Source organism: Mauremys reevesii, linkage group 7 (genome assembly GCF_016161935.1).
Source record: "Mauremys reevesii isolate NIE-2019 linkage group 7, ASM1616193v1, whole genome shotgun sequence".
NCBI classification, from domain to species: domain Eukaryota; kingdom Metazoa; phylum Chordata; order Testudines; family Geoemydidae; genus Mauremys; species Mauremys reevesii.
Window position 1 is genome coordinate 1,285,198 of NC_052629.1, and position 108,640 is coordinate 1,393,837.

Sequence of the window (108,640 nt, forward strand, 5' to 3'; positions counted from 1 at the left end):
TGTGCCTCCTGCCACCGGGGCCAGCCGCCAGGCGCCCTCCCCCACCCCCTGCTGCTGCCCACCCCCTCCCCTCCTGCCTGCCACCGGGGCCAGCCCCCCGTCGCCCTCCCCCCCACCCTGCTGCTGCCCACCCCTCCGCCCCCCGCCTGACTCAGGCCAGCCGCCGGGCGCCCTCCCCCACACCCTGCTGCGGCCCACCCCCTCCCCACCCGCCTGCCACCGGGACCAGCCCCCGGGCGCCCTCCCCCACACCCTGCTGCTGCCCACCCCTCCTCCACCCGCCGGCCACCGGGTCCACCCCCCGGGCGCCCGCCCCCCACCCCTGCTGCTGCCCACCCTCCTCCACATGCCTGCCACATGCCAGCCCCCGGGACGCCCTCCCCCACACCCTGCTGCTGCTCACCCCCTCCCCACCCGCCTGCCACGTGCCAGCCCTTTCACAGCCCCCTGGCCCCAGTAATGTTAACACAGGCCTGTTAGAGCAGCCAGTGCAGTCAGACCAAAGGGGTTGGGGCAGGGCCTTTATAGGAAGGGTGTGTGCTAAGGTGGGGTGGGGGTGGAGTGTGCAGGGTGGGAGAGGGGCTGGGTGCTGGGGTGCAGTGTGCAGGGTGGGGGAGGGGCTGGGTGGAGTGTGCAGGGTGGGGGAGGGGCTGGGTGCTGGGGTGCAGTGTGCAGGGTGGGGCTGGGTGCGGGGGTGCAGGGTGCTGGGTGGGGCGGGGGCCGGGGGTGGCGTGTGCCGGGGGGGGGAGGGCTGGGTCCTGGGGTGGAGTGTGCCGGGTGGGGAGGGGTTGGTTGGTGTGTGCAGGGTGGGGAGGTGCTGGGGTGCAGTGTGCAGGGTGGGGCTGGGTCCTGGGGTGGAGTGTGCAGGGTGGGGAGGGCTGGGGTGCAGTGTGCAGGGTGGGGCTGGGTGCTGGGGTGGAGTGTGCAGGGTGGGGAGGGGCTGGTTGGTGTGTGCAGGGTGGGGAGGGGCTGGGGTGCAGGGTGGGGAGGGGCTGGGGTGGAGTATGCAGGGTGGGGAGGGCCTGGGCGCTGGGGTGGAGTGTGCAGGGTAGGGATGGGGCTGGTTGGTGTGTGCAGGGTGGGGAGGGGTTGGGGTGGAGTGTGCAAGGTGGGGGAGGGGCTGGGTGCTGGGGTGGAGTTTGCCGGGTGGGGAGGGGCTGGTTGGTGTGTGCAGGGTGGGGGGAGTGTGCAGGGTAGGGATGGGGCTGGTTGGTGTGTGCAGGGTCGGGGAGGGGCTGGGTGCTGGGGTGGAGTGTGCAGGGTGGGGAGTGGCTGGGTGCTGGGGTGGAGTGTGCAGGGTAGGGATGGGGCTGGTTGGTGTGTGCAGGGTGGGGGAGGGGCTGGGGTGCAGTGTGCAGGGTGGGGGAGGGGCTGGGTGCTGGGGTGGAGTGTGCAGGGTAGGGATGGGGCTGGTTGGTGTGTGCAGGGTGGGGGAGGGGCTGGGTGCTGGGGTGCAGTGTGCAGGGTAGGGATGGGGCTGGTTGGTGTGTGCAGGGTGGGGGAGGGGCTGGGTGCTGGGGTGCAGTGTGCAGGGTAGGGATGGGGCTGGTTGGTGTGTGCAGGGTGGGGGAGGGGCTGGGGTGCAGTGTGCAGGGTGGGGGAGGGGCTGGGTGCTGGGGTGCTAGGATAGGTCCCTAGCAGGGAGGGGGGTTCCTGTTCCTTCTATCCCAAGGCCATTCTCATTCAGCGAAATGTCCCATCTTGGTTTGGCTCCTGCTCAGGTCCTGGCCTCAGTGGCTTCCTGTGGCTGCGAGTTCCCCAGGCTAATTGTAGCTTGGGTTAAGAGCTGGAATGTGCCTTTCTCACCTGACCCCAGGCTCCTCTTGTTCCTGTGCTTGGGGCAGGGTGGGGGAGAAGCTCTCAGTGCCCTCCCTGTGCCAGGCAGCCTGTGCCCTGCTGCCCTGTCCCCCCATGTCCACCTGCTTCCTACACCAGCCGCTCCCATTGTTCCACCCCCAGTGCGTGCCTCGGAGCCCCCCTTTCTGAAACAGGGTGGCCAGAAGGGAAGGTCAAAGGGCAGGGGCAGAGGAAGGGCTACCCTGTGCTTAGGGGGCTGGCCTGGGGCCCTGCCCGCCCTCCTTGGCCCCAGACTTCCTGGGCAAGTCCCGCAGTCTCTGTGAGTCTCCCCACCTGTGCCTGGCCGCTGGGGGGTGAGGGGCACACTGGGGGGTTGTGAGGCGCTCAGGTACCGGGGGAACAGACAGACCAGTGCCTCGGATGGATAAAGCCAAGCCCAGCGTCCTGGGGCTGGAATAACCCAGTCCCTGGGTGTCCCAGCTGGAGAGGGCTGCAGGGAGGGCAGAGGCTCTCAGATGGGCCCGTCCGGGGCAGTGGCTGCAAAGACGGGTGTGAGGAGCGGGCGCAGGCGTGAGTCGGTGATGGACAGCGCAGTGCGCACACGGGGGGGATGTGGATACGCTCGGATGCTCACACAGGAGGATGGTGCATGTTGCATCCCCAGTGGCGTAATGAGCCTGCTTGAAGGCCCCAGGGAGCCAGCGGGCCCGGCCCCATTGGCAGTCTCAGCATGCTCGGCCTGGCTTCCTGCCTGCTTGTTTGGGTACCTGGTTGTCGGGGGGGCGGGGGCTGTACAGGCTGTGCTGATAACACCAAGCTGGTTACTCAGGCTGGGTGAGACATCCAGCCGCGACTGCTCTCAGCTCAGCGGGACTGCGGGAGTTGGCAGGGCCTTGGCTGTGGGACTGACTGCAGGGCCAAGGCCTTCGACAGCTGGATGGGCTCCTGGGCCCCCGCGCTGCCCTGCTGGGCACAGAGCAGGGGCCGTGGCGCTCGGAGCGGGTGAGCGGCCGCGCAGCCCCTCTCCCCGGGCCCCGAAGGCCTGTCAGCGGGGGCACTGCGTGCCGGGTGGCGTGCACGAGGGCAGGGCGGCAGCAGGGGCCAGGCATGGGAACGATTGCCAGGGGCAGGCCGGGTGCTTCCGACTTTGGACTGGGACTCAGGTGATCCGGGATCAGCTCCTGGCTCTGGCACCAACTCCATCATCCTTGGGCAGCTCCTGGCTTCTCTCTGAGCCACCGCACCCCGTACAGCATGGGGGTGACAGTCCTGCCCTCCTCCATCTGGCTAGGCTGCATGCACGCCACCGCAGGGAAGATCGCGCCGTAGGGTCTGTGCCACACCGGGCAGCACCGGGCACCACTGCAGTGCTGCTATCGGCTTGTCACGCTCTGCGACCCGCGTGGGTGCACAGAGCCACGGGCGCAGGCGGCAAAGGGTGCAGCTCCCGCACATGTGTCTTGTTTCCATTTGCTGGGGATGGAGACGGCAGCCCAGCGAATGGCGGGGCAGGGGAGGGCAGGCCGGGGCTGTCACACGGTACCAGCTCCTCACCCATCACCAACATCTCCAAGCCAGTGAGCCCCACCCCAGGGCCCCACCCGTGTCAGCCCAGCAGGGTGGGCCGCGGCTCTACGCGGCTGGTCTCTGCACTGGGCCTGCTGGGGGGCTGGCTCGGGCCGTGGGGCCCAGCGCCTGGCGGGACCCCAGCATCCTCCGTCGCCTCCCCAGGACTGAGCCGCTGGCTGCAGGCTCAGAAATGCGGGGGGGCCCCCGTGCTCTGGCTTCCCATGCGGGGGGGACCCCCCGTGCTCTGGCTTCCCATGCGGGGGGGGGGCCGTGCTCTGGCTTCCCATGCGGGGGGGCCCCGTGCTCTGGCTTCCCATGCGGGGGGGCCCCCGTGCTCTGGCTTCCCATGCGGGGGGGGGCCCCGTGCCCTGGCTTCCCATGCGGGGGGGACCCCCCGTGCTCTGGCTTCCCATGGCAGGAGCCTCCAGCTCTCCGAGCAGCCCCCACCCCGGCCGCTGCCCAGCCAGGGAGTAACCGCCACCCCGGGGCTCCCCCCGCCGGGCTGGGCCTCTCCTGCCCCGAGCCCCTGCAGCCCCCACCCGGGCTGGGGGGAGCCGGGGGGCCTGGGGCCGAGCCCCGAGCGCAGCCCCGAGCCCCGGGGCATCGCGGCGGCGGCGGGGCGGGGCCGGACCGGACCGGCCGCGGCCCCGCTCCCCGCCGCCCCTAAGCGCCCGCACCCCGAGAGCTCCTGTAGTAAATCAGCGCCGCCGGCCCCGCCCCCGCTCCCCATTGGCCCCCGGCCCCGCCCCCCGCACCCCAGGGGCCGCCGCCGGCGCCGCACCGGAGCCCATTGGCCGCCGGGCCGCGGCCGGCTCCCCATACGGGGTCCGCGGGGCCGGCGCGGCTGGAGCTGCGGGAGCCGGGCCGGCCGCGGGGAGCAGCGAGCGGGAGCCGGGCCCCGTGAGTAGCCGCGGGCGGGCCGGGTTCCCGGGGCCGGGCAGGAGGCGACGCGCATGGGCACAGGGGCGGCGGGGCGCGGGGCTTGGCAGCACTTGGGGCAAAGTTTTCTTCTGCCCCCGAAGGGCTGCGGTGGGGTGGGGTGTGGGGAGGGTTATGGGGTCGAGGGGAGGGGTGGGGTGCCAGCGGGTCGGGGGTTATGGGGCCGAAGGGGTGGGGTGTATGGGGGGTTATGGGGCCGAAGGGGTGGGGTGTATGGGGAGGGTTATGGGGCCGAAGGGGTGGGGGGTGTGGGGGAGGGTTATGGGGCCGAGGGAAGGGGGGGTGATGGAGGGGTGCCAGGGGGTGGGCGTGGAGCACTGGGCGTGGGGCTGTGCTGGGGGGTCTCTGGTTGCAGACTCCCCACCCCCTGGCAAAGGGGGCAGGGGGGCGGGCTGGCTGGCAGCCTGCAGGGGGAAGTGGCTGCTCTCCTCAGAGGAGCCAAGGTCCCGTCGGCTGGCGCTCGGAGGCTCAGGTGACTGCTCAGCGCCACACTGCATTAGCAGCTGGCTGAGCCCCAGAGCCCAGGGCTCTGCCCCCCGGGAGGGCTGAGGGGACTGGGTGGCACCAGGCTGGATGGGGCGGTGGGGCTGAGGGAGCCGGCAGTCCCGATTCTGCCAGTATGGCCCATCAGAGTTGTCCGGTGCAGCGATGGGACCACACTGAGAGGGTGGCCTGGGCTGGGCTGGGCTTCCCCCGCCGTGACACCTGGAAGGCTGCAGAGACCCACCCTGCGGGCACAGCTTCTGGAGGGGGTGGGAGAGGTTGGGGCTACCTGGGGGGCTGTGGGACCTGGACTGCCCATGGGAGAGAGCCCTGAGTCAGTCACTTGCGAGGGAGTGAAGGGGCCAGGGCACGGTGGAGTGATCTGTCCCCATCTTCCGGCCCCAGCTTCTGGCAGAGGTGAACCCTGGCTCAGCGCCAGGTGTCCTGCTGCTCTGTGGCCTGGCCCCATGGCTGCCCCTGGGCTCTGGAGCCAGGCCAAGAACGGACTCACCTCTGCCTAGGGCCTGAGGGTGAAGCCCCATGCCCCTCCCAGCCCTGAAGGCTGCCCAGGAGCTCTGAGCCCCAGATCTGGCCCTGTGGGTCTGCCCCATGCTGGGGGGGGGAGGGCGCTTAAACCTGGTGCTTCATTCCCTGCCCTGGAAGTGTGATGGGAGAGCTGAGGTGGGAGCCTGGGGGTATTGTCCCTGGCAAGGGCACCCCCTTGCTCACTGACCCAGTCCAGCCGCAGGGGAGGGCTCAGGGGGACTCTCTTGGCCTGGGTCCCTTTCTGCCCCATCTCCTCCCCGTCCCTCCCTTCTTTTCTGGCTCCGGGTTTATCCCACACAGGAGTGAGGTCCCCCTGCCTGGGCCCGAGGGGTGGCTGCAGCTCTGGGCCCAGCTGGGGGATGCTGCTGCTCTGGGGGTCAGAGCGGGGGCAGCCCCAAGGGGTCTGCTGGCCCGGGGCCCAGGGGCTGTTTTCAGCTAGCTTGACCCCCAGCCCTGCCAGGTCCCACCTGGGCTTGGGGTGGATGGACAGACACCTCTGCCAAGCACCTGGTGCCAAGTCACTGGCCTAGGCGCTGCCGAGCGAGGTGGTGACGTAACGGTGCCACGGGGGGTGGCCGTCCCTGTCCTTCCGTGCTGTGACCTTGCTGCTGCGCCGCGCAGAGCCCTGCTGGGGGGCGTCCCCGGCCCCACCCTGTGGCTGTGTGAGACGTCTCTGATGGCACCTGGGCCCTGGCCTGCCCGTGTCTCCTGCAGCAGGTGCCCCGGGGTAGGACCCGTGGGGCTGAGCACACGGGCAGAGGGAGCTGCAGGCCTTTGGGCGTTGCGGCCGTTTGAGAGGCTGCCGGGAGACGGGCTTGTGAGGCGAGCCCGCCGTGGGTCTGTGCAGCGTGGGGCCCGGGCAGAGCCAGGCACAGCACCCTCCACCTCCCAGCTCCACACAGCCAGACCTGGCTGCCCCTGGGAGCCATGGGACGCGTGCTGGGCTTCTCCCTGCTCCCAGCCCAGGGCCCTGCACAGCCCCCAGCGGGGAGCTGGCTCCAGGCCACCCTGACACCCCCTGGGCGCTGCTAAGGAGCGGATCCCTGGGGAGGGCTGTTGTCCCCAATCAGGGACATTGTTCCCTCCTGGAAAGGCTCCATCAGCCCTGGAGGACTTTGCCTGCAGCTGAGTGAGGGGTGGCCAAGCTGGAGAGAGCAAGAGCTGCGGGGAGTGAGGGAGTGCCAGCACCCCCTGCCCAGGGGCACCTGCAAGGGCCATGCTCTGCCCTGCCACCTGCCCATGCAGACTCTGCCTCCTCCCCAGGGCAGAGCTGGGCGGGGGGTGGGAGGTGCTGCTGTAGAGGTGGAGGTGTGCCTCATCAGGCAGGTTTTGCTAATTAATGGGTTTTTCCCTCCCAATCTCGCCAAGGGGCCCTCTGATGTATTAGTTTAATTAGCCAAATCCGAGCGCTGCACACGCCGGGTGCACAATGAGCTGGTCCCGCGCGCGGTGCCGATCACATCCTCTTTCTCTGGTAACGACGGGCTGGTCTCAGGCCGAGTCCTGGGCCTGCCAGCGGCTGGCCGAGTCGCCCCGGGGGAGCCAGCTGACTGGCTGTCCGCTGTGATGCATACTGAGTCCTGTTGTTAATGGCCCCAACAGTGTGGGCGGCAGGAGCCGTGACCCTCCCCCAAGTGCCCTTCTCGCCTGGGATGATCCAGCTGCTCCCATCTCTCCCCAGGACCTTGCAAGGCAGGTCTTTTCCCAGCCCCCAGGGCCGTAGTGTGGGGCATCTCACACCAGTACCGTGTTTACCCTCGCCCTGTGTGCCAGGGCCGGGCGCCCCATGGCCAGAGGGACAGACTGGCCAAGCTCGCACAGGGTCTGCTGCAGAGCCGGGAATTGCCCCCCAGGGTCGCAGGCCACTGCCCGAATCGCTCTGCGTACCCCTCCCTGGTCTCCCAGAGCGGGGGTCAGGCCAGCCGGGGCTCTGCCTCCATTGCTGCCCCACAGCAGGTATCTGGCCTGAGCTCACACTGGGGCACCTCTGGGCAGGGATTTGGAGCAGTCAGATTTTTGAATTGCTCCGCTCCAGCTCCAGGCAAAAACCTACTGGTCTGCACTCCTGCTCCGGGCTCTGCTCCAGAGCCCTGCCTGTGGGGCTGCCCTGCTCTGGGCTAAGAGCCAGGCCCCAAGGGAATTGGAGCTGCTGGCAAAAGGCCAAGGGGCACAAAGCTCTGCTCAGCATCCCTCTGGCTGGGAGCCAAGCGTTATAGCCCCGGAGGAGCTGCTGCTGCACCATGGGAATGGCTCGGTGTGATGTTCCCTGGTGTTATCTGGACCGGTGAGCTGCTCGGTCACTCCAACCTTCGACTCCAGGAGCCAGCCTGACCCTGCTCTGCTGGGAGAACCCCCACCCCTGGGCTGGTCACCCACAGCCTCTAGCGTGTAAACTGCTCCTTGGATTGTGCAACCGAATGACACTAGTCAATATCTCCGGTCCCAGACACAACCCTGGGAACCTCCGACTTGCAGGGTCCAGTGGTGCCCGCTGGCCGCTACAAGCTTATATGAGTTCATCAATTTAACACAGAAATTGATATGCACCAGGCTTGTTATTCCCAGGGGAGTCTCTGACACACTTCAAACCAAACGCACTGCTCCAGGTAGAACAAACCAACAGATTTATTAACTACAACGAGAGATTGTAAGTGATTATAAGTCAAAGCACAACAAGTCTAATTTTGTCAAATGAAATAAAAGTAAAACTCGTTCTAAGCTGCTCTTAACACTTTCAGTGCCCTTACAAACAGATGTTTCTAACCACAGGCTGCCTGGTTGCCCTTCAGCCTGGCTCCCCCCTTTGATCAGCACTTCAATCGCTTGGTGGTGGTGTCTGTAGATGGAGGTGGAAGAGAGAGGAGGAACATGGCAAACGTGTCTCTCCCTTTTATCACATTCTTTCTTCCCTCTTGGCATTGTCTCCCCCACCCCCCTTCAGGGTCAGGTGATCATTCCCTCATCACAGTCCCCAACTGACCAAGGGGAGGGGGGTGACTCACTCGAGAGTCCAACGGATCCTTTGTTGCTGCCTGGGCCAGTGTCCTTTGTTCCTGTGAGGCTGGGCTGGGTTTGTCCCATACCTGCCCTGATGAGGTGTGAACTGCCCCTGTGTTCTGGGAGAGTTTTTGCCTGGGCTTGTTTTAAGCCATGAGGACACATTTTCAGTCTCATAACTATACACATGAAATTACAATCTATAACATCACTGTAATAACAATGCTCAGTGCACCCCGAGCCTTCTGAAGACTGATGGACATGGGGTGCTGGGTGTTCTCCCGAGGTACAGAACGTCGCCCTCGCCCTGGCCTGTTACCGGGAGCCCTGTGCTGCCTGGTGAGGATTGACCAGCTCCCGCCCGGGGGCTCTGGCTTCTCCCTGTAGGAATTGCCTGGTGAATTTTCTACTACAAACCCCACCCTGGCTGCAATGATGCAGTGGCTGTCCAGGAATCCCTGGGCCTGGCAACTCCTCGAGTGAGACCAGCTCTGCCCTGTCTGTGCAGCGCCTGGCACAGCCCAATCCCAGCTGGAGCCTCAACCCTACTGTCATACGTGGCCAGTTTGGCTCCAAGCCGTGCTGCCCACACCCCTCTCCCATGCTGGGACTGGGATTCTGGAGTCGGCCTGGCACGGGTGAGCAGGAGCTGCCAGCCAGCTCTGCTGAGCACGCCAGACGCTGAGAGCTGGAGCCTCTCCCACAAAGCCCTTTGACCTCAGTGAGGTGCCCTGGGCCTGAAGCTCAGGGGCTGGGAGGACGCTGGCCCTGGCTGAGTGGAGGGGGGAGCCAGCAGCTGGGCTGATGGGTGGTGCCTAGTGAGGGGCTGCTGGCATCCCAGTCAGTGAGCTGCCCTCGGGGCCAGGGCTGGCGGGGGCTGAGGGCAGCTCTCACCTGGCGCTCCAGGCTGGCAGTTTGCCCCCAGGGGCTCCAAGTGGCATCCCCACTCAGCACTCACTCCGTGCCCTGGGGAGTGTTGGCACCACGCTGGCTGCTACAGGCTGGGGCTCCCCTAGCAGCACAGGAGGGTCCCAGCTCTGCCCGCTCGCGGCAGCGAGGGCCTGGGTGTCTGTGGGTTCATCTCAGGGACTCCCGGGACCCTGAAGCACCTGGAGGTGGAGTGCCAGCCCTGTCTCAGCCCTGCTGCCTCTCCTGGGAGCCGGTTCCCCTGGGAAGAGCTGCGGTGAAGGGGAGGCGCTCAGGGGGACACAACCAGAGTGAAGCTGGATGGAGGGGCCAGGAACTCTGTGCCTTCAGGGGGACGGCTCCAGGCAGAGAAGGCCTGGGGGCCCCAGTGGGGAAGGCTGGCTGAGAGAGCTTTCTTGGGAATGATTTTGTTGTTGGAATAAATCCAGCCTGGGAAGGGTGCTGCTGACCCAGTAAAGAGCTGTTTGAGAGAGCCTGACACATGGGGAAACTGAGGCAGGGCACTGCAGCACCACCCTAGGCCACAAGGGGGTGTTCAGCAGGCAGCCAACTCTGCCACAAGCCCTGAATCCGAGCGCTGGGGGCTTGAATCCATGGAGTCAGGGGGATGGGCGTCTTGCTCTGCTGTTCACATGCCCTTCCCAGCCAGGCAGCTCCCATGGCTGGGGTGACCTTTCACTCTATGGCCTTCTGGGCCATCATGGGGACGGGCTGGCAGCTGCAGCCCCAAACATCCTCCCAGAGTTACCCTGGGCACTGCACTGCAGCCAGGCTATCCCCGGGAAATCCCCTGCTGCTGCCGCCAAGGGGCATCCATGCCACGCTGAGTGTGGCTGAGCCAATGTTGCCAAGGCCGTTCTCCACCCCAGCTTGGCCAGAACCCAGGTAGACCAGGCGGAGGCCTTGCGCTGTGCGGGAAGGGGCTGCTGCACTGGAGGACAGTGGCTGGCTCTGGCCCGTCAGGGGGTTCACGGCCATCAGCATTTCACTATGGGTGGCCTGGGGGATGTGCTCATTAGCTGTGGAAATGTCTGATAGTTTTACACTCTGCAGCTCTTGTGGCAGAGAGTTCCACCGGTTAACAGTGCTGTGTGCGGAATCGGTTCCTTTCAATGTCCTTGACCATCCCCTGGTTTGAGCCAGTCACCCTTTGCCAGCACTGGGCTGTGTCCCCGCAGAGCAGAGTGCTACTCCCCACTCCCCTGGGGCCAGCTCTCCAAGGCTGGACTCAGCCTGCGCCCAGCTGCACCCCTCTCTTCCCGCTCTCCCTCGTCCGACGGGCCTGAGCCGCGCAGGCCAGAGCACGTCTTCCTTACAGAGCAGCGTGGAGCTACTTTCTGCCTCTGCTCCAGCCCATGGCTGTGCACAGTGCCAGGGCTCTGCGGAGCTGCCCCGTGGCACCCGTGCCCTCCACTGGGCGAGAGCTAATGCAAACCCTGGGCAAGTGGGAGCTTTTCCCTGGCATGTGTTGCCGGTGCCCAGCCCCCCGGCGGTGCTGGGTCTGGGACGCTCTTCCCGCCTGACCTGGGTCACGTTGTCCCCACTCGGCCCAGCCGGCTAGACAGCATGGGCCCCTGGCCAGCCTCGCGGCCCTGCTATTTGCCTGCTGCCCTAAGAACAGCCCCGCTCCCCGGGCAGCATCTGCCAGGCACTGCCTGAGCCCTGGCCCCGGGAGGAGCTGCAGGGGAGGGACAGGGCCCAGGCCCAGGCAAGCTGCCTCCATGGCTCCTGCTGGCTGCTGGCCAGCTCTGAGGCTGGGAAGCTGCACAGCCCATGGGTTGGATGCTCTCAGGGTGTGGCAGTCTCGGTCCCGGTGCAGCGCCCGGCTCATGGGGCTGTGAGGCCGCAGTCACTGCGCTGGGCTGTTGTCACGGACTCTCAGGTCGTGCCCACTCTGGGGCGGTCCCTGGGGGAAACCTCTTCAGTCCGACAGCCCTTCTCGGGGGGCCCCTCTCTCTCGGGGCCAGGCCCCTCCACCTCCTGGAGCCGCACCTCTCTGAGCCTCAGCACGTCTCTCTCTGCCGTGGGCCCCCCCAGGGAGTCCCCTCACTCTGGGCCCCCAGGGCCTCCGCACTCCGGAGGGAATAATGCTACACCCCACCCCACCCCCGTCCTCTAGCCCGGAGTGACTCTCCCCCAGCGTAACACAGGAGGTTTATTGAGAGTTGAACCCAGCACAGGAAACTCTCAGGGCCTCAGGCCTGGCCTCCCTCAGCCCAGCACATCCCAGTCCCCCTGCAGCCAGGGGGGCTCTACCTGCTCCCCCTCCAGCCCCGAGCCCCCCTGCGTCCCAGCTGGGCAGCTGATATCCCCGGCCCCAAGCCCCCTCTGTCCATTGCCTGGGCCCCCTCTCCTCTCAGCTCCCCTCTGGCTGGAACCGGCTGGGCAGGTCACCGGGGTCCTCTCCCCACAGCCCATTGTCCTCCCACTCGCCAGAACCGGCTGCAACTCCTGAGCTGGGCCTCCAGGTCACCAGTCGCTGGGGTCTCCATCCTCCAGGCCATTGTCTGGGGTCCCAAGTTCCCTCTCCGGTCCTGTGTCCCAACAAACTCCCTCTCCCCTCCCCTCATTAAACCAGTAACACCCGGGGACACTGAGTCCCACCCCCTGTGCATACAACCCCCTGGAAACCCAAGAAACTCCCCCACTTTGTCACAGCTGGGTATGCCCCACTCCTGCCCAGACCTCACTGTCTGGCTGCCCTGTGCAGCGTGTGACCATCTCCCCCAGCGGTTTCACCTGGTCCCCAGGCCCTCGTCTGCACTAGAAAATGGGCACCCATGGCACAGTGCAGCCACCGGGGTGCCACACAGCACAGGCCTCCGCAGAGCCTGCTGCACCCTCTGCTCATGTGGCTAAGCTGTCAGCAGGTGCCTGCCCTGGGCCCGCTGCTCACAGGGCCAGTCCCTGCCTGGGGGCACAGGCCAAGTGTGGGCGGACAGCTGGGGCCATGGCCCAGCCACAGGTGCCATCTGCAGCAGCGACCTCACCTCAGCATGGCAGCATAGGCGCCTTTGAGGGGCTGAACCTGGCGTGGCTGGGCCTGGGGGCAGCGATGGGATAGCAGCTGGGGGGCAATGGGCGGGCGGGGAGGCTCGAGCAGCAGCGCTTTGTGGCTGGTGTCGGGGGGCAATGGGCGGGCGGGAGGCTCGAGCAGCAGCGCCTGTGGCTGGTGCCGGGGGCAATGGGCGGGCGGGAGGCTCGAGCAGCAGCGCTCTGTGGCTGGTGCCGGGGGCAATGGGCGGGCGGGAGGCTCGAGCAGCAGCGCTTGTGGCTGGTGTCGGGGGCAATGGGCGGGGGGGGAGGCTCGAGCAGCAGCGCTCTGGCTGGTGCCGGGGCAATGGGCGGGCGGGAGGCTCGAGCAGCAGCGCTCTCTGGCTGGTGCCGGGGGCAATGGGCGGGCGGGGAGGCTCGAGCAGCAGCGCTCTGTGGCTGGTGCCGGGGGGCAATGGGCGGGCGGGGAGGCTCGAGCAGCAGCGCTCTGTGGCTGGTGTCGGGGGGCAATGGGCGGGCGGGAGGCTCGAGCAGCAGCGCTTTGTGGCTGGTGTCGGGGGGCAATGGGCGGGCGGGGAGGCTCGAGCAGCAGCGCTCTGTGGCTGGTGTCGGGGGGCAATGGGCGGGCGGGCGGGGAGGCCGCGGGAGCTCCCCAGTCCCAGCTCCCCAGGCAGGGGGCAGACACGTGGCTGTTGCGCAGGCTGAGCCCATGTCGGTCTGGTTCCAGGTGCCGAGGATGCTGCTGCTGCTGCTGTGGTTGCTGCCGCTGGCGTGGCCTGGTGAGGGCTCCCAGCGTGGCGAACCGATGTTCACAGCCGTCACCAGCCATGTCCTCCCGCCCGACTACGACAGCAACCCCACGCAGCTCAACTACGGCGTGGCCGTCACCGACGTGGACGCCGACGGGGACTTGGAGATCGTGGTGGCAGGGTGGGTAGCGGGGCCCCTGGTGCTCCCAGTCCCACCCTTCCCCCTGCTCTGGGGGTGAGCAGGGCCCCGAGGCCCCTGTCCCTCGGCTGGTCTGGGTGCCGTGTGCCCAGCCCCGGAGAGGGCGGGGCCGGAGCTGAGCTCCCGCATTGGTGGGCTTGCAGGCCGTGCTCACTGCTGGCCCCTGGCACCTGCACACTGCCTGGCTCCCGGGTGCTGCCTCTGGCCTGGGGCGTGTGGCTGGAGGAGGTGCTCTGGGCCAGCAGCAGTGCCCCCGGCCAGGGAAAAGCCGCTGACAGCCAGTGCCCCCCCATTATATCTCATAGAGCTGGAAGGGACTTTGCAAGGTCCGGTCCAGTCCCCTGCCTTCACAGCAGGACCAAGTACCCTCCCTGACAGGGCTCTGCCCCAGTTCCCTAGGTGGCCCCCTCAAGGATTGAACTCTCAACCCTGGCTTTAGCAGGCCAATGCACAAACCCCGAGCTATCCCTCCCTCCAGCTGCGGGGGCTCGTTTGGGCCCTGCGGGTGCTTGGAGGCAGGTTCTGGGCCCTGTTGCAGCAGGAACATGCAGCACACCTGCAGGCTACCCCCAGCCCATGGATTTGGCTGGTGGCCCGGCTGGCGAAGGCCCCATCAGACAGTTGGGCTGGAGGCATCTGAGCAGGGAGTTTCCATCTCTGCCGTGGTCTCTGTGTGCCAGACTCTGGCTTCCAGCTGTGCCCTGCCCCCAAGCTGGGGCAGCTGGGGATGGGTCTGTCCCTGCTAGGGTGACCGGACAGCAAATGTGAAAAATCGGGGTGGGGGGTAATCGGAGCCTGTATAAGAAAAAGATGCACAAATTGGGACTGTCCCTATAAAATCAGGACATCTGGTCACGCTAGTCCCTGCCCTGGGGCACCCGGCTGGGTGGCTAAGGGCCTGGCCTGCTGGGGTGGGCTGTCTCAGGGGTTCTGGGTAGAACCTGCCCCTGTAAATGCCCATCCTCACCCAGCCTAGGGCTGCCCCCCATTTTCCTCTAGCCCTTGCTGTGCCCAAGTCAGATTATCTCACAAACGGGCAGGTCCTGGCAGCCTGCAGCACACCTGGGTGGGTGTCTCCAGGTGAGGGCAGCGTGGGGGGCCATGCACCCCCCCCCCCGGGCACAGCAGCAGCTGCTCCCCACGGTGCTATGAGGTGGTGGCTGAGCAGGCGGAGCAGAAGGAAAGCGGCAGCACGTGGGCCCGGCTGGGGGGCGGGAGGCTCGACTGCTCCCACACGGACAGTGCCCCATGCCATGGTCCGGTGTGGGGGAGCGTGGGCTGTGCTGCCCCTGCCACCCGGCCCCTCTCCTGGAGTAGAGGTGGGGCTGGAGCACCCTCCCTGAGGCCTGTATCCCCAGAACAAGGAGGCCCAAGCAGCACCCTGGGAAGTGCCCCCCCAGCGATGAATGGGCTGCTTGCAGGGACCCCCAGCAGGGGCGGGGGCACCAAGGCCTCGGCTCTCCCCGCGTGGGGCAGGCACGTGGCAGGTGGGGTAGTCTGCATTCCTGGGGGCGCCCTGGCGAGGGGGGCGGTGCGGCTGGGCTGGGAGTGCAGGCTGCTGCTCCCCCCCCCCCCGCCCCGGGAGCTGGGCCTGCTCCTTCCCCCTCCCGGGAGCTGGGCCTGCTTCCCGGAGCTGGGCCTGCTCCCTTCCCCCCTCCCCGGGAGCTGGGCCTGCTCCCCAGCTGGGCCTGCTCCTCCCATGCCATGCGGAGCAGAGCCGCAGCTGGAAGGAGGGTTGTGTAAGCAGCCCTGGCGCCAGTTGTGTAACGTGTTTACTGGCGCTCAGGGCAGGGCAGGGCCCCTCTGGGGGGGCAGAGCTCAGCGGGGGTCTGAGTTGTTCCAGGCCTCCCCAAGCCTCCTGTGCTGGGGCCTTGCCCTGCTGGCTGCCGTGGCTCCCAAGCCCTGCTAAGGGCTGCCCCATGGCATGGAGCCTGCAGAGGGGCAAACGCTCAGCTCCCGGCACTGGGCCTCGGGCCCCAGCAGGGCAGCGCCCCGACCTGTCCACAGCTGTGCCCTGGGCTGGCCGGTGCAGCATCCTGCCACCCCCTTTCCAAGTGCCCAGGCTTCCTCCGGGGCAGCAGGGCCCAGAGAGGCTCCTCTCCCTCCGGGGCAGCAGCCTGGGTCGCTGGCACCATGCTTTGCCCTGCCCTGAGGCCATGGTGCAGCAACGTTCGTTCAGTCTTGCTCCTCCCTCAGCTGGGGGGCCCAGCCCCTCTGAGCCTTGCCTGGGGCAGCCATGTCTGGGGTGGGGAGCAGCTGCGCCCCGCTGTTTCCATGCGTGCTGGCAGGGTGCTCTTGGGGGGCCAGGCCACTGCCCGCTGGAGCCTGTCGGCCTGACAGAACACGGAGCAATGGGCTCAGGTTGCAGTGGGGCAGGTCTAGGGTGGATATTAGGAAACACTATTTCACTAGGAGGTGGTGAAGCACTGGAATGGGTTCCCTAGGGAGGGGGTGGAATCTCCTTCCTTAGAGGTTTTTAAGGTCAGGCTTGACAAAGCCCTGGCTGGGATGGTTTAGTTGGGTTTGGTCCTGCTTTGAGCAGGGGGTTGGACTAGATCCCTCCTGAGGTCCCTTCCCGCCCTGAGAGTCTATGAGGGCAGGGGCCACATGAGGCCAGTCACCCCACTCACGCCAGTGGTGTCTCTGAGCAGCCACTTGGGTGGCGTGGGCAGCACCCACCACATTCCTGGCCTGGCAGAGGAGGAGGCAGTGACCCTCCACCATTAGGGGCCATATGATGGGACTGATCCTGCAGCGAGGATACATGGTAACTGGCCACGTGCCTCCCACGGCCTGGCAGGAGATGGGGGGCTATGGGGTGTGCAGCTCTCCCGCAGCCCGGCTGGTACCGCATGCCCTGGCACTGCTGTGTGGCTCTGCAGGCGGACGCGGTGCCAGTCCCAGTGCTGCCAGGCAGCGTGGGGCTCAATTAGGGGCAGCATCTCACCCGCCACATCCCCAGCGTGTTCAGGGATCCCCCCAACCAGCAGCACCCCCGCTGCCCCTCCCCCTCTGCCCTCCTGCCTCTGGGGGTGCAGGGAACAAGCTCCTGCCAGCCAGGGCGTCCATCTCCCCGTGGGTCCTGCCCAGCCCTCGGGCTCCAGGGCTTCCCTGCTGATTGCTAGATTCCTGGGCCAGCCAGAGCCCTGAGACTGCCCCAAGCCGTGGCCCCTCTGCTGCCCCCAGCCCCAGGGCAGGGGAGGGGACGTTCTTCCCTGCGGCCCCACTGACTGCCGGGCATCTGAGCTGCAGCCCGCCGGACTGGCACCAGGCGGGCGGTGCCACCCCCTCCCCACAGCAGGGCTCACGTGGGGGCTTCAAGGAAAGGGCCTTGGGGTTGCCCCAAACCCTCTGGGGGCCTCGGCCCAGCCGTGCCAGCCTGCCCAAGGCACACGTGCGGCCCGGGGTGGGTTCCTCGTGCCTCCCCCGGTGCTCACGCTCGCCCCCCCCCAGGTACAATGGACCCAACCTGGTGCTGAAGTATGACCGGGCGCGGCAGCGGCTGGTGAACCTGGCGCGGGACGAGCGCAGCTCCCCGTACTACGCGCTGCGGGATCGCCAGGGCAACGCCATCGGGGTGACGGCCTGCGACATCGACGGGGACGGGCGCGAGGAGATCTACTTCCTCAACACCAACAACGCCTTCTCGGGTGAGCTGCGCCGGCCCCCGGCACGGAGCCCGCGGGTCATCCCCCTGCAGCCCCCCGGCACGGAGCCCGCAGGTCATCCCCGTGCACCCCCACGGCGCCCCGCCTCCTGCACCCCCCTGGCACGGAGCCCGCGGGTCATCCCCCTGCAGCCTCATGGCGCCCCGCCCCCTGCACCCCCCAGCACGGAGCCCGCGGGTCATTCCCCTGCAGCCCCCCGGCACGGAGCCTGCGGGTCATCCCCCTGCACCCCCACGGCGCCCCGCCCTCTGCACCCTCTGGCACGGAGCCCACGGGTCATCCCCTGCACCCCGGCACGGAGCCCGCGGGTCATCCCCTGCACCCCACGGCGCCCGCCTCTGCAGCCCCCAGCACGGAGCCCACTGCACCCCGGCACGGAGCCCGCGGGTCATCCCCTGCAGCCCCCCGGCACGGAGCCCGCGGGTCATCCCCCTGCACCCCCACGGCGCCCTGCCCTCTGCACCCCCCCGGCACGGAGCCCGCGGGTCATCCCCCTGCACCCCCACAGCGCCCCACCCTCTGCACCCCCCCAACACAGAGCCCGCGGGTCATCCCCCTGCACCCCCATGGCGCCCCGCCCTCTGCACCCCTTGGTACGGAGCCCGTGAGTCAGCCCCACCCCACGGCCCCCCTGCACCCACTCCCAGAGAGCCCACAGCCCATTCCCGCACACACACACGGCGCCCAGCCCCCTGCCACAGAGCCCATGGCCCATTTCTCCTGCCCCCTGCACACCCCGCCTCCCAACCCATGGCCCATTGCCCCACCACAGAACCCATGGCCCCTGCACCCCCGCCCCCACAGAGCCCATCAGAGGCCTGGGGGTCCCTGGGAGGGTGCAACCACAGCTCTGGACTGGGAATTTGTGGGGAGGTGCTGGAGGCAAGTCCCTGGGGGCGTGGGGAGGGCCTGGCCCCGGGCCTGCCGGGGGGCGCCCCCTGGGGGCGTGGGGAGGGCCTGGCCCCGGGCCTGCCGGGGGGCGCCCCCTGGGGGCGTGGGGAGGGCCAGGCCCCGGGCCTGCCGGGCGCCCCTGGGGCGTGGGAGGCCTGGCCCGGGCCTGCCGGGGGGCGCCCCCTGGGGGCGTGGGGAGGGCCTGGCCCGGGCCTGCCGGGGGGCGCCCCCTGGGGGCGTGGGGAGGGCCTGGCCCGGGCCTGCCGTGTGGCACTGCCGTGACCTTCGGTGCATGAGAGATGGCTGCAGCCTGGAGTTAATTTCTCAGTCGAGTGACTCCATTGATTCATGGCCGGGACACGGAGCCAGCGCAGCCGCTGAGTCAGCAGCACCCGCGGCCCCCAGCCCTCCCGCTGCGCTGCAGGCCCACGGCCAGGCCCTGAGGCCCTGCTGGGACGGGGTCCCCTGCCCAGCGCAGGGCCCTCTCCCCAGAGCTCAGCACTAGGGTCAAGCTGCGGCCAAAGAGAAGGGGGGTAGGGGGGAACCTGCTGTATTCACAAGCAGGTGCATGTCCCAATACCCCCAGCCTGGCAATAGGGGCGCTGCTGGGTGCCGCCCCCCGTCCCCCGGCCGTGCCCAGCCCGGCGCCTGGGGCGTGGCACCTCCCCCGTCCCCTGGCCGTGCCCCAGCCTGGCGCCCTGAGGTGTGGTGCTGCCCCCTGGCCGTGCCCCAGCCTGGCGACCCGGGGCACAGCGCTGCCCCCGTCCCCTGGCCGTGCCCCAGCCTGGCGCCCCGGGGCACAGCGCTGCCTCCCGTCCCCTGGCCGTGCCCCAGCCTGGCGCCCTGAGGTGTGGTGCTGCCTCCCGTCCCCTGGCCGTGCCCCAGCCTGGCGCCCTGAGGTGTGGCGCTGCCCCCGTCCCCTGGCCGTGCCCCAGCCTGGCGCCCTGGGGCGTGGCGCCGCCCCCCGTCCCCTGGCCGTGTCCCAGCCTGGCGCCCCGGGGCGTGGTGCTGGCGTGGTGCCGCCCCCCGTACCCTGGCCGTGCCCCAGCTCTCCAGGCTGGGGATGGGCTGACTAGCTCCCATCCCCAGGGTAGTGATAGGGGCTGTCCCTTAACCCCTCGTGTGCCCCATCTCCTGCCATGGCATTTGAGGCTCACACCCCTAGCACAGGCCAGGGCAGCTGCCCTCCATCTCCAGCAGGCAGTTCTTCCCTGCAGGCCATGCCCCCGTCTGCCCAGTGCTCCTCGGGCCCCTGGCCTTGGCCTGCCCCCTGCAGTGACCAGGGACGGTGACGGGGCGGTTGCCAGGGAGAGGGGAGGGGTGTGACGGTGCTGAGTTGGGAGCAGTGCCAGAGTCACGGGGGCCTGGCAGTGCCCTCAGCTGTGTGCGGGCACGTCACCACGGAGACTGGCAGGTCCAACGGCTCCCCGAGGGCCTGGCAGCCCTTCCTGCCCCGCTAATGGCCGGGCTCCCAGAGGCAGGGGCCATTGTGCGCCGGAATCTCCTCCGAACCCCTGGCCCCGGTGTCTCCCCTTGGAGACAGGTCACCAGCATGCTGGGCAGCGCCAGCCTGTCCTGCCACTGCAGCTGGAGCTCCGGCTGCCCGTCCCTGCAGGGCACCCAGCTCTGGTCACGGGCAGGTCTCTGGGTTGGGCCCCCTCCTGCTCTGCCAGGCCCCTGGCCTTGCCGGGTGCCTCCACCTCTGCCCTTGGGGTGCTGGGCCCCGGTGCAGTGAGCTCTGAGCTGGGGCAGGGACCCTCCTGGTCTGGCTTTGGTGCTGCTCTCGGAGCCACTAACAACTGAAATTGGGTCCCCCAGGCTCCTTGGGAAGGGCCCAGGCCCCCGTCAGTGGGGCTCCCCCCTTGTTTTTCCTAGCAGCGGGGCCCTGCCAAGCGGAGGCCATGTGGCTATCACCATGGATCCGTCTTCCTGACACACCTAATTACCCAGCTTGCAGCTGCCAGCACGTTGCCTGTCCCTAAATCAAGCAGCCCCATTACTCCTGTCGCTGGCCGTGCGGCCGCGGGCTCTGCCATCGATTTCCCCCTCCGCTGTGTGATCTACAGGCTCCGCACCGCTCAGCGTAATGAGTTCATTCTGCCGGGCGCCCTTGGCTGGAGAGCAGCCCCTGCCCCGCGCCCCTGGACTGCGCGTGGGGGCTGCGGGCCGGGATTGAGGGGCCCCAGCAGGGCTGGCGGGCTCGAGAGCAGGGCCTGGCTGCTGTGATCTCCCCAGGGCAGTGCAGGGGGGTTCTGCAAGGCGTGGCAGCCCCCCGTCCCACGCCGAGCCAGCCCGGCCCCTGCTGCTGTCCCTGCACACTTGTGGGGCCTGGCCCCTCCCTGCCCCCCTGACCCCCTCTCTCCCCCAGGCCTGGCCACCTACACGGACAAGCTGTTCAAGTTCCGGGCCGGGCGCTGGGAGGACCTCCTGGGCGACGAGGTGAACCGGGCAGTGGCCAGCCGCTTTGCCGGGCGCTCGGTGGCCTGCGTGGACAGGGCGGTGAGTGGGCAGCGAGCCCGGCTGGTGGCCCTCGGGGCAGGGTCATGGGGGGAGGGGGGAGCTTCCTTACCACCCAGGTCAGTCTCTGATCCCCAAACTCCTCCCGTCCCCCAGGCTGCCGCTGGGTGTACGGGGACGAGGTGGCACTTTGGGGCCTCCCCCATCCCGTCCTGAGCCCTCTGCCCCCTAAGTGCCTCCCCACTGTCAGGGTGTCAGGGCGCTAGGTGCCCCCCACCCCCCCTCGAGGTGTCAGGGCCCCAGGTTCCCACCTCCCCCCCCCAGCTGTCAGGCACTGTGCTTCTCTGCCCCCCCCCCGCCCCCCAGGTGTCAGGGCCCCAGGTTCCCACCTCCCCCCCCCCCCCCAGCTGTCAGGCACGGTGCTTCTCCCAGGTGTCAGGGCCCCAGGTTCCCACCTCCCCAGGTGTCAGGCACTGTGCTTCTCTGCCCCCGCCCCAGGTGTCAGGGCCCCAGGTTCCCACCTCCCAGCTGTCAGGCACTGTGCTTCTCTGCCCCCGCCCCAGGTGTCAGGGCCCCAGGTTCCCACCTCCCCAGCTGTCAGGCACGGTGCTTCTCCCCCCCCCCCAGGTGTCAGGGCCCCAGGTTCCCACCGCCCCCCCCCCCAGGTGTCAGGCTCTGTGCGTCTCTGCCCCCCACCCCCCCAGCTGTCAGGGCCCCAGGTTCCCACCTCCCCCCCCCCCAGCTGTCAGGCACGGTGCTTCTCCCCAGGTGTCAGGGCCCCAGGTTCCCACCCCAGGGGTCAGGCACTGTGCGTCTCTGCCCCCGCCCCCAGGTGTCAGGGCCCCAGGTTCCCACCTCCCCAGCTGTCAGGCACTGTGCTTCTCTGCCCCGCCCCCAGGTGTCAGGGCCCCAGGTTCCACCTCCCAGCTGTCAGGCACGGTGCTTCTCCCCAGGTGTCAGGGCCCCAGGTTCCCACCTCCCAGGTGTCAGGCACTGTGCTTCTCTGCCCCCACCCCCAGGTGTCAGGGCCCCAGGTTCCCACCTCCCCCACCCCCAGCTGTCAGGCACGGTGCTTCTCCCCCCCCCCCCCAGGTGTCAGGGCCCGGGAGCCGCTTGCTGAGAAAGAGCCAGAGGGTGTTTTATGCTCCTGTCACCTGCTCTTTCTTCTTCCTCCTCCTCCCAATGATTATCACTAAATCAGGGCCCAGCTGCTGCAGGGGAACAATGGGTGGGGGCGGGGGAGGGTGGGGCAGCGGGGCCTACCCGGGGGGCGGAGCCGGGCTGTGCGGTGTGGGGCAGCGGGGCCTACCCGGGGGGCGGGGCGGGGGGGCAGAGCCGGGCTGTGAGGTGTGGGGCCGCGGGCCTACCCGGGGCGGGGTGGGGGGCAGAGCTGGCTGTGAGGTGTGGGGCCGCGGGGCCTACCCGGGGTGCGGAGCCGGGCTGTGAGGTGTGGGGCAGCGGGGCCTACCCGGGGTGCAGAGCCGGGCTGTGAGGTGTGGGGCAGAGGCGCCTACCCGGGGTGCGGAGCCGGGCGGTGAGGTGTGGGGCAGCGGGGCCTACCCGGGGTGCGGAGCCGGGCGGTGAGGTGTGGGGCAGAGGCGCTACCCGGGGCGGGCCGGGCTGTGAGTGTGGGGAGTGGGGCCAAGAGGCGGGGTGGGGGTAGTAGGACTGCGGAGTGGGAGGCTTGGGGGTCAGGTACGGGGAAGTGGGGCTGTACCATGCGGGGAGGACTGGGGAGGAAGGAGGTTGGGGAGTGGGGCTAAGCCATGGGGTGGAGCTGGGGGCAGGTGGAGGGGAGCAGGACTGAGATGCGGGGTTAAGTGGGGGCAGCAGAGTGGGAGCCCGGCGGTGGGGGGGTGCAGCATGAGCATTCCCAGCATGGGGGGGGGGGAAGCCGGACAGACACTGAATCTTGGCAGGTCCGGCAGGCTCAGCCCTCGAGTGACCGTCCCTGCAGGGCTGGGGGCAGCGAGAGCAGCGCGGACCCCCAGGGAACAGCAGCCGAACGTGGGGCCCGGGGCCCTGACCTGGCTGCAGCCACCCCCAGCCGTGCTGCGGGGCTCTCATCCGCTCCCCGCGGGGCTGGCCAGAGCCCGCAGGCTGCAGTGCCACCACCGGGGAGGGGCCCCCCCCAGGACCCTGCCCCCGCCCCAGGTGTCTCCATCCCGGAGCAGCGGGGGAAGCCCCTTCCTAGGCCTGCTGCTGCCCCAGCCAGGGTGTCACAGCTGGCTGCAGGCTGGCGAGCCGGGCAGGGGCCTGGCTCTGCCCTCACCCACCTGCCCCTTGCCCACAGGGCTCCGGCCGATACGCCATCTACATCGCCAACTATGCCAACGGCAACCTGGGCCCCCACGCACTGCTGGAGATGGACGTGGCCGCCAGCGACCCTGCCCGTGGCATCGTGGTGCTGACCGACGTCGCTGCCGAGGCCGGGGTCAACAAATACACAGGTCCTGGGCAGCCTGCGCGGGCGGGGCTGAGGCCGGCGGGAAGGGGAGGGGGTGCCGCGGGAGGGGCCCATGGGGAGGCGCGGCGCGGCACTGCCCATAAAGCAAGTGCCAAGCCTGGCACACATGGTGCTGGGGCTGTCTCTGGCCTGGCTGATAGCACCATCTGTGACTCCTGCCCAGGACGGGGGCTGCATGAGGACAATCCCCAGAGCCAGGGGCCTGGAGCCAGCCCCCCCGTCCTGCCCCGCCCCGCCCCGGTAGGGAGTCTGGGCTCCAAGATCTCCCCCGGGCTGACCCTTGCCCCGGGAGTGCCTGGTCTCAGCAGCAAATCACATGGGCAGCTGGTTCGCAAGGGTGGCACCATGCGGGCAGCTGCCATGGCTGCTCCTGGGTATTGGGCCCAGCGTTCGGGTGGATTTGCCCATGGCCGGCCCCTGCACTCACTGCCTCTCCCGGCCTGGCCCTGGGTACCTGGGAAGGCCTGGCTCCCCCCTCTCGACCTTTCCTATCCAGCTGGAGAGGGCCAGGGGCCAGGGGCTGGGCCCCCCTGAGCTGGGGTTACCTGTCCCTTGCACCAGACCTGCCAGAGCCTGGTTCACAGCCGCTCCGACCTCCCGTATCCCCTGGGGAGCCGGCGGGAAGGGCCGTGAGTGTGGGGGGGCTCCCAGGGGAGATGGCAGGTGCTGAGGGTTAGAACAGGGTGTCGCTGTTTGGAGGGGCAGACGCCGCAGACCAGTGGCGGGGTCTATAATGAGCTTTCACCAGGCCAGTAACAAATGTGGACTTTCAAAGTCCACAACAGTCTTGTGGTGGAGTCCCAGATGCAGGGCCGGCTCCAGACCCCAGCATGCCAAGCGCGTGCTTGGGGCGGCATGCCGCGGGGGGCGCTCTGCCTGTTGCCGGGAGGGCGGCAGGCGGCTCCGGTGGACCTCCTGCAGGCGTGCGGACCAGCGGACCCTCCGCAGGCACGTCTGCAGGAGGTCCACTGGAGCCGCGGGACCGGCGACTGCCAGAGCGCCCCCCGCGGCGTGCTGCCATGCTTGGGGCGGCGAAATTCCTAGAGCCGCCCCTGCCCAGATGGTTCCCCTGGGCTCTCCAGCCTAGCGCGCCCCCAGCCAGCCACACAGCCTCATAACATACCCCCAAAATCACAAAGTTCAAGCCACTTCCAGTCTCAAGAGAGCGGCTGCTTCCCCCAGCTCGGCTTGTCCCTCCGATCTCACCCAGGGACAGCGTGGGAGCCGGTCCTGGAGCCAGGGGCGGCTCTAGGCACCAGCAAACCAAGCTGTTGCCTAGGGCGGCCAAATCTAGGGGGCGGCAGGCTGGGCCGGTGGACCTGCCGCAGTCATGCCTGCGGGAGGTCCACCGGAGCCGCGGATGACCGGACCTGCCGCAGGCATGACTGCGGAGGGGGCGCTCGTCCCGCGGCTCGGCTGGACCTCCCGCAGGCATGACTGCGGCAGCTCAAGCGGAGCCGCCGGACCCGCGAACCGTCCGCAGCCGTGCCCGCGGGAGGTCCGCTGTTCCCGCGGCTCCGGGGGAGCTCCCGCAGTCATGCCTGCGGCAGGTCCGCTCGTCCCGGGGCTCCGGTGGACCTGCCGCGGGAGCTCAACCGGAGCCGCGGGAAGAGGGGACCCGCCGCGGGACCGAGGAAGGGCGGCGCAGCACACCGCGCTGCCTGGGGCAGCCTATTTTCTAGAGCCGCCCCTGCCTGGAGCTGTTCCCAGTGAGGAGCCAGAGACAGTTATCAACAGGCAAACAGCCACTCTGCCACTCCGAGGAGTTTGTCTGATCCCAGAAGTGGCGGAGCTGCAGTAATCTCCCTGCCGAGTGGCTTCCAGGGCTGACCCACGCCTAGCCGGGCTGGGATCTTTGCCCCTCAGGGTTCAGACAGCAGGAAAGAGCCTCAGTTCCCCCTTGTCAGGGATATGTAGCCCCTCCGGCCCAGAGCCCATGCGGACAGGGTGAGTTCACGCGTAGGTCTCTGCTCCCTGGAGATCAAGGAATGCAGTGAGCAGGGGGCCCTGCAGTGCCATGTTTGAGTTTGCCGTGTTTGCAATGCCCTTGTGCGCGGGTCGCGCCTTCAGCTGGGTGATGGGGGAGTGTGGCGAAGCGGGATTTTCCCTTGTTATGGTGTATGTGAGTCTGACTGGTGAGCCTATGTGAGTTTTACTGTTTTGTGTGAATACAGTGTGTGCCTCAGTTTCCCTGTGTGCTGCACCAATACCTCCGTGGTGGGAATAGGGGTGTGGGACTTTGGCTGAGACCTCTGGGGCAGGTGAGGCTGCTCCAGCTGCCTGCACATAGGCTATGGCCAGTGCCCGTGGTAACCTGAGACCCAGGAGGGGGATGCAGCCAGGTGAGGACCAGGTGACTCTGCCCAGGAAGCGAGACAAAGACAAGGAGGAGGAGAAACGGGGGCGGGGGTGGTGGAGGTGTTGGAGGTCGGGTCACTGGAAGCTGGCAGTCTGCTTGGGGGGACTGGAAGAGGGGGAGTCCAGGCCGTCTGGCCCAAGACTCCCCAAGACGGACTTGGCTGAAAGTAACTGATTTCTGTGCTAGCAAGTTCTGGGGCCTGACCCGTGCCCTGCTGTCCCCAGGTGGCCGGGGGGTGGCCGTGGGCCCCATCCTGAGTGCCAGCGCCTCGGACATATTCTGCGATAACGAGAATGGGCCCAACTTCCTCTTCCACAACCAGGGGGACGGCAGCTTCGTCGACGTGGCTGCCAGCGCCGGTGAGTGAGCGCAGGCGGGTGAGGGACCTGCAGCTGGCGGAGGGGAGGGCGGTGGCATGGCCAGGGGGTCAGGCCTGGAGCCAGCCCTGGTGTTACAGGGGCCAGAGCGCCCGAGCGATACCCACAGGGCCTGTGGGAGGCCGAGCTGGGGACCCCGAGCGTGGGTCTCTCAGGGAGCCCAGCGGCACTAACAGAATGGGATTGGGGTGGGGGGAACAGGGCAGCCGAGCTGGCCCCGGCCCCAGCCCAGGCAGAGATGGGGCTCCCTCTGCTGTGGGGTTGGGGGTGTCACTGTCCTTGGCCCCGCTCCCAAACAGTCTCCTCTGCTGCCCTGCAGGCCTGGATGACCCCTACCAGCACGGCCGCGGCGTGGCCCTGGCTGACTTCAACCGCGACGGCAAAGTGGACATCGTCTACGGCAACTGGAATGGGCCCCACCGCCTCTACCTGCAGACGAGCGCCAGTGGGCGGGTCCGCTTCCGGGTGAGAGTGGGGCGCACACGCTGCCAAGGGGCACCAGGACCAGGGCCCCCAGTTCTCCCAGCCTTCCACACCCTCCCCGGGGGGCTTGCTGTCCCCGCTCTCCCTGCGGGGGGTCACTCACGGCCCATTCTGGGGAGCCCCTGGATTCCAGCTCTGTCGGCCTGGGACCTCCTTGGTCCGACTCCTGGTGAGAGCCCCAACTCCTCCCAGCCCTTTGATCTCCAGCTGGTGGTGTGGGGGGTGGCTCAGCCTCCCTGCGCAGAGGTGGGGAGATCTGTCCCCTGGGGCGCTGGGTGTCAGCGTCCTGGGGACTGGATTTGCCATCGGCGTCTCAAATCTCCACTCATCTGGGACCAGGCCAGGCCAGGCCCCACCACCCTTGTCTCAGCCTGTCCTGAGAGCAAACAGTCCTGTCCCACCCACGGGGGAGCAGTGCAGGGGAAACTGAGGCACACCACACTCATAAAGATATCCCTTGGCGCTGCCCGCTGTGCTGCCCAGCCCCCGTCGCTCCATGGCCCTTCTTATGCTTCTTAAGAAGCACATGGGATCTTTTTCAAGGGAAAAGGCAGCCGTTTATTGGACACACACACACACACACACACACACACACACACACACACACACACACACACACACACACACACACACACACACACACACACACACACACACACACACACACACACACACACCAGTCCAGACTCCGGAGCAATCTAGTGGCCAGCGAGGTTGATCACGGGTAGGGAGGAGCCGGGATTTGTCGATCGCGACACGATGCTCCAGGGAACTCTGGCCAGGATGAACCCAACGTTCCATGGCACGGCCCCGTTCATATAGTGATTTTCCTGCACCGGGGCCAGTGAGTTCTGCACTGTGGTGCTGTAATCAATTGCTGTTTGACGAGGGCTTGTTTTCTTCCATTGTCCTTCTCAGCCTTTATCTTGTTCTTTCCTCAAGTCTCTCAGGGATTTACCCCGGGCTGGGGTTGATCACGGCTCTTGTCCCCATTGACAGGTGCCTGTCTCCTCTTTAGAGTTGTCAATCTGCCCTCCTCTGACATTCCAACAGGAGCGTGTTGCAGCCTCCTGGCGCCCTTGCGTCTGGCTCCGGTTTCTCCCTAGAACATCTGGTTCAGCGATGGCCTTCACACTTATCTCTTAACACCCATTCCTCATTCACACACAAACCACAACTCATTTCCACAGAGCGTTTTGAACAGGAGCATCACATTGCAATGCAGAAGAAAACCAGTCACAGCTACATTATTATCTTATTATTCTTTATCCTTGTGACGAACTGGGAATGTTCTTAATCTTTTCTCTGAATACTGGGTTGGGGCCTCAGTGTCCCCTCTGCAGTTCTTAAGTATCTAGCAGAGCAAAGGGCCAGTGCACCTAAATGCCTGACACTGTCTCCTAGCAACTGATGGCCTGGGCCCCTCCCCTGCAAGGTGCCAGCTGAAGGTGTTGGAGACAAAGGGATCAGGTGACCTCCTGGCCCGGGGAAAGGAACTGAGAGAGGAGGAGGGGCTGGAGGGGTTTTCAGTCTGCAGCTGGCTGGGGACGAGGAGTGAGGGCAGATGGGAAGTGAGGGCAGACGTGGGGGTCTGGCTCACTGCCCCCCAGAATGGACCCGGCCGAGGGGTCCGGTTCGCGGTACCTACAAGCTCTGTGTTAGACCCTGTTCCTGTCATCGAATAAACCTCTGTGTTACTGGCTGGCTGAGAGTCACGTCTGACTGCGCAGTGGGGGGGCAGGACCCTGTGGCTTCCCCAGGACCCCGCCTGGGCGGACTCGCTGTGGGAAGCGCACGGAGGGGCAGAGGATGCTGAATGCTCCAAGGAGAGACCCAGGAGGTGAAGCCGTGTGAGCTTCTTGCCCTGCAGACAGGCTGCTCCAAGGGAGAGGAGGCTCCCAGAGTCCTGCCTGGCTTTGTGGGGAGCAGTTCCAGAGCATCGCCCGGGGACTCCGTGACAATCCTTCACTCTAAATTATACAAAATACAAACAGTAAATGCTAGAACTACACCCTGACCCGTCTCTCCCGCAGGACATCGCCACGCCCAAGTTCTCCATGCCCTCCCCCGTCCGCACCGTCCTCGCGGCCGACTTCGACAACAACCAGGAGCTGGAGTTGTTCTTCAACAACATCGCGTACCGGGGCTCCTCCGCCAACCGCCTCTTCCGGTAGGGCCGCCTGCCGGGGCAGGGTCGGAGGGCGGGCCGCCTGCCGGGGCAGGGTCGGAGGGCGGGCCGCCTGCCGGGGCAGGGTCGGAGGGCGGGCCGCCTGCCGGGGCAGGGTCGGAGGGCGGGCTGCCTACCGGCCGGGGGCAGGGAGCGGCTCACCTGCCCACCCAGGAGATGGGCCACATGCCCAGGAGAGCCAGGGGCCACAGCTGCGTGCCCAGGAGGTGGGGCGGGCGGGTGGGTGGACTGGATTCCGGAGCCCCTGGCGTGCAGCTGTGCTCCGTGCCCAGGAGCAGGAGGTGTGCCCACGAGAGCCCGTGGGCACCAGCCGTTGTGACTATGTCATTCTTAGCCCCTCACTCCCAGCGCGACTAGTCGGGGTTCTGTGCAGCAGCCCCTCGTTAATTGTGGGCATCGATAGCTCATTAGCACCAAACTGCTCATGTGTCCCGGGCGAATCGTGCCAAGTCCCCGCACTGCCAGCCCCATGGCCACTCTCTGGCCCCGGCTGGTCGCCCGCACGAAGGCCCACCTGGCTCTGCGGGATCCTGGCAGTCTCTCCGGCAGGGGCTCCGAGCCCCCCGGCCCCAGCCTGTCCCTGCCTGGTGCCGAAGGGAGACGATGCTGTGTGTGCCAGGCAGGGCTCCCCGCTGGGGTGCAGCACTGGCCTAGGCTCTCGCCCGACAGCTGCACCCTCTGCCAACCCTGCCCCTTGCAGCCCACGGACCCTGCCTGGAGCCAGAGGCAGACATGGAGGGGCTCGGGCAGCCGGTGGGGTTGGGGGCCCCGGGCCCTGGCTCTCACCCTCATCCCCTGCCTGGCCTTGCAGGATCATCCGCAGGGAGCACTTGGACCCCGTGATCGAGGAGCTGAACCCAGGAGATGCCATGGAGCCCGAGGGCCGGGGCACTGGTGAGTCCCCCACGCCCGCAGCCCTGCTGCCAGGCTCCCCTGACCCTCAGGGGCTGGGCCACCCCCGGCAGGGCCAGGGGCTGAGATGCCCCCAGGCTGTGCTGCCTGGGGACCCCTGGGCGCTGTGGGGGTCAGTGGGGTGGCCAGCAGGGCTGGGTGGGGAGCTGCAGCCACTGCGCAGGACTGGGAACGAGCGGGCGAATCCTGGGTTGGCTCCGGTTTGCCGGCGGCTGGATCGATGGCTCCATTGTCATCTCCCGTCTCTGCCCCCGAACAGCAGGGCCCTGGCCTGGCCCCTCCACGCCCTCGTCTGCCCAGTGACTCCGTCAGTTCCTGGGGTCAGGGTCTGGGTGCTGCCCCCTCAGTGCACAGGCCAGTGGCTGCTGGCAGAACCCCACCCCGGGGACCTGAACCGTGCAGCTGGCTCTGTGCGTGCTGCAGGGCGACAGTCGGGGAAGCTGAAGAACCTACTGACAGGCAGCGTGATCTAATGGTCAGAGCAGGGGGCTGGGAGCCAGGACTCCTGGGTTCTATCCCCAGCTCTGGGAGGGGCGTGGGGTCTAGGGGGTCAGGGCAGGGGGAGCTGGGAACCAGGACTCCTGGGTTCTACCCCCAGCTCTGGGAGGGGCGTGGGGTCTAGGGGGTCAGGGCAGGGGGGGCTGGGAGCCAGGACTCCTGGGTTCCACCCCCCGCTCGGGGCGGGGCGGGGGGTCTCGGGGGTCCGGGCCGGGGGGGCTGGGAACCAGGACTCCTGGGTTCCATCCCCAGCTCTGGGAGGGGCGTGCGGTCTGGGGAGTCAGGGGAGCCAGGACTCCTGGGTTCCATCCCCAGCTCTGGGAGGGGCGTGGGGTCTAGGGGGTCAGGGCAGGGGGGGCTGGGAACCAGGACTCCTGGGTTCCATCCCCAGCTCTGGGAGGGGCGTGGGGTCTAGGGGGTCAGGGCAGGGGGGGCTGGGAGCCAGGACTCCTGGGTTCTACCCCTGACACTGACTCTTTTTCATCTTAGGCAAGAAACGGCCCTTTGTAGCCAGGGCTGCCTCCCCGGCTGCTGGCGCCGGCTGTCTGTCCCTCTGGGCTGCCTGCAGCCCAACGTGGCTCCGGGGCTCCCTGCAAGGCTGTGGTCACCTGAGCCGTTCCCCAGGCGCAGGCTGAGCCGGGGCTGGCGTGAGAGCCGGGCGGAGCTGGGCCGGGGAGGTGGGGGACTGACCCCTAGCCCCTGCTGTCATTGCAGGGGGTGCGGTGACTGACTTCGATGGCGATGGGCTACTGGACCTGATCCTGTCCCATGGCGAGTCCATGGCGCAGCCGCTCTCCGTCTTCAGGGGCACCCAGGTGCGTTGGGGCCCCGTGCTCACCCCCTGGGCTACAGTGGGGCTTTGCTGTAAAGACTCTGTGTGAATACTGTGTGTGCCTCAGTTTCCCTTGTCACGGAGTCCCCGTCTCGGTGCGCGGGCACCGCCCCGATGAAGTCAGGCAGGGCTCCGGTCAGTGGGGCTCCCTCAGGGCACACGCTCACCAGGGCAAGAAGCCTCCTGGGCATCGGTGCTTCCTGGGTCTGACCTCGGAGTGTTCAGCCCCCTGTTCGCCCCACGCCGGGAGCTCCCGGCAGCGAGTCCCCCTGGATCGGACCCCTGGGGAAGCCCTGCCCCCCACTCCCAGCCAGCGTGGGACACAGACGGGTTGTTAGTCGTCGCTCGGGAGCACAGCGTAGAACAGAGCTTGGGAGCACAGAAATCGGGGACGGTCACAAAAGTCCATCTGGGGGGATCCCCCCGGAGCCCCAAACCAGGAGCCTGACTCGCTTCCAGCAGCCCGGCCTCAGACTCTCCTGCTGCCCCTCCTCCGTCCTTTGTCCCTTTCCCAGGCAAAAGGGCCACCTGGTCTCCACCCTTCTCCTTGCTCCAACTGGCACAGCCCCGACCATCCGTTGCCGGGTCACGGAATCCTGCAGCCATTGTCTGTGTCAGGCAGCGAGGGGCAGCCGCACCTGCCCACTGGGGTCTCAGCAAAAATCACAGCCCCTTGTCCCACCCCCTAGATTCTTGAGTAACACACAGGGGAAACTGAGGCGCACACCTAGTATTCAGAGAAAACATTAAGCACATTCCCAGTGTCATCCCCCTTCCCCCCAGACAAAGTCTCTGGCTCTGCCCCATTCAGCCTGGTCCCTGGGAGTGCGTCTCCCCCAGCCAGAGGCTCCCGCCCCTGCGACAGTCTGCGACCCCCGGTCCAGGCTGGGGGGTGTATATAGGCCTTAGCTCCAGCCACACGTCCAGATCATCACCCATCAGCACCTCTGCAGGTCACTGAGCCTGCCTCTGGGCCCTCCTTGGCCCCCGTCTCAGGGAGCTCGTCACTGGGGGGCCAGACACCCCCTCAGGGGGCGAGATTCGTGGGGCACTAACAGTTCTGGGCCCACCCCGGGGCCATGCCAGCGTCACCTCAGCACCCGTGTCCAGTACCAGCACTTGCTCCCTGGGGCCACACGCCTGCTCCTGTGGGGTGCCCTGCGCACCTTGCACATTGATCGGCCCCCGCGTGGGGCTGGAGCTTCCTCCCAGAGCCCCAGACAGGCTGTCCCGGGGGGAGCTGGAGTCCCCCGAGTGGCTGCTGCTTCCATAACCCTGGCGCGTTTTGCCTACAGAAATGACATCACAGGTCTCTGAGGTCCCTCGGCCGCATCCCCCCTCACCCCTGATTTGGGCTTACCAGAGTCCTGCTTCTGGGGCACCCCTGGGTGGCCCCTCTTTGGGTCCTCGACCTGGGCCAGTCCCGCCAGGTCTCTCCATGCCGGGCCCTGCTGCCCACAAACTGCTCTGCCAGCGCCGTGCAGATCCTTTGGCTTCCTGTCCACAAGCCACGTTTTCTGCTCAGCTCCCCCACCTCCAATCTGTCAGGGGACCCAGGTCCCAAGACAGGGAGCCCAGGGGGCACGGACGCCCTGCTGCCTCTGCTGCTCTCAGACCCGCCTAGAACCTGCTTCGTCCTTCTCCAGCCGGGCCAACTGCTGCCCGCTCCCAGCAGGGGCTGGCGATGCCCCGAGGGGCAGGTCACACCCCGTTCTCCTGCTGGTCCCTGCGGCTGCCAGTCACTCACAGCAAAATCCTTCTGGTGCGTTCAGCGACCCCCCAGCCTCGTGGTGCCTTCCCCAGCCCGCCTCTGCTCCCCGCCACAGACCCACAGGGCCGGTGCTCTTCAGCAGCCCCAGGGCGGCCCCCTTGAGGAGCCAGACCCCCCAGGGCTTGCTCTGTCGCTGGGGAAGCCCCTCGGCTTCACCGCCTGCTTGGACCGAGCCGTCAGCACCCCTGGCTCAGGCCGTGAGCCCCCTTCAGCGAGTCCGCCTGAGAGAGACTTGGGGGCGCAATGCACCCCCCCAGCACCTGCAGGGGGTGAGGCGGGTCTGGAACACAGCTAGGCAGGCCGGGGGAGCACCCAGAGCAGGACCTTACAGCCTGGTCCATACAGCAAAGTATCCAGCCCTTCTCCGCCCCCAGGTGACAAAGCAGCATGGGGGAAACTGAGGCACACACACTATTCATACAAACGTCCCAGAAAATCCCCACCCCCTGCCCGGCTCGTCTCACCCGTCTGTCCCTGCAGGGCGCTGGCAATAACTGGCTCCGCGTCATCCCGCGCACCCGCTTCGGGGCCTTTGCGCGGGGGGCCAGGGTGGTGCTGTTCACCCGGCGCAGCGGGGCGCACCTGCGCATCATCGACGGCGGCTCGGGCTACCTGTGCGAGATGGAGCCCGTGGCGCACTTCGGCCTAGGTGAGTCGCCGGCAGCCTGGCCCCTGCTCTGAGAGGCGCCCGGCCCTGGCCACGGCCTCCAGGGAGCCCTGGGCATCCGTCTGCGGCTCCTGGCCGGAGCTGAGACATGGGGTCAGGGCAGCACTAGACTCCCAGCCCTGCCCGTGCCCCTCCCTCCCGACCCGCAGCCCCTGCTAGCCCAGCCCTGCCCGCCCCCTAGCCCTGCCCGTGCCCCTCCCTCCCGACCCACAGCCCCTGCTTATCCAGCCCTGGGCGCCCCTCAGTCCCAACCCGCAGCCATCTGCTAACCCCACCCTAGGTCCCCCCCTCCCCACTTTGCTGTGGAGGGGTCTGTTCCTTTAACACTCTCTGGCCCGGAGAGTTGGTGGGCTGGAGGGTCTCAATGTTGGGGTTCAAAGCATTGGCTGCAGCTAGGTGCCTGCTGCCTGGGCTGGGATGGGGAGCTGAGCAGCCCCTGCTGCCCTCCTCAGCTGCTGCTGTGCAGAGAGGTGGGCGCTTCCACGCCCCATTGCCCCATGAGCCCCCTCCCCCGTTCCCGGCCCAGCCAGGCCTGCGGGGTGAGCAGGGCAGCTGAGTGCTCAGGAACTGGACCGAACGGTGTCTTAGCAGGGAGAGGAGGGTCCCCTGGGCGGGCAGTGGCCTGCGCTGCTGAGATCTGCTCCCTCTAGTCCTGCCCAGGTTGGGCCCAGCCCCCCGGCTGCCTGCTCTGATGGCTCCTCCTCCACAGGCCGGGACGAAGCCAGCAGCCTGGAGGTGACGTGGCCGGACGGCAGGGTCGTGACCCGGGCTGTGGCCAGCAGCGAGACCAACTCGATGCTGGAGATCCCCTACCCCCAGGGTGCTGAGGGGCAGCTCCCGCCCACCTCGCTGGAGGTGAGTGCCATGCAGCACACCTGGCACGGAGTGGGGCAGGGCCGGGCCGGGGGCAGCTCCCGCCCACCTCGCTGGAGGTGCCATGCAGCGCACCTGGCACGGAGTGGGGCCGGGCTGGGCCGGGCCGGGGGCAGCTCCCGCCCACCTCGCTGGAGGTGCCATGCAGCACACCTGGCACGGAGTGGGGCAGGGCCGGGGGCAGCTCCCGCCCACCTCGCTGGAGGTGCCATGCAGCGCACCTGGCATGGAGTGGGGCCGGGCCGGGGGCAGCTCCCGCCCACCTCGCTGGAGGTGCCATGCAGCGCACCTGGCATGGAGTGGGGCCGGGCCGGGGGCAGCTCCCGCCCACCTCGCTGGAGGTGCCATGCAGCGCACCCGGCATGGAGTGGGGCAGGGCCGGGGGCAGCTCCCGCCCACCTCGCTGGAGGTGCCATGCAGCGCACCTGGCATGGAGTGGGGCTGGGTCGGGCTGGGGGCAGCTCCCGCCCACCTCGCTGGAGGTGCCATGCAGCACACCTGGCACAGAGTGGGGCAGGGCCGGGCTGGGGGCAGCTCCCGCCCACCTCGCTGGAGGTGCCATGCAGCGCACCTGGCATGGAGTGGGGCCGGGCCAGGGGCAGCGCCCACCCACCTCGCTGGAGGTGCCATGCAGCACACCTGGCACGGAGTGGGGCCGGGCCGGGGGCAGCTCCCGCCCACCTCGCTGGAGGTGCCATGCAGCACACCTGGCACGGAGTGGGGCCGGGACGGGGGCAGCGCCCACCCACTTCGCTGGTGGTGCCATGCAGCACACCTGGCACGGAGTGGGGCCGGGCCGGGGGCAGCTCCCGCCCACCTCGCTGGAGGTGCCATGCAGCACACCTGGCACGGAGTGGGGCCGGGCCGGGGGCAGCTCCCGCCCACCTCGCTGGAGGTGCCATGCAGCACACCTGGCACGGAGTGGGGCCGGGCCAGGGGCAGCGCCCACCCACCTCGCTGGAGGTGCCATGCAGCGCACCTGGCATGGAGTGGGGCGGGGCCGGGCCGGGGGCAGCTCCCAGAGGCATGGAGGGGGACATGGCACAGGACACAGACAGACAGACACCCGCTTGGACGGGACAGGCCAAGGACATGGTGCCTCTGGCCTCACCCAGGCAGGCAAGACCCAGCCACCCCTGCCAGCTGCCCTGTGTGACGCCATCCCTGGTGTGTGGACTCAGGAGCGCTGGGGAGTCAGTGCCCCATGCCCCTGCCTGGCTGCACACAGGGCAGGCCCTGAGCCTGCTCCTCACTGATCAGTGCCTGGCAGGGGGAGCTGGGGGGCCTGGGGCAGCCCCTCCCCACACTAATCCCAGCCCCCCGGATCTGTGCTTCTCCTCTTGCTGCAGTGTGGCCAGGGATTCTCCCAGCACCAGAACGGACGCTGTGTTGGTGAGTCGCTGCTTGTGATGTGCCCATGGGAGGGGCTGTGCCGGGCAGGAGCCATGGGATTGCTCTGGCTGGGTGGCAGGCGGGCTGTAGCTGGGGGAGGGGCTGTGTGCCAGGGCATTTCTGGGCCGGTTACTTGGCAGGGGTGCTGCAGCCTGGCCGGGTGGGAGGGGGGCGGGGGGCTGTTGCATGGCTTGGCTGTAGGGCAAGGATTTGCTGTGGGGTTGCAGCCAGGCTGGAGCGGGGGAGGGGGGTGTTGCAGCCAGGCTGGAGCGGGGGCGGGGGGCTGCAGCCTGGGGGCACTGGGGCTCCTGGTTGTGCCCCAGCCGTGGTGGCTGTCGCGTCTGGGCGGGTGGGGAGCTGTCGCACCTGCCCCGGAGCCCAGGCTGCGGCTCGGCTCACACTGTGCTCTGTCCGGTTGCAGACACGGACGAGTGTGCCGAGTTCCCCTTCGTGTGCCCCCGGGAAAAGCCGCTCTGCAGCAACACGTACGGCGGGTACCGGTGCCACAGCAACAGGCGCTGCAGCCGGGGCTTCGAGCCCAGCGAGGACGGCACGGCCTGCGTGGGTGAGTGCCGCACGGGGGCTGCCCAGCACGGAGAACCAGGCCAGCCCCCGCCCGGGGCACTCTGGAAGCCTGGGGAGCCCTGGCCCCCTCGCAGGCCCGGCCTGGTTACTGGCCGTGTGGCTCTGCCCATGCTCCTGGAGCTGGTCCCAGCCCGGCGCAGAGAGCTCCCAGCCCCAGGGCAGGGCTGGCCCTGACCCACCTCTGCCCCGATTGGCTGCCACTGACCCTCCCTCCCCTCCTCTCTGTCTCTCCTTCTCTGTGCAGCGCAAGTGGCCTTTTTCGGTGGATACCCCTCTGCAGGGAGCCGGCTCTGGGCCTGGCGCCCCCCGAGCTCCCTCCTCCCGCTGGGCCTCGGACTCTGCCTTCACTTCTGTGCACTTTAACCTTTGCCAGTGACCGGCCGGAACCAGCCTGGACTGTCTCTGCCTCTCCGGCCCCACTCCGCCTCTCTGTCCTCCGCCTCTCTGCCCCTTTCCCTCCACCCTGTCCAATGCCCCTCGATGCGCTGGCTGGGCCGGGGCCACCCGGGCCACAGCAGAGCCGTGTGCCAATCCCCCCTTGCATGTTTTCTGAGAAGCGCCCCGTGACCCGTCAGCGCCCCCCATGGGAGCTGGGCCCTTGACAAAGATGGTGGCTCCGGGGTCCCCGTGACCCGTCAGCGCCCCCATGGGAGCTGGGCCCTTGACAAAGATGGTGGCTCCAGGGTCCCCGTGACCCGTCAGCGCCCCCCATGGGAGCTGGGCCCTTGACAAAGATGGTGGCTCCAGGGTCCCCGTGACCCGTCAGCGCCCCCCATGGGAGCTGGGCCCTTGGCAAAGATGGTGGCTCCGGGGTCCCCGTGACCCGTCAGCGCCCCCATGGGAGCTGGGCCCTTGACAAAGATGGTGGCTCCAGGGTCCCCGTGACCCGTCAGCGCCCCCCATGGGAGCTGGGCCCTTGGCAAAGATGGTGGCTACGGGGTCCCCGTGACCCATCAGCGCCCCCATGGGAGCTGGGCCCTTGGCAAAGATGGTGGCTCCGGGGTCCCCGTGACCCGTCAGCGCCCCCCCATGGGAGCTGGGCCCTTGGCAAAGATGGTGGCTCTGGGGTCCCTGTGACCCGTCAGTGCCCCCCATGGGAGCTGGGCCCTTGCAAAGATGGTGGCTCCGGGGTCCCCGTGACCCGTCAGCGCCCCCATGGGAGCTGGGCCCTTGGCAAAGATGGCGGCTCCGGGGTCCCCGTGACCCGTCAGCGCCCCCATGGGAGCTGGGCCCTTGACAAAGATGGTGGCTCTGGGGTCCCCATGACCCGTCAGCGCCCCCCCATGGGAGCTGGGCCCTTGGCAAAGATGGTGGCTCTGGGGCCCCCGTGACCCATCAGTGCCCCCCATGGAGCTTGCCCTTGACAAAGATGGTGGCTCCGGGGTCCCCATGACCCGTCAGCGCCCCCCCATGGGAGCTGGGCCCTTGGCAAAGATGGTGGCTCTGGGGTCCCCGTGACCCATCAGTGCCCCCCCCCCATGGGAGCTGGGCCCTTGGCAAAGATGGTGGCTCTGGGGTCCCCGTGACCCGTCAGCGCCCCCATGGAGCTGGGCCCTTGACAAAGATGGTGGCTCCGGGGTCCCCGTGACCCGTCAGCGCCCCCCATGGAGCTGGGCCCTTGACAAAGATGGTGGCTCCGGGGTCCCTGTGACCCATCAGTGCCCCCCATGGGAGCTGGGCCCTTGGCAAAGATGGTGTCTCCGGGGTCCCCGTGACCCGTCAGCGCCCCCCATGGGAGCTGGGCCCTTGACAAAGATGGTGGCTCTGGGGTCCCCGTGACCCGTCAGCGCCCCCATGGGAGCTGGGCCCTTGACAAAGATGGTGGCTCTGGGGTCCCCGTGACCCGTCAGCGCCCCCATGGGAGCTGGGCCCTTGGCAAAGATGGTGTCTCCGGGGTAGCTGCTTCCTCTTTCGAATCGATTCCGTATCATGTGCCTGCTGGTTTGGCCTACAAGGTTAGCTTCACCTGCCCCATCTCGGCAATGGGGGACCCCCCCCCCCGCTGTGTTTCTAGGATATTGACCCCCCTGTCTGGAGCTCGACCCGGCTCAGTCTTCCAGCCCCGCCCCAGAGCAGCGACCCAATAAACTCTATGCTGTCGCTTTGCAGCTGCCTGAGGAGTTGTTGGGGGGTGACAGCAGGGGCCCCGCTGGTTCCAAGGTGGCGCCAGCTCCCGGGTGCCCGTGGCCGGGGTGAGGCTGGGCCATAGGGGTGCAGGGGGACCCCCTCTCGCCCTGGCGGGACCCCTCGCTGCTCAGTCTACGGGATGGGTACGCAGGGCCCGGACTCCGGGTGGGTGCCTGGCTCTTTCTCCCCCACAGCCAGCGAGGGGGCCGCTCCCCGGCTCCGCGCGTGCCGAGAGGGCGGCTGAGGGTCTTGGGGAGGAGAGTGGCGGGTGGGTGTCGGACCCAGCTGACACGAGCCAGCCGCCGCCGTGCTGCCCGGAGTGCCCGAGGCGCCGGTGCCCATGGGGGGGCTGGGGGCTACGGGCTGGCTCCGGCCCCATTAGCTCCTGCTGGGCCAGCTGCTGGCAGGGGGCTGGGGCAACCAGGGGGGCAATCAGGGGGCCCCTACAGGACGTATTTAACACCCCCCCCCAGCTGTTCTGAACCATGGCTATGAATGAGGTGATTGGTTGGAAGGGGCGGTCACAGGCCGGTCTCGGCCAATGGCACAGTTCGGCAGCCTGCGGGTACCTGCGGTGCCAGCGTGAGGCTCGGGGGGCTGGGCTTGCTGGAGCTCCGCCCACTGCCCCCCTGCTCTCTCCCTGTGCTCCCCAGACATTGACGAGTGGGCCCGGGGGCTGCATGCCTGCAGCCAGCTCTGCACCAACACCCCGGGGCCCTTCGCCTGCCGCTGCCGCCCGGGCGTCCGGCCTGACACCCGCGCCGCCAGCCAGCCAGCGCCTGGGTGAGCAGCCGGGCCCCAGGCCGGGGGCAGGGCCACAGAATGGGATAGCAGCAGGCAGCTGCGCCCGGGGAAGGGCCCCCCACATTGTCCCAGCTGGAGGGCAGAGCTGCCTGGACGCAGGAGGCTGCAGCAGCCCCGGGGTTAATTCGGCCTTTGAGGCAGGTGCCACCTGGACTAGGTGGCCAGGACTGGCACAGGCAGGGCATCCGCTGGCCCCGCCTGGCACTGCTGTCTCTGCCTGGCTCCCTCCCCTGATCCCCGCCCACCAGCCCCCGGGGCTGGCCCGTGGGGTGACGCCCTCCCCTTCTTCAGCCATGGACCAGCGCTGGGAGCAGCAGGGGGTTGTGACCAGGTCTGCCACAGCGAGCAGGGCTCCTTCCGCTGCCAGTGCCACAGCGGCTTCTCCCTGGGCCCCGGCCGGCGCCACTGCCAGCGCCCCACGCCCTAGGCCACCCCACACCCACGGCAGCCCCCAGCCAACTGCAGCCCCACGTCCTGGGCAGCCCCACGCCCAGAGCCACCCCACACCCACGGCAGCCCCCAGCCCACTGCAGCCCCACGTCCTGGGCAGCCCCACGCCCTAGGCCACCCCACACACACTGCAGCCCCACGCCCTGGGCAGCCCCATGCCCTAGGCCACCCCACACACACTGCAACCCCACGCCAGGGCTGCCCCAAGCCCTCTACAACCCCTAGACCCGGGCTGCCCCACACCCACGGCAGCTCCCAGACCCAGTGCAGCCCCTGGGGGCGCAGAGGGAACAAGTGCCCAGCTGCAGGGGCCGTGCAACTCTGGCTCCTTCCCCCTCCGGCCTGGCCTCCCCTTCAGCCACCCGCTGGACTCAGGGCTCTGGCCCAGCCGGGGCTGCTCACGCCTGGTGCTGGCTGAATAAAGCGTTTCCCAGCTGACACTGTCCTCGGCCCGTCACGCCAGCCCCGGCCTGGGCCGAACCTCCTGCCCCCAGCCAGTCGCTCTCTGCCCCACACCAGGCTGAAACCCCCCTTCCCCTGCACTGACAGGGTGATTTCCTGCCCCCTTGTTCTTTGGCCCTCTGGGTGCCGCCCGGCCAGCCCCGACCTGCCCTGGCCCAGCTGTCATGCCCTGTCTAGGCCCCTTTCCCCTTCTCCTGAATGTGCCCCCCCTTCTCCACACCCTCCTCTGGCCCCATCTGTTCCGTCCCCGCCGCCCCCCCCCCCGGCTCCCCCGGCGGCGCAGCGTGTGCTGGGGGTGCAGGCGCCGACGGGATCCAGTAGCGGGGGGCTGGACAGCACCCTGCACGCTCCCAGCTGCAGTGCTGCCTTTTACCAGCAGGTGGGGCCAGGCCCCGGAGCCAGGGGAGGTAGCTCTGGGGAGGAGCAGGATGGAGTGGGGCCCCTGGGCCCAGGCAGAGGGGTTACAGGAGCCAGGGGAGAGACCCCCACGGGGGGCTGGTTTCCCTGTACCTAGCTCTTGCCCTACGATTGTGGTGTTAGGTCCAGAGACCAGCCCGGCTGCCCCCCAGGCAGGAGAGGCCCCGTCCCAGCCAGCAGGGCCCCGCAGCTGCCAGCTTCCCACGGCCCCTCGACGCAGGACGAAGTGGTGCAGGCAGCTGGGCTGGCAGCACAAGGTTTATTGTGTGTCCATGGGGGGGCAGGGGCTGTTCCCAGTGCTCTGTGCCCCCAGCCTGCTCTCCCAGAGCCCTCTGAGAGCGACATCTGCTCAGCCCTGCCCACGGGTCCTGGCCCCATCGCCCACCTGCCCCAGGCTCTGCAGCGCCCCTGCCCCATAGGGCCGGGCCTGGCTCTCCTCTCAGCTCACCCCCTGCAGGGCTGGGCCCTGGGTGTGCACCCAGCTTGCACGGCCCGAGAGCCGCGGGCACCCCCCAGCCCAGGCAGGACACGGGGGGGCACCTTCCAGGAAAACTGCCTTCGGGGGGCGCCCCCCTGATGGGGCTGATGGGTCGCTCCTCCCCCGTCGGTAGGGTCAGCACTTTAACCTTTGCTGGGGGCACAACCCCCCAGGCCACGGCCCCAGCAATGGGGCCTCGAGCCCCACACGAGCCCTGGGCTGGGGTTCATGCTCGGGGAAGCGACAGGTTCATGCAGGGAAGGGACACAGGGGAAGCAGGCAGGGCGGGGCCAGGCCATGCAGCACCCAGGGTGCAAACACCCCCCTGCAGAGGGGAGCAGGCAGAGAGGCAGGGCTGGGACATAGGGGCTGCAGCAGGCGTGGGGCTGGCCCCACCCCCGGGCGCGGGGGCTCCAATCCCTTTGGCTGAGGATGAGTTTGGCGAGGGATGGTGACCCCCTGGGATGTGCCGTCACCCCCCCAGCCCCTCCCTCTCCCCCACACGTCCACCAGTGTCCCCTGGGGGCTCAGTCCTGCCGGGGCAGGTGCCCGGACAGGGCAATGGTGCCTGTGACCCAGCTGAGGCGGATGGTGCCCCAGTCTCTGGCCCGAAGCCGCTGGGAATGGGGAGTGGGAGTCGCTCGCTGAGAGGGGAGGACATGGCCGGGGTGGGAGGCACAGCACCCCGTGCAGGGCAGTGCCTGGGGCTTTGCCAGCCACCGCAGGGCCGTGCATGCACGTGTGCCGGGACTACGCTCCCTGCAGCAGGAGCAGCAGCCCGCGGCCCCCCGGGTCAGGATCCCCCCGCTGCCCCCTCTGCAGCTCCTTCAGCGCTTGGCTTTAGGGGAGGGTGATGCCGCAGGTGGCACTGCCCAGGGCACGGGCTGGGACAGGGCCATTGGCTCTGGGCTGGCTGGCTGCCTAGGGGCCCCATGGGGCCTGGCCCGAGGCGCCTTCGCCCCTGCGCTCGCCCTGCTCCGGCAGCAGGTCTACGCTGGGGTCCCCGCAGCCCCTCCCTCCCTCCCGGGGGCGCTCAGAAGCGGGTGCTCTGGTACCGCAGCCGGCGGAGCTCGGCGAGGCCTTCGTCCCGGCAGTGCTGGTCCCTGCAGGGACCCCCGGCCAGTCACCGGCCCCCCCCACCCCCGCTGCTGGTGCTGCCGCTGCTGGTGCTGCCGCTGCTGCATCTGTCCTCGTAGATGGAGATCTCGATCTGGGCCCAGGCTAAGGACCGACAGCAGGACAAGGGCTGCTGGGCAGGCAGGGGTGTGCCAGTGTCTGCTCCCAGTTCCCAGGGCCAACGGGGCGGGAGCTGAGTGCCAGGGGCCGGTGGTGGCTCGGGGCGAGCTGGCCTTGCAGAGAGGGGCCCGTTTGCTGCAGCCGTGTGCACCACTGTCAGAGCGATGCCCTTGCCCATCCCGCCAGGCTCACCCATGCCCTGGGCCCACCCTCCCATCCGGCCCAGGAGGATACGACCCGCATGCCCCGCTCCACGGGGTCGGTGAGCAGCAGGCCCCGGGGCGCATACACCTGCTCGTTCTGCTCCTGGATGTACTTGGAGATCTTCTTCAGCACCTGCGAGGGCAAAGGGGACAGCCCGTCAGGGCCCACCGCCCCGGGCACCCAGCGCCTCCCTGGCAGGGGATGGGGCCCTTTGGCTGTGCTGCCTGTCACTGGGTGTGACGAAGTGGGACTGTTCGCACTGGGGGCTGGGAATGCTAGGCCGAATGCCTGACACTCTGTCTCCTAGCAACTGATGGCCGGGCCCCTCCCTGCAAAGGTGCATCTAAAGGTGTTGGAGACAAAGGGGTCAGGTGACCTCCTGGCCCGGGAAAGAAGCTGAGCAGAGAGGAGGGGCCGGAGGGGGTTGGGGGCAGACTGGAGTTGGCTGGGGAAAAGAGGGGAAGCAGGGAGAGAGGGCTCTGATCCCCGAGGGGGGCTGTGGGGCCCCAAGATGGACCTAACAGGGGAGATCCTGTTATCTGTGCCTGCAAGACCTGTGTTGGACTGTGTTCCTGTCGTCTAAATAAACCTTCTGCTTTACTGGCTGGCTGAGAGTCCTGGTGAATCGGCAGGGAGCCCAGGGGTGCAGGGCCTGACTCCCCTACACTCCGTGACAACTGGTGGCAGAGGTGGGATCTACTGCACCCCGTGGACGGCGCTTCCTGCAGTAAGTGACTGGGGAGCAGTAAAACGAAGGGGCGATTAACCCCTGGGAGAGTGTGACCAGAGAGCAGGACTTTGCAGTAACAAGGGTCACCCGGGGGATCACAGCGAGCGGTCCCAGGGGCGGAGGAGTCTGCAGCTCGACCCTGGCAGAGAGGGGGTGACCTCAAGGACTGGCAAACTAGGGGTCCCCCTGGAACCCGTGGGGAGCGGTGAGCACCCCGGCCTGCGAGTGGCCAGCAGGAAGATGTATGCCAAGCGGCGCAGGTGCAACCTGGTGGAGCTGTGCAAGCACAGGGGGCTGCGCAGTGGGAAACTCACCAAGGACCAGCTGATGGCCCGGCAGATCGTGTGAATGAACCGATCCCTGTCTCTGAGGGAAGCAGCCGGGCAGATGCAGCACAGGCACCAGTGTCTGTCCCCGCTGGGAGTGGTCAGCCGGCCGCTGAGGGCTCCCCGAGACCTCCCACCCCTAGGCGTAGGGGGAGGGAGAGGAGGAGCCCAGCTACCGAGGGCACCGTGACCCCCCCAGCCAGCAGGGGATCCTCCCGGCAAAGCTCACCCCCCAGCAGGGAATCGTCCCGGCGACGCTCATCCGTGGAGCGCCAGCGGCTGGAATGGGAGAGAGAGCTAAAACTGAGAGAGCTGGAGGATCGTAAGGAACAGAGGGAACATGAGGCGCGACAGAGGGAGCAGGAACGGGCGGAGAAAGAGCGACAGCGTCACCATGAGCTGGACCTGGTGACGCTGGGGGGCAGCAGGCCCCGGGCAGCGGTGAGTGAGGGGGGGCCCAGGACTGTGCGGAGCTTTGATAAGTCCATCCTGGCCCCGCGCAAGGAGGGGGAGGACATGGGTGACTTCCTAGATGCCTTTGAGACGGCCTGCGAGCTGCACCAGGTGGATCCTGCGGACAGGCTCCAGGTTCTCACCCCCTTACTGGACCCCAAAGCCGTGGCATTGTATGGCCAGCTGGGAGAGGAGGAGAAAGGGAACTACGAACCATTCAAGCAGGCCCTGCTGCGTGAGTTTGGGCTGACCCCTGAGATGTACCAGGAGAGGTTCCGGAGTCAGGATAAAACCCCTGAGGTCTCCTATCTGCAACTGGCCGTCCGCATGGAGGGGTACGCCAGCAAGTGGGCAGATGGGGCCCAGACGAAGGGGGACCTGGTTAAACTGCTGGTACTGGAGCAGCTGTATGAGCGGTGCCCATCTGACCTGAGGCTGTGGTTAAGGAACCAAAAGCCAGAGAACCCGCGACATGCAGGGCGGCTGGCCGATGACTATGTGAAGAGCCGGTTGGGGGGTGGCAGGGAGGAACCCCAAAGAAACAGGCCCATTGCGACGCAGAGAGAGTCATCCTGAGACCACCCAAAAGGGGAATCGGGAGAACCCCCTCTCAAAGGGAACGGCCAGCGCCAGGGACAACCGACCGGTTCGAGGGGACCAACGGGACATGCGCTGCTATCAATGTGGCCAGAAGGGCCACCTGCGGTCCCAGTGCCCCAAACTCCTGGACAAACTGAGCAGACCGACCCCCCACCGGGTTAACTGGGTAGAGACCCAGCCGGATGAGGGGCAGCGTTCGCACGAAAGGGGGGCTGGCCGCGTACCACCTGCGAAGGAGGGAGGGGGGCCCCGGGTCGACCCCTCCGAGGGGCTGGATGCTCCCAACCCTGAGTTTTGGGTTTACAGGGTGGGCACAGGGCTGCCCCTCCGGAGCGAGTGCCTTGTTCCCCTGGAGGTAGACGGGAGGGAGGTCACTGGGTACTGGGACACGGGCGCAGAGGTGACGCTGGCCCGGCCCGAGGTGGTGGACCCAGATCGGATGGTGCCCAACACCTACCTGACCCTGAGGGGTGTGATCGGGACCCCATTCAAGGTGCCTGTGGCGAGGGTACACCTGAAGTGGGGGGACAAGGAGGGCCCCAAGGACGTGGGGGTGCACCTACATTTGCCCACGGAGGTGTTAATGGGGGGGGACCTCGAGGACTGGCCAAGTAACACCCGGGGTGCCCTGGCCGTGAACCGTAGTCAGAGCCGACGCAGGGCTCTGCACCCTGACCCCGGGGAAAGTACTTTGGCTGAGACACCGGACCCTGACCCGGTGGGGAGGGAACGCCCAGGGACAGGGCTTAGAGAGGCTGTGGCCTCAGACCCAGCCGGTGAGAGAGAGCAGATCCCCGCCCCTGCCCCAGCGGCTGAGTACCAGGCCGTGGTGCGGGAAGACCCCTCCTTGCGGAGGATAGGGGACCTGGCCAACCTCGGGGGGGGGGGACAGACAATGGGACGAGGTGGCCGGAAAAGGTTCCTGTGGGAGAAGGGGTTCCTGTACCGAGAATGGGCTCCCCCAGGGAAGATGGAGTCAGGGGGGATCAGGAGGCAGCTGGTGGTACCCCAGGAGTATCGCCACCAGCTGCTGTGCCAGGCCCATGACATTCCCCCCTCAGGGCACCCGGGAGCCTGGCGTACCCAGCAGAGGCTGCTACAGAACTATTACTGGCCTGGGGTCTTTGCCCATGTCCGGCAGCACTGCCGCTCCTGTGACCCCTGCCAGAGGGGGGGGAAGGTGGCTGTAAGACCTGGGCCCCGCCCCGAGGAGCCTGTCCAGAGGGGGGCCAGGGTCAGAAGGGGGGCTCTGAACCGAGAGAGCCCGAATCACAGCCCCCCAGACTGGAACGTGGGGAGAAGGCCCCAGCCCCGCGTGCACCCCAGGGGTATTGGGGTGGGGAAAGGGCACGGGCGGCATAAGGCTTCCCCCTTGCAACCTGCAAGTGCCCTCGAGTCCCCCCAACCTACAGGGGGGCCGGAAACTGGAATAACCTGGGGTAATTCTTCCCCCAGATTGGGGGGGGACCCTGGGGCAGCCATGGGAATGTAGGTGGGTTCGAACTTCCCCAGGTCACTGGCTGGAGTGACCCCGCTCAGTTCGGTCTCGAAGGGGGGAGAGGTGTGACGAAGTGGGACTGTTCGTACTGGGGGCTGGGGATGCTGGGTGCAGGCCTCTAAGTATCTAGCAAAGCAGAAGGCCGAATGCCTGACACTCTGTCTCCTAGCAACTGATGGCCGGGCCCCTCCCTGCAAAGGTGCATCTAGAGGTGTTGGAGACAAAGGGGTCAGGTGACCTCCTGGCCCGGGAAAGAAGCTGAGCAGAGAGGAGGGGCCGGAGGGGGCTGGGCAGACTGGAGCTGGCTGGGAAAAGAGGGGAAGCAGGGAGAGAGGGCTCTGATCCCCGAGGGGGGCTGTGGGGCCCCAAGATGGACCTAACAGGGGGGATCCTGTTATCTGTGCCTGCAAGACCCTGTCCTGGACTGTATTCCTGTCGTCTAAATAAACCTTCTGCTTTACTGGCTGGCTGAGAGTCCTGGTGAATCAGCAGGGAGCCTGGGGGTGCAGGGCCTGACTCCCCCACACACCGTGACACTGGGGCTAACCAGCACACCTGCCCCACAGCAACAGCCTCTGGGGGCAGGTCACCGTCCCATTGGGAAAGGAGGAGCTCCTGGGAACAGCGAGCGAGGACAGGCCCACGGTCACAGTCAGGGGCACAGCTGGGTTAGAACCCAGGAGTCCTGGCTCCAAGCCCCACCCCCCTCTAACCACTAGAGCCCACTCCCCGGCAAGAGCCCTGGCTCCCAGCCACCTGCTCCAAGGAGGGGCAGTGTCTGAGGGAAGGGGGGGCTGGTGACCGCCCAGGAAGCAGAGTGAGCTGGAGTCTAGACCAGTAGTGAGATGCCACCCCAGGGTGCTGGGGGGGAGAAGCCAGTTGGGGGTTCTGGAAAGGGCAGGGCAGTGGGTGAGTCCCTGGGCTCACACAGGCCCGAGAGCTGGGGGGGCCTCCCAGCAACACCCCTCAGCTGGCTCCCAGCCCCTCGCCCGGGGTCCTGGCTGCCAGCCCCTCATCTGGGGTCCCAGCTGCCAGCCCCTCACCCGGGGTCCCAGCTCCCAGCCCCCCATGCCCGGGGTCCTAGCTCCCAGTCCCTTGCTCCACTCCTGGTCCAGTGCCCAACCCCAGCGGTGGCCCCAGCCTCAGCCCCTTACCCCTGTCTGGGCGCTTCCCCCCGCCACCCCCCAGAGACACAGCCTGCTCCTGGCCCCAGGTCTGACGGGGGCACAGACAGGGGAAGTGGACTGGCTTTCAGCACCCCCACTTTTAAAAGTATCAGAGGGGTAGCCGTGTTAGTCTGGTTCTGTAAAAGCAGCAAAGAATCCTGTGGCACCTTATAGACTAACAGACGTTTTGCAGCATGAGCTTTCGTGGGTGAATACCCACTTCTTCGGATGCAAGCAGTGGAAATTTCCAGGGGCAGGTTTATATATGCAAGCAAGAAGCAAGCTAGAGATAACGAGGTTAGTTCAATCAGGGAGGATGAGGCCCTGTTCTAGCAGTTGAGGTGTGAAAACCAAGGGAGGAGAAACTGGTTCTGTAGCTGGCAAGCCATTCACAGTCTTTGTTTAATCCTGAGCTGATGGTGTCAAATTTGCAGATGAACTGGAGCTCAGCAGTTTCTCTTTGAAGTCTGGTCCTGAATTTTTTTTGCTGTAGGATGGCCACCTTAAGATCTGCTATTGTGTGGCCAGGGAGGTTGAAGTGTTCTCCTACAGGTTTTTGTATATTGCCATTCCTAATATCTGATTTGTGTCCATTTATCCTTTTCCGTAGAGACTGTCCAGTTTGGCCGATGTACATAGCAGAGGGGCATTGCTGGCATATGATGGCATATATTACATTGGTGGACGTGCAGGTGAATGAACCAGTGATGGTGTGGCTGATCTGGTTAGGTCCTGTGATGGTGTTGCTGGTGTAGATATGTGGGCAGAGTTGGCATCGAGGTTTGTTGCATGGGTTGGTTCCTGAGCTAGAGTTACTACGGTGCGGTGTGCAGTTGCTGGTGAGAATATGCTTCAGGTTGGCAGGTTGTCTGTGGGCGAGGACTGGCCTGCCACCCAAGGCCTGTGAAAGTGTGGGATCATTGTCCAGGATGGGTTGTAGATCCCTGATGATGCGTTGGAGGGGTTTGAGCTGGGGACTGTATGAGATGGCCAGTGGAGTCCTGTTGGTTTCTTTCTTGGGTTTGTCTTGCAGTAGGAGGCTTCTGGGTACACGTCTGGATCTGTTGATCTGTTTCCTTATTTCCTCGTGTGGGTATTGTAGTCTTGAGAATGCTTGGTGGAGATTTTCTAGATGTTGGTCTCTGTCTGAGGGGTTAGAGCAGATACGGTTGTACCTCAGTGCTTGGCTGTAGACAATGGATTGTGTGGTGTGCCCGTGATGGAAGCTGGAGGCATGAAGGTAGGCATAGCGGTCGGTAGGTTTTCGGTATAGGGTGGTGTTAATGTGACCATCACTTATTTACACCGTGGTGTCTAGGAAGTGGATCTCCCTTGTAGATTGGTCCAGGCTGAGGTTGATGGAGGGGTGGAAGCTGTTGAAATCGTGGTGGAATTTTTCCAGAGTCTCCTTCCCATGGGTCCAGATGATGAAGATGTCATCGATGTAGCGTAGGTAGAGAAGGGGTGTGAGTGGACGGGAGCTGAGGAAGCGTTGTTCCAGGTCGGCCATAAAAATATTGGCATATTGTGTGACTTCAAAGAGAAACTGCTGAGCTTCAGTTCATCTGCAAATTTGACACCATCAGCTCAGGATTAAACAAAGACTGTGAACAGCTTGCCAACTACAAAAGCAGTTTCTCCTCCCTTGGTTTTCACACCTCAACTGCTAGAAGAGGGCCTCATCCTCCCTGATTGAACTAACCTCGTTATCTCTAGCTTGCTTCTTGCCTGCATATATATACCTGCCCCTGGAAATTTCCACTACTTGCAACCGACGAAGTGGGGATTCACCCACGAAAGCTCATGCTGCAAAACGTCTGTTAGTCTATAAGGGGCCACAGGATTCTTTGCTGCTTTTAAAAGTGTTCCCATGTCACTGCCTGGGCAGGCTCCAGCTGGCTGGCAGGGGTGGGGCGGATTTGACCTGGGAATGTCGCAGGGGAGTTACACTGGGGATGGGGGGGGTCCCTTGCAGGAAGCTCCCTGAGCTGTAACCTGAGCCAGGAGTGGGGTTGGGAGAAGTGACACCTTCTGCCGGAGACTGGACAAAAGAGGAAGAGCAGGGGGAGGGGGAGCAGAAGCACCGCCAGAGTCTCTGGCGCCCTAGGCAGAATTCGGGGGGCAGCATTTTGTGCGCTCCCCACAGGGCGCGCGGAGCTTCCGGTTCCGCTCCCGTTGCGCTGCCGAAGGACCCTCCACCGAAATGCCGCAGGCGACAGCGGCAGTCACTGAGCTGCTCAATTGCCTGCTGCTGTTTTCCGTGGCGCGTCAGCAGAAGGTCCTTCTTCGGCGGTGCAACGGGAGCGGAACCGGAAGCTCCCGTGCGCCCCGTGTGGAGCGCACAAAATGCCGCCCCCCGAATCCTGGTGCCCTAGGCGACCGCCTAGGGTCGGCTAATGGAAGCGCCGGCCCCGGGGGGGAGAGAGCAGCTGGAGGGGTTTGGGTATCTGTTGTGTGCTGGGTGGGTGGCGGAACACAGGGAACCCCCAGGCTGGGGTCTAAGCTCCCTGCCCCCCAGAAGGACTTGACTGAGGGGTCCTGGTTGTGCCTACAAGCTCTGTGGAGCCTGCGTTCCTATTGTCCAATAAAACTTCTGTCTTACTGGCTGGCTGAGAGTCCCGGAGACTCGCAGGAAGTGGGGTGCAGGGCCCTGACACCCCCACACTCCGTGACAGGGGTACCCGGGGAGAATTTCCCTTCCGAGCCGCCTGGGGACCCTGCCAGGAAGGAAAGAGTGAGGGGGTCACCGCAGAGAATACGGCCGTTGCCCCCTGTGGAGCAAGTGGCGGGACCCAGGGGAGCCCAGGCGGGAGGGGGCTGCGGCCTTCAATTGTCCCTGCATTTCGGCCGGGCCGATTCCGTGGCAGAGGGGGGCCCTGGCTGAGCACCCAGCTGCCGGCCTGGCCCTACCTTCTCGTAGTGGGTCTCCATGCAGAGGAAGATGAAGTAGGCCGTGGCACACGCCAGGCACCCCTCCAGGTAGGAGCTGCCCCCGATCTTCTCGGCCTCGGCGTAGAAGCCATTGAGGGTCTTCACTGTCTCCTCAAAGAGCTGCCGCTCGAGCTGGGGCAGAGAAACCCGAGTGAGGGCGGTGGGGTCACACAGGGCCCCGCCAGCCGGCACTGGGAGCCCTGGCCGGGCTGCACTCAGCCCATACCCTGCAGCAGGGGCCGGGGCATTGTGAGCATCCCAATGAGCTGAGCCTGAAGGGCCCCCGGGCACAGACAGACCAGCTCAGCTGGGAGGAATGAGGGACGCCCAGGGAGAAGCCAGCACAGTGCCCCATAGAGAGCCCCCCATACACATGCACACAGACAGACCCCTGGGTGGGCACCTCCCCACCCCCGCGAGTTTGCTCCCGCACACAGAGCCATGGGCCTGTGCACACAGACGTATGGGCACATGCAGGAGCTGGCCCAGTGTGAGCTCACCAGCCCAGACCCCATGGCTGTGCCTGTGGGTGCAGCTCTCGGTGGGGGAATGTGCCAGAGGGGGAATTTTCTGTACTGTTTTGTATGAATGCTGTGCGTGCCTCAGTTTCCCCCATGTGCTGCATGGATCTAGCTGGTGGGGAAAGATGGGACTGGGCCCAGGTCACTGGGGGACCCATGAAGACAATGGCCAAGCCATCCCCTGGGACCCCCCACCCCCCAGGAAGCCAGCCAGGTGTCACCAGCTGGACAAAGGGCTGAGGAGGGGCCAGCTGGGGCTGGCCGGGAATTTGAACCCAGAGCGGGAGCCAAGGGCGGACACTGCTTGGCTGGGGCTCTGGGGAACCCGAATGGGCCAGGCAGTAAGATCCTGCTCTGGGTGCTCCCCCCGGCCTGCCTAGCTGTGTTCCAGACCCGCCTACCCCTGCTGTAACCGTGCCCGCAGGTGCTGGGGGTGGGGGTGCATTGCGCCCCCAAGTCTCTCAGGCGGACTCGCTGAGGGGGGCTCACGGCCTGAGCCAGGGGTGCTGACGGCTCGGTCCAAGCAGGAGGTGAAGCCGAGGGGCTTCCCCAGCGACAGAGCGAGCCCCTGGGGGGTCTGGCTCCTCAAGGGGGCTTCCCTGGGGCTGTTGCTGAGTACTGACACTGGGGGTCCATGATGGGCACCATCTGAGGGCTGTGCTGGCATCTGTGCCAGCTGGGGGGGGCTTCCCAGGGAGCCGCTGGCAGGATGTGCCCAGGGATCACAAGTCCACAGAGCCTCAGAGCCCCAGGCCGACACCAGGACTAACTGGGGGGCGAAGGGGGGAGCTGTGACACAGGGCCAGAAAGAGTTAAGCAACTAGTAAACTAAATGACCCAAATTCAACCTTTAAAGGCATGTTAGAGAAGGACCCAATGGTCCTAAGGGGCCATTCCCCATAACCAGCTAACAAAGCCTGGTAAATAGCCACGAGCCTGGAATTGCAAATGCATTGTTGGAATTACTGGGCTGCTAATTGTGTGTGTTTGTCTAGCTTGCTAGGTGGCCCCATGTCAACACATGGTTCCTGCCTCTCCCTAGAGCTATCGATCCAGAGATCAAAGGGGGGGAGGAACATTTAGCTCAAACCCGAATGTAATAATGTCACTGTCTCTAGTTCTCTTGGGTAAACTGCCTCTGAACTGCTGGAATGGTTAATCGCCTTCTGCTAATCAATGCAGCTAATTACCTGTGTGCACTAGGAAACAGGTCATTCTGCTTCAGAGCCACTGCTTGGCACCCCAGGGACACCTGCTGCCAGGAGGTGTCTTAGCCTGCCAGAGACCTTAGCGAGAAGTCCTGGGCCCTGGTCTTGCGATCTTCAGGGGAAGCCTGAGGTCCCCAGTTCCATTCTGGATCGCCCTGAGCTTGGCCATGGCCAGGTGTTTACTGAGCCTGTAACCAGCACTCTCGCTCTTTTCTTCTTTAATACATTTCAGTCTCGTTAACAAGCATTGGCTGTCAGCCTGTGTGACCAAGTGGGGCTGTTCTGAATGTTTCCGCTGAATACTGGGTGGGTGCCTCAGTTTCCCCTGTGCAGTTCTTAAGGCTCTAGGTGCTGGGATAAGGGGGTGTAATTGTTGCAGAGCAAAGGGCCAGTGCACCTAAATGGCCGACACTCTGTCTCCTGGCAACTAATGGCCAGGGCCCTTCCCCCAGCAAGGGGATGCTAAAGGTGGGGGAGAACAAAGAGATCAGGTGACAAAGCCCAGAGGAGGAGGGGCTGGAGGGTGAGCCAGTTTGGGGCTGGCTGGGGAAATGGAGGGGGCCAGAGGTGCTCTGGTCTCCCTGCCCCCCACCGCCAAAATGGACCTGAAGGGGGCCTGTTGTCTGTACCTGCAAGACCTGTCTTGGACTGTGTCCTGTCGTCTAAATAAACCTTCTGCTTTACTGGCTGGCTGAGAGTCCTGGGGAATCGCAGGAAGCCGGGGGTGCAGGGCCCTGTCTCCCCCACACTCTGCGACAGCCTGTATTTGGCAGGATCTGAGCTGTTCGTTAACCTGGTGGGTGATGTGTCCGATCCTCTGGGATTGGTAGAACTTTTTATGTGATGAAGAAGATTTCCAGTAACACTCATTGCATTTGGTTTGGGTGTCGGGTGGGAGCCCAAGGCTGGGTTGCTAAGGGAGCTGGGTGGTGGCTTCCGGGCAGGGCCGGTACAGCCATTTAGGCGACCTAGGTGGTCGCCTAGGGCGCTAGGATTTGGGGGGCGGCATTTTCTTTGGCAGCAAACGAGGCAGCCGGATGTTCGGCCACCCCGGTCGCTGCCGGCATTTAGGTGGAGGGAGCTGGGGCAGGGGAGCGCGGGGAGGGCCACCTGCAGCAAGTAAGGGGGGGACGTGCCACAACGGCGTGCTCGGGGAGGAGGAGGGGCAGGGGTGAGCTGCTTCACTTCTCCCACCTCCCAGGCTTGCGGCGCCGCGGGAGAAGTGAAGCAGCGACGGCGTGCGCAGGGTGGAGGCGGAGGGGGGAGCTGCTGTGGGGGGGACACGCCTCAGGGTGGGGGCTTGGGGACGGGGGAGGGGGCAAGGTGGAAGTCTCACCTAGGGCCATGGGCGGCTCCAGGCCCCAGCACGCCAAGTGCATGCTTGGGGCGGCACGCCACGGGGGGCGCTCTGCCGGTCGCCGGGAGGGCAGCAGGCGGCTCTGGTGCACCTCCCGCAGACGTGCCTGCGGAGGGTCCGCTGGTCCCGCGGCTTCGGTAGAGCATCCGCAGACACGCCGGGAGGTGCACCGGAGCTGCGGGACCGGTGACCGGCAGAGCGCCCCCCCGCGGCATGACGCTGTGCTTGGGGCGGCAAAATGGCTAGAGCCGCCCCTGCCTCGGGCGCGAAACATCCTTGCACCAGCCCTGCTTCCGGGTAACCAGAGAGGTGTTACAGAAGCTGTTTGGTTGCTGGCTTGGTGAATCCAAGCAGTAGAATAACCATCAGTTCGGGGATTGTCTGCCCCGTCCTGTGCCGTTTGCCCTAATTGAGCAACCTCAGCCTGGCCCCTGGGACTCCAGGGGCTCTGCCCCTCCCAGCCCCCGTCACCTGCCAGCGCAGCAGGGCAACGCGTTTCCTACCCGGCTGTCCAGCTCCAGGGGGAACTTGGTCTGGAACTGGCAGAGGGTCCCGTCGCTGTAGTCCCGCTGCACAAAGACCTTGGTGGCCAGCGAGGCACTTCGCCGCAGCTCCTGCAGGTCATGGGCCTGGGGAGACAGGAGCGCGGCAGGTTACCCAGGGGCAGGGACAGGGCCAGGACAGGGGGCTGCCGCAGGACTCGGGGGAAGGGAAGGAGGATCCTGACACTGAGCAGAGCTCAGGACTGCAGCCCTGGCCTGGGGAGCAAAGATTGGGTGACACACACATTCCCATCCCCCACCCCCTGTACCCCCTCTGCGCACCCCCTGTCCCATACCCCCCCGTACCCCCTCCGCACACCCCCTGTTCCACCCCCTGTACCCCCTCTGCACACCCCCGTCCCATCCCCCACCCCTGTCCCCCCTCTGCGCACCCCCTGCCCCACCCCCTGTACCCCCTCCACTCACACACCGCAGCCCGCCCCTGGCCAGTTCAGTGCTCAAGGGTCCCTGCTCCTGTACAGAGTCACTGGTCCCCAGTGTGCTGTGTTAATGGGCGTCCCAGCACTGGGGGGTTAGATTAGCAGTGAAACTACTGGAGCGGTGGTGACCAGCCGATAACACTGAAAACTCACAGCTAAACAGCTACAGCTTAGTCTAGCAAGGGCCGGGTGAGGGGAGTGACCCGTTCCTGGGGCAGGACTGCGCCCTGCAGCCCAAAGGTGCCAGGCCTTTGTCTCCTTAGTGAAAGCGGGAACTTGGCGTTCTCTGTCCGTCGCTTTTGGAGGCCAGGGAGCCTTTGACGTGGCATCGCCTGATGGTTACTCCACAGAGCAACGTGTAGCCCAACAGGGAGGAGGGCGACACGGACACTCCCTGCTCCTCCTCCCCCCATTTGTGTTTGCTAACTGCAGCCTTCCTGCCATCTCCTGTCCTGCTGGCCCTGGGTACTGCTGCCATGTAACCGGAGGTAACCCACAGTCCTGTGCTGAGGACAGACGTGTTGGCTGGCTGGGTCTGAACGTGTGCTAGCAACATGCTCCGGGGGGATTCCTACAGGCCAGGCAATGGTGCTACGCACCTTCCCCAGGCTGCTAGCGAGTTATTCATTCTCAAATGACCCCTCACAAGGCACATTTTGTACAAAAAGAACAGGAGTACTTGTGGCACCGTAGAGACTAACACGTTTATTACACTGATGTGTAGAGAGTGAATCTGTGGGTGCTGTCAACCCCCCCCCCCCCGCCAGCCCCCCACCAATCCCCCACCAATCCCCCCACGCTAACCTCCTGGTGACAAAATGGGAATGTTGTCTGATGGCACTGTGTGCCTCAGTTTCCCGGGGGGAGAGAGGGTTTGCGCTCTGCAGAGGCTCAGAGACACGGGTGTGGCTGGTGTCAGCTCTCTGGGGCTTTAGGTAAAGATCAGGAGCCCTGGAGAAGACAATGGCAAATCCAATCATCTGGACACAAACCCCTAGAGACACGGACGGACGGATGTCCTGCCTCTCCAAGGGGGGCTGAGCCGCACCCCCCGGCTGGGGAACAAAGGCCTGGGGGTGAGGTGGGAGTTAAGTGGTGACTGTGGGAAGCAGTCGGGGCACCTGAACTGGGACAGAGAGAGGTCAGAGGGCTGGGGGTTGGGCTCTGTGCTGAGCAGGATGGACTAGGCTGTCACTTCCTTTTCTCTGGGCTAACCAAGGACTTCCTGTGCCGTGTCCAGCCAGCTAATCAACCCGCCTGTCGGCCGCGCTGGCTGAGTGTCCCTGCAGCCGCTGGCTCCCAGCTGAACACGCTGCCTGGTGCTCACGGGGTGCAGCAGGGCCCCGAAGGCCCAGTGTCCAGCGAAGGAGACAGGGAAGCCGAGGGCCCACCCTGGGGGAAGGAAGAGTGGGACCCCCGGGGCCTGGCCCACTGACTGTTCCAAAGCTGGGGCTGGAGCACCGGTCCTGTGGCTCCGTGACCAATGCGCTGCCCCGTGCCCCACCATGGCCCACGGGCCGGCCTCGGCACGGCACTCGGGGAGGGGCTCAGGGGCTCCTTCCCCGATTCCGGTGCACAGGCCTTTCCTCCAGCCCAGAGTGAGCAAAGACCACTCCTCCCCTCCCAGCCAGACCTCCAACCTCCACCGTACGGGGAGCGAGCAGCACTCAGGGGCTCGGTGCCCCCCCAGCTCCAGCTCCCCTCCATCCTCTGCTGCCCCTTGCAGCCACTGCCCTGCATTGGCCCTAGCCCCAGCTTGGGGAGGGACAGGACCTTGCAGGGTGTCTTTGGGGTGCTCCTGTCTCCTGGCTAAGGGGTCAGCATCACGGGGAGGGAGCCTGGAAGCTGCACCTTCTCCTGAAGGAGACCCCCCAGCTCCATGGCCAGGCCTGGGACCAGCAAGGGGGAAACACTCACTCTGCGAGCCAGGGAAGGGGCAGCCCATCTGCGACAAAGTGGGCCTTTTCTGTACTACTTAATGGCCTACATGCCTCAGTTTCCCTCCACGCTGTGCATGGCTCCCATGGGGGACAGGGTTCCGTTCCCTGCCAGGGCAGCCGAGAGCTGCTGGGGAGCACAGAGAGCGGGTCACTGAATGGCCTGGTTGTGGCCAACCCACGCGTGAAAAATGTGAGGGGACCTTGGAAACCCCAATGGGCAGAACGCCGCCACCCCCCACCCCGGAGCCCGGAGCGAGGCATCTGCACCCTCAGGTGGCCCTGCCCGGAGGGGGGCAGCAGGGAATAACGGGGGGGGGGGGCTCTGGGAGAGGCTGGGGTCTCCGCTGGGCCTGGTGAAGGCCGGCAGACAGCGTCTGGGACTGGAGCTCAGCCGGCTGGGCTGGCTGCACCAGGCGCTGCTCTCCGTGCTCTGGGGTCAACCTGCCCTCTCACAGCGCTGGGCGAGCATCACTGCAGCTGCTGCGTGAGGTGCATGAATCCCTCTGAACCCTGCTCCCCGCTTCCTCCCCTCCCCCGGCCTTGCCTCAGGCCCCTCGACCCCAATACTGCCCCACATCCCCTCCACTGAGCACCCCCCTACCCCCAGCTGAGCTGTGACCCAGGGAGGCAGGGAGCCCGCTGGCATTTGGCGCCTGCTGTGGAGTCTCTGGGGAAGGCGGGACGCCCCGGGGATGGGCGCAGGGCAACAGCCGGAACTGGGCAGGGAGCGAGTGGGGGCCAAAGAGAGCAGCCTATGGGGGGGGCTGACCCCATCTCACCCCATCTTGGGGCAGCCTCTGAGACCCCCCCCCAGCTCCTGGCAGCCCTGGGACACCCCCCCCAGCTCCGGGCAGCCCTGAGACCCCCCCCAGCTCCCGGCAGCCCCTGGAACACCCCCAGCTCCCGGCAGCCCTGAGACCCCCCCAGCTCCGGGCAGCCCCTGGAACCCCCCCAGCTCCGGGCAGCCCTGGGGACCCCCCCAGCTCCCAGCAGCCCCTGGAACCCCCCCCGCTCGCGGCAGCCCTGATCCCCCCCCAGCTCCCGGCAGCCCCTGGAACCCCCCCAGCTCCCGGCAGCCCCTGGAACCCCCCCAGCTCCCAGCAGCCCCTGGAACACCCAGCTCCCGGCAGCCCTGAGACCCCCAGCTCCCGGCAGCTCTGAACCCCCAGCTCCCAGCAGCCCTGGGACCCCCAGCCCGGGCAGCCCTGGAACCCCCAGCTCCCAGCAGCCCTGGAACCCCAGCTACGGGCAGCCCTGAGACCCCCAGCTCCCGGCAGCCCCTGAACCCCCAGCTCCCGGCAGCCCTGAGACCCCCAGCTCCGGGCAGCCCTGAACCCCAGCTCCGGGCAGCCCTGAGACCCCCCCAGCTCCCGGCAGCCCCTGGAACCGCCCCAGCTCCCGGCAGCCCTGGGAACCCCCCCAGCTCCGGGCAGCCCTGAGACCCCCCCAGCTCCCGGCAGCCCCTGGAACCGCCCCAGCTCCCGGCAGCCCCTGGAACCCCCCCAGCTCCGGGCAGCCCTGGGGACCCCCCCAGCTCCGGGCAGCCCCTGAACCCCAGCTCCGGCAGCCCTGAACCCCCCAGCTCGGGCAGCCCTGAACACCCCAGCTCCGGGCAGCCCTGAGACCCCAGTTCCGGGCAGCCTGGGACCCCAGCTCCCGGCAGCCCTGAGACCCCCCCCCAGCTCCGGGCAGCCCTGGGACCCCCCCCAGCTCCAGGCAGCCCTGAGACCCCCCCCCAGCTCCGGGCAGCCCTGGGGACCCCCCCCCCAGCTGAGGGGCCCCGCACCGCCCCCTCTCGACTAGCTCCGCTCCCCGCCCGCAGGCTGCAGGTGCCGCTTTGCTCGGGGACGGGCCGGACGGTGCCTCGGAGCCTCCGGGAGCCCCGTGTCCGCCCCCGGTCCCCGCCCGGCTGCGCCCCCGGCCCCGCTCACCTCGCTGGCCATGGCGGGCGCGGCGCCGGCGGGCTCTGTCCCTGGTGCTGAAGCCGGAGCCCGGAGCCCGGAGCCAGGCGCAGAACCGGGGCTGAGCCTGCGCTGCGCGGCCCGGATGCTGGGAACTGGGGGCGATGCGGGGCGGAGCCCGGTGCGGGGGCGGAGCCCGGTGCTGCGGGGGTGGGCGGCTCTGGGGCGCTCGGAGCCCGATTCTGGGGGCGAGCCCGGCGTGGGGCGGAGCGCAGGACTCCCGGCCCGGAGGCGCGGGGCCCGGCTCGGGGACTGGCGGGGCCCGCCTGGCTGCGGGGAGAAGTTGCAGCAGCGGGGCCGGGAAGCCCCGACCTGGCAGGGCCCCTGCAGCCCCCTGTCCCGGGAAGGCGCCTCCTGGAGGGGCGGGGAGAGCCCAGTGTCTGCCCGGGCATTGCCCCCCACGGGCACAGACCCCACGGGGGGAATAACCACCTCCCGCTCTGCCCCCCCCCCGCCCTCGCCCAGGGCCTGGGATGGGGTGTGGTGGTGCCCAGAGCCCATCACTGGCCTTCGCCTCAGGCCGGACACAAGCTCTGGCGCGGCCTGGCTGGCGGGTGCCGGGGTGGGGGCCATGGATCAGAGGCTCCCTGTGTGGCACCTGCGGGCCAGACAGCTGGGCGCCAGCCACCCCTGTGGCTCTGAGCCGCTGCAGAGAACAACCCCCTTTCTACCCACTCGGGAGCCTTGCCGCACATAGGGGACACTGAGTCATGCACAGGCTTCATCCAGATATAACGAGCAATTCCCACTTTGTCACAGCTGGTATCTGTGAGGGCTCCCTGTGCCGGGGCCTGCTGCTTACCCAGCTCACTATGGCAGAGGTGCAGTGCCCGCCTGCCTGGCCGTCTGTCCCTCCAGGTACATGCCTGGCCCCCATCACTGGCATGTCTCAATGCCACCCTCCCATGCCTGCCCCCAGCTCAGGTTGGCACCATTCCACATGGTGCTGTGTCCTTCGGCTGGCGTGCGGGGCCCACGTCTCGCTCTGGGCTGGCGGCGCAGGCGCTGCACTGGGTGCCTGGGCCTGAATGGGCACTGGCATCTCTCTCCTGGCGCCAGGAGCTGTTTACAGCCGCTGCTGTTTGACCAGAGGCCCTGGGAGCCTGGCCTGTGCGGCTTTGCTGCAGAGGGACCAGCCAGTAACATGGGCCCAAGCCTGTGCTGCCTCCCGCACCACCAGTGGCTGATAGGCCTTGTGTTCACCAGGGCTCCACACAGTCTTCTGCTCCTGCCATGGGCCCCTCTGCCCCATGCCCCCGGCCTGGACTCCAGAATAGCCCCTCCCTCCCTGGCCCAAATACACCTTCTTCAAGCCACCTGCAGGCCTCTCCAGCACCCACTCGAAAGCCCCGTCAGTCCCGTCAGCTCGCCTGGGAACGGCTGCTTGGCTCTGGAGCTGGGCCGAGATGCCAGGGAATTAGCTAGTGTCGCTCTGCTGTCGGGCTGCACTGTGAGCTCTGCAGAGTCAGAGCACGTGGCCACTGGCGGGTTGGGCCCAGGCTCTTGGCGCGACCCGGTGCGGGAGTGTGACGTAGTGGGGATTTTCCCTTGTTATGTTGTATGCAAGCCTATGTGAGTCTTACTGTTCTACATGAATGCTGGTGTGCCTCAGTTTCCCTGTGTATTGCACCAGTGTCTAGGTGGTGGGAATAAGGGTGTGTCACTTTTACTGGGGCTGCTCCAGCTGCCTGCACAGCTGCTATGGCTGCCCCTTCCCTTCGTAACCTGAGACTCCGGAGGGGGATGCGACCAGGTGACTCTTGGCCCGGGAAGTGGGACAAAGGCTGGAAGAGGAGCAACAGGCAGGGCAGGGGCCAGGCAGCTGGAAGCGAGTCAGTCCCGCTGGCTTGGGGTGCAGGGGCAGGGCAGAGCCCTGGCTCTGGGCTCCCCTCTCCCCAAGATGGACTTGGCTGAAAGTCACTAATTTCTGTGCTAACAAGCTCTGCCCTATGCTGTGTCCTGTCAACTAATAAACCTTCTGTGTTACTGGCTGGCTGAGAGTCACGTCTGGCTGCGAAGTGGGGGGGCAGGACCCTCTGGCTTCCCCAGGACCCCGCCTGGGCAGACTCGCTGTGGGAAGCACACGCTGGGGCAGAGGATGCTGAGTGCTCTGAGGTCAGACCCAGGAAGGTGGAAGCTGTGGAAGCTTCTTGCCCTGCAGACAGTCTGCTCAGAGAGAGGAGGCTCCCCCAGAGTCCTGCCTGGCTTCGTAGGGAGCAGTTCCAGAGCATCGCCCGGGGACTCCGTGACAGGAGGTACCAGCTTTTACTAGCCCAGCACAGACCCGGAGAAGAGCTCTAGGTAAGCGCGAAACCTTCTCACTCAGCACCAGGGGTTGGCCAATAACAGATGTTCCTCACCCGCCTGGTCTTGCCAACGTTGACGAAGCGCGTCAGAGTGTGCTCTGCTGGCGTGGGCACCGGAGCCGTTGGCTCCTGGCACCTATGGCTGTGAGGGCTCCTGCTGCCAATGGATACAGCAGCTGCTGTGGGAGCTGTCGTGGAGTCCCCGGGCGCTGCTCTGGAACTGCTCCCCACAAAGCCAGGCAGGACTCTGGGGAGCCTCCTCTCCCTTGGAGCAGCCTGTCTGCAGGGCAAGAAGCTCCCACGGCTTCACCTCCTGGGTCTCTCCTTGGAGCATTCAGCATCCTCTGCCCCTCCGTGCTCTTCCCACAGTGAGCCCGCCCCGGTGGGGTCCTGGGGAAGCCACAGGGTCCTGCCCCCCCACTTCGCAGTCAGATGTGACTCTCAGCCAGCCAGTAACACAGAGGTTTATTCGATGACAGGAACAGGGTCTAACACAGAGCTTGTAGGTGCAGAGAACCGGACCCCTCAGCCGAGTCCATTCTGGGGGGCAGTGAGCCAGACAACCCCGTCTGCACTCACTCCTCGTCCGCAGCCAGCCCCAAACTGAAACCCCCTCCAGCCCCTCCTCTCTGGGCTGTGTCTCTTTCCCGGGCCAGGAGGTCACCTGATCGCTCTGTCTCCAACACCTTTAGCATCCCCTTGCAGGGGGGAAGGGCCTGGCCATTAGTTGCCAGGAGACAGAGGGTCGGCCAGAAACTGAGGCCCCCCCACAGTATTCAGAGGAAACATTAAAACCAGTCCCACTTGGTCACAGGAGCCCAGTGCCTATGGCTGCAGCAGGCTCCTGGCACCCATAGCTGTGGCTCACAGCCCGGCACTCCCAGCTCCAGCTCCCATCCATGCCAGTCTGTGACTGGATGAGCTGGGAGAACCCTGCCCTCGGCTCCAACCCCAGAGGGGCCCTGGAGAGAAGGCACCAGCCTCATGCTTCTTGCCCTGCTATTGTTCAGCAGCTGGGGCCCCTGGGCCGGGCACCTGAACCCGGGTCAGCGTCGCCTGCTCCATATCTCCCCGTCGACCAGACTGGGAGCCACAGGAACCACGCTCAGCACTGCAAGGGAGCCGGGTCCCCGTCCGGCACCTAATTCTGCACCCAGGCTTTGAGACGTGCCCAGCAAAGCTGCCCCCAGCTGCGGGCGCTGACCAACCCGGCCCCAGAGCTCACAAACGGGCTTAGCTCCGGTGACAAGCATCCCCTGCGGGCTGTGAGCTGCACCAGGACCTGCGGACACACTAGAGCTGACAGCAGCGCTCCAGGCCGGCAGGAGCCTCGGCCCTCGCTGCAGCCCCGAATGGGCTCGCCAGCCCGTCGGTCACTGCAGGCTCACGGTTGCCGGCTGCCCGAGGGCTCCGCTGCACCGCAGGCCTGAGGCTCCTCCACGTGCCAGGGGCTGCCACAGAGCTGAGCAAAAACCATGGCAGGGCCTGGACCACGTCTCCTCCCACCATTCACACAGGGGTACCGCATCGCTGCCCTGGCTGCCCCCACCTGCCAGGGCTGCAAAGCCAGGACCCTACAGATCCTCAGGGGTCTGTGGGGTGAGGAGGCAGAGCCTCTGCTCTGTCCATGGTGGCAGGAGCAGACCCGTCCCACTGGCTCCAGGCGGCTGTCTGCTCCCCCCATGGAGGGCGCGCTCTGTCCCGGGCTGGCACAGAGCTGTGTGTCGCGGGGCTTTCACGGCCTGGGTCTGATCAATCCAAAGCAGCTCAGTGCAGTCAATGGGGTAACGCTGGCGTAGCCCCGCTCAGGACTCCTCCTACGAGCGAGTGACACCAGTAGGTGCCCTCAGAACAACCGAGGGCCGAGACCGCTCAGCTGAGCTCCCCGCAGACAGAGCACGCCGGGGCGACCAGCACCAACAGAGCATCCCCCCTCCCATGCCTCCACCAGCGTCTGCCAGGGGAAGCTGCCCCGGCTTTGCAATGGGGCTGCCAACCCCCGAGGCTGCAGCTTTCAGATGGGCCTGAGCAGGCCCAAGCCTGGCACACGACTAGAACCCAGCAAGCAGAGGAGGGGAAGGTCTGGCAGGGCAGCAGCCCTTCACGGGTGGCCCCCAAAGGCTCGGGGTGGGGGGAACAACCCCCTGGGAGGCATTAGCCCCTCCCACCCAAAGACACTGAGATAACACTGGGGAGGGGCAGCTGCTGGGAGGGACAGGGGCTCACAGGGCCCCCCAGCACAGAGCTCTCCAACCTACCCCCCCACACACACCCAGCCCTACGGTGTCAGAGCACCTGACAGGGTTCCCCTCGCGTCACCCAGGGAGCCCAGCAGAGCCCCCAGCCCACCGGCCTCCACACAAGCTGCCCGCCCTGGGGTGGGGTCAAGGCTCTCTGTGAACACCCCCATGGTGCTGGCAGGCCTCCCCACTGTGCCTTTGCCATCGCTGTGCAGGGCGGGCGGTTTGTGCAGGGCGGGGGTGCTGCAGGCAGGTTTCAGCCACCCCACGCTCTCTGTGCACGGTGCTGCCACTCGCCCGGAGCCAGGGCCGGACCCAACTCCCAGTGCCCAGATGGGCGCCCCGGGAGCACTGGGCCCTGAGTCCCAGAGGGGGAGGAGCCCCCCAGGCCCCCACACTCATCCCCCAGCAGCCTGGGGGCCTGACAGACCCAGCGCGCCCCGGCCCCAGCTCCTGTCGCTCAGCCTGTCATCCCCACGGCAGCAGCCTCCCCCGCCTGGTAGGACGGGATGTGTTGCCATGGCGATGCTGCCTTTGACTGTATGAATAAAGCCCCCCCCCCCCCCCCGTGGGAGCCAGGGAGCTCAGCTGCCTCCAGGGCTCGGCCCCCGCGGGGCAGGGAAGGTGGCTTGTGACTAGGCTGGGAAAAGCACCAGCCTGGGGCTGCGGGCGCTGCCTGTCCAGGGCGGCCCAGTGTGGCCCCTAGGCCCCGGCAGCCTCCCACAGGGCCCTGAAGTGTTTGGGGACCGGGGGAGGGGTGCCTGGTTTGTGGCCAGGTTCAGCCTTGGCACAAAGAACCCACCCCTCCCCCGCTGCTTGTGCTTAGCACCACCCCAAAGAGGCAGGGAGCCAGCCCCCCAACCCGCAGGGTGCACCCCGCCTGCCTGGCAGCACCCCCAGAACCGGGCGTGTGCCCCGTGGGCACGGCTGAGCCCGCAGCCAGCCACGCCGCATTAATGGGCAAGGGCTGAGGCAGCGCAGCCGGGCGTTCCCCAGCCAGAGCCAGCACAGACCCCCTCAAACAGCCGCACGCCGCTGGGCACTGCAGAGTGCCCCCCGCAGGCACACCAGGCTGGGCGGGCGCCAGGGAGGAACATCAGCCCGGGGCCCAGGGCTGGGAGCGAGACTGGCACATTCGCGGGTGGCACGTCGATTGCCTCTCGCCCACCTGCAGCCGCTTCCAACACGAGGCCCCGTCTCAGGCTGGCTCCAGGCGAGCTGCCCCCTCCGCTCTGCGCACAAAGCTCGGGGCTGCGGCACGGCGAACGGCTGGTGCCCGGGTAGGAGCGCCAGGGGGTGAGGAACCCTTCACCTCTGGCACCGTGCTAGAGCCCCCACCTGAGCAGTGCGATGCAAACCAGCGGCTGAGTCTGCAAAGGCAACACGGTGCAGACCCCCAGGTCTGCCCCACCCCGGCGCCCAGAGCCCCCCATAGAACCCCTGGGTCCGCCCCACACCAGCACCAGAGCCCCCTATAGAACACCCGGGTCAGCCCCACCCCAGCGCCCAGAGCCCCCCATAGAACCCCTGGGTCCGCCCCACCCCAGAGCCCAGAACTCCCCATAGAACCCCTGGGTCCACCCCACACCAGCGCCAGAGCCCCCCATAGAACCCCTGGGTCTGCCCCACCCCAGCGCCCAGAACTCCCCATAGAACCCCTGGGTCCACCCCACACCAGCGCCAGAGCCCCCTATAGAACCCCGGGGTCTGCCCCACCCCAGTGCCCAGAGCCCCCTATAGAACCCCCGGGTCAGCCCCACCCCAGCGCCCAGAGTCCCCCATAGAACCCCTGGGTCCGCCCCACACCAGAGCCCAGAACCCCCCATAGAACCCCTGGGTCTGCCCCACCCCAGAGCCCAGAACTCCTCATAGAACCCCTGGGTCCACCCCACACCAGCGCCAGAGCCCCCTATAGAACCCCCAGGTCTGCCCCACCCCAGCGCCCAGAGTCCCCCATAGAACCCCTGGGTCTGCCCCACCCCAGAGCCCAGAGCTCCCTATAGAACCCCTGGGTCCACCCCACCCCAGCGCCAGAGCCCCTATAGAACACCTGGGTCAGCCCCACCCCAGCACCCAGAGCCCCCATAGAACCCCTGGGTCTGCCCCACCCCAGAGCCCCGAGCACCCTATAGAACCCCTGGGTCTGCCCCCCCCCAGAGCCCCGATGCCCCAATATAACCCCTGGGTCTGCCCCACCCCAGAGCCCAGAGCCCCCAAAAGAGCCCCTGGGTCTGCCAGAGCCCAGAGCCCCCTACAGAACCCCTGGGTCTGCCAGAGCCCAGAGCCCCCTACAGAACCCCTGGGTCTGCCCCACCCCAGAGCCCAGAGCCCCCTATAGAACCCCTGGGTCTGCCCCACCCCAGAGCCCAGAGCCCCCTACAGAACCCCTGGGTCTGCCCCACCCCAGAGCCCAGAGCCCCCTACAGAACCCCCGGGTCCGCCCCACACTGCGCCGGGTGGGCAGCAGCTGGGCTGGGGGGCAGGCGGGAGCTCGCTCACTGAAGCCGCCGCAGCTCTGCCATTGACGTCACTGATGCTCTGAAATGGCCCTCGGAGCCCAGGCTGGCATCTCGCTTTGCTACAGCTCCTTGGCGTGGGCGCGAGGTGCCACCACACTGGGGGCTTGGGCCCTTCGCTCCAACCGCAGCAGCCGAGAGCTGCTATTTTTAACCTGCCTGGAAGCGGAGGCGGCACGTTTCCCAGTGCGGCGGCAGGAGCTGTAATTACTCTCCCAGCTGGGTCCCTTCCCTCAGCAGTGAGCTGGGACCAAACCTGCCCGGCCAACAGACGCCCCCACCCCCCATGAGCCCCTGCCCGGCCCATCAGCCCACAGACACTCACACCCACAAAGGGGGCCGCGCTGGGCCGTGCAGGGGGCTGCTCCCCTCACACGCAGGGCAGACTCTTCGCACGGCCCCCTCTGCCATCTTTCCTCAAGACTAACCAGGCCCCGGGTTTTAGCCTTTTCACAGAGCAGCATTTCTAAACCTTGGAGCATTGCTGCTGGTCTCCTCTGGAGTCTCCCCATTCGTCCACATCTCCCCTAACGTGTGGGGCCCAGAACCGGCCCCGGCCCCACCTGAGGCCTCCCCAGTGCTGAGCACAAAGGGAGAATCACCGCCCGTGGCTCACATACAACACTTGTTAACACAGCCCCCGAGGAGATGAGACTTTTGTGCAGCTGTTGACTCATGTTCAGTTTGTGATTCACTCTGACCCCAGCTCCTTGTCAGCACCGTGACTACCGAGCCAGCTGCTCTCCAGTGTGGACTTGGGCATCTGATTTTAACTCCCTAAGTGAAGCACTTTGCACTTGTCTTTATGGAATTTCAGCTTGTTGATTTGAGGTCAATTCTCCAGTTTGTCACGGCCATTTTGAATTCTAATCCTGTCCTCCAAAGTGCCTGTGACCCCTCCCAGCTCGGTGTCAGCCACAAATTTTAGAAGCATCCGCTCCTCTCCATTATCCAAGTGACTGATGGGAATATTGCACAGTATCAGACCCAGGACTGACCCCTGCCCGACCCCATCGGCTATGTCCCCCCACCCCCAGCTTGACAGTGAGCCACTGATCAGCACTCTGAGTACGGGCTTTCACACAGGGTACTTTATAGGCATTTCATTAGACCCCACTTCCCTAGTTTGCTGATGTGACTGTCACGTGGGACTGCGTCGAAAGCCCCACTAAATATATCACGTCTGCCACGTCCCCCCTTTGCAGCAGGACAGCAAGCCTGTCAGCTAAGGAAATCAGGTAGGTTTGGCATGACCTTGAATACATCGAAATATTCTTTAGCCTGTTCCTCCCCTATTTTGGCTTGTGTTCCTTCCCCGGGTTGTTAATGTTAATTGTGGTGAGTCACCAGTAACATCTGAAATGTTACATGCATCCGACGGAGTGGGGATTCACCCCCAAAAGCTCATGCTCCAAAACGTCTGTTAGCCTATAAGGTGCTGGACTCTTTGCTGCATTTGAAATGAAGACTGAAGCTCAAGGGCATTAAACACATGTTCTGTCTCAATAGCATTAACTCTCCTTTCCCACTGAATAGAGGCCTAGACTTTCCTTTGTCTTTCTCTCACTTGCAGTGTATTTAAATAACCCCTCTCTCCCTCGCCACGGCCACGGGGGAGGGGCTGACAGCAGCGAGCGGGGCCGTGGCCTTGGTGGGAAGAGGCGGGGCAGGGGGCTAGCCTCCCCAAGGGGCAGCTTCCCCTGCCGCCACGGCCGGCCCTGTTCAGAGCACTTCCAGAGCACCAAGACTGACGACATATGAGGAGAGGCTGAGGGAACTGGGATTGTTTAGTCTGCAGAAGAGGAGAGTGAGGGGGGATTTGATAGCTGCTTTCAACTACCTGAAGGGGGTTCCAGAGAGGATGGATCTAGACTGTTCTCAGGGGTGGCAGATGACAGAACAAGGAGCAATGGGCTCAAGTTGCAGTGGGGGAGGTTTAGGCAGTTCCCAGGTGAGAGGCCAGGCTCCTTCTCCCCCCCCACCCCCCCACCTCAGCATCTTTTGTTCCCTGGGGTCTGCTCAGCTCCCTCCCTGCTGAGAGGTTGAAAAATCCTCCTCCCTCCCGGCGTTGGCTGCTAGGTGTCCTGGCGATTGGGGCTTTCCATTGTCTTCTTGGATTTTCCATCCAGCTGAGCTGGCCTTGGCCAGTCCTTTGTAATGATCCGTTCCGGCCACTCAGACAGCTGAGAACCTGCTTTAGCATCACCAGCAGCAGCTCTGTTAGGTGCTGTGCGGCTGTCTCACCCCTCCAGTCCTTACCCGTGCCTGCCATGTGCTCACAGCCACGCTGCCTGCACGGTACTGCTCAGCCAAAGGCTGCTGCCCAAGCTGTGAAACTAACTTAGCAGCTGCAGGACTTACGGGAACTCTGCAAGTATCAACTCCAGCATCCACGGGCAGGAGCCAGATGCCTGTCACCACCCTCGGCACAGTCACATGCCGGACAGCAATGCAGCCCTGTCACGGAGTCCCCGGGCGATGCTCTGGAGCTGCTCCCCACCAAGCCAGGCAGGACTCTGGGGAGCCTCCTCTCCCTCGGAGCAGACTGTCTGCAGGGCAAGAAGCTCCCACGGCTTCACCTCCTGGGTCTCTCCTTGGAGCATTCAGCATCCTCTGCCCCTCCGTGCGCTTCCCACAGCGAGTCCGCCCAGGCGGGGTCCTGGGGGAGCCACAGGGTCCTGCACCCCCACTGCGCAGCCAGACGTGACTCTCAGCCAGCCAGTGACACAGAGGTTTATTCGATGACAGGAACGGGGTCTAAACCAGAGCTTGTAGGTACAGAGAACGGGACCCCTCAGCCGGGTCCATTCTGGGGGCAGTGAGCCAGACCCCCACGTCTGCCCTCACTCCTCGTCCCCAGTCAGCTCCAGACTGAAACCCCTCCCCAGCCCCTCCCCTCTGGGTTTTGTCTCTTTCCCGGGCCAGGAGGTCACCTGATCTCTTTGTTCACCTTTAGCCATCCCCTTGCGGGGGGGGGGGGGGGGGGAAGGGCCCCGGCCATTTGTTGCCAGGAGACAGTGTGTCCCACACCGTCCTCAGAGGAAACATTAAGACCAGTCCCACTTTGTTACAAGCCCAGACTGCTGCTGAGCGAGCCCCGGAGGAGCAGGGCTGCCCAGGCTGGGAGCCTCACATGCCCGTAGCCCAGCTGGCCCGGCCCTGGCCCAATGGGCTGCAGGAAGGCAGCAGGGCATTTACCTGCAGTTACGGCTTTTGACCATCAGAGGCCACTGTGGCGCCCGCTGAGCCGGCAGTGCCGGACCCCTGGGCTGGAGGGAAAGGCCCCCCCAGCAGGGCAAGCAGCCCTGGCTCCCTCCAGCCCCCCAGAACCAGTGCTCCAGTCATGGGACACAACCTGAGCCCTTCCCCCAAGGGCCAGGGAGCCCCAGCACCCCCCCGCCTCCCACAGGCCACGTGTGGGGCTTGGGAGCTGGCCCAGCGCCGCCCCGCAGCCTCAGTGGGCTCAGATCACGGCAGGCTGGGTGTGGCCTGGGCAGGGGGGCTCCTGGGGCCCACTGAGGCTAGGCAGGGTGGGTTAGTGCACTGGGCTGGGACCCAGGAGTGAGGGGCCAATCCCTTCCCTGGCACTGCCTCCCTGTCCGACCGGGCCAGTGGTGCAATTCCCCTGTCACGTGGCCATAATCCCGCCCTGCCCCAGGAGTGAGGGTCCCGCCGTCAGCGACCGGGCACGCCAGGCTCTGCCCTGACGCCCTCAGCAAGCAGGTTTCCAGGTCCCCCATGGCTGGTGCAAAGTGGCCCAGAGCTGCTAAGAGCGGCCGGCCCCTCCCAGCTGTACAGCCTGCCCCCAGCCCCACATCCACCCCCAGGGGAGCCCTGGTGCAGGGAGGGGAGGGGACAGGGTGTCCCCACACCCCAGTTATTCCCAGCCACCTGGGCCCCCAGGCTGCTCTGGGCAGGACTGGCAAAGGGAGTGACCCAAAGCGGCCAAACAGCCCGGGCGGGCGAGTCCCACCCACGGGATCCTCCCTTCCCTCGGTGTCTGGGTCGAACACGGCTTGTCCTTGTGACCCCTCGGCCAGAAGGGCCCGTTGTGATCCTCTCCGCCGACTCCCGTCCAGCGCAGGCCAGACGCCTGCCCCCAGACAGTTCCTAGCTGAGAAAAACGCCCCATCTTCATTTCACATGGTCAATGCCGGGGGCTCCACCCGCCCCGAGACACAGCTGTGGGGGTTAACCCCCCCCCCCGATCCCAAATGCCTCATTTCCAGCCTGACCCTGTCTCGCTTCAGCTCCCAACCTCTGGCTTGCGTTAGCCCTTCCTCGGCTAGACGGCAGCGCCCACCAGGAAATGCCCGTTCCCCATGTCGCTGCTCACGGGCTGGGTGACGCCCCCTGGCCTGAGCTCCCTGGGCCCCCCGGACGGCATTAACCTTCTCCTGGCCCTGCCTGGCAGCGAGGCCCAGCCCTAGCCCCGGGCCGGTCCCCCCGGGCTGTGGCGCTCCAAGGGCGGGCCCTGGCCCGGCTTCTGCCCAGGGAGGAGGAGGCAGATGCACAAAGACCCCCTCCCCCTCCCCGCAGCTGCTGCCATGACTCACTGGAGCAGGTGAGGCTGGGCTGTCATCAGCTCCCTGAGCCGATTCCTCTTCAAAGGCAGGAATAGGGGGGCGGCTGGGGGCGGGGGGCCGTGGCCAATGAATGGGGCGGGAGCGAGGCGCTTTCCCGGGCCGGGTGACGCAGTGACATTTGGAAGGGATGTGCAGATACAGCAGCTCACCTGCCCCAGGCGGGAGATGCCAGGTGCAGGGCAGGGGGCCTGGTTCTATCGCTGGCTTCGTGCAGAGGAGACACCTTGGAAAACTCAGAGTTCCCGGCACGTTACCTGGCCCCACACCAGCTCCCCATGGGGAGCTGGGCCCCGCCTCACCTTGCAGTGCTGGCCACGAGCCCCCATGTGGGCACAGGGCTCCCAGAGGGAGGCCAGAGCCCGGCTCCCTCCCCCACAGCCATGGTTGGGGAGCAGAGCCCATGGAACCAGACACTATTATCTGGGGAACAACCCGCACAGGCCATTGGCAGGGTGTGGACCCACCCAGCTGTCACAGATCCACAGGGTCGGGGCTTTTAAACAGTCCACTGGAGGAGCCCTTCAGTGGGCAGCCCCCCAGGGGTCCCACCCTTCCCTCAGGGCAGGCCCCGGCTTCCCTGCCTCCCACGGAGCCTCTGGGCTCCAGCCTCCTGCTTCACCCTGTGAGTTCTGCCCTGCTGCAAGTCCAGCCAAGACAGACCCCAGGAGAGGTACGTCCGCTCGGCGGGGACCCAGGCGCCCGCCAGGGCTTGGGGTGATTCCCGGCAGCCTTGTCCAAGCAGAGCGGGGTCTATTGGTCACCGGGACACAGCAGCGGGGAGTCCTTGGGTTAGCACAGGGAAGCAAAGGTTACGGCATAGCCCACCCTGGCCAAGCTGCCCTGGAGCCATTTCTGGCCCCCTCCCTCTGTCAGCCCCAGGTGAGAGCAGCTGAGTCTCCCCCAGAGCCCTGAGGTCACCTCTCAGCCTGCAGAGCCAGGCTGGGTGTCAATTGCTCAGTGCTTGGCGCTCCCACTGTCTTCCTGGATCCTTCCTGCCAGGGTCGGTCCCAGCCCCGGTTAACGACCCCGGCACCCCCTCCCCCAGGCAGCTACGTGACCCCACAGCTCGAGTCTGCGGCTCTGCCCAGGAGCAGCCTAACCCCTCTGCACCCACAGGGGAGCAAGCCTTGCCAGGCACAGCACCCTCGCTGCGGCCAGGACAGCGCCCATCAGCCCGGGAGGGGGCGGCCGTAACAGCCCTTCCCCCGGGCCCAGCACACGCGCGCTGCCGGGGTCACACAAGCAGCGCTGTCTGGGCAGAGAGCCCAGCCCGGGCACCAGAGCTGGGACGGAGCCGCCCCCTCTCCCCTGGCGAGGGCTGCGACGGGCACAGCCAGGAGGAGCCAGTTCTGGGGCCGGCTGAGGGACCAGCCCCCCCCCACCCCCACGGGGGTGGGTAAAGGGGCAGGACACAGCGAGGGAACACAGCTAGCGAGTGGGGCAGGAGGCCCCCAACCCAGACGTGCCACCCCAAGCGTTGGCAATGAGCACAGTGCACTGAGGGAGCAGCTCCAGGGAGCCCTGTCCCAGAGCAGCGTGGGGCTCGCCCCGTGCCCCCGACACAGCTACACCACCCCCCCCAACACAGTCAGAGCACGTCCCCACCCCAACACAGCCAGACACAGCCGGGGCCAGAGTGCAACCCCAACACAGCCAGAGTACGTCCCCCTCAACCCAGCCAGACACAGCCGGGGCCAGAGTGTGCAAACCCCCCCACCCCAACACAGCCAGAGCACGTCCCTCCCGACACGGTCGGGGCCAGAGTGTGCAACCCCTGACCCCCAACTCCAACACATCCCACACGAGAGTGCGTCCCCCCCACCCCACCCCACCCCAACACAGCCAGAGCAAGTCCCCCAACACAGCCAGAGCACGTCCCCCCAACACAGCCAGAGCACGTCCCTCCCGACACGGTCGGGGCCAGAGTGTGCAACCCTGACCCCAACTCCAACACATCCCACACGAGTGCGTCCCCCCACCCCACCCCACCCCACCCCAACACAGCCAGAGCACGTCCCCACCCCAACACAGCCAGACACAGCCAGGGCCAGAGTGTGCAAACCCCACCCCAACACAGCCAGAGCACGTCCCTCCCGACACGACCTGGGGCCAGAGTGTGCAACCCTGACCCCAACTCCAACACATCCCACACGAGTGCGTCCCCCACCCCCACACAGCCAGAGCACGTCCCATGAGACATGGCTGGGGCCAGAGTGTGCAAACCCCCCCAACTCCAACACAGCCCACACATAGAGTGACCAGATGTCCCGATTTTCTAGGGACAGTCCCGATTTTTGGGTCTTTTTCTTATCCAGACTCCTATTACCCCCCCATCCCAATTTTTCAGCTTTGCTGTCTGGTGACCCTACCCACACGAGAGTGCACCCCCCGCCCGCACCCCGACACAGCCAGAGCTGGAGCCCATCCCCCCAGCTGTGCTGCGGGTGAGGAGAGGGGTTATGCCTGGGGGGGCTGGCAGCAGGGCAGGGGCTGCGATATTCTGGGCAGGAGCGAGGAGCTGAGCCGGGGCCGGGTACCAGAACGCAGTGCCAGGCGGGCGACTGGGCCGTACCGGGTGTTGGGACGTGCCTGAGGGGTAGGGGAGCCGGCAGTACCTGGTGAGGGTCCTGTGGCACCAGCAGCAGAAGTGGCAGCCCCCATCGCCAGCTCCCCCGCTCTGGGGCAGGCCCCACTCCTGTCTCCATGGGCTGGCTGGCCTCAGGCAGCCGAGTGACAGGCACAGGTGCACTCCTGTCCCAGGATGGGGGGGGGAACTGCTGAGGATCTCCCCCCCCGCCCCGCCGGCTCCCTGGCCCTCCTGTCCCTTCCAGCCCACCTGCCTCCTGGGCCAGGGACAGCCGCACCCCAGGGTGACCAGATGTCCCGATTTTATAGGGACAGTCGCGATTTTGGGGTCTTTTTCTTATCTAGGCTCCTATTACCCCCCCACCCCGGCCCGATTTTTCACACTTACTGTCTGAGCACTGAGTGCAGGGCTGTGTGTGGAGCGGGGGCAGCTAGGAGACCCAGGGGGCACCCCTGCCGGGTGCGGGATGCTGGCTGTGCCCTGCCCCCCAGCCGCCAGCCCTCCCTGCCAGGCGGTGACTCAGTGGCTGTAATGGAGGCGTGGTGACAGACGAGGGGCGCAGGCCAGCTGGCAGGGAGCCCTCCGCTCACAGGGCCTTTCATCTCCTGTCCGGGGCTTGGGGCAGGGAGGGGCGCACGGGGGTTGGGGACCACTTGGCCCTGCAGGCCCTGCAGGGGGGTGGAATCCCACTCGCCCCTTGGCCAGGAGCCCATCCCAGAGCTCCCTGGACAACACCCCCTACTCCCACCCCGCCAGTTCAGACCGGACCCTCCCAAACCCAGTAGCCAGATCTGTGCCTCGGACTGTGCTCCCAGCACAGTGCACGGAGCTGCCCGGTGCACTACCATGGAAACCCACTGCTACGGTTAACTCAGCAGGGGGCGCTCTCCCCAGGGGTCGGTGTGACCAACATGCCCCAGCGCAGCACTGGGGGGCGCTGTGCTGCAGGGCCGGGGGTGGGGCTCAGTAGGGGGCGCTCTCCCCCTGCAGTCTGGGCTGACCCCAATGCCCCAGTGCGGCGCTGGGGGGCCTGTGCTGCAGGGACGGGGGTGGGGCTCAGTAGGGGGGGCTCTCCCCCTGCAGTCTGTGCTGACCCCAATGCCCCAGCGTGGCGCTAGGGGGCGCTGTGCTGCAGGGGGTGGGATGGGGGCTCAGTAGGGGGCGCTCTCCCCCTGCAGTCTGTGCTGACCCCAATACCCCAGTGGGGCGCTGGGGGGCCTGTGCTGCAGGGGGGTGGGGCTCAGTAGGGGGCGCTCTCCCCCTGCAGTCTGTGCTGACCCCAATGCCCCAGTGCGGCGCTGGGGGGCCTGTGCTGCAGGGGGTGGGATGGGGGCTCAGTAGGGGGCGCTCTCCCCCTGCAGTCTGTGCTGACCCCAATGCCCCAGCATGGCGCTGGGGGGCCTGTGCTGCAGGGGGTGGGAAGGGGGCTCAGTAGGGGGCGCTCTCCCCCTGCAGTCTGGGCTGACCCCAATACCCCAGGGCGCATCCAGTCCCTGGGCTCCCTGTCTCCAGAGTGGGAGGAAACTACCCCCTGCCCTTCTCCCTCCCCAGCAATACTAGTGTCCTGGGAACTTTGAACGGTTGCAGACGGCCACTTCCTGACGCAGGACGCGCTGCAGCCAGACACCACCAGTGAAGGTTGTATGAGAGCTCACCTGGGAACTGATCCCAGGGACTGAAAGTCAGTGGTTGGTTAAGTGCCAGATTTGATTACCTTTGTGATGCACGAACAGAGTAAAGTCTCAGTCGGCAGTATATGGACTTGGTACTTTAAAGGGGCCAATTTAACAAAGCTGAAAACAATCCTGAACTACATCATCTGGGAGAAAGAATTTAAACAGGAAAATGTAAATGACAGTTGGGAACAGTTTAAGACCATTTTGCTAGATGTCCAAAAAGGCACAATCAAGAAAGGCCACACAGCTTTAAAAACCAGCCCGGCTCAGAGGGTCAGGAGGAGCGATTTTTAAAGCTGTGACACTAAATACCTTGGAGGAGCACCCTGTGATCCCCATATTCATCACTGGTGCATAATTGTGGTGTTTCATATAAAGCAGGTCCCATGGGAAAGGTCAAGCTTTGCTGGGAGACACGGTTCTATCTATACACGTCTATCATTAGTGATATGAGATTGTCACTGAAACCTGCTGTGAGCTGGGGAATAGCCCAGATATTAGCTCCCCAGGAAAGTAACCAACGCCCGGGCAGGTGTCAAACCACCATCAACAGCCATTGGCCAGCAAGGGAGCTAGAATTCAATGACTCACCTGCACAAGACCATAATAGGGGAATTGCTCAACCTTGCCTGGAGATTCAGCAATGCCCCCAGACATGCCTGGACTTGTGTTCTCCAAGCACATGGACTGAGGGTATAAAATAGTGGACAGAGGCCCCATGTTTGTCCTTTCTCTGCCCCCACCTACCCTGAAGGCAATAAGGACACTGGAGCTGAGGGGCTGGTCCCCAGCTATCTGGAAGAATCTGTGTAACACTGACAGCCCCTGGTTGTTGGTGGATTGAACCTGGGACCTCTGGAGCTTAGTGCACAAGCCTCTACTGCATGAGCTAAGCCAGCTGGCCCTTAGCTGAGATTGTAGCAGACTCATGAATCTTGAAGTGGTCTCGGTGCCACTGGAGGGGACAGAGCACCGCACCCAGGAGCTCTGTGGGTTACACCTGCATATGAAAGACTGTAACCAAGCTGCCGTATCCAGTGCGGGGAGAAAAACCGCTTAGACCAGAGATTGCCCAGTCTAAGAAGGTTGAGAATTTAGACTGCGAGTTTATCTTTTCTTTTGGTAACTACTCTGACTTATGCCTGTCACTTATAATCACTTAAAATCCATCTTTTCTAATCAATAAACTTATTCTAGTGTTTATCTTTACCAGTGAGTTTGCCTGAAGTTCTTGGTAAATCTGCTCAGGTTACAAAGGCTATTGTAAATCCACTTTCCATCGATGAAGTGGCGAACCAATTAATAAACTTGCGTAGCTCATGAAAGGGTCTTGAGCAGTGCAAGATGGTGTGTTCCTGAGGTACAAGGCTAGGAGCTGAGGGGGGATTTGGCTGGTGCCTTTTTCTGTGTGATTCATGAGTGGCTCAGGGAGCATTCTTGCAATCCAGCTGGGTGTGGGGTTACACATGCTGATGGCTGAGTGATCACAGCACCTGGAGGGGTTTGCTGCTTGTCACCAGTAAGGCAACAACCCAGATAAGCGAGTTAAGGGGTCACAGCGGTCCCACAATCCCAGGTTGTACTCCAGGGATCCACTCACAAAAGTATATCAGGAACAAATGGAATCCGAACAATGGCATTGGTCCATGGTAGAATTATCAACAACAATTCAACAAAGGGAGAATGGTTCAGTAAATATGCCTTTTCTGCATTTGGGGAAAAGCCAGATGATGTTCTCCTCTGATGATAAAATACTTCCCATTCCAACAGTAACTAAGAAGTTCAGCAGCAGCTACTAATGTTAGACTTTTTAAAATGAGGAGATCCAGATAACTTGCATCCAAGAATTTTAAAAAGATTTGGCTGAGGAGCTCACTGGACCTTTAATGTTGACTTTGAATTAGTCTTGGATAGGTTTCTGGAAAATAACTCCTGCCAAACTAACTTGGTGTCTTATGATGAGATGACAAGATGACGCTTCTGCCAGGTGTCATCGTCAGAAACAATGGCCAGGTTCAATATCCAGAGGTCCTCTTAAAAATTAGAAACACACCTGCTTGAGCACCCTTTCAGAAACCTGGGAAGAACTACACCCCTCCCCTGAGTACAGGCAACCCTTCCCCTCTGCCAAGCACTGACTCACTGTCTGAGACAAGGAAGATCTTAGTGAGGGAACAGGAGACACTGCATCAACTTGGGAAAACAGCACCAATAAATCAGTGAGATACGGATAAGTAAACCCCTGCCCTCCGGGGATCTCAGGCAGCGGACAGTGGTCCCTTTAACGTCACTTCCCATCTGCTGTACCCCACTCACAGGTTGGCATCAGCGGCTAGCAAAGTCCCAGAGCCCAGGAGAGCATTAGCACAGGTCCAGTCCATCTGCAGCCCTCAAGGAAGCGCTTGCTGGTCCAGTCCTCAGACCCCACCACAAAGCTGGCGCTAGGGACTTCAGCTTTGCCAGGGCTGGGCTGAAAAGCTCCCAGCCGGCTCCGGTGGGTGCTCTGCACAGCTTCAGCAACGCCCTTGGGCACAAATCCTTCAGCAAACACAATTTTCTAGTATATAAACCCCAAACCCAGGAACCAGCCACCTCCTGCTCCACTACCCAGCAGAGCGAGTGGTGGTCAGGGTGACCCCTCTCTCAGGGCACATTCAACCCAGCTCCAGGCCTGCTGGTCATCCTGCACAACTGGCACCTTTCCAGTCTCCCTGCAGCCACAACGCAGATGGATTTTAACCCAAACAACCAGACTGGTCACAGTCACCCTGGAACATTCATTCATTCATTCATGCCCGTCACCCCAACCGGGGTATGGGCCGCCAACCACAGATCTCCAGAGTCTTCTATCCTGGGCCATTCGCTCTAGCTGGTTCCAGGTATAGCCCATTTTTTTGCTATCAACCTGAAGGTCGCGTCGCCAGGTATTTCTTGGGCGGCCTCTTTTCCGCTTGCCTTGGGGGTTCCACCGCAGTGCCTGTCTGGTGATGTTGGTTGGCTGCTTGCGTAGTGTATGTCCTATCCAGCCCCACCTTCTCCTTCTAATTTCTTCCTCTGCTGGGAGTTGATGGGTCCTCTCCAAGAGGTGGATGTTACTGATGGTGTCTGGCCAGCGGATCTGGAGAATCCTTCTGAGGCAGCTATTAATGCTCGCTAATGCCTAGTAGGGTCAGGTTGTTGCTCCTCATCTCTGCTGCAACCTGCGCCGTCTTTCCTGACTCGTACATGGTCCTCACGTTCCATGTGCCGATGGTAATCCTCCTGGTTGTAAGAAGGGTGATCGGCTTAGTGGCTTCCTCGCGGCTTTCACCACCCAGCGTCATGCGTCTTCGAGTTGAAGACCCTTCTTTTTCCAGGCTAAAAGTCTCTGTTAACTCTATTGTTGGCGTTTCTGTAGCAAGCTGATTTTTACAGGGTGGAGTTGCTAGCCCCACGCCCAACCCTCCTCCTTTACCCTGACTTGGGACAGGCAGATGGCCCCGAAGGACCTCTCTGGTGGAGTTACCCTGGAACAACAGACATGCAAATGAGGCCTGGCTCATTTGGGCTCTTCTCCTGCATCACCACTAGACGGCAGCAGAGAGCTCCCGCCCATAGCCCTTCTGCGCTAGGGCGCTGGCATTTGGGGGGCGGCATTTCGGGTCCTTCAGCGGCGACCGCAGTGGCCGGATCTTCGGCCGCCCTGGTCGTCGTCGGCATTTAGGCGGAGGGAGTTGGGGCAGGGGGGCACGGGGGGGCAGCTTGCAGCAAGTAGGGGGGGCAGCACGCAGGGGAACTCCCCGCCCCAGCTCACCCCTGCCCCGCCTCCTCCCCTGCGCACGCCGTCACTTCTTCACTTCTCCCGCCTCCCAGGCTTGCGGCGCCAAACAGAAGGACAGACTTGAGCCCCGTGCCCCGGGCAGGGGGCTGTGGGCACTTCGGCAGTGGCGGATCGGGATACTCCTAACCTGCTGCTTGGTTCTCTGGCCCCATGGGGAGGGACTTGCTGCGCTGCTGGCTCTGGGGATGGAGGGTGGCACCAGGGGCAGAGCACGCCAGGCTGCACAGCCCACGTCACTCACGGGCTGGTGTGAAACCAGGACCGTGCTCCAGGAAGCTCAGTGTGCTCTGCTCTGACCCGGGGAGCCTGACTCCCGACCCGTGTGCTGGGCACCGGCTCCTCCAGCTCCAGCACCCACATCCGGGGAGCCCTGCCCCAGGGACCCCCACCCCCAGCCCTCTCCACACCCGTCAGCATCTGCACAAAACCACAAGGGGAGACTGGGCCAGTGCGCGGCAGCACAACCCACAGGCAGCTCCGCAGCCCCGCCCCTCTGCCCCACTGCCCCACCCAGCTCCGCAGCCCCGCCCCTCTGCCCCACTGCCCCACCCAGCTCCGCAGCCCCGCCCCTCTGCCCCACTGCCCCACCCAGCTCCGCAGCCCCGCCCCTCTGCCCCACTGCCCCACCCAGCTCCGCAGCCCCGCCTCTGCCCCACGCAGCCTCACCCAGCTCCGCAGCCCCGCCCCTCTGCCCCACTGCCCCACCCAGCTCCGCAGCCCCGCCCCTCTGCCCCACTGCCCCACCCAGCTCCAAAGCCCCGCCTCTGCCCCACTGCCCCACCCAGCTCCAAAGCCCCGCCCCTCAGCCCCACAGCCCCACCCAGCACCAAATCCCCGCCCTCTGCCCCACTGCCCCACCCAGCTCCACAGCCCCGCCTCTGCCCCACTGCCCCACCCAGCTCCACAGCCCCGCCTCTGCCCCACTGCCCCACCCAGCTCCACAGCCCCGCCTCTGCCCCACTGCCCCACCCAGCCCGCAGCCCCGCCTCTGCCCCACTGCCCCACCCAGCTCCATAGCCCCGCCTCTGCCCCACTGCCCCACCCAGCTCCGCAGCCCCGCCTCTGCCCCACTGCCCCACCCAGCTCCGCAGCCCCGCCTCTGCCCCACTGCCCCACCCAGCTCCGCAGCCCCGCCCCTCTGCCCCACTGCCCCACCCAGCTCCGCAGCCCCGCCTCTGCCCCACTGCCCCACCCAGCTCCACAGCCCCGCCTCTGCCCCACTGCCCCACCCAGCTCCACAGCCCCGCCCCTCTGCCCCACTGCCCCACCCAGCTCCACAGCCCCGCCTCTGCCCCACTGCCCCACCCAGCTCCATAGCCCTGCCCCTCTGCCCCACTGCCCCACCCAGCTCCACAGCCCCGCCCCTCTGCCCCACTGCCCCACCCAGCTCCATAGCCCTGCCCCTCTGCCCCACCCAGCCCACACCCAGCTCCACAGCCCCGCCCCTCTGCCCCACTGCCCCACCCAGCTCCGCAGCCCCGCCCCTCTGCCCCACTGCCCCACCTAGCTCCATAGCCCTGCCCCTCTGCCCCACGCAGCCCTCACCCAGCTCCATAGCCCCGCCCCTCTGCCCCACTGCCCCACCCAGCTCCGCAGCCCCGCCCCTCTGCCCCACTGCCTCACCCAGCTCCATAGCCCCGCCCATCTGCCCCACTGCCCCACCCAGCTCCACAGCCCCGCCCCTCTGCCCCACTGCCCCACCCAGCTCCACAGCCCGCCCCTCTGCCCCACTGCCCCACCCAGCTCCATAGCCCCGCCTCTGCCCCACTGCCCCACCCAGCTCCACAGCCCCGTCCCTCTGCCCCACTGCCCCACCCAGCCCCGCCCAGCCCTTCACCTCTGACCCTGGCAGCCCCACCCCTCTGCCCCATGCAGCCCTCCAGCTCCATAGCCTTGTCCATTCAACCCATGCAGCCCACCCCCTGCTCTCCTGGGATCTCAGCCCCACTCAGTGACTCGTCTGGGTCCCTCTGGCTTCAGCGAATGCAGCCTGGCCCCGCACCCGGCCTGTCTCCTAGCCTGGCACTTTGACCACGTCACCCAGCTCTGTGCTGGCCCCTCGTGTAGCCCATCAGCACCCGTCAGCCGGTCTGCACCCACGGCCTCCCCCCGCTCACCCCACGCCAGCCTCCATGGCCCACGCGTGGCATTGTCAACACGCCTCTTCTTCCTTCCTCCCAGCCCCCCCCCCCCCACGAAGCCCCTGCCTTGGCCTCCTTCCCATCCCCCTAGAACTCCCCTGGCCGAACGCGCTGTGCTGCCAGCCCCCACTCGCTGGCCCTTGGACGCCCCCCTGCGGCCGGGCCTCAGACCTCGATTGCCAGCCCCCCGCGGCAGGGCCAGCTCCCTGTTCTGTCTGTGCAGCGCCTAGCACACCGGCTCCATGGGCCCCTGGGCCGGCGCCTGCACCCTCTGGGGTGGGGGATTGCGGGTGTATGGGGGTGAAGGGGAAAGGAGTGGGGGTGTATGGGGGTGAGGAGTAGGGAAGTGGGGGGACATGGGGGGATTGCGGTGTATGGGGGTGAAGGGGAAAGGAGTGGGGTGTATGGGGGTGAGGAGTAGGAAGTGGGGCATGGAGGATTGGGGTGTATGGGGGTGAAGGGAAAGGAGCAGTGGGGTGTATGGGGGTGAGGAGTAGGGAAGTGGGGGGCATGGGGGTGGGGATTGGGGGCTGAGGAGTGGGGAGGTGTACGGGGTGGGAGATGCAGGGGGTTCCAGGGCACAGGGCCCTGCCATTGGGGGTCCCCTACGGCTGTGTTCAGGGGCCCGGGGGCCCGCGCTGAGCCCACCCGCAGGAGATGGGTAGGGCTGGCCAGGGGGCCAGGAGCAGAGCTCCAGGGAATCCCAGTGCCAACGCAGGGCTGGAGGGCGGCTCCCTGCCCCGGGGCTGGGGCTGAGCTGCGGGGGCTGGTTGCTGGCCCTGGCTCCCACCTCGCCTGGCCTGCCCAGCACAGGTTGGCAGCTGCGGAGCTGTGGAGGGAGGTGCTACGGGCTGGAGCGGGCAGGGCAGGGCGCAGAGACCATCACTGGCTCCAGTTCCGCTCCCTGCCTGGTGCTGGACAGACACACAGACCCAGGGCTGCTCGGCGGCGAGCCCTGGGGCAGCGAGTGCCCGTGGGACGCCATGCCGTGCCAGGGGGGCACCCTGGGGGCGCTGGGCACCGTGCTGCTGGCCCTGGCAGCGCTGCTGGCCGTGGGGCAGGACTATGACTCCCCCAGCTGGCGGCCGGAGCAGCCCCCGAGTGGGCGCGGCTATGGCAAGGCGCCGCAGTGCGTGGACATCCCGCCCGACCTGCCGCTCTGCCACGACGTGGGCTACCGGCGCATGCAGCTGCCCAACCTGCTGGAGCACGACTCCCTGGCCGAGGTGAAGCAGCAGGCGGGCGCCTGGGTGCCCCTGCTCGCCAAGCGGTGCCACGGCGACACCCAGCTCTTCCTGTGCTCGCTCTTCGCGCCCGTCTGCCTGGAGCAGCCCGTCTACCCCTGCCGCTCGCTCTGCCAGGTGGTGCGGGCCTCCTGCGCCCCCCTCATGGAGGCCTTCGGCTTCCCCTGGCCTGACATGCTGCACTGCGCCCGCTTCCCCCCCGACCACCAGCTCTGCATCGCCGTGCAGTTCGGGAGCAGCCAGGCCACCCCGCCGCCAGGTAACGGGGGGGAGCAGGTCACCCCGCCGCCAGGTAACGGGGCGGACAAGTCACCCCGCCGCCAGGTAACGGGGCGGACAAGTCACCCCGCCGCCATGTAACGGGGCAGACAAGTCACCCCGCCGCCAGGTAACGGGGCGGACAAGTCACCCCGCCGCCATGTAACGGGGCAGACAAGTCACCCCGCCGCCAGGTAACGGGGGGGTGGGGACAGGCCACCCCGCCGCCAGGTAACGGGGGGGGGGGACAGGCCACCCCGCCGCCAGGTAACGGGGGGGAGCAGGCCACCCCGCCGCCAGGTAACGGGGGGGAGCAGGTCACCCCGCCGCCATGTAACGGGGGGGACAAGTCACCCCGCAACCAGGTAACGGGGAGCAGGTCACCCGCCGCCATGTAACGGGGCAGACAAGTCACCCCGCCGCCAGGTAACGGGGGGGTGGGGACAGGCCACCCCGCCGCCAGGTAACGGGGGGGAGCAGGTCACCCCGCCGCCATGTAACGGGGCGGACAAGTCACCCCGCCGCCAGGTAACGGGGGGGAGCAGGTCACCCCGCCGCCACGTAACGGGGCAGACAAGTCACCCCGCCGCCAGGTAACGGGGGGGACAGGCCACCCTGCTGCCAGGTAACCGGGGGGGGACAGGCCACCCTGCCGCCAGGTAACAGGGGAGGAGCAGGTCACCCGGCCGCCAGGTAACCGGGGGGACAGGTCACTCCGCCGCCACGTAACGGGGGGGACAAGTCACCCCGCCGCCAGGTAATGGGGGGGGAGCAGGTCACCCTGCCACCAGGTAACGGGGGGGACAGGCCACCCTGCCGCCAGGTAACCGGGGGTACAGGTCACTCCGCCGCCACGTAACGGGGGGGACACGGCCCCCCGCCGCCAGGTAACGGGGGGGGAGCAGGTCACACCGCTGCCAGGTTACGGGGGAGGAGCAGGTCACCCCACCGCCAGGTAACCGGGGGGACAGGTCACCCGCCACCAGGTAACGGGGGGAGCAGGTCACCCCACCGCCAGGTAACGGGGGGGGGGGGGACAGGTCACCCCGCCGCCAGGTAACGGGGGGGACAGGCCACCCTGCTGCCAGGTAACCGGGGGGGGACAGGCCACCCCGCCGCCAGGTAACAGGGGAGGAGCAGGTCACCCCACCGCCAGGTAACCGGGGGGACAGGTCACTCCGCCGCCACGTAACGGGGGGGACAAGTCTCCCCGCCGCCAGGTAATGGGGGGGAGCAGGTCACCCTGCCACCAGGTAACGGGGGGGACAGGCCACCCTGCCGCCAGGTAACCGGGGGTACAGGTCACTCCGCCGCCACGTAACGGGGGGGACAAGTCACCCCGCTGCCAGGTAACGGGGGGGACAGACCACACCGCTGTCAGGTAACGTGGGGGGGAGCAGGTCACACCGCTGCCAGGTTACGGGGGAGGAGCAGGTCACCCCACCGCCAGGTAACCAGGGGGACAGGTCACCCCGCCACCAGGTAACGGGGGGAGCAGGTCACCCCGCCGCCAGGTAATGGGGGGGACAGGTCACCCCACCGCCAGATAATGGGGGGGACAGGTCACCCCTGTCACGGAGTATGGGGGAGTCCGGCCCTGCACCCCTCTTCCTGGACTCACAGTGACTCTCAGCCAGCCAGTAAAACAGAAGGTTTATTGAACAACAGGAACACAGGACACAGCCCAGCTTGTGTTCAGAGCCAGGACCCCTCAATCTGGCCTTTCCGGGGGTTCAGGGTGCTTGGATCCCAGCCTAGGATCCCCTGAGAACCCACCACCCAGTTCCCAACCGAAGACTGACTCAACCCTCCCCCTCTGCCCCTTTCCTTTGTCTAGCTCCTGGGCAGAGGTGCCACCTCCCCTCCCCCAGGCCTAGCTCATGTTGCAGGCTGAATACCTGCCTCTCACCTAAAATCCTCCCTGCTCTCCCCTCCCCCACACAGACAGCCCCTGCTCCACCACAACCCCACTGCCAATTAACAGGGGGGGAGCAGGTCACCCCACCGCCAGGTAACCGGGGGACAGGTCACCCCGCCACCAGGTAACGGGGGTGAGCAGGTCACCCTGCCACCAGGTAACCGGGGGGGGAGCAGGTCACCCCACCGCCAGGTAACCAGGGGGACAGGTCACCCCGCCGCCAGGTAACGGGGGGGGGAGCAGGTCACCCCACCGCCAGGTAACCAGGGGGGGACAGGTCACCCCGCCGCCAGGTAACCGGGGGGACAGGTCACCCCGCCGCCAGGTAATGGGGGGGAGCAGGTCACCCTGTCACCAGGTAACCGGGGGGGGAGCAGGTCCCCCCGCCGCCAGGTGATGGGGGGGACAGGTCACCCCGCCGCCAGATAACCAGGGGGACAGGTCACCCCGCCGCCAGGTAACAGGGGGGGAGCAGGTCACCCTGTCGCCAGGTAACCAGGGGGGGACAGGTCACCCTGCTGCCAGGTAACCGGGGGGACAGGTCACCCCGCCGCCAAGTAATGGGGGGGAGCAGGTCACCCTGTCACCAGGTAACCGGGGGGGGAGCAGGTCACCCCGCCGCCAGGTGATGGGGGGGACAGGTCACCCCGCCACCAGGTAACGGGGGAGGAGCAGGTCACCCCACTGCCAGATAACGGGGGGGACAGGTCACCCCGCCACCAGGTAACGGGGGGGACAGGTCACCCCACCGCCAGATAATGGGGGGGACAGGTCACCCCACTGCCAAATAACGGGGAGGAGCAGGTCACCCCACTGCCAGGTAATGGGGGGGACAGGTCACCCCACCGCCAGGTAACGGGGGGGAGCAGGTCACCCCGCCGCCAGGTAATGGGGGGGAGCAGGTCACCCCGCCGCCAGGTAACCGGGGAGGAGCAGGTCACCCCACCGCCAGATAACGGGGAGGAGCAGGTTACCCCACTGCCAGGTAATGGGGGGGACAGGTCACTCTGCCGCCATGTAATGGGGGGGGAGCAGGTCACACCGCTGCCAGGTAACAGGGGGGACAGACCACACTGCTGCCAGGTAACGGGGGGGGACAGGTCACCCCACCGCCAGATAATGGGGGGGACAGGTCACCCCACCGCCAGGGAACACGGGTGGGGGGCCTGTGCCAGGCAGCCTCTCACCTGCCCCACTCCCCACAGCCTCCAGGATCTGCCCGCAGTGCGAGACGGAGCAGAAAGCAGAGGGCATGATGGAGCAGATGTGTGCTAGTGACTTCGGTGAGTGCAGTGGGGAGAAGGGTGGTTCCTGGAGCGTCCCTCCCTATGATCGGCCTGGGCTGGCCTTGTCCCGGGGGAGGCTGGGCAGTGGCCGGGGGAGCAGGCTGGGGGGGCTGGGCAGTGGGTTGGGGGAGCGGGCTGGGGGCTGGGCAGTGGCCGGGAGCAGGCTGGGGGCTGGGCAATGGGTTGGGGAGCGGGCCGGGGTGGGCAGTGGGTCAGGGGAGGCTGGGGGCTGGGCAGTGGGTCGGGGAGCGGGCCGGGAGGAGCGGGGCCGGGGGCTGGGCAGTGGGCCGGGAGGAGCAGGCCCCGGGGCTGGGCAGTGGGTCGGGGGAGCAGGCCCCGGGGCTGGGCAGTGGGTCGGGGAGGCCCTGGGGGCTGGGCAGTGGGTCGGGGAGCGCGCTGGGGGCTGGGCAGTGGGTCGGGGAGCGGGCTGGGGAGGGAGGGCTGGGCAGTGGGTCCGGGAGCGGGGCCGGGGGCTGGGCAGTGGGTCGGGGGAGGGCGGGGGCTGGGCAGTGGGTCAGGGGAGCGGGCTGGGCAGTGGGTCAGGGGAGCGGGCTGGGGCCTGGGCAGTGGGTTGGGGAGCGGGCTGGGGGCTGGGCAGTGGGTCGGGGAGCGGGCTGGGGAGGGAGGGCTGGGCAGTGGGTTGGGGGAGTGGGCCGGGGGCTGGGCAGTGGGTCAGGGGAGTGGGCTGGGGGAGAGGGCTGGGCATTGGGTCAGGGAGCGGGCCCGGGGTGGGGCTGGGCAGTGGGTCGGGGGAGCGGGCCGAGGGGGGGAGCCGGGGGGGCTGGGCAGTGGGTCAGGGGAGTGGGCCCCGGGGAGGCAGGGCAGTGGGTCGGGGGAGCGGGCCCCGGGGGGGGGCAGGGCCGTGGGTCGGGGGAGCGGGCCCGGGGGGGGGGGCAGGGCAGTGGGTCGGGGGAGCGGGCCCCGGGGGCAGGGCAGTGGGTCGGGGGAGCGGCCCCGGGAGGCAGGGCAGTGGGTCGGGGGAGCGGGCCCCGGGGGAGGCAGGCAGTGGGTCGGGGAGCGGGCCCCGGGGCAGGGCAGTGGGTCGGGGGAGCGGGCCCCGGGGCAGGGCAGTGGGTCGGGGGAGCAGGCCCCGGGGGCTGGGCAGTGGGTCGGGGAGCGGGCCGAGGGGGAGCCGGGGCTGGGCAGTGGGTCAGGAGTGGGCCGGGAGGAGCGGCCCCGGGGGGGGGCAGGGCAGTGGGTCGGGGGAGCGGGCCCCGGGGGCAGGGCAGTGGGTCGGGGAGCGGGCCCGGGGGCAGGGCAGTGGGTCGGGGAGCGGCCCGGGGCGCCCAAGCAGTCCGGGCAGCTCCTGCCGCCGCGCTCCCCCCGCAGTGCTGAAGACGCGGCTCCGGGAGCTGCAGGCGGAGGGTGGCGAGCGCCGCCTGGCGGCCGCCCCGAAGAGGAAGCTGCTGAAGCGGGGTCCCCTGCAGCGCCCCGACACCCGGCGCCTGGTGCTGCACATGCGGAACGCGGCCGCCTGCCCCTGCCCGCAGCTGGCCGACCTGCGCCGCCCCTTCCTGGTGCTGGGCCGCAAGGCGGGCGGGCGGCTGCTGCTGGGGGCTCTGTACCGCTGGGAGCGCGGCAACCGGGAGATGCGCTTCGCCCTCAAGTTCATGTTCTCCTACCCCTGCCCCCCGCGCTATGCCCCGCTCCCCGGGGCCGAGCAGCCCTAGGGCCCCCCGCCTGGCACCCCCATAACCCCCCGCTAGGCACCCCTGGGACTCCTCCCCCCCCCGCCTGCCGGGCCCCCCGGGCCCCCACCTGGCACCCCATAACCCCCGCCAGGCGCCCCTGGGACTTTTCCCACCCCACCTGCCGGGCACCCCTGGGCCCCCACCTGGCACCCCATAACCCCGCCTGCCAGGCACCCTGGGACTCCCCTGCCTGCTGGGCACCCCGTGGACCTCCTTTGCCTACTTGGCACCCCCATAACCTCCCCACACTAGGCACCCCTGGGACTTTTCCCACCCCGCCTGCCGGGCCCCTGGGTCCCCACCTGGCACCCCATAACCCCGCTAGGCACCCCTGGGACTTTTCCCACCCCCACCTGCCGGGCCCCCCGGGGCCCCCGCCTGCCGGGCACCCCCATAACCCCCCGCTAGGCACCCCTGGGACTTTTCCCACCCCCACCTGCCGGGCACCCCTGGGCCCCCGCCTGCCGGGCACCCCCATAACCCCCCGCTAGGCACCCCTGGGACTTTTCCCACCCCACCAGCAGGGCCCCCCGGGGCCCCCACCTGGCACCCCCATAACCCCCCGCTAGGCGCCCCTGGGACTTTTCCCACCCCGCCTGCCGGGCACCCTGGGTCCCCACCTGGCACCCCATAACCCCCGCCTGCCAGGCACCCCTGGGACTCTCTGCCTGCTGGGCACCCCGTGGACCTCCTTTGCCTACTGGGCACCCCATAACCTCCCCACACTAGGCACCCTGGGACTTTTCCCACCCCACCTGCCGGGCACCCCTGGGCCCCGCCTGCCGGGCACCCCATAACCCCCGCTAGGCACCCCTGGGACTTTTCCCACCCCCACCTGCCGGGCACCCTGGGCCCCACCTAGCACCCCATAACCCCGCTAGGCGCCCTGGGACTTTTCCCACCCCGCCTGCTGGGCACCCCTGGGTCCCCACCTGGCACCCCATAACCCCGCCTGCCAGGCACCCTGGGACTCCCTGCCTGCTGGACACCCCGTGGACCTCCTTTGCCTACTGGGCACCCCATAACCTCCCACACTAGGCACCCCTGGGACTCTCCACCCCCGCCTGCCGGACACCCCTGAACCTGTCCTCGCCTACTGGGCACCCCAGGAACCCCACTAGGCACCCCTGGGACTCCTCTCTCCTCACCTGCCAGACACCCCTGGGAACCCCGCTAGGCACCCTGGGACTCCTCTCCCTCACCTGCTAGACACCCCTGGGAACCCCCCCGCTAGGCACCCCTGGGACTCCTCCCACCCCACCTTCCAGACACTCTCTGCCCCCCTTCCTGTGGGGCACCCCCCTACCTGCTGGGACCCCCACAGCCCCCCGGGACTCCCATCCACCTGCCAGGGACCCCCCCCAGGAACCCCCTCTGCTGAGCACCCCTGGGACCCCCAGAACTCCCACCTCCCTGCTGGACACCCCTCCCCCCCAGCTCCCTGCCCCTTGCTCTGTGGGGCCAAGCAGCACTGAGGGGCGCTACATGTTTGTGCTGGGCCCAGCGGGTGGCAAACCCCAGGCAGGCAGCCCCCGTCCCAGCGCATTCTCCAGCCTGCGCGTTACAGTGTGTCAGGCAGGTTAACCCGGGTGCCAGGTCCCTCCTGCTCCCTGGGGTGGCCAGGGGGATCCAGGGGGATCACTAGGGAGGAGTGGGGAATCCAGGCTCCCGCCCTGTGAAGATGCTGCCCATGGGAGCCAGCTGAGGCCACTCAATCAGGGTGAACTGCAAACAGACCGGGGCAGACAAACCACAAACACTGGTGGATCTTCCAATACTGAGATTTACCAACCAGCACAGAACAGCTTCTGTAGCACCTCCCTGGTTACTCAGAAGTCCAAACATCGCAGTTCTCAGGCCTCCGTCCGGACACACACAACAGATATGATGAGGATTCCTGAAAATCTTCTCTCATCATATAAAAGAAAAGGTTCTTCCAATCCCAAAGGATCAGCCACACACCCAGGTCCAATTATAACTTAGATCTTACCCAGAATACATGCTTAGAGCCAACTCTTATTAACTAAGCTAGAATGTATTAAAAAAGAAAAGAGAGAGAGAGCTGGTTAAAAGATCAATATACAGACAGACTTGAATTCAATTCTTGAGGTTCAGATACACAGCAGAGATGAGCTTGTAGTTGCCAAAAGTCCTTTTAGAAATAGTCCAGAGGTTATAGTCCAATGTCCATATTCAGGGTGGCTCCAGCCAATGACTGGGGATCTCAATCCTTGTGGCTTAAGGTTTCCTGCTCTTGAAACCCAAAGCAGATCTGAGATGAAGCAGGATCGTGTTCCAGGGTTTTATACATTTCCAGCAGCCTTTTGGCCTGAGAATCAGCTTAATCTTCACAAGTACTGTTCTTAATCTTCTGTCTCCCAAACATCCTGGCAATTAGCATAGGGTAATGTATCCATTAAACAGTTCAGATGCAGGTTACCACAACCCTCAAAGAGACACACAGACAATAACACTATTTCACTCAAGTATCTTCCTAAATGTTAATATTCCTGTTTTGATCTTTGAATCAAAGCTCTAGCAATAGACAAGACTTGTTTGCTGACATCCCAAGCCCTGAGCAAACACCTCCCCTTCTACCTCTCACAGTGCGGCTGCATTTCAAAGCTCTGTTCATTTACAGGTTTCAAAGTGGCAGCCGTGTTAGTCCTTGTGGCACCGTAGAGACTAACATGTTTATTTGGGCACAAGCTTTCGGGGGCTCCAGCCCACTTCATGGGACGCGTGGAGTGGGACATACAGAGGCAGGTCTCAAGCCGCAGCAGGTGACAAGCCGGGAGTTGCTCACAGGCTCAGTGCTGGGCTGTTCTCAACAGGAGGGAAAATCACTTTGCCTGGGGCTGAGAGTGGCTCATTTCCGACAGTTGACAAGGTGTGAGGAACAGGAGGGGAAATGAGCACTTCGTTTTCTCCTTCCCAGGTCTCCCAGCCAGGCTCTGGTTGGCCATGGGGCAGGGCAGGCTGGGACTAGTTCATTAACTCCTTCTGGCCTGTCACCTTCCAATGAGAGATTGTATCACACACACCCCCCCCCACCTGCTCCTGTCCGCCCCTCCCGCTCAGCCCGGCCCCAGGGCCACCGGAGCAGCAGCCCCAGCCAGCCCCATGGGTGCTGAGCTCCCCTTATTTCTTCTTCATGGGCGCTGAGCCCCTGAGCACCCGCAGAGTTGGTCCCGTTCCCCAGCAAGGCCCCATGGCTACGGAAGGGCACAAGGCCTGGCCAGCCAGAGTGGCAGCGAGCCGCTCCAAGCACAGGGCCCCCTCACCCCTGGGCCCCTGGCTCGGCTCCCTGCTGTGCGGCCAGCTGCCGGCCAATGGCCCTGCCCCCCTCCAGCAGAGAGACGCCACAGGCCAGAGCACCGGGGACACGGGCAGAGGCTGCTGGCGCAGCGGCTCCTCCACTGGGGAGCTGGCTGCTGGCAGGGTGGGGGCCCATCTCTGTGCTCCCCAGCAAGGCCCAGGCCGGGGGGCACCCAAGGATCCTGCCAACACCCAGCATCACACAGCAACTGTGGCCTGGCCGTAGCACAGCCCGGCTGCCCCAGCACGTGGGGCCAAAGCTGCCCAGCCAGCACGCAGCCAGGCCTGGCATCCCAGGCGGGCACGGTGGGGGGAAGGGGCAGATGCCTCACACCAGGCCAGGAAACAGCGGCTGAGTCCAGGGATGCCACCGCCGGGAGGAGATGCTGCCGGACAAGGCCCAAGCCCCAGCACAGGGGCTACAGGCTCCGGGGGGCTGTGGCAGGAGCTGATCCACCCAGCCAAGCCCCGGCTCCATCACACCTACCGTTGGCTCCAAGGAACAAGGCAGGTGGGGGCTGCAGGCCCAGCCTAGAACTCCGCTACCGCTGGCGCTGGGGCCACGTGGCCCCCGAGATGCTGGCACCATCGGCATCCGCTAGCCTATGCCAGGGCCTTCGCAGGTCCCCATGGCACAGACACCCCTACCAGGGACCGGGCCAAGGCCCCACAGCATCGGCCGCTCTGGGCAGGACTCCAGCAGCACCTTCTCCGGGCACCCGGCTGGAGCAGCCTCCCCCACCCCCAGCTCCAGGGGTTACGTTCTGCGCGGAGCTGGGTGCTTTGCTGTACGCCAGCCGCCCCGGGGAGGGAGCACAGCTCGGGCAGATCACGGGAAGCAGCAAGGTGGGGGCTGGTGAGGTGGGAGGGACACTGGCTGGGCCGGAGATTGGCCTGTGCTGGGGCTAGAGCCAAGCATGTGAGCCAGGGCCAAGGGCAGGCCAGGCTGGGGGGAGCAGGGCACAGAACAAGGCTAATTATTGCACCCATTTGGGAGGGTGACAGGGTGGGAATTGCAGGACTAGTGCGTGCCTCAGTTTCCCCTACATGCTGCAGGGGCACTAGGTGTGGGGGACAGATTGTTTGCTCTTTGCAGAGAGCCAGGTGTCACTGACCCTGGGGGGTCTGGGGCCTGGGCCTCATGTCCATGGACAGTCCCACAAGACAATGGCCACTCGACGTGCCTGGACATTTGGCACCTAGCAACGAACGGCCACCCCAGGTGCCCCTCCTCAGGGAGCCGCTGGGCGTGCGCGGCTGGAGAGTCGGGGCTGGGGGAGGGGAGCAGGGGGGGCTGCTGGAGGCAGAGGGAGACGCTCTGGGCCTGAGCTGGCTGGGCCAGGCCGTAACTTCCTGCTCTGGGTGCTACCCAAGGCCAGACCCTCCTGACCCCCTGCGGGCACCCACTGGCTGAGTCCCTGCAGTGCAAGGAAGCTGGGGGGGCCTAGCTCCTCTTGGGGTGTCTCCCTGCTGGACCCACTGAGGGGGGTCATGACCCAGGGGGGCTGCAGCCGCCGAGGGTCGGTCCCAGGAGGTGGGGAAGCCTAGGGCCTTACCCCAGTGAGTGTGTGACCCAGGGGCTGACGCACTGAAGGGGGCTCCCAGGGGCTGTGCCAAGCCGATGAGCAGCGGAGCCGTGACGGGTGGCACCTGCTGCCCCGTGTGAGGGGGGGGAGGGGGTGCCACTGTACCTTGAGCTCGTGACTGGGGCCATCAGCCTGGAGCAGGGACCTGGGGCCCCAAGGAGCTGCCCTGCCATGAGCCCAGGAGACGGGACGACACATTCAAACCCGGCTCCTGCCCGGGAGCCCTGCAGCCGCACTGAGAGCTGCCCCCTCCTCCGCTCAGGCTGGGGCTCATGTGTGGAGCCAGGGCTGAAAGGGAGCCGTGGGGCAGGGCAGGGGCCTGGTGCTGCTGCTGGGGGGGGGGGCAGGGCAGAGACCCCAGGATTCAGGCTCCTGCAGAGCTTGCGCAGCCCCCTCCCCATCCTAGCACCCAGGGAGGCAGCCCTCGCCCTGCGGCCATAGCCATGGGTGCTAGGGGAAGAGCCACCCAGCTGGCACCCGGGGGCTGGGCGCTTCCAGGCCGAGGCAGGCAGGGACCAGCGCCACTGGGCTCCGCACAAGCCCCCACGCCGGGCGAGGAGACGCCAGCCCAGCCTGGACTAAGAACCAGGGGTCCGAGCAACCCCCGGGGCCTGGAAAACACAGACATGGGGGTGCAGAGAATGGGGCGTTTTCACCTTTTGTGAGAATAAAAACACACGGCGGCAGCAGCCCCTGTATGCGAGCCGGCTGCGCCGCAGGGCAGGGACACGGACACACACTCAGCAGGCCAGTGTAACGGCAGAGAAATGCAGAGTCACCTTTATTGGGGGGAGTTCGTCACAGAAAACCGGGAGCCCTGGTACTACCGGCACATTCTCAGCAGAGCTCCCCGCTTTGCCCAGAGCAGCAGCATTAGCTACGCTGGAGGGGGGGCCGGCGGCACAGAGCAGGGACTTGCCCCACGCGCTGGGACAGGGGGTTTCTCACTGGGGCCAGTGGGTCACGTCCTTTAGCAGCCGGCACAAGCGAAGCAGAGGGGAAAGCTGCAGTCAGGGCAGCAGAGGAGCCGCGTTCACCCGCCAGAACTCAGCCCGGTACCGGCTAAAACCAGACGTGGGGCCAGACGTTAATAAACCCAAACTGGAGAGTGAGACACTGGGCCTAAGTGGTGCACAAAGCAGGGGGGGGAGGCTGGACTATATCCCCCCACCCCCAGGAGTCCTTAAGGACGGGGGGAGGGGGAATAGGCAGAAGCTACAGGGAGCTTGACACTGACAGCTCCCCCCCGCCCCCACCTCTGCTGGGACCCAGCCATGGACACCCTGCCCCCAAGAGCCTTCCTGAGCTGCTCAGGGCAGAGAGGGGGACCCGCCCCCCACTGACATGGCCACCCCCACTTGGGCTAGGACCCAAACAGCAGCAGCAGCCGCCCCAGCCTAGCTCCTCTGCCCCCCAGCCAGGTCTCATCTGGCTCCAGCTGCGCCTGGCACATGGGAGTTGGGCCCATAGGCTGCCACACCTCCCAGCCCCACAGCGGAGAGGAGGGGTGGCCAGCCTCAGGCCCCTGCCAGCCCCGCTCCAGGCAGCAAGGGGTTAACATCTCCCCTCCAGCCCCCTGCCCTGGGCCGGCCAGGACCCCGCAGCAGAGCTCCAGGAACAGAGCAGAGGGGCCCCCGCAGCCACCCAGCGCCATGGGCCGGGCAGCACCAGGGCAGGCAGGGGACTCAGCGACACACGATCCTGGTGCTCTCCTGCCCCGCGCGGCCGGGAGGGGCAGCCAGCGACGCGCCCGGCGGGGGCTCCACTCACTTCACGAGAGCCTGGTTACACGAGGCGCAGACGAACACAGTCTCCCTCTGGGCGTCGGGGGCTGGAAGGAAAGGAGCCGTCAGAGATCCACCCCATTGCCCCCCAGAAGCCAGCCCCCCCCGTGCCCCTCAATGACACCCCCATCACCACCCCCCACCCCCCCAGGAAACCTGCCCCCCCCATTATCACCACTCCCCCCTCCCTATCACCCCCAGCTGGCAGAGACCTGCCAGCGCTTGGCTGCATCATGGCCCCGGCAGAGCCCCCCGCCCACTGCACAAAGGGAGGGGAGCCGGCAATGGCTGCTGCACGCTCCCGAGCGCTAGAGTTGCCAGGTGTCCGGTTTTGTCGAAAAGGGCCCGTGGCAGCCGACCGGGCCATTAAAGTCTGGTCAGCGGCACAGCAAGGCTAAGGGAGGCTCCCTGCCGGCCCCGGCCCCGGCTCCGCACAGCTCCCGGCATGTCCAGCCCCTAGGCACGGGGGCAGCCACCAGGGCTCCACCTGCGCCCCCCACCCTGAGCACCAGCTCCGCAGCTTCCATTGGCCGGGAACCGCGGGGGCAGCACCTGTGGGCACGGCCATGTGCACCTCGCCGAGCCGCCTGGCCCTGCACTTAGGTGCCGCAGGGACCCGGTGGCCGCTTTCGGGAGCAGCACAGAGCCAGGCAGCTTCCCCCAGCCCTGCTGCGTCACTGACTGGGAGCTGCACCCCAGACCCCCTGCCCCAGGTTGGAATCCCGTCCCGCACTCCAAACCCCTCAGCCCCAGGCGAAACCTGCAGCCTCTGCTGCACCTCAACCCCCTGCCCCAGCCCAGAGCCCCCTCCTGCACCCCAAACCTCTCAGCCCCAGCCCCACGCCAGAGCCTGAAGCCCCAGCCCGGTGAAAGTGAGTGAGGGTGCGGGAGAGCGAGTGATGGAGGGAGGGAGGGGGCCTGGAGTGGGGCAGGGCAGGGGCGGGGCCAGGGTGCTCAGCTTTGTGCAGTTAGGAAGTTGGTAGCCCTGCTGCCGCCCCCCTGCCTGGGTGACACCATGGCCAGCGTAGCCAAGCGCCCCCCACAGCACCCCCTGCTGGGCGAGGCCAGGGCTGGCGTAGCCGGGCACTCCCCACAGCACCCCCTGCTGCCGCCCCCCTGCCTGGGCACCTGCCTGGGCAGCCAGGGCCGGCGCAGCCGCGCACTCCCCACACCACCCCCAGCTGCCGCCCCCCTGCCTGGGCAAAGCCAGGGCCGGCGCAGCCGGGCGCCCCCTGCCTGGGCAAAGCCAGGGCCGGCGCAGCCGGGCACTCCCCACAGCACCCCCTGCAGCTGCCCCCCTGCCTGGGCAAAGCCAGGGCTGGCGTAGCCGGGCACTCCCCACAGCACCCCCTGCTGCCGCCCCTGCCTGGGCAAAGCCAGGGCCGGCGCAGCCGGCGCCCCTGCCTGGGCAGCCAGGGCCGGCGCAGCCGGCACTCCCACAGCACCTCCTGCTGCCGCCCTGCCTGGGCAGCCAGGGCCGGCGCAGCCGGGCGCCCCTGCCTGGGCAAAGCCAGGCGCCCCTGCCTGGGCGAGGCCAGGGCTGGCGTAGCCGGGCACTCCCCACAGCACCCCCTGCTGCCGCCCCCCTGCCTGGGCAAAGCCAGGGCCGGCGCAGCCGGGCACTCCCCACAGCACCCCCTGCTGCCGCCCCCCTGCCTGGGCAAAGCCAGGGCCGGCGCAGCCGGGCGCCCCCTGCCTGGGCAAAGCCAGGGCCGGCGCAGCCGGGAGCGAGAGAGGCCACCCCACCTGCACCCACTCACCTGTGGCTCCCATGGAGGATTTGGGGACTTTGTAGGAGCAGCAGCGGGAGCAGAAGCTGTTGCCGCAGTTACTGCAGCTCCGCTGGGGAGAGACGCGCAGGTCAGAGTGTGCAGCAGCAGGACCCAGCCCCACGGGAAGGCAGGGGATTGCCTGGCGGGGGCGGGGCAGGGTTTGCTGGAGATTGTCCCCTGGGGGGGCTGTGACCCAAGGACCTGCTGATGGCACCCGGCAGAGGGGAGAAGGGCTACAGAGATCGCCTGGCTCTGGCACGCACCTCGAGTGCCAACCAAGTTCCCGCAGGGCCGAGCTGCCTGCACGCTAACCGCTGGCCCCAGGGCAGAGCCGCGGCAGGCAGGGCGACGCTCCCCTTGGCAAGTGCACTGTGGGCTGGCCCAGCGGGCGCAGTCTGGGCACAGTGCGGGGCAGGCTGCAGGGGAGACCCGGGGGGGCGTCCCAGTGAGGACTGAGCCGGGGGCAGAGCCGGCGGCACGGTGTAGACACGCAGTCCAGCACGGAGGTTAACCCCCCGCCCCAAGCGGCAGCCAGACACTGTCTACACCAGGGCTTGGTCAGTAGGGGGGTGAATTTCACATGCAGCTGGAGCCGTCTAATTGCCCAGCGTAGACCTGCCCTTCACGCGGTCTGGGCTGCAGCTGAACCCCGGGGGTGAGGACGAGCCGCCGGGGCGGGGCCGAGGGGAACGGCTGGCGAGCCAAGTGCGGGCTCTGGAGCGCGGGGGCGGATTTCGGTGCCAGGGTACGGCTGGGATCTCCCCTCGGACACGAAATGTGCCTCAGCCCAGACCAGGCGGGGTCAGGCAAGGGGCAGCCACGCTGGGCCCTGCAGCGGGACACTCGAGGGGTGGTGGGTGCCTGTCACTGACTGTCCAGAGAGCCAGGCCTGCGACCAGCGCTGGTGCTGGCAGGTTCAGGGACCCGCCCCATGCAGCAGCCAGGGGACACTGACCATGGCACAGGACACGTGGGGCCCCAGCCAGCCCCACTACCCCCCAGCTGAGCCGCTGCTACCGGCCCAGCAGAGCTGGCAAGATGGGAGCGGGTGGGAAGCAGGCAGGACTCACCCTCTTCTTGAGCACGGAGAAGGTGGCTGCGCAGCCGGTGCAGCTCCCTAGAGGGGATGGAGCGAGGGGTCAGCTGGGCACTGCCTGCAGTAGGCAGCAGACGGGGACGTGCAGGCTCAGCCTGGCTCCCATCCCTGCACCCCAGGGACCGTGGTGATACCCCTGCCTGGCACATGAGGCCAGCTTCTCTCCCCAGGGCTGCTTGGCGCTCCTGGAACTGCCCCGGCTCTGTGAACAGCAGCTGCTCACGTCCTGAGCTCCCAAGGCCACGTGCCCGTCGCTGCCACCCGGGGGAACGGAGACCCAGCTCGGAGCCCCAGATCCAGCCCAGCGGGAGCCCTGGCTCAGGGGATCTCCCAGGGGCTCCAGCCAGCAAGGCCGTGCGCGGGCACCAAGCATCCCCTGGCAGCCTGGGCTGTGAGCCCCCATTACCCATGGGGGAGCCCCCCACTGCCCACAGCATGGCTCAGGGCCGAACCGACCTGGCACCCAGACAGCCCGTCCCCAGCTCCCCCAGGCAGCGGCAGCCCGGCTACCCCCAGCCCAGCACCTGATGGACACAGGCAGGGGAGGGGGTGCCCCAGCAGCCCGGCCCCCCCGCGCCCCCCTACCGAAGTTGTTGCTGGGGTAGCGTTTGCGCAGGCGCTCCGTCAGCCGCGACACCTTGCTGCGGATCACCTCGTTCTTGCTCATGACGCTGCTCTCCGGGAGGCCGATGTCAAACTCGGCGGAGCACTGGGAGACGTCATCGTCCTCCTGCCGGAGAGCCCAGCTCAGCCGGGGGCTGCTCCCTGGGGACCCGACTGGGCACAGAGCTCCGCTCTGGCTGAGCCACCCGGGGGCCACGGGGCAGGAGCTGGTGGGGGCGCTTGGCCTGGTGCCGCTCCGGGGACAAGGGCCCAGCTCTGCCCAGGGCCCGGGCCTCCCCCAGCCCCGGCACAGCGCCAGCCCCACCTGGTACTCACCATGGCCAGCGCCTGGGTCTCCTTCTCCCGCAGCGAGGAGAGAAGAGGGGAGAGGCAGTAGCGATGGAACAGACAGCAGCAGGGCCCCCACCACGTCCCCCCCGGGACAGCCCTGGACCCTCAGCTTCTCCCCGAGGCAGAGGCTCTGCCTGCCTGGCACATGGGCAGCACACGCCACGTCCAGCACTCGCTCACCAGTGCCCTCCAGCCGCCACCAAGGGAGGAGACAGCTCGATGCGATACCCACCTCCAGCCAGGTGTGTGGGGAGACCCCACCCCGCCCCAGTGGGTACGCACCTCGATAGCATCTTTAAACTCCTCGTCGGGCTCCGCCTCCTCCGCCTCCTCCACGCTGCCGGGTGTGAGGTCCTGCCAGGATACAGGCCCTGGTCACTACGGCCCCGCCCGCCCAGGCCCGGAGCGACACAGGGCAGCTGGCGGCCCGGGCCCGGGGGGACCAGGCTCCGGTTGGGGGCCGGGAAGCACAAGCTGCCACACGAGTCGCCAGCCCCCAGCCTGGCCGGCTCACCTCGGTGCTGGTAGGCGTGGGAGTCCGATCCACCAGGGTGCCGCCAACCTCCTCTCCTCCGGCGTCGGGCTCCGCTGGCTCCGGGGCACCGGGGACGGGCTTGGGGCCAAGGCGCTGCTCCACCGTAGCCTTGAGCTCCAGCAGCACTGCGGAGAGAGGGGGTGTTGGGGCGGGACACACATTGAGCACAGCAGCCTCCCCCTCCCCCCCGGGGCCCAGAGCTCCCACCCCATGGGCAGCCCCCATCACTACCCCCCAGCCGGGCCCCACCCAGCCATGGCCCAGGCACTAGCAGCAGTTTCCATGGGGCCATGGGGCAGCCGCGTACCCAGCACACGCAGCACAAGACAGGGGCCACTGCCCCTCTGAGACGCAGGAGGCAGCGGGTGGACTGACCGGGGAATGTGTCTGCTTTTACTGGCACTGTCTGCAGGGGGGATGGGAGGGCAGGGGGTGACTTTAGGTGAGGGACGGGACCTGAGCCAGGAAGGGGGGTGGGGCCAGGTGACACCTTTGCGGGGTCAAAGGTGGGGGGGGAGAGGCTGGGTGAGACGGCTGGAGGGGGTTTCAGTTCTGGGCTGGCTGGGAGGAGGCAGGAACCCCCAGTCTGGGGTCTAAGCTCCTTCCCCCCAGAGGGACCTGGCTGAGGGGTCCTGGTTGTACCCACAAGCCCTGCCTGGGACCGTGTCCTGTCGGATAATAACCCTGCTGTGTTACGGGCTGGCTGAGAGTCCCGGTGACTCGCAGGAAGTGGGGTGCAGGGCCCGGACTCCCCCACACTCCGTGACACCCTCCGGCCGCACAGCAGCTGGCTGGGACAGCAGAGCCCCCCCTGACCTGCCGTTCCGCGTGCAGGCAGCCCTCCCCCCACAGAGTCACGGCTAGTGCTCACTCCTGCCGCCAGCTCCCCGGCTCAGGGCAGGGACGCGGGGAGGCGCTCGGTCTCTCTGGGCCCCGGATCCGGCCGGTACCGGGGCAGCCCAGGGGCCGATTCTGCGAGTCCCTCGCTCTGCAGAGGGGACAGGACGGCGACTCGAGCGCTGGCGGTCTGAGCCCAGGGCCAGCCACTGCCCTCACACCTGCCTGCGGCGTCACCCCCTGAAGGAGCAGCGGCTACTGCCAGAGCCAGGATCCTTGGACCAGGGGGCAGCAGGGGGGAGCCTGGCACAGCAGAGGGCACAGGGGACCCCAGAGCAGAGGGGCAGTGGAGGGGGGGGGCTGGCAACTGGGATGAACCTGGCAGCTCTAGCTATGGGGAGAGGCAGACCTGGGGGAAACCTGCATGGGCCCAGCTGGGAGGGGCCCAGCTGGCACTTGTCCCCTGACAGCCAGTCAGACCCACTGCTGCCCCCAGAGCCCCCGGGTGCCTGCGGGGGGGCTCACCTCGGTAGAACTCGGCGTTCCCCAGGAAGAGGCTGCTGTTAAGCAGGGCGAGGACCCAGCAGAGGGGCAGCAGGTACAGGACACAGAGGGAGCCCAGCAGCGCCCCATAGAACCTGGGCAAGGAGGGTGCAGGGCTCAGAATAGCAGAAGCGCCTCGGCCACGCACCCAGCATACGCAGCCCCCATCCTGCACCCCCCTGCCACATGCGCACAGCCCCTCAGCACCTACCCCACCGTGCCCCCCCCGCTGTCCCCAGGCCCTGTACCCCCCGCGTACGGGCCGTCACACCCATGCCCCTACAGCTGCACGCCCAGAGTCCACCCCCCGCCCCCACTGAAACACAGGGGAGCCAAGCTGGGCACCTCCCTTCCTGCCAGGCACAGGGCACCAGGTGCCCGGCTCACCGGGGGTCCCCAGCCAGGCCCTGCAGCAGAGAGGGCCAGAGCAGAAAGCCCCTGGGCCCGCGGGGAGGGGCAGCTGGCAGGCCCGGGGGGGGGGGGGGGCAGACTCACTGGGACGACAGGGCGGGGGACTCCCAGTGCAGCACGCGGTACGCCCCCTCGCAGGCACAGCACAGCCAGCTCAGGAAGCCCTCCAGGTGGATCAGGCTGGGGAAGAAATGGGATCGTCAGGGGGTGCCCACCCCAGCATGGACCCAGCCCCCCAGGGCCAGGCCGGCAGGGACCCCGCCCCCTAGTGGGCAGTTATCGAATAGCCCATCCCAGCCCCCACTCCACAGGCCTGAGCCCTGGCAGGGAGGAGGTCTCACCCCCAAGCTGGAGTCCCCATGTCGGGGAGGGAGCCCCCCAGAGCCCAGCCCAGTCGCATCCCGTCCCGTAGGGCCTTGGCAGCTGCACAGGTCCCAGCACTTACAATCTCTTCACCTCAGCGACGGCTTCGTGCCGCGCCAGCCGCACCTGCTGCAGGTCCTCGCGCCGCACGCTGTGGTACCTCTGGCGCACCAGCTCCGGCGCCGGCCGGCGGGCCCGGCACGTCTCCCGCAGGTAGCCCAGCAGGGCGGGCAGCAGGACCAGCAGGGCGCACAGCGAGAACCAGGCAGCTGGAAGAACCAGGGCACGTCAGGTCACCCAGCCCGGAGCAGAACCCGCGCCACCCCCGGCCGTGCCCAGGGGCACGAGCCAGTTCCAGCGCCGCACTCACGGCCCCTCGCCTCAGCCATGCCCATCTGTCCACCCGCCCCCCATCCCCCGCCCCGCCAGCCTGCTCCCCATCCCCCGCCCCACCTGCCACCACATCCTCCACCTGCCACCATGTCCCCCTCCCTCGCCTGCCACCACATCCCCACCCCGCCAGCCTGCTCCCCATCCCCGCCCCATCTGCCACGTCCCCACCCCGCCAGCCTGCTCCCCATCCCCACCTGCCACCACGTTCCCCTCCCTCGCCTGCCACCACGTCCCCACCCCGCCAGCCTGCTCCCCATCCCCGCCCCACCTGCCACCACATCCCCACCCCGCCAGCCTGCTCCCCATCCCCCACCTGCCTGCTCCCCATCCCCCACCTGCCACCACCTCCCCCACCCCCCAGTCCCCGGCAGCCCCTCACCTGCGGTCAGGGTGAGCAGCAGGAAGTTGAGGCCCAGGCAGGTGAGCAGCGAGCACAGGGGCATCTGCCACCTGCAGGGCAGAGCCCGGGTTAGTGGCTGTCAACCGTGCAGGGGCCAGAGGGAGGTGCCCCCCCCCGCCCCGCGGGCGAGCCTGGCACCTACCTCAGCAGGAAGCGGCTCCCCTCCCAGGCGTCCTGCAGCGGCTCCAGGTACATCTCCAGCCGCTTGGAGCACAGCACCAGGCTGAAGAGGTCGAAGGCCGGGGACTTGGGGGGGGCGGGCGATTCCAGCTGGGCCTCGGGCGGGGCCGGGCCCCCCTCCAGCCCCGGCCCCGCAGCCTCGCGCTCCGTCACCTGCATGCTGCACACAGGAGTCAGACCCCCCCTGCCAGCCCCGCGGCCGGGGGGCGCGCTGGGAGGCCGGGGGGGGCGCTCAGGGGGGGCCCCCACCGGCCCCCCACGGCGGGGGGGCACCCTCCAGAGACGGCCGGGGCCGGGGCAGCCAGCTCGCCCCACGGGGCAGAGGGGCCCGGGCACCGCCTTGGCAGCGGGCTCCTCGCAGCCCCTTCCCGTGAGGCCACCAGCAGCCGGGGACAGGAGCCTCCCCCGCCATGGCCGAGCGGGCGCTGCTCAACGGGCTGGAGACGAGACGAGGTGCCGGCGCCCTCCGCGCCTTGCGGGCCCGGGTCCCACATCGCGTCACCCCCGCCACGGGATGAATCCCGCGGCACCCAATGTGCCAGAGCTCTGCCGGGGCCCCTCACTCCCGACCTGCAGCCCCCGCCAGCCCGAGCTCTGCCGGGGCCTCACTCCCGACCTGCAGCCCCCAGCTCTGCCAGGGCCCCTCACTCCCGACCCGCAGCCCCGCCAGCCCGGTCCTGCCCCCCAGCTCTGCCGGGGCCCCTCACTCCCGACCCGCACCCCCGCCAGCCCGGCCCTGCCCCCAGCTCTGCCGGGGCCTCTCACTCCCGACCCGCCGCCCCCGGCCTGGTCCTGCCCCCAGCTCTGCCGGGGCCCCTCACTCCCGACCCAGCCCCGCCAGCCTGGCCCTGCCCCCCCCAGCTCGGCCGGGGGCCCCGCACGCCCGGCCCGCAGCCCCCAGCCCGGCCCCCAGCTCTGCCAGGGCCCCTCACTCCCGACCCGCAGCCCCCAGCCCGGTCCTGCCCCAGCTCTGCCGGGGCCCCTCACTCCCGACCTGCAGCCCCCAGCTCTGCCGGGGCCCCTCACTCCCGACCCGCAGCCCCCAGCTCTGCCGGGGCCCCTCACCCGCACCCCGCCAGCCCGGTCCTGCCCCTCCAGCTCTGCCGGGGCCCCTCACTCACGACCTGCAGCCCCCAGCTCTGCCGGGGCCCCTCACTCCCGACCTGCAGCCCCCGCCAACCCGGCCCCCAGCTCTGCCGGGGGCCCCTCCCTCCCGACCCGCAGCCCCCCCCGCCCGGCCCCCCCCAGCTCTGCCAGGGCCCCTCACTCCCGACCCGCAGCCCCCGCCAGCCCGGTCCTGCCCCCTCCAGCTCTGCCGGGGCCCCTCACTCCCGACCCGCAGCCCCCGCCAGCCCTGCCCTGCCCCCCCCCAGCACTGCCGGGGGCCCTCACTCCCGACCCGCAGCCCCCAGCTCTGCCGGGGCCCCTCACTCCCGACCTGCACCCCGCCAGCCTGGCCCTGCCCCCAGCTCTGCCGGGCCCCTCACTCCTGACCCGCAGCCCCGCCAGCCCGGCCCTGCCCCCAGCTCTGCCGGGGCCCCTCACTCCGACCCGCAGCCCCGCCAGCCCGGTCCTGCCCCCTCAGCTCTGCCGGGGCCTCACTCCCGACCCGCAGCCCCGCCAGCCCGGCCCCAGCTCTGCCGGGGCCCCTCACTCCCGACCCGCAGCCCCCAACCGGCCCCAGCTCTGCCGGGGCCCCTCACTCCTGACCTGCAGCCCCCAGCTCTGCCGGGGCCCCTCACTCCCGACCTGCAGCCCCAGCCCGGTCCTGCCCCCAGCTCTGCCGGGACCCTCACTCCCGACCCGCACCCCCGCCAGCCTGGCCCCGCCCCAGCTCTGCCGGGGCCCCTCACTCCCGACCCGCAGCCCCCAACCCGGCCCCCAGCTCTGCCGGGGCCCCTCACTCCTGACCTGCAGCCCCCAGCTCTGCCGGGGCCCCTCACTCCTGACCCGCACCCCGCCAGCCTGGCCCTGCCCCAGCTCTGCCGGGGGCCCCTCACTCCCGACCCGCAGCCCCCAGCCCGGTCCTGCCCCAGCTCTGCCGGGGCCTCACTCCCGACCCGCAGCCCCTGCCAGCCCAGCCCTGCACCCCCCAGCTCTGCCGGGGCCCCTCACTCCCGACCCGCAGCCCCTGCTGCCCTGGCCCCCCGGACGCGGCGGGTCTCCCACCTGGCCGGAGCCCCGGGCCGGGCCGCGCCGGGCCCGCAGCGTCCGCTTCCGGGGTCGGAGCCCGCACTGGCAGCGCCGCTTCCTCCGCAGCTGATCCCAGGCCACGCCCATTTCCCGCGACAGCCAATCGGGAGTGCGGGGGCGGGTCTTGGCAGGAGGCCCCGCCCATGGCTGCGGCCGCAGAAGGCCCCGGGCAGACCCCAGCGCCCGGCCCCGCCCCCAGACTGGCCAGGCCCCGCCCCTTTAACTGGCCCCGCCCCCTGTCCGGTCCCCGCCCCCTCCCAGCCCGGCCAGGCCCCGCCCCCACTGCCCGGCCCCGCCCCCACGCCCCCCGGGTTCTAGGCCGGCTCGGGGGCACCCACAGCTCAGGGTCAGGGGGCTGGGAGGGCGCGAGGCCCTGGCGGGTTGGTAGCTGGGCCCTGGCTCCGTGCTGCTCCCAGGGACCGAGCAGCATCCGGCGGGACGCCCAGGCCCTGTCTGCGGGAGATGGGGCGGCTCTGCTGACGTGTGGGGTCATCGCTGGGAGCCCCTGACTCTGGCTTGGGGGCAGGACACAGGACCCCTTGCTGAGCCCTCTGCTGCCCTGACCCATGGCACTGCCCGTCAGCAGCTGCGCCAGGAGCTGCACAGGCCATTCATGCCGCGGGGGCAGGGAGCTGAAGCATGGCCGTGCGCACAGGGTGGGCAAATGGCCCCACTCTCCCGGCACGGCAAGCCGTGGGGTCTGTGCTCCCAGGCCGGAGCGCCCAGCCGAGCTCAGCAAGCTGCCGGCCCCCTCCCCTGGAGCTCTGCCACCGCGCGTGCAGCGCTCTGGGGGTCGGGGCTGCACGCTCCCGCCGGGCAGCGTATCTGGGGTCCGGGGCTGGGGGGGTTGGATAAGGGTGGGGCAGTCAGGGGACAGAGGGCAGGGTGGGTTGGATGGGGGGGTGGGATCCCGGGGGTGGTTAGTGGCAGGGGGGGTCTCTGGAGGGGGTGGTCAGGGAGTAGGGGGGGTTGGATGGGGCATGGGAGTCCTGGGGTCTGTCAGGGGATGCAGGGTGGATAGGGGACAGGGAGCAAGGAGGGTCCTGGGGGCAGTTAGGGTGGGGTCTCCAGAGAGGGTGGTCAGGGGACAAGGAGCTGGGGGTTGGATGAGTTGGGAGTTCTGGGGGTCCTGTCAGGGGGCAGGGAGCGGTCAGATCGGCATGGGAGTTCCGGGGGTCTGTCTGGGGGCGGGGGTGTGGATAAGGGTCGGGGCAGTCAGGGGGCAAGGAGCAGGGAGGCTTAGATAGGGGGTGGGGTCCTGGGGGGCAGTTGGGGGCAGGAGTCCCAGGAAGGGTAGTCAGGGGACAAGGAGCGAGGGAGTTGGGAGTTCTTAGGAGGTCAGTCACCCAGCCCTCTGCCCTGAGCCCTGACCCCCCCCAACACACACACCCAGCCCTCTGCTTGACTCCTTCACACACACACCCACAACCCTAGCCCTGACTCTGGCACCCCCACACATACCCTGACACCTGCACCCCCCTCACATGCCCCCAGCCCTCTGCCCTGACTCGTGCACCTCCCCACATACCCACCCACCCCACACCCCATGCACCGCCACATCCCCCCCGCTGAGCACCCAACGGGAGCTCCTGCACCCCCCCCCTCACATTCCCACCTGCACCCCTCACACCAAATGGGAGCTGCCCAGGTAAGTGCCCCACACCCACACCTCCTGCCCCGACCCTTCACCCCCTCCCTCATTCTAGCTCCTGGCCAGACCCTTCACCCCCAGCCCTGGCTCAGTGCAGAGAGAGGAAGAGAACGGGCCAGAACCAGGGAGAAGGAAGGTCCCCACTGTATGTGGGCAGGGTGGGACCAAGTGGGACTGGTTTTAATGTTCCCTCTGAATACTGTGTGGGTGCCTCAGTTTCTGACCGACCCTCTGTCTCCTGGCAACTAATGGCCAGGCCCTTCCCCCCTGCAAGGGGATGCTAAAGGTGTTGGAGACAGAGCGATCAGGTGACCTCCTGGCCCGGGAAAGAGACACAGCCCAGAGAGGAGGGGCTGGGGGGGGTTTGAGGGTTTTTGGAAGCTGGCTAGAAAATGGAGGGGAGCCCCAATGGGGCTCGGGCCTCCCAACGGGGCTGTGGCCTCCCTGGGGCCCCAGATGGACCTAACTAAGGGGGGTCTTGTTGTCTGTACCGGCAAGACCTGGTTTAGACCGTGTTCCTGTCATTGAATAAACCTCTGTGTTACTGGCTGGCTGAGAGTCACGTCTGACTGCGAAGTGGGGGGGCAGGACCCTGTGGCTTCCCCAGGACCCCGCCTGGGCGGACTCGCTGTGGGAAGCGCACGGAGGGGCAGAGGATGCTGAATGCTCCAAGGTCAGACCCAGGAGGTGAAGCCGTGTGAGCTTCTTGCCCTGCAGACAGGCTGCTCCAAGGGAGAGGAGGCTCCCAGGAGTCCTGCCTGGCTTTGTGGGAAGCTGTTCCAGAGCATCGCCCGGGGACTCCGTAACACAGGGCCAGGACCCCAGACCGGGAGCGGGGTGAGCAGGTCCGGCAGCCGGGATCCCGGCTGGCAGGAGCTGGCGGATGGAACTCCTGAGCGGCAGTGGGCTGAGCTGCACTGCCAGTCTGGGGTCCCAGCTGCCGGCCCAGCACAACCCGCTGCCGGTGTTGGGTTCTGGCTGCCGGACCCTTGCCACCCAAGGTCCCGGCCGCAGGCCCCGCTCAGCCCGCTGCCGGCCTAGGTGAACAGAACTGCAGACCAGCAGTGGGCTGAGCTGGCCGGCAGCATAAGATCAAGATTTTAATTTAATTTTAAATTAAGCTTCTTAAACATTTTGAAACCTTGTTTATTTTACAATACAACACTAATTTAGTTATATAATATATAGACTTATAGAGAGAGACCTTCTAAAAACATTACAATATATTACCAGCACGCAAAACCTTAAATTAGAGTGAATAAATGAAGACTCGGCACAGCACTTCTAAAAGGTTGCCGACCCCTGATGAGGACAATGGCAAATCCAATCACTGGGGCACATTTGGTACCTAGCAGCTATGGACCATGGAGCGCCCCCGCTGCAGGAAGCCAGCCAGGTGTGACCAGCTGGACAAAGGGCTGAGGAGGGGTCAGCTGGGACAGGCCTGGGAATTTGAACACAGAGTGACTGAGCAGGAGCCAAGGGTGGACACCAGAATGGGCCATTAATGTTGTAACTTTCTGGGTTCTGTGCTAAGCAAGGACTTTCTAGCTGCATTCCAGACATCTCATGATAGTTTTAAAAGTGGAATACGGCAGGCCGACAAAGAGTTTGAAGAGCAACTAGCAAAAGACTCAAAACAACGTTAAGTCCTTCAGAAGCCAGAAGCCTGACCAAGAACCACTGGGCGATCGAGATGCTAAAGGAGCCCTCCAGGCAGACAGGGCCATTGTGGAGAAACTCAATGAATTCTTTGCTTTGGTCTTCACGGCTGAGGATGTGAGGGAGATTCCCACACCTGAGCCATTCTGTTTAGGTGACATGAGGAACTGTCCCAGACTGAGGTTTCATTAGAGGAGATTTTGGAAGTTGGAACAAATTGATAAACTAAACAGTAATAAGCCACCAGGACCAGATGGCATCACCCAAGAGTTCTGAAGCAACTCAGATGTGAAATTGCAGAACTATGAACTGGTTTGTAACCTATTGCTTAAATCAGCCTCTGTACCAGATGGCTGGAGGATAGCTAATGTGATGCCAATTTTTCAAAAAGTCTCCAGAGGTGATCCCAGCAATTACAGGCCAGTACGCCTGACTTCAGTACCAGGCAAACTGGTTGAAACTAGGGCTGTCAAGCGATTAAAAAAATTAATCGCGATTAATCGCACTGTTAATAATAAATACCACTTATTTAAATATTTTTTGATGTTTTCTACATTTTCAAATATATTGATTTCAATTACAACATGGAATACAAAGTGCATAGTGCTCACTTTATATTTATTTTTAATACAAATATTTGCACTGTAAAAACAATAGAAATAGTGTATTTCAATTCACCTAATACAAGTACTTTAGTGTAATCTCTTTATCGTGAAACTTTAACTTGCAAATGTCAAATTATGTACAAACAAATATGTGAATTCAAAAATAAAACAATGTAAAACTTTAGAGCCTACAAGTCCACTCAGTCCTACTTCTTGTTCAGCCACTTGCTCAGACAAACAAGTTTGGTTACTATTTACATGAGATAATGGGGCCCGCTTCTTGTTTACAATGTCACCTGAAAGTGAGAACAGGTGTTCGCATGACACCAGATGCGCTAAAGATTCATATGTCCCTTCATGCTTCAACCACCATTTCAGAGGACATGTGTCCATGCTGATGACGGGTTCTGCTCGATAACAGTCCAAAGTAGTGCGGACCAACACATGTTCATTTTCATCATCTGAGTCAGATGTCACCAGCAGAAGGTTGATTTTTTTTTTTTTAATTTTTTTTTGGTGGTTCAGGTTCTGTAGTTTCCGCATCGGAGTGTTGGTCTTTTAAGACTTCTGAAAGCATGCTCCACGCCTCGTCCCTCTCAGATTTTGGACAGCACTTCAGATTCTTAAATCTTGGGTCAAGTGCTGTAGCTATCTTTCAAAATCTCACATTGATACCTTATCTGCGTTTTGTCAAATCTGCAGTGAAAGTGTTCTTAAAATGAACATGTGGTGGGTCATCATCTGAGACTGCCGTAACGTGAAATACATGGCAGAATGCAGGTAAAACAGAGCAGGAGACGTACAATTCTCCCCCCAAGGAGTTCAGTCACAAATTTAATTAATACACTATTTTTTTAACGAACACCATCAGCATGGAAGCATGTCCTCTGGAATGGTGGCCGAAGCATGAAGAGGCATATGAATGTTTAGCACATCTGGCACATAAATACTTTGCAACGTCGGCTACAAAAGTGCTGTGCGAACACCTGTTCTCACTTTCAGGTGACATGGTAAATTAGAAGCAGGCAGCATTATCTCCTGTGAATGTAAACAAAGTTGGTTATCTTACCAATTGGCTGAACAAGAAGTAGGACTGAGTGGACTTGTTGGCTCTAAAGTTTTACATTGTTTTGGTTTTGAGAGCAGTTATGTCAAAAAAAATCTACATTTGTAAGTTACACTTTCACCATAAAGACATTGCACTACAGTACTTGTATGAGGTAAATTGAAAAATACTATTTCTTTTGTTTATAATTTTTACCGTGAAAATAGTAATAAAAATAATATATTGTGAGCACTGTACACTTTGTATTCTGTGTTGTAATAGAAATCAATATATTTGAAAATGTAAAAAAACATCCAAAAATATATAATAAATTTCCATTTGTATTCTATTGTTTAACAGTGCGATTAATAGTGATTAATTTTTTAATCGCAGTTAATTTTTTTGAGTTAACTGCGATTAATCGACAGCCCTAGAGTCAACATGTTTTTTGTAAATGGAAATCATGCCTCACCAATTTACTAGAATTCTTTGAGGGGGTCAACAAGCACGTGAAAGATGACCCAGTGGATATTGTGTACTTGGACTTTCAGAAAGCCTGTGACAAGGTTCCTCACCAAAGGCTCTTAAGCACCTGGGGGGAGCAGTTCACAGCCACCATGAACAGCTGAAACACTCCATGAGGTGCTGGGGGAGAGCCAGGCCCTGTGCCCAGGCCCAGCTGCCCTCCCCCTGGGTGAGCAGCACTGTACCACACATGGCCAGTCCTCTTCGCAGGGAGGCTTTGTGTGTCTACAGCTCTAATCCCCCCTCCACCCCCCAGCGAGTACAGATTCCTAAGAGAGCCTCTGAGCTGGGCTCCTGCCAGCCCCACTGCAGGAGGGAAGCTGTTTGAGCAGGCCCCTGTGCTGGGCAGGGAGCTGCCAAACTGAGGGGGAAGCCCAGTGGCCAGAGGATGCTCCACCCTGCACCCAGCTCCCTCAGTGCACATGGGCATTCAGACAGCTAGTGCAGGATCGTCACCCAGGGGCCCTGGAGGCACCCCCAGGACATGGTGGGCCGCGGGGGAGGGGGGCACTCTGCCTGGAGGCCTGGCAGCACCTGGGCACCCTCCTGCACTGGGCACAGAGAGATTTGAGTGACAGGCAGCTGGTTCTGCAGTGAGAGGGCAGGCGACCGTCCAGGCCACATGGGTCAGTCCCTGCCCAGGACCTGGACTTTTCTCTGCAATCCCAGCTCTAGGTGGGCAGTGAGGACTGGTGGTTAGAGCAGGACTCCTAGGTTCCAGCCCCAGCTCTGGGATGTGATGGAGTCTAGTGGTTAGAGCAGGGGAGGCAGTGGGGGCTGATGGGTTAGAGCAGGTGGGGCTGGGAGCCAGGACACCTGGGTTCTCTCTCCAGCTCTGGGAGGGGAGTGGTGTTTAGTGGTTAGAGCAGGGAGGCTGGAAGCCAGGACTCCTGGGTTCTATCCTCTAGTGACCTCCTGGACTGGAGGACAGTGACTGTGGCCCACCTCCCAGGGCGGGGTGTTACAGAGATCCCCCATCATGGGCATTGTCCTGTGGCCACCTTTGGCAGCACAGGCTGTCACGGAGTCCCCGGGCGATGCTCTGGA

At 66.2% G+C, this 108,640-nt stretch overlaps 4 protein-coding genes across 6 annotated transcripts; 2 read left to right on the forward strand and 2 right to left on the reverse strand.

The window, feature by feature from the left end:
- The first annotated feature begins 4,216 nt into the window (after positions 1-4,216).
- On the forward strand, positions 4,217-36,902 carry CRTAC1 (cartilage acidic protein 1). Its single transcript, XM_039482779.1, has 15 exons — positions 4,217-4,266; positions 12,980-13,182; positions 16,654-16,850; positions 20,128-20,258; positions 22,510-22,666; positions 25,267-25,401; positions 25,739-25,884; positions 27,936-28,072; positions 28,902-28,984; positions 30,215-30,315; positions 32,584-32,752; positions 33,480-33,625; positions 34,993-35,035; positions 35,457-35,600; positions 35,865-36,902. The coding sequence occupies exons 2-15, from the start codon at positions 12,989-12,991 to the stop codon at positions 35,981-35,983; spliced, it is 1,902 nt and encodes a 633-aa protein (XP_039338713.1). The 5' UTR covers positions 4,217-4,266; positions 12,980-12,988; the 3' UTR covers positions 35,984-36,902.
- A 4,105-nt stretch (positions 36,903-41,007) lies between these two features.
- GOLGA7B (golgin A7 family member B) lies at positions 41,008-71,831 on the reverse strand. 2 transcript variants are annotated; one of them, XM_039482780.1, is made up of 5 exons: positions 71,735-71,831; positions 53,092-53,217; positions 49,482-49,634; positions 41,829-41,930; positions 41,008-41,568 (listed from the first exon to the last, which is right to left on the reverse strand). In XM_039482780.1, the coding sequence occupies exons 1-5, from the start codon at positions 71,822-71,824 to the stop codon at positions 41,482-41,484; spliced, it is 558 nt and encodes a 185-aa protein (XP_039338714.1). In that variant the 5' UTR covers positions 71,825-71,831; the 3' UTR covers positions 41,008-41,481. The 2 variants fall into 2 exon arrangements, with proteins under 2 accessions (XP_039338714.1, XP_039338715.1); XM_039482781.1 differs by lacking the exon at positions 71,735-71,831 and adding an exon at positions 57,442-57,542.
- Positions 71,832-80,512: 8,681 nt separating this feature from the next.
- On the forward strand, positions 80,513-85,719 carry SFRP5 (secreted frizzled related protein 5). The gene is made up of 3 exons (XM_039547540.1): positions 80,513-80,846; positions 83,969-84,046; positions 85,379-85,719. Exons 1-3 carry the CDS (start codon positions 80,528-80,530, stop codon positions 85,717-85,719), a joined length of 738 nt encoding a protein of 245 aa, XP_039403474.1. The 5' UTR covers positions 80,513-80,527.
- Positions 85,720-91,398: 5,679 nt separating this feature from the next.
- ZFYVE27 (zinc finger FYVE-type containing 27) lies at positions 91,399-102,227 on the reverse strand. Of its 2 annotated transcripts, XM_039482661.1 has the most exons (12): positions 102,082-102,227; positions 99,875-100,072; positions 99,712-99,782; positions 99,022-99,208; positions 98,661-98,756; positions 98,148-98,260; positions 96,765-96,910; positions 96,533-96,604; positions 95,882-96,026; positions 95,271-95,317; positions 94,189-94,270; positions 91,399-92,475 (listed from the first exon to the last, which is right to left on the reverse strand). In XM_039482661.1, exons 2-12 carry the CDS (start codon positions 100,069-100,071, stop codon positions 92,411-92,413), a joined length of 1,221 nt encoding a protein of 406 aa, XP_039338595.1. In that variant the 5' UTR covers position 100,072; positions 102,082-102,227; the 3' UTR covers positions 91,399-92,410. The 2 variants fall into 2 exon arrangements, with proteins under 2 accessions (XP_039338595.1, XP_039338597.1); XM_039482663.1 differs by lacking the exon at positions 98,661-98,756.
- Positions 102,228-108,640: the final 6,413 nt, after the last annotated feature.

Coding starts and splice junctions, on each gene's coding strand:
- GOLGA7B (XM_039482780.1), bottom strand. CDS start 71,824: ATGGAGACAGGAGTGGGGCCTGCCCCAGAGCGGGGGAGCTGGCGATGG. Junction 49,635..53,091: donor CCCTGGAGCTGGACAGCCGG/GTAGGAAACGCG, acceptor TCTCTGCCCCAG/CTCGAGCGGCAGCTCTTTGA. Junction 41,569..41,828: donor TGGAGCGGGGCATGCGGGTC/GTATCCTCCTGG, acceptor GCCTGGGCCCAG/ATCGAGATCTCCATCTACGA.
- SFRP5 (XM_039547540.1), top strand. CDS start 80,528: ATGCAGCTGCCCAACCTGCTGGAGCACGACTCCCTGGCCGAGGTGAAG. Junction 80,847..83,968: donor CCAGGCCACCCCGCCGCCAG/GTAACGGGGGGG, acceptor CACTCCCCACAG/CCTCCAGGATCTGCCCGCAG. Junction 84,047..85,378: donor GATGTGTGCTAGTGACTTCG/GTGAGTGCAGTG, acceptor CTCCCCCCGCAG/TGCTGAAGACGCGGCTCCGG.
- ZFYVE27 (XM_039482661.1), bottom strand. CDS start 100,071: ATGCAGGTGACGGAGCGCGAGGCTGCGGGGCCGGGGCTGGAGGGGGGC. Junction 98,261..98,660: donor TCCCCCGCCCTGTCGTCCCA/GTGAGTCTGCCC, acceptor CTCCTTGCCCAG/GTTCTATGGGGCGCTGCTGG. Junction 94,271..95,270: donor TCTCCGTGCTCAAGAAGAGG/GTGAGTCCTGCC, acceptor GTCTCTCCCCAG/CGGAGCTGCAGTAACTGCGG.
- CRTAC1 (XM_039482779.1), top strand. CDS start 12,989: ATGCTGCTGCTGCTGCTGTGGTTGCTGCCGCTGGCGTGGCCTGGTGAG. Junction 25,885..27,935: donor GTGGGCGGGTCCGCTTCCGG/GTGAGAGTGGGG, acceptor TCTCTCCCGCAG/GACATCGCCACGCCCAAGTT. Junction 32,753..33,479: donor CGTGGCGCACTTCGGCCTAG/GTGAGTCGCCGG, acceptor CCTCCTCCACAG/GCCGGGACGAAGCCAGCAGC.